Here is a 144,179-nt window from a genome sequence, read left to right as displayed (position 1 = left end):
TAGTGTAGGCTTCAAGACCCCCCAAAGGTCCTTATTAGGGCCACTGATAGCTGTGTGTTGGCTGCTGTTAGCAGTGGCAAATTTTTTTTCTCAAAATCGCCTCTGCAGACCGTTGCACCTGGCATTAGGGACAGAAGTGCTGCATAGGCAGGGAGAGTGTTAGGAGTGAGTGTAGCCTTCAAGAACCTCAACGGTCCTTTCTAGGGCCATATTTATCCGTGTGCAGTACTGTCCAGGCTGCTGTTAGCTGTGCTGCATTTTTTTTTGCTTCTCAAAATCGCCTCTGCAGACCATTGCACCCTCCATTGATACTGCAGGGAAAGAATTGTATAGGCAGGGCCACAACACAGTTATTATTCATAGAATATACGCAGTGCTGCCTTTTGGTGGAAAAACAAGTGAAAACAAATCTATTTGTCCAGCCTCTGTCCGTCCTAACGCCTGTGGACACGTGTGAGCTGCTTGAACAACATTGCTAAATCAGACGCACCCAGCTACGCTTTACTGCTGGCTTCGCCATTTGCTTTCCTTAATTGGGAAAAAAATACCTGCTCTCCAAGAGTTATAATAACTCTGCTACCCTCACGTTCTGTGACACATAAGCAGGGACACAGCACAGTTATTAAACTTCTCATGTTCATTGAATATACGCAGTGCTGCCTTTTGGTGGAAAAAAACTGAAAACAAATCTATTTGTCCAGCCTCTGTCCGTCCTAAGGCCGGTGGACACGTGTGAGCTGCTTGAACAACATTGCTAAATCAGACGCACCCAGCTACGCTTTACTGCTGGCTTCGCCATTTGCTTTCCTTAATTGGGAAAAAAATACCTGCTCTCCAAGAGTTATAATAACTCTGCTACCCTCACGTTCTGTGACACATTAGCAGGGACACAGCACAGTTATTAAACTTAGATTATTCATTCACTAGAGGCAGTGGGGCCTTTCGTTTTCCAAAAAGGGAAAAAATTATATTTGGCCTGCAGTCTTGCGCCAATTTATTTCCTGCCTGTGAAATCAAATCACTGGTAATACAGCATGCTGAGGGGTAGGGGTAGGCCTAGAGGACGTGGACGCGGCCGAGGACGCGGAGGGCCAAGTCAGGGTGTGGGCACAGGCCGAGCTCCTGATCCCGGTGTGTCGCAGCCGACTGCTGCGCGATTAGGAGAGAGGCACGTTTCTGGCGTCCCCACATTCATCGCCCAATTAATGGGTCCACGCGGGAGACGGTTATTAGAAAATGAGCAGTGTGAGCAGGTCCTGTCCTGGATGGCAGAAAGTGCTTCGAGCAACCTATCGTCAACACGCAGTTCTGCGCCGTCCACTGCTGCAAATCCGAATCCTCTGTCTGCTGCTCCTCCTTCCTCCCAGCCTCCTCACTCCACTACAATGACACCTGCTCAGGAGCGGGAACACTCCCAGGAACTGTTCTCGGGTCCCTGCTTAGATTGGGCAGCAGCGGTTCCTCTCCCACCAGAGGAGTTTATCGTCACTGATGCCCAACCATTCGAAAGTTCCCGGGGTCCGAGGGAAGAGGCTGGGGACTTCCGCCAACTGTCTCAACAACTTTCTGTGGGTGAGGAGGATGATGACGATCAGACACAGTTGTCTTGCAGTGAGGTAGTAGTAAGGGCAGTAAGTCCAAGGGAGCAGCGCACAGAGGATTCGGAGGAAGAGCAGCAGGACGATGAGGTGACTGACCCCACCTGGTGTGCAACGCTTACTCAGGAGGACAGGTCTTCAGAGGGGGAGTCAAGGGCATCAGCAGGGCAGGTTGCAAGAGGCAGTGCGGTGGCCAGGGCCAGGGGTAGAGGCAGGGCCAGACCGAATAATCCACCAAGTGTTTCCCAAAGCGCCCCCTCGCGCCATGCCACCCTGCAGAGGCCGAGGTGCTCTAAGGTCTGGCAGTTTTTCACAGAGACGCCGGACGACCGACGAACAGTGGTGTGCAACCTTTGTTGCGCAAAGCTCAGCCGGGGAGCCAACACCAACAGCCTCACCACCACCACCATGCGCAGACATATGATGGCCAAGCACCCCACAAGGTGGGACGAAGGCCGTTCACCGCCTCCGGTTTGCACCCCTGCCTCTCCCCCTGTGCCCCAACCTGCCACTGAGATGCAACCCCCCTCTCAGGACACAGGCACTACCGCCTCATGGCCTGCACCCACACCCTCATCTCCGCTGTCCTCGGCCCCATCCAGCAGTGTAGTTCAGCGCACCGTTCAGCCGTCGCTTGCGCAAGTGTTCGAGCGCAAGCGCAAGTACACCGCCACGCACCCGCACGCTCAAACGTTAACCGTCCGCATAGCAAAATTCATCAGCCTTGAGATGCTGCCGTATAGGGTTGTGGAAACGGAGTCCTTCAAAAGTATCATGGAGGCGGCGGCCCCGCGCTACTCAGTTCCCAGTCGCCACTACTTTTCCCGATGTGCCGTCCCAGCCCTGCACGACCACGTCTCCCGCAACATTGTGCGCGCCCTCACCAACGCGGTTACTGCCACGGTCCACTTAACTACGGACACGTGGACAAGCACAGGCGGGCAGGGCCACTACATCTCCCTGACGGCACATTGGGTGAATTTAGTGGAGGCTGGGACAGAGTCAGAGCCTGGGACCGCTCACGTCCTACCCACCCCCAGAATTGCGGGCCCCAGCTCGGTGCTGGTATCTGCGGAGGTGTATGCTTCCTCCACTAAAGCACCCTCCTCCTCCTCCTCCTCCTCTGTCTCGCAATCAAGATGTGTTAGCAGCAGCATGTCGCCAGCAGTCGGTGTCGCGCGGTGTGGCAGCACAGCGGTGGGCAAGCGTCAGCAGGCCGTGCTGAAACTACTCAGCTTAGGCGATAAGAGGCACACGGCCCACGAACTGCTGCAGGGTCTGACACAGCAGACCGACCGCTGGCTTGCGCCGCTGAGCCTCCAACCGGGCATGGTCGTGTGTGACAACGGGCGTAACCTGGTGGCGGCTCTGCAGCTTGGCAGCCTCACGCACGTGCCATGCCTGGCCCACGTCTTTAATTTGGTGGTTCAGCGCTTTCTGAAAAGCTACCCACGCTTGTCAGACCTGCTCGTAAAGGCGCGCCGGCTCTGCGCACATTTCCGCAAGTCCCACACGGACGCTGCCACCCTGCGCACCCTGCAACATCACTTTAAGCTGCCAGTGCACCGACTGCTGTGCGACGTGCCCACACGGTGGAACTCTACGCTCCACATGTTGGCCAGGCTCTATGAACAACGTAGAGCTATAGTCGAATACCAACTCCAACATGGGCGGCGCAGTGGGAGTCAGCCTCCTCAATTCCTTTCAGAAGAGTGGGCCTGGTTGGCAGACATCTGCCATGTCCTTGGTAATTTTGAGGAGTCTACCCAGGTGGTGAGCGGCGATGCTACAATCATTAGCGTCACCATTCCTCTGCTATGCATCTTGAGAAATTCCCTGCAAACCATAAAGGCAGCTGCTTTGCGCTCGGAAACGGGGGCGGGGGAAGACAGTATGCCGCTGGATAGTCAGGGCACCCTCCTGTCTATTTCTCAGCGCATACAGGAGGAGGAGGAGGAGCATGAGGAGGATGAGGAGGAGGGGGAAGAGACAGCTTGGGCCGCTGCTGACGGTACACCGGCTGATTGCCTGTCATCCTTTCAGCGTGTATGGCCTGAGGAGGAGGAGGAGGAGGAGGATCCTGAAAGTGATCTTCCTAGTGAGGACAGCCATGTGTTGCGTACTGGTACCCTGGCACACATGGCTGACTTCATGTTAGGATGCCTTTCTCGTGACCCTCGCGTTGCACGCATTCTGGCCACGACGGATTACTGGGTGTACACACTGCTCGATCCACGGTATAAGGAGAACCTGCCCACTCTGATTCCCGAAGAGGAAAGGGGTTCGAGAGTGTTGCTATACCACAGGACCCTTGCGGACAAGCTGATGGTAAAATTCCCAGCCGACAGCGCTAGTGGCAGAAGGCGCAGTACCGAGGGCAAGGTAGCAGGGGATGTGCGTAGATCGAGCAGCATGTACATCCCAGGTAGTGCAACAGTCTTTAAGGGCCTGGCCAGCTTTATGGCTCCCCACCAAGACTGTGTCACCGCTCCCCAGTCACGGCTGAGTCGGCGGGAGCACTGTAAAAGGATGGTGAGGGAGTACGTAGCGGATCGCACGACCATCCTTGGTGACGCCTCTGCCCCCTACAACTACTGGGTGTCGAAGCTGGACACGTGGCCTGAACTAGCGCTGTATGCCCTGGAGGTGCTTGCTTGTCCTGCGGCTAGTGTCTTGTCGGAGAGGGTGTTTAGTGCGGCTGGGGGAATCATCACAGATAAGCGTAGCCGCTTGTCAACCGACAGTGCCGACAGGCTAACACTCATCAAGATGAACAAAGGCTGGATTTCCCCAGACTTCTGTTCTCCACCAGCGGACAGCAGCGATACGTAAGCAATACGTAGGCTGCACCCGCGGATGGAAGCTACGTTCTCTCTCACCATCCAAAACGGGGACATTTCTGCTTCATCAATCTGTGTCTAATATTCCTCCTCCTCCTCCTCCTGCTCCTCCTCCTGAAACCTCACGCTGAACGGGCAATTTTTCTTAGGGCCACAAGGCTCACTCAAATAATTTTTCAGAACAATTTTTATAAGTTTCAATGCGCTTAAAAGCATTGGAACTTTAACTTGAACCAATTTTTCGTTACACTGGGCTGCCTCCAGGCCTAGTTACCACTTAAGCCACATTAACCAAAGCGATTAATGGGTTTCACCTGCCCTCTTGGCTGGCCATGGCCAATTTTTGGGATGTACATTAGTACTGTTGATACAGCAATTTTTGTGGGCCCTCGCCTACAGTGTAATCAAATTAATTTTTAGCCCACCTGCATTCCAGCTGATGTTACCTCAGCTGTGTTGGGCAATGCAATGGGATATTTTTGTGTACCGCCGGTGGGTTCCAGGGAGCCACCCATGCTGTAGGTGCACACGGAGTTTTTAATACATGTGTCCACTTCTAAAGAACCCCAGTCTGACTGGGGCATGCAGTGTGGGCCGAAGCCCACCTGTATTACGCACGACATTACTACCTCAGCTGTGTTGGGCAATGCAATGGGATATTTCTATGTACCGCCGGTGGCTTCCTGGCACCCACCCAGGCAGTGGGTCCACAGGGAGTTTAACCTACATGTGTCCACTTGTAAAGAACCCCAGTCTGACTGGGGCATGCAGTGTGGGCCGAAACCCACCTGCATTAACCCTTTCCAGTCCACTGTGTGACCTGTGAAGACATTAGGGTTTAAGGCTGTACAGCTCCGTTGTTGGTAGACGTCCGTCGGGGTTCTCTTACTGTATATTGCCAGCCTCTCTGCTGTCGGAGCCTATCCTACGTGTCAGCTCATGCAGTACTGGCTTTAGCCAGCATATAGCGCCGTTGTATAACAGCAGAAAAAGAGTAAGCCCCCTAGGAAAACCATATACAAATTGGATTGGAAAGGGTTAAGCACAACATTACTACCTCAGCTGTGTTGGGCAATGCAATGGGATATTTCTATGTACCGCCGGTGGCTTCCTGGCACCCACCCATGCTGTAGGTGCACACGGAGTTTTTACTACATCTGTACACTTATAAAGAACCCCAGTCAGACTGGGGCATGCAGTGTGGGCCGAAGCCCACCTGCATTAAGCACAACATTACTACCTCAGCTGTGTTGGGCAATGCAATGGGATATTTCTATGTACCGCCGGTGGCTTCCTGGCACCCACCCATGCTGTAGGTGCACACGGAGTTTTTACTACATCTGTACACTTATAAAGAACCCCAGTCAGACTGGGGCATGCAGTGTGGGCCGAAGCCCACCTGCATTAAGCACGACATTACTACCTCAGCTGTGTTGGGCAATGCAATGGGATATTTCTGTGTACCGCCGGTGGGTTCCAGGGAGCCACCCATGCTGTGGGTCGACAGGGACTTCACAATAGGGAGTTGTACCTGCCTGTGTCTATGAATTAAAAAGCCCGGTCTGACTGGGGCATGCAGACACCTTGACAGAATGAATAGTGTGTGGCACATAGGTTCCCCATTGCTATGCCCACGTGTGCAGCTCCTGATGGCGGTGGCACAGGATTCTATTTCTCATTGCTTCTGTACAGCATTGTGGGCTATCGCTCCGCCACTTTTAAAGAGGGTCGCTGCCTAGCCGTGCCAACCTCTGCAGTGTGTGCCTGCGGTCCCTCGTCATGGCAGACGCAATTCTAAATAGACATGAGCGTGGTGTGGCATGAGGGCAGCTGAAGGCTGCCCAGGGACACTTTGGTGTGCGCTGTGGGGGGGGGGGGGCGGTTGGGCAGCATGTAACCCAGGAGAAGTGTCAGTGGAGTGTCATGCAGGCAGTGATTGTGCTTTGTTGGAGGTAGTGTGGTGCTTAGCAAAGGTATGCCATGCTAATGAGGGCTTTTCAGAAGTAAAAGTTGTTGGGAGGGGGGGGGGCCCACTCTTGCCGGTATTGTGGCTTAATAGTGGGACCTGTGAACTTGAGATGCAGCCCAACACGTAGCCCCTCGCCTGCCCTATCCGTTTCTGTGTCATTCCCATCACTTTCTTGAATTGCCCAGATTTTCACACATGAAAACCTTAGTGAGCATCGGCGAAATACAAAAATGTTCTGGTCGCCCATTGACTTCAATGGGGTTCGTTGTTCGAAACGAACCCTCGAGCATCACGGGAAGTTCGTTCCGAATAACGAACACCCGAACATTTTGGTGTTCGCTCATCTCTATTGGCGATATCTTGCCATATAGGTAAGACCAAAGGACAAGACCACCAAATATGTAGGAGGTCACCTCTTCCGTCAAGGCGTCCGGGGTTTGGGGATATATTTTGGCTAGCAACGTCGGGGTTCTATACCATTTAGTTAGGATCTTATAATTGGTTTCCTGGAACTTAGAGGAGGTCCCATTAAGGTATATTTATATTGGGCGATTATCGCCTAAATAATCACTAAAACAGTGATCGTGTTCAATGTGAATGGAGGCGGGTGACCATAAAAGTTCTCTGGCCTCTCTGCCTCCATTGACTAAACAACTATCGCACCTGTGTGAGAGCACAATCAGTTGTCCCATGTAAAGGCACCTTTAGTAGGGTCCCTTCACAATAAGATGATTATAAAGTTCCCCCAGCTGGGATTCCCTGCAATCAATAGTACCCAGGATAAGCCTGGCAGTATGGGTCCTTTACTGTTGGGCAGTTAAGCACCAGACAGTCATCCCAGCGATAATGGCGTCTGTGTTTCCACACAGGAGCAATGATCACTCAGTAAATGAAGGCAGAGATCATTTCTATCAGCCCGCCTCCATTCATAGTAAACAGGCCGTCATTTATAGATGAATGATTCCCTGTTTACACAGGGGAATCACTGTTTGATTTTTATGTCTACTGAACGACGGACGAATCATTGATTGTCATTCAGTTGCTGACAGTATTCACACTGGACAATTAGCGTTCAGGTTCCTGCAATCCAGCAATGCGTTCACTGTAAACGGGCTGAAGTTTTCAATTTCCTTGCTGCAAAGGGTATTGTTCCATCTCTCCTATTTGGATATTACCCAGAGGAGCATAAATGGCCTTAAAGTCTCCTCACTCACGTACCTCTAGGTGCTCTCCTTAAGGAATAAAGATAGTGTTTCATGGGCCTCTTACTAGCCAAGCCTGAAACCTACTACCCACTGATGAGGGGCAAACACTCTGAAACAGCTGTCTGTGTATGGATTATGACTTGGTTTTCAATTCCCAGTCATTGTTACAAGGCTTGTATAAAGAGTCTAACATTGACTTGCAGGAAAGCTGCCTTCCATTGGTGGCACTGCAGCGGTATTATTCTATCTCCCCTTTTTTGCATAGGGGAAATTAAGTATTAAGCATTAAGCATTCACTTCCAAGGATTGTCTGGGTAATGGCCTTTTTACGTGGGCCGAGAATCTCACAATTCTCATTTGCCTGATAGAACAAGCTGGTGACGTTAATCACCACTTTGTTCGCACTTGGGTAGCGCTTTTAGACTGCCCGATTCACGTTGAGAATCAAGCAGTCCTCGGGCATTTATGGTTCAGTGTTTAAACGACCTGACAAGTCCCTAAGTCAGCTGAAACTGAACGACAAGCAAGAACTCACGATTCTCACTCATCGTTTGCCCTGATTTAAATTGAACGATTTTCTGAATGATATTGTTCCATCTTAATGGGGCATAATGCATGACAGGTCCTCTAGAGATAAAGACACTCATTGTAACCACTGTTGCCAAAGGAGGACCATCTTGAACCAGAGGCGTAACTTGAAGCTCCCGGGCCCCAATGCAAAAACTGTAACGGGGCCCCCAACTATAATGCTTTATTCATAGTACTGGGCTCCCTATATGGAGAGGAGAGGCCTTATGGGCCCCCTAAGGCTCCTGGGCCCAGGTGCAACTGCATCCCCTCCATCCTCTATAGTTACGCCAGTTTCTTGAACTGAGGACCTCCCTCTATTAACTCATAATCCAACACTAGAGTACATAAAAAATGCAAAAAAACTGGACAGCTCTTTTTCTTTGCCCCTATAGTCATGCTATTTTTCTTTATATATATATATTTGAACTACAGTATGTTGTTTTGTGCCGTGATCTAACATTTATACCTGGGTGAGATGATTTATCCAAGGTTTTTAAAACAGTATCCCCGGTCTTCCCTCGGTCACCGGTTCAGCCTGCAAAATGGCAAATTGGGAAGTAAAGTAACTAATGAACTGAAACGGTAAATATTTGAAAGGGTTGGCCCTATTTTTTGAATTCAGCTCATCAATCATTGAGGAATGTAGAATTATCCAACCTTGGGGCTAACTTATTACTTACTTATTCAAACAGATTTAGAGGTCATTATCATATCATGTAAAGTTGCTAATTAAAACATGGACCAAGGTCCCTTTTACGTGGAGCAGCACTGGTGTAACTAAAAGGGATGCGGTTGCACCCGGGCCCAGGAGCCTTAGGGGGCCCATAAGGCCTCTCTTCTCCATATAGGGAGCCGAGTCCTATGAATAAAGCATTATAGTTGGGGCCCTGTTACAGGTTTTGCATTGGGGCCCAGGAGCTTCAAGTTATGCCTCTCCGTTAAGGGGTTAAGAGAAGTTGGGGGGCTCCATGATAAACTTTTGCATCCGGGCCCATGAGCCTTTAGCTACGCCCCTGTGGAGCAGCTACTCGTTGGAACAAGTCGTCTGAAAGAAGGTCCTTTTACACGCACAGATAACTGTTCAAATTCTTTCATCATTTTTTGTCATGGCTCGTTCAGTTCATTGTTAGTCTGTCCAGGGTCTCCAGAATTGCCTGGGAATGGTTTGTGAATGACTCCTTCCCTTTTACACGGAATTACTGGCAAACGATGAATGGTGATTTTAATGCCTGCATAAAATGAACAATGAACGATAAGCGAACAAATTATCATTCATTGTTCAATCATTGGCCGTGTTTACACTAACGATTATTGATCATTCTTGCACGATTCAGCGATTATTTGAAGATAATCGTTCCGTGTAAAAGAGTCCCCAGTCGATGCTTAATAGAGACATCGTCTTTTCTGACTGTGGGGTTGGAAGCGTTAAAAAAAAAGGCCCAGCTTTTTTTATCACTGGTAGCTTCATAACTGCCCCACACAATGGGAACAATTAGTTGTCCTTGCACCTCATTAAACCACGCATTAGCCGGAGAATAGTTAATTATACACTAAACAAAACACATTTTTTTCCCAGCAGAAGCTCAAGACTATGAATGCAGGGAGATAAAGCTGGAAAGGTGGATTAAAACCATGGGTGGGGGGGATAAGAAGCCCACCAGGGATGCTGGGGACTGTATATATATACATTGCCTGCACTGTAGTTTGGGTCATTAGCGACAATTAGTAAAGTGCATACCATGGGATGTAGCTCAATATAAGCTGCATTACACATATTTCCAAACAATTTTAATCAAAAGTGGACAAAAATTCTAGCTGGACTAATAAAATGCTTAAAAAGGTTGTTTGGTTGTAAACAATCGATGGCCTATCCTTGTGATAAGTCATCAATAGTAAATTGGTGGGGGTCCGTTGCTTGGAACTCTCTGCCGATCAGTTGTTTGCCATGCTTCTGCACTTAGCTAATTTCTGCAGGAAGCAGACAACTCTGTTCTTTTTGCAGTGGCCAGGCTTGGTATTGAAGGCCAAGTTTACATTCATTTCAATAGGAACTGGGCCTGTAATACAAAGCTAGAAGGAACGAAGCTGTCAGCTTCCTGCAGAATTCAGTTTAGCACACAAAAGCAGTGAACATGTGAACCGCTGATCGTCAGGGGTCCTGGGCAACAAACCCCCAACAATCTACTATCGATGACCTATCCTAAGGACAGACCTTCAATAGTTTACAACCGGATAACACCTTTAAAACTATAACAGAGCATATGGTGTGACCCCAATTTGCCTTTAAAACAGCATTAATTCTTCTAGATATACTTGCACAAAGTCAAGAATTTTGTAGGATTATACTCAGATGTATAATTCACCAATTTTACCAAACAGGTGATAATGATTATAATTTTCATATGTAGGTTGAAACAAAGTCATTAAAAGAAACAGAAACAATTGTATAGGAAGCATAAAAGTGGATGAGGAACAGCCAAACTCTGCTACAAAAGGTGAGGTTGTGGAAGACAGTTTCATGTTACAGGTCATGCACCATGGCAAGACTGAGCACAGCAACAAGCCACAAGGTAGTTACACTGCATTGGCAAGGTCTCTCTCGGGCAAAGATTTCAAAGCAGACTGGGGTTTCAAGACGTGTCGTTCAATCTCTTTTGAAGAAGCGCAAAGAAACAAGCAATGTTGAGGACCGTAAACTCAGTGGTCGGCCAAGGAGTCCTAGTGCAGCAGATGTAAGACATATCACGATTACCTCTTTTCAAAATCAGATGTCCAGCATCCATGGAGGAGTTGTGGCCAGAAACCATAGCTTCAATGCAGAAGCAAGGCCAAGCAACTCAACTACGTACAAAAGCATAGGAACTAGAGTGCAGAAAAATGGCAGCTGGTGCTTTGCACTAAAGAGTCAGAATTAGATATATGTGGCTGTAACAGAAGACAGTTTGTTCACCAAAGGGCAGACAATCGTACAATAATTTCAGTAAAATGGAGTTGGGGATTTGGTCAGGATCGACCCTTTCCAATCCAGTTTGTATCTTGATTTTCCTAGGGAGCTTACTCTTTCTGCTGTTATACAACGGCGCTATCTGCTGGCTAAAGCCAGTACTGCATGAGGTGACACGTTGGATAGGCTCCGACAGCAGAGAGGCTGGCAATATACAGTAAGAGAACCCAGACGGAAGTCTAGCAACATCGGAGCTGTACAGCCTTAAATCATAATGTCTTCAGACGTCAGACAGTGGATTGGAAAGGGTTAAAGGGGTCCTCAATGCTGAGAAATTGTGTAATACATTACAGGTCCTCCAGGGATACAGAGGCTCTTTGTAACCACTATTGCCAAAAGAAAAGCTTATTGAACTGAGGATCCCCCTCTATTAACTCATAATCCGATACTATAGTACAGCGAGGAATCTGATTGGCTCCAAATATATTTTGGAGCAGAACAATGACTCCAGACATCCAGCCAATGTCACTAAAAACTATCTTCAGTGTAAAAAAGAACAAGAAGTCCTGGAAGTGATGATATGGCCCCTACAGAGCCCTGATCAAAACATCATGAAGTCTGTTTGGGATAACATGAGGAGACAGAAGGAATGGAACAAGCTACATCCACAGAAGATCTGCGGTTAGTTCTCCAAGATGTTTAAAACAACCTCCCTGCCAAGTTCCTTCAAAAGCTGTGTGCGGATGTACCTAGAAGAACTGATGCTGTATTAAAGGCAAAAGGTGGTGTGAGGAAGAGAGGATCGACATGTTGAAATACAACTGATCCTTCCTTCCCCTCACATTGTCCATCGGAGGAAGTGTGGATACTACCATACACATTACATGGTCAGCCGGCCTTGCCGAAGATGGTGGGTTTGGCTGATATTTATCTTATGTGCATGGCCACCTCTAAGGCCTCATGTCCACGGGGAAAATCAGGCCTGCTATGGATTCTCCATGGAGAATCCGTAGCGGGTCCCTCCTGCCCCGCGGACATGAGCGCTGAAAATAAGAATAAACTTACCCGCAGCGGACCGGGCAGGTCTTCTCTTCCTCACGGCCGGATCTTCTTTCTTCGGCCGGCAGATGCACTCGGCACGCCAGAAGCTTGCCGCGCGCATGCGCCGGGCACATCCGCCGGGCCGAAAAAAGAAGATCCGGCCGTGAAGAAGAGAAGACCTGCCCGGTCCGCTGCGGGTAAGTTATTCTTATTTTAGGTCTCCCGCGGATCCGGACGGCTTCCATTGGCTTCAATAGAAGCCTGCCGGAGCCGTCCCCGCGGGAGACCCGCACGAAAATGAAGCATGTCACGTTTTTTTTCATGCTCCATTTTTTTATTCACTTTTATTGACCATCCACGGGTATTTATCTACCCGCAGGTGGTCAATGCATCCCTATGGGATGCGGATCCGCATGCAGGTGATCCGCCGCGGATTTTAAACCATATTTTGCCCGTGGACATGAGGCCTAAAGGGTTGCAATATGGCTGTATGTATGATACTTTAGGTTGTCCAGACCAAGACTAATTCAATTCTTCAGAACAACATAAAAATGTTTAAGAGAAAATAGAATCTGCTGTATCACTTCAATCTTGACTAAGTCTCGGAATACTGATCTCAGGGATCATCTAACAAATTGCAAAATTTTAGTATTTCCTGGCATTGTTAAATTAACTTTACATAATACCAGAGAGCAAACTACACTCATGGCTGAAAGCAGCCGATCTCTGGGGTGAAGCAACAGGGAAGATGCAGCCCTCAGTTCATGAGGAACTAATCACTGGTAACATGATAGGCAATAAAATGTCACAAAAGCGTCTGTTTCCACTGTGTGTAGCAATTGTCTCAGCAAACAGGAATGTGTAAGGCATTAATTAGAAACGTGTTAATTCATTTAAGGCAATGATTAAACTTGTGCTAATTTTGTGCTAGTAAAATCTTCTAACTCTTCTGTTGGTGGTAGGAGATTATACAAGGCCGTCTCTCTCTTTTATAGAGTATACTATACATATACAGATGGTCGTGGTGGTTTGCCAGTATGATTTCTTCCATTATGGCCGGCAGCACATCTCTGTTGACACAGGGTGATATGCTGCCTACAACCTATGGCTTTTGATGACGCATATAAGATGTGCTTATTGTCAGCTTATCGCCGCCACCTTCACACGGGACAATGACTGGTTGAACAAACATTCTGGAGAACGTTCGTTCCCGATCAGCTACTTGAAAATTCAAGAGCTCTACTCGAGTAACGAACCCCATTGACTACAATGGGAGACTGGAGCATTTTTGTATGTGGGACGCCGGGTGCTGAGCTTTTTTTTCTTTCTTCTTTCTTCTCTCTTCTCTCTTCTCTCTTCTCTCTTCTCTCTCTCTCTCTCTCTCTCTCCCTCTCCCTCTCCCTCTCCCCCTTCCCCTTCCCCTTCCCCGCCAGACCAAAAATTTTCAAATGACGCGCACTGCGTCGTGGCAGGGAGGGGCCAAAACAGGCACGTCACAGTGGGGAGGAGCCAAAAGCTGGGGCGGGGTCGAACGCGATTTGATGCTCGTTCGAGTAACGAGCACCATCGAGTACGCTAATACTCGAACGAGTATCAAGCTCGCCAGAGTACGTTCACTCAACTCTACTCTATAGAATGGAAGAACTGGAAGCTTGCCATACAATTAAGATTCAGATTGGCCACAATATGGTCGATCAATTGTATGTCGGATCACATGATCCAATCTTCAACATGCTAGACTAAGCTAGCAGATAAGAAACAAAGTGGCCAACGATTGGGCCTATTTGATCACTCTTGCCATACACACATATTTTCAGCTGACTGAAAATACTACAACATAACCAGTTACTTTTTCGGCAGACAGCAATCAGTTGTTGGCAAGCTAAATTCATTTTAAAATGTTGATCGAAATTCGCCTCAATAGATGATTTTCATTATGGGTACAGCCAGCTTTAGGTAAATATATATCACTTTTGGACCATTAATCTATGACTCAACCAACAGAATGATGTCAGCGTATTGGCATATTTGTTCACTATGGTAGATTAGAGACTGAAATTGGTCACCTTTCAAAAATTTTCCTCTTGGGACTCCCAAACATTCCCTTTTCAGTCTGGTGCTGAGCTTCAAAAGAATTAACCCTTTGCAATCCAATTTTGGATTCAGGGTTTCCTAGGGGGTTCTCCCTTTCCGCCATTATACAATGGCGCCATATGCTGGCTAGAGCAAGTACTGCTGTATGGGACATGCTAGAGAGGCCCCCTCGACAACAAAGCGGCCAGTAATATGCAGTAAGAATACCCTGCTGGACGTCTTCCAACGTAGAAGCTATACAGCCTTCAATCAGAATGTCTTCAGACATCAGACAGTGGATTGGAAAGGGTTAAGGTACACCTTTAATAGCTGTTGGCTGAATGCTAGTCCAGTCGACAGCTATTTCTCCAAACTTCTCCATTGGTTCAGCCAAGTCTTCATGTGTTTTCAATAGGCAGAATGGAAAAAAGCCATTGCCAGACAGCTCTGGCATTGGCTTATATGTCCAGGAGGAGCAAAAGGATCAGGCGTGGAGATTCAACGTTATGTGCCACATCCTTCTTTCCACTGACATTATATGTCAGGGAGGATAGTCGGGAGGCCCTCATCCACATATAATAGTTGGCCAGTCCTGCTGAAAATAGTGCGTTTAGTTGAAGTTTCCCTAATTTGTATGGGGTCCTTCAGATATAAATAAACTGATGGGTGGGGAAACATCTGTCCTAAGACTCCTAATATAACGTCAGTGAGATCTTATAGATGTTGTGAAAGGCCCATGAGTAGATAACACCATCCTTCATTTTTGACCATGGCCTTCTAGTTGGTGACCAGACTGGGAGGTTTAAACAGACTAAAAATCAGGCTGTGTATGAACAAGTTTAATTCTCTACTCTCTATTCTGTATCTCAAGCATATAAACACACCAGTGACACCATTATAGTAATCCAGGAAGTGAACTGGATTAGTGGGAGGAATGTCCAGGAGAAGAATGTCACAGAAATTCACTAAAAAATGTAATATTTGTCATACCATGAATAAAAGTGTGATTTTGGTTTAGAGAAACAGGTGGACTCTGCCAACAATCTGAGGCTCTGTTCCCATCTCTGTGACATAAACGGGGATACCCAAAAGAAATAGTATTCTTCTTCTGATGGGCAGGGCGTTACTAGTACAGGCTTTTGTTGGTAGGTGAATGTCTGCGGAACCCTAGTGAGGTGGTATGCTAGCCGATGTTGTTGAGGAAGGTTGCATTTGACTCCAGTGATTTTTTTTTTAACGAGTTGTTCAGTTTTTCACTTATTTTGTGATTGCCGATTCATACGAACAATGCGCAGCTGTGAAATTTTGCTTCCTTTTCCAGTGTTCAAAGCACTCATAAAAAGAATGTCGCACGGAGCGAGATAGGGTAAGTGCTTTGAGCAGTGGAAAAGGAAATAAAATTTCATAGCAGCATGTTGTTCGTATGAATCGGTTATCACAAACTTGGTAAAAACTGAACAACTTGTTGAAAAAAAAAAAAAACTGGAACCAAACGCAATGTTGGCTGGCATACTGTCTGAGAAGGGTTCTGCAGACACTCACGTAGCAACATAAGCCTGTACTAGTAACATCCCACCCACCAGAAGAAGACTCCTGTTTCTTTTGGATATCACTTGTACAAAAGCCACAACAATGAGCTGGATCTGCTTCCATTTAGGTTCTCCATTGTTTTGCCTGTAAGTAATAGTGCTCAATGCTGATCTATTTTTACCATCAAGAGTGTCCATGAAGACTCCAAGCGGAACCCTCCAAAACACTGTGTGAACATAACCTAAAGTTGGCCATACACATTAGATAGCTGACTGCTGAACAATCATTTGGCTGACAGCTATCCCGACCTTGCTACCAACATATGATTTTGGCCAAGCGTGAAGGTGTTCTGCATGGGAAGAGGTGAGAAAGAAACTGCCAAATATCGCTGGTGGGAGCTTTTTTCCTGAGGTCAAAAGGATTGGCATCTTGAAATCCAACAACAGGATACTTCTCTTCACAAGCATCTGCCATTGGTGGAGAGTTGAGAGGCCTTTATATATAGGGTGGGACATGGAAAAGTAGTCCGCCTCTGACAATACTGTGACAGGAAGAATGAGCAAGCGGATTGTTTTTTTGAAGCCTTATTGATTTACCCACATGTTACAACAGATGCTGGAAGTTGTCCATGTTCACTTTTATGCACCTGTGCGAACGTCACGTGTTGACTGAAACTGCCTGCAGCTCTTCAACGGTGATACTGCGGATAACGTTCGTGATGTTTTCCTTGAGTTCATATAGGGTATGCGGATTATTGGCGTACTCATTTTACTTTAAAGTTCCCCACAGATAAAAAAAATCGCATGTGGACAAGGCCAAGGGAAGTGGTGGCTGTAACCTCTTTCTCACAAAAATATTTCCCAGAGAAACATGCATGGCCTTATAAGTCTTCTCATGCACCTTCTATGTGCTCTCCTTAAACAATATTCTTCCTGTCCCATGTCTTCCTGGCCCCTCATTAGCCAAGCCAGAAATCTGCTGTAAACTGATGTGGGGTAATCACCCCGAAACAGCTGTCTGTGCATGGTTAGTCTGGTTTTGGCTCACAATTCCCAGTCATTGTTATAAGGCTTGTGTATAAAGTCCAACATTGACTTGCAGGACTGTTGCCTTCCCATGAAGAGCTATTGTTCAGTCCTCCCATATTGCCCAGAGGAGCATGTATGGCCTTACAAATACCTTCTAGGTGCTCTACTTAAGGTGAAACGATACCCTTCCTGACCCTCTTTCTCACAGTTCGCTCTTCCACAAACCATTCATGAACCCATGTCAGTGAGTCACAGGAGGTGTGGCATGTTGCCCCATCTTGTTGGAAAAAGCTATATGTTCTTTCTTCTGGTGTTACTCGTCAAACCTGTTCAAACATGTCTATGTCCCATTCTAATGAACTTGGGCCATCCTTCTATTACAAGGATGGTCATTCATCAGAATGGCTGTATTGTAGTACTACATTTCTCCAGCTGGAAAAATGCCTATATGGCCGTGGCCTCCCTTGGCAAAATCATCTGTTTAACCAAGGGGTGCTGCGAGAAGAACTGGGGCGATCAGCTGGGCACTCTGGGTGTTGCAGTCGGAAAAGTGATTTCTCTAATGGAACATCTCCTTTAACACTTATAGGCTCTAGTAGACCTGCCGAGAGTCCAGGAGAATAGGGAATTGCGCAAGTTGTAATTTCTCAGCTGGCAAAACATGCCATGGGCGATAACGTTTGGGTTTTCTAATGCCAATGGACGGTTTTAAATACATTCATGTTCTTACCAGATTTTCTACAAAAACTGTCCTCTGCTTTGTGTATAAACTTCTGGTGAGAGGTGTTGAAAGTGAGAATAACTTACCCAGGGGTTCTGCTCACTCTCCCAATTATTTTAACCCATGAAGGATTGCACAGATGTGTGCGCTCATCACAATGAACTGAGAGGGGACTGAGGGGGGCTGGTAAACCAATGATTAATTGTCTGCACTCAGAGCGTTCTTGTGTTTTTTTTTCTCCTTTCCAGGGATTTCCAAGAAAGAAACATTGTTTTCTGTCACTTTCCTTCCAGCTTTGGCTAAGTTGCTGACAGATTTGAGAGGCCCCTCCCATACAGATTGGTTTAGGGAGGTAGAATAATGGGTAAAAATGGGAGGAGGAGATCGAAAATAGGATAGACTACAGCGAGGAAAGAAGAGAATGGAACTAAAAGAGTAAATTGGGAAGCGTTTCCTCAGGGGTCTGTGGCCCCCTTTTACACCATATTATATACAGTATTATTATAGGATTATGAAAGGCTTGTAGTAGTCTCGGCATAGCAGTAAAAATGTATAGCTGTAATAAAAGCTGACTATTCTTATTCACTTTTGCACTAAAAATCTGTAAAAAAAAAGGGGGAAATTTATTAATATTAGTGCCTGGATCTGTTTTTCTGGTGTACAAATAGCCACAGGAGGCGCCAAGTTTATTATGAACCGTGCGCCTCTTAATAAATTTGGTGCATCTTACTCCGGCGAACTTCAGACTAAAGGGGTTTCTAAGTGTAAGACAAGTTTTTAAAAACTGATCCAGGCCTGTAAAAACAATAAAAGCAGGGGTACTTACCTGATGGTGCAGCACTGTAGCTCTTGTGGTCCTCCTGTCTTTGTTTTAGAACCACCTGACTGGCTACTACATGACTGCTGCATCCAACCAGAGGCCGAAGTGGTCAGATGCTGTTGTCCTGGCATCATGGCTCCGAGCATCTGAGCTCTGATGCCAGGAGAACGGCACCATTGGCTGCAGAAGTCAGGTGGTATCCATTCGAAAACAAGCCAGACAAGCGTGTATATGTGTGAGTGTATGTGCGCACAAAACCGCACATCTATTAGAACCATTGGGTTCCTATGAAGTGTTCACATGTCCGTGTTTTACAGGCGTGAAAATACTCCCACCCGTAAAGATAGGACATGCGTGCGCCGCATAGGGGAGTCCCCTCATCACTGAACACTGTGGCAGCAGAAGCAGGGTGTTCAGTGATAATGGGACTCCCCGCGGGCATAAAGGAAGCCCTTGACACAGCTGTGACAGCTGTGGCAGAGGACCGCTATGTTCTTCCATTGCTTTCTTTGGTATCGGCACTGAAGCCACCCCATTGAAAGCAATGAGATGCAGGCAACCACCACTGTGGTTTTCAGGGAAGGGCTTGAAATATAAGCCCTTCCCTCAAAATCATCCCTAACTTGTGTAAAAAAATATATATACTCTCACCTCTCCGGCGCTGTCGGGGCTCGGCGAGTCTTGACGCTTGGCTCCACGGCACTGTACTGAAGTTCTTTAAGCAGACAGGGATTTAAAATCCCCGCCTCCTGAAAGGGCTGTGTCTGATTGGCTGAGTGCTCATTAAATAACAGCTGAGCGTTGCCTGTGATTGGCCACAGTGCTCAGCCAATCATCGCTACAAAATGCATGTATGTCGAACCCATGGTTTCCAATGGGTTCTTTCACATGAGAGATGTATTGTAGCCTGAAAGAACCCATTGGAAGCCAAGGGCTTCACATACATGCGTTTTGTAGCGAGATTTTGTAGCCCGTCTGAAAGAGGTCTTAAGGCTGTACGCATGTGAGCATATTACAACTCCATAGAGCCACGGCGCTGCACAGAACCGTGATGCCCCACCCATATATTACAAATGGATTTTCCTGTACCTAGCTACGGTAATTTACCCCAGAAGAAGCATACGCCAGCATGCAGAGTGCCTGAGCACAAGGACTGGAGTGCATCCATAGAATCGTCATGCAATCGTACCTACACAGAAAAGAACACAAAGATACTGCCAATATCTGGTTCGCTCTGTATGGGGTAAAAGGCAGGCATGTGACTTTGATGCTTTTGGCCTACTTAGACTCTTAATAATCTCTGCTCAAATGCAGTTTTACAAAAATACATTAACTACAACAGTAAAAAAACAGATAATGGAGATGAATAAGCCCTCTCTGTTCAATGGCAATGCCTTAGGCTCCATTTACATGGCCTGGTGTGGGCTGATTGACGAGAACTCACTCGTTTACCTGGGCTTCACAAAAGCTGATTCAAGCAGATTATGGGATGAACGATCGATCGTACATACGATCACTGTTCTACAAACTCTATTCCATTTCTGTCGGCGGCACATCCCCCATTCACACAGGGAGATCGTCTGCCGACAACATTGAGATGTGACCACCAAATAAACAAGTGGTTGCTCATTTGTTGGGCAAGCATAGTAACCTCCACATTTCTTGATGAGTGGGCAAATGAATTTTCTTATGAACACTCTTGCCAGATCATTGGGCCGTGTAAAAGGGCCAATGCAGAATTAATAGGGCACCCATAGAGGTGTTAAAGTGACTCACAACAGCATTCTATCCTCGGACTGGATGGGGCAGGAGTATATTACCTGCAGTTGCTCTTCTCTGCCATCCCTTCGATCAGATGATTCTAGGTACTACTTTTGGCTGTTCAAGATGGCTGATGTAATCTGCAGACAGTACATTGGTAGTGATAGACTACTAATGCACTATACTTACTCTCTGATTGGACAGAGCTGCTCATGTAATCATCACTAGCCAATCAGAGAGCAATGCACAGTGGGAATAAGGTAGTTAGAAAATTGCAGCAGATATCTTTGACAGCCAAAAACGGTGCCGAAGCCGGTGGGTCGAAGGGCCAGCAGAGAAGAACAATTGCAGGTAATGTAATCCCCCTCTGCCCCCTTCGGTCCTATTACTGAATTTTCTCCCGAAACCAGAGGGTTGCTTTAAGTTTCTTTACCTTACATATGCATGCATCATACAGAGGTATATAGTATTTTTTTTTTGTGGCATGCTTCATTGGAGGCCATATATGCAGAGTTTTTCATCAAATTGCTTTTAGAGTAGAACAACTTCGTACATATGGCACTCAACATGGCACATCGATTTGTGACTCTGTAGTAAAGACTCCTGTTTGTTAAAGGGGTTGTCCGGGCCTTTGGCCATCTTTTTCTAATGATGACTTCTCTTCAGGATAGGTCATCAATAAATGATCTGTGGGGATCCACTGCTTGGGATCCTTGCCAATCAGCTGTTTCCCGGTGCTGCTGGGAATCCGAAAATTGGCAAAAGCTCATTCATCGGGAAAAACATTGAAGATACCAGTAGATTTTCTGAATGTGAAACTTGTATGGAATGGTTCACATCATTACAATGAATTGTACTTGACGCTCGGTTATTTTATAGTGTCTATGTCCAGCAAAGTCACATCAACAACAAAAGGGTTGGAAATGAAAGGAAGACTGTGAAGTGCACATCAGTCAGCAGAAGCGATTTCCTATTCTCTCTGTACTAGGACTATACCTTGAGATCACTCTGAGTATCTCGTTTACTTCCCATTATTCCCTGTGCATACAGTATTTACCACAGCCTTGTAAGCCCTCCCGCGTCTCTGCTCTTCAATGCCTCTGTTCTGAAAAACCGTCAACGGTATCGTTACATCAGATTGGACATGACCCCATCACAAAAATTTCCAGACCATGATCCATCGCCTGGTCTCGGCCACTATATTACCTCTAAATATATTCCGCAAACCCTTTCAGTGGGCATGAAGGAAACTGTTAGGTCTCCACAAGGTTCGGTAGTGTCACCTGGGAGAGACTTCCTCTGGTACATAGTAACAGTGTACATATTCATAGGCTCTGCTCATATTTCCGTTCTTCCGTTTCATTATGGAAGAGAAAAATGAAAATAAAACGGTCGCTGGGTCTGTCAAAATGACACATTCTGGCGCTGGCTGACAGGACCCATTGACTATAATGGGTTCCGTCCGGTTCCATCCAGGGGTTTCGTCATTTTACCGGAGAAAATAACAATTTTTTCCTGTATTTTAGAACCCCTGGATGGAATAAGCTAACGGAAATCTGAACAGAGCTTTATTCTGCTATTCAATTATGGGCATACATTTCCATGGAGAAAACGAAGTCTCCCTTAAAGGGTTATTCCCACATCCTTAGGATAGGTCACGAATAGAGATGAGCGAGCGTACTCAGTAAGAACAGATACTCGAGCAAGTATCGTCTTTACCGAGTACCTGCCTACTCGCCCGCAAAGATTCGGGTGCCGTCGGGGGGGCGGTGAGCGGCGGGGGAGAGCAGGGGGGAACGGGGGGGAAGATCACTCTCTCCCCCACCCCACCCCCGCTCCCTCCTGCTCACTCCCGCAACACAGCGCTCACCCCTGCCGGCACCCGAATCTTTGCGGGCGAGCAGGCAGGTACTCGGTGAGGACGATACTCGCTCAAGTATCTGTCCTTACCGAGTATGCTCGCTCATCTCTAGTCACGAAAGTCTGATCGGTGGGGGTTACACCGTTGAGACCTCAACTGATCCCAAGAGCATAGGATAGGTGAAAAAAGTCAATCTTGGAAATACTCCTTTAAGGAAGAATCCAGTTTTTTCTACGAAACAACAACTGAAGTTTTTACGTGCTTCTAACCACTTTAAAAGGTTTGTTTTAATTTGCAGAAAAAGCGCCTCTCTTTTCCGAGAGTTGTGCCTGGTATTATAACTCTTCTCAATTTATATGGAGATTGTCCCACCATAGCGACTTATCACTTTTCCACAGGATAGGTGTTAAGTGTTTGGTCGCTGGGGGTACCAATTCTAGGAACCCCATTAATCACGAGAATGAGTACAGAGCTTAGCTATCTCTGGCAGTCCCGTTATGAGGGAACTCGGGATCTCCATACTTGTAATCAGCAATCAGATTGCCTATCTTTTGAGTAGCTGAAAATTGCTATACTGGGACAACCCCTTTCAGATACTCAAAGTTTCCTTCTAATATCTCATGCAAAAGAGATTGAATGAGATTTTGAGAATATTTTCCCAACAGATCACTATTGTAAAATTCTCAGCTATCTAACATACAGTGAGTACAGAAAGTCTTCAGAGCCTTTCACTTTTTCTACATTTTGTTATGTTGCAGCCCCATCATTCTGCACACAATACCTCATAATAACAAAGCGAAAATAGAATGTTAAAAATATCTGTATTTTTAAAAAAAAAGAGAAAAGAAAAACTAACACTGTGCTTGGCATAAGTATTCACACACCTTGGTGTGACACTTGAAACATAGCTCTGGGGGCCTTCCATTTCTCTTGGTCAGCTTTTAAATGTTTCTACTTCGAGTCAGATGTGGTAAATTCAGTTGACTGGAGATAAATTTAAAAGACATCCCCTTGTTTATATGAGGTCTCACAGCTCACAATGTATATCAGAGCCAAAACCAAGCTACGAGGAGGAAAGGACTGGCTGTAGAGCTTAGAGACAGGATTGTGTGGAGGCACGGATCTGGAGAAGGAAAGAAAAAAATTCTGCTTTGCTGATATTTCCCAAGAGTACAGTGGCCTCCATAATTCTTAGATAGAAGAAGTTTGGAACAACCAGGACTCTTCCTAAAGCTGGCCGACCCATCAAACTAAGTAATTGGAGGTGAAGGGTCTTGGTAAGAGAGGTGACCAAGAAACTAATGGTCATTCTGGCTGAGCTCCAAAGATCATGTATGCAGAACTTTTAGAGGGTCAACCATCACTGTAGCCTCCACCAATCTGGGTTTTATGGCAGAGTGGCCAGAAAGAAGCCTCTTCTCAGTAAAAATACATATGAACGCCCACCTGCAGTTTACCAAAAAGCACCTGAATGGCTCTCAGACTGTGAGAAACAAGATTCTGTGGCCTGATGAAACGAAAATTGGACTTTTTGGCCTCAATTTTAAGTGTTACATCTGGAGGAAACCAGGCACTGCTCATCGTCTGCCCAACACCATCTCTACAGTGAAGCCTGGTGCTGGCAGCATCATGCTATGGAGGTGTATTATTCAGCGGCTGGAACAGGAAGACGGGTCATGATGAATGGAGCAAAGTACAGAGATAATCTTAATGAACACCTGACGAAGAGTGCAAGGGGCCTCAGGCCCAATGTCCACAGGCGTGTTGGATTCCATGCAGGGAATCCCGTATGGAATCCAGCCCTGCCCGCAGCCAGTGAGCCCTATTTACCTGTTTTCCCCGGTAGCAGCGTTCGCGCGGATCCCTCCACTTCTGGATTCGCTGTACTGCACATAGTCCTCACGGCTCGGCATCGGACATGCGCAGTACAGTTTTTTTTCTTTAAATCTCCTGCTTTCCCGTGGGAAATGGAAGCCGTCCCTGTGGGATCCGCAGAAAAGTGGAGCATGCTGCGATTTGTTTTTCGGACCAAAAGGTCCACAAAACAAATCCATATGCTTAAATTAATTTGAAAACAAAGATCTGGTACCGTGTTAGCCAGTAGAGCAAAATGTGATTGTTCTCAGCAAGAGAAACGACGTAATCTTGTAGATATGATAAATTAATTTGCGCACGCCCATGCTTCCCTATGGGCAACTTGATTTGAGGATCTCCCGTGCGGGTGTCCCAATGCGGGTTCCGCAAATCAAACCCGCCCGTGGACACTGGGCCTCAGACTGGGCAGAAGTTTCATCTTCCAACAAGACAATGCCCCTAAGCACACAGTCAAGACAACACAGGAGTGGCTTAGCGACAACTCTGTGAATGTCCTTGACTGGGCCAACCAGAGCCCTGACTGGAACCAAATCAAACATCTCTGGAGAGACTTGATAACAGCTGTCCATAGACGGCCCCCATCCAACTCAACAGAGCTTGAGAGAATCTACAAAGAAGAATGGCAGAAAATCCCCAAATCCAGGTGTGCAAACCTTGCAGCATCAGACCCAAGAAGACTGGAGGCTGTAATCTCTGCCAAAGGTGCTTCAACTAAGTACTGAGTACAGGGTGGGATACTTATGTCACTGCAACATGTTAGTTTTTAATTTTTTTAAAAATTTATAAAGATTTCTAACATTCTTTTTTCACTTGTCATTATGGGGTATTGAGTGCAGAATGATGGGGGAAACTTTTTTTGCACAAGACCGCACCATAACAAAATGTAAAAAATTGAAAGGGGCTAAAAACTTTGTGGACCCACTGTATATAGAAACACGACCAGGAATCTACAGATGTGTGCTGTACGACAGGAATCAGATCATCCATGTTTGATTCCAATGAGCAATCCTTTCCTGAGATAACAGGGACAAAAAATCTCCTCAATCTGCATAATCTCACCAATCTTGTTCAAACACTTGTAAAAAGACGCCATGTTTTTAAGGAGTTTTTCAGACAGTTCTATTAACTAGTGCTTATGCTGGTGTTTTCATTTACTTTATTACATTTCTAATAAGCTTTTCTTTTCTGGCATTTTTCCAGTTTTACAGACAAGCCTATGGGAAAAATGCCAAAAACATTTTGAAGAATAAAAAAAGCCATAACAATTGCAAAAACAAAAAAACTGTAAAATGTTCAATAATTTCATGTAGACCTTAAAGTAACATTGGGCCCAATGGTCTTTTTAGACTGGCCAAGTTCTTGGTCCAATCTAATAAGAAATGCATGTGATCGGCGCTCGTTGCATCTTCCTTCACACGGGCCAAGAATCAGCTTAGGGCTTCTTCATATGACTGTATTTGCGCATGTTTTTGTGCACAGAGAGGCGCGCAAATGTACCTCATCCAACCCCTGTACGCTCGCAATTTCATAGAAGTCTATGAGAGAACACATGCACAGCAGTCTGAAAATAATCAGATTTTCAGACCATATACAGACTTCACCAAGTGATAATTATTAAAATCCACAAAAAACGTAAAAGTCTTTTCTGGGACTTTGATATTGAACTCCTGTCATCAGGATTGACCATTAATATCAGATCGCTGGGCGTCCAAATCCTTGAGAAGGGGCTGCGTTGTTGGGCGTGGGCTGTGACCTCTTATTATAACTACAAGAGGAACATAATACAATTAGTATTTTTTGGTCTTTATCTCCAGCATAGAGGCCCACTATGATATGCCTCCATCGCTGACCCCCACACAATCATTATCCCGATGGCCCGTGAGGCTCTGTCAATCACTATAGACCTTTTGCCACAGTGCTGCTCCCAATCACAATGAAAGAGCAGAGCTGCAATACTTAGATTGGGAGTGGCACTGCTCAAGAAAAAAAAAATCCATTTTAGGAATGGTGGGGGTCCAATTTGCTAATTTAGGTGGGAAAGGCCTTTTAAAGCCTGGCCCTAGTCCATAGAGGTTAGTCAGCTGCATCCTGGACAATGGTTGTGTGAACAGCCGCTCATTGTGGGAGATTTATTACTGCAATTACTCCAGATTTACAATGCATTTTTACAGAACATCATATTTATGAAAGCCCTGACATTTTTACTGATCGAGCAACAGTCGACATTTGTGTTGGTATATATTGGCATGGCTTTCAAGTTGCATCATTTTTGTGGTTAGAAAACTGCTATTCTGTAGAACTTGGTAAGGTTCAGTTCACCCACACCATGAGTGACAGTCTTAGGTTAGATAATATGCTTGTCGATTTTTTTTTGTGCCGCCCCCTACCTGATAATAAAAAAATATATATATATACTGCACTGTATTCTGCTTGTACAGAAATCAGCATGCTAGTAACATACCCACACAGAAACAGCTCAGTAAATAAATACAGCACCAGAACCAAGCTCATAACATAAATACTGTACCAGAATCGAGCTCCGTACATAAATACAATATTAGAACAGCTTAGTCCATAAACATAAATTCAGCACAAAGAACCATGCTCATAACATAAATACAACTCCAGAACCAAATTCAATAACATCAACAGAGTACAAATCAACCTCAGTAAATAGATACAATACCAGAATCAAGCTCATAATGTAAATAAAGCCCTAGAATCAAGCTCAGAATACAAATATAGTAGTAGAACTAAGTGGCTCTCTTGCAAGGGCACTGATGGGCTGACAGCAGTGCCTTGGAACATCAGAAGGGAGGAGACAGAGCCCGGAGGGCAGACATAAGGGTTGATCACCCTTCAGGCCCATTTACACACAACGATTATCGGTCAAAATTAGTTCGAACGATGTCTTTTGAGTGTCTTTAATTGTTGCATGTAAATGCTACCATCGCTAGCTTTTCGGCCGAACTATGATTTTTAGTTCAGCATAAAAACCATCGTTCGGCCAGCCAGCTGATAGCAGGGACGGCATGCCATGATTCTCCGCGGGTGCACTGATAGCATTGTTTTCAGCTGCTGTCCCCCAGGAGAACAATGGAGCTGTGTGCAGATAACAGACCACCCGCTGTTATCTGCATACAGGGAAAGGAGCTTCATTTAAATGCAAATGAAGCTAATAAGCTACTAATAGGCATTAGTGCCCATTAGTACCGTGTTTCCCTGATAATAAGCCCTACCCTAATTTTCAGAGCAGGGTGGTTAAAATATAAGCCATTTCCCAAAAATAAGCCCTAGCTCCACTACATGTAAAAAAAAACAAAACAATACTTACCTAGCAGCCGGTGTTCGGGTCCCTCGCGCTGGTCTCTGTCGCTGCTGCAGGCTTCCGTGTCCTCCTAAACGCTAACAGAGGAGTTCTTCCTGATAGCGGGCTTGAATTCGATGATGTCATTCAATTGGCTGACGCGGCGCTCTATTAACTAATCAGAGCATTAGCTTGCTGGAGTTGGGGTACTCAAGCCCTGCTACCAGTAAGAACTGCTCTGCCGGCATGCAGGAGGACACGGCAGCCTCCAGCAGCTGGGAGGGACCAGCGCGAGGGACCTGAACGCCGGCTGCTAGGTAAGTATTATAAGACACCACCCGAAAATAGGATACTGTGCCTCTTTTGAGTCAAAAATTAATATAAGACAGTGTCTTATTTTTGGGGAAACACGTTAGCTATGCAAAATGATCGCTCAAAACTGTCACTCAAACTGTCTTTTGAGCGTGTAAATGGGGCTTTAGCCTACATCCACCTAGCACCTCCCCTACAAACTGGTTGCCAACACCATGTGAGACCCCACAGATCCCATGTACCTAAAGCCGGCGATGCACCCTATGTTCCCTAACATGTGGACTAGCCCTTGATCTGTGGCTGCATTAATGAAAATCCCAACATGGATTTCAGTTGTGTGACTATACCCTTAGGTCACACGAGCGTATGCGTATTTGCGTGCGCATGAGAGTAGCGGGTTTGCAGAACAAACAAGGCCTTTTTGCGTGCAGTGTGGCGTATTTTATTGTCCTTTTTTGCGCATTCAATGCATGTTCATTTGGCGCAGCAAAGAAGGAAGCGCTGATTGAAATGGCTAATTAGTCAATATGTTCCAGATGTTTTCTTTTTCCTGCGCAACTGTGTTTCACGCATGTCCTTGTGTGTTGCGCATGCATTTGTGCACTCCCCATTGACTTCTACGGGGATCATTGGTGCGCAAATACGCAGAAAAATAGAGCATATTCTATTTTTTTTGCAGAACTGAAATGCGTGAGCAAAATACGGAAATGTGAATGAACCTATTGAAATCAATGGTCTCTAAGAACCTGCAGATATGTCCGTATGAAGCCAACATTAGGCTTAGTTCACATGTGTATTGGAGACCTCATTCAGAACCTCCAACACATATGCAGCCCGAAATCCCAGACATAAAAGTGCACGCAGCACGTTGGAAGCCCAATAGACCCCATTACAGTCAATGGAGTCCATCGGGCACCATTTGTCTCTGTAATACCCCCGATCTGGCATTTCCGTAATTTTCGTCGTTCTACAGAACCTTACAGGATTCATCACGGATACGACAGATCTGTTTTTGTTTTCTCCACAGCGCTGCAGGGTACGTTATTCTGCCCGCCAGGTGCAACAAAACTGAACCACGATGCCAATATGAACCAAGTCTACAGCTGATGCCGCCTGAGAGAAATACTACCTGTCCATCCATTTCTCACCAGGTTTCTGTTGAGACCTTCTACGCAAATTGGCATCAAAATTTGCAACCACTCGTCAGCCATAAACCCAGATCTATTCATTACGGCTGACTTTCGCCTTCCGACAGTCAATATACATGTAGTCAATTATCTGCAATACATCATAAGCTAAAAAGGGAAAGAAAAAAAAAATCTTCCTTCCCTGTAGCTGGAGGCTTCTAGGAATACAAAAGAACAGGAACATTTGAAATTCCTCTAAGGGCCGGATAAACATTTGTAATACAATGAAAATTATTTATGGACTCCTATTACCAGTGGATTGCGGCTCTTACATTGCTGGGGACATACTGTGCATGCCGAAACTTTGCATAAACCAACTAGGCTGGTGCTGAAGAATTCGCAATGGCAGCAAGGGAGTTAAATCGTGCAACCCCCCTTTCTTTTGCCCTCCCACTGAAGAGGCAGAAGGGTTAATCTTGGCCCCAATCCCTCAATTGTCCATTGAGCAGTTCTTTTTAAATAAGTGTCAGTTTGCATGTGCAGACTCCTCCCCTGTATTCTGGCTGGGGATCCTGCTCTTGCAGGTCCTCATTATAGTTTACCCAGGGAAAGAAGCAGGATCTCGACCAGATCCTACAGGCTTGAGGGGGGGAGTCTCTAGTGCCCCCTCGCCTCTACTAAAAAAAAAGCCAAAGACACAGGAGATCTTGATAAGAAGACTGGAGCTGGCTGGGAGGAAGCTGGAAATCTGTGCACTTCTTCTCCTGGAGCTGTGATTTGTGCTTCTTTTTTTTTTTTTTTTTTTTGTTTATGCAACTTTCAAGGAACTTCAGAGTCCCCTTGGATTCTAGAGGGTGGTGGCAGAGCGGGGGTTCTCAGCCTTAATTTAGGGGCTCAACTTGTTGCTAGGGCCGAAGAGTTGGGTTTAGGGTTCTGGATTGTGGATTTTTTTTTTTTTAAGGACTGAATCTTTTGTTTGCAATGCTGAGCAGATTGTAACATACAAAGACATTCTGTTAGGGAAAGAAAACATCTCATTCCTTAGGAGGCTGCAGGAAGTTTGCTCTGAGGAGGAGGGGGGAGGTTGGCTGTGCATTGTAGTGGGGGGGAGGGAGGCTGTTCAGTGTAATGGGGGGAGAGGCTGCTTTCGCACTGGGGTGGGGGGGCTGAGACCCTGCTTGTGCAGTCATTTAGAAGGGGGGCTTGTGTGATTTTTATACGTGGGGGCCCGGTTTAGTAATATCCAACTTTAAAAAAAAAAAAGTTTCTCGGCAAAGTTTGTGCCCCCCTGATTATGTTTTATAGGAGGCTTGTGCATTAGGGAAAAGTTAGCTTGTTTCGGATTTAGGAAGGGGCTCGGTGGTGTTGGGGGTTTTACGCGTCTGTTAGTGGGGTAGAACAATCATGCCTCAATTAAACAGCGGTGGGGGGGATGAGTTAGGGGCTAACGATGAGTTGATCCGGTTTAAGGATGAGGGGGAGCAAGAGGAAAAAAGTCCCGGGGAAGGCTCTGCAGAGGGGGACCTGGCAGACGTCAAGTCTTCGCTGGTTAACGAATCGGAGAATCATAGCAGCGACTCAGACTCTGAGGTAAGAATCGCACGACCAGATTTTGGCGATAAGACGATGGTTCCGTCGTAAACTATATTTTCATACGCTTGACTGCGTCTAATAAATGGGGTGAACGGAACTAACTTGTCACCGTAGACTTGCTGATTATTGGCGTGACCTCTTAGTGATTGGTCATGATGGTTGGATGTATGGCTGTGTGTATGTACCATCACATATTTGCCATGGGCTTTGAGTATTTTTGTTGCCTCCGTTTTTTTTTAATTTTTTTCTTTGTTTTGTTTTGCATCGATTTATATAGCTTTAACGACCGTCTTTTTCCAATTGGTTGGAAATGCTCTATATCTGCCACCATAGACATGCAGATGATCGTACAAGCAATCCCGTTGCCCAGATTATCTTTACCGGTAGAGGTACTTCTGTCAATCCACTCCTGTATGTTCCAGATGTTCCCAGTACACAAAGGGGCCCTAACGGCTCTGGGAGCCTAAGCCCTGATGAACTCCTGCCAATATGTTATATCTTCCCAACCAATGTCTCCCTTCCATTATACTAAACTCCGCTTTATCCTTCCTCCCTGAAATAAACACGGGGCAGGATGTCCATCTATTCTTGGCTAAAACTAAACTATCCCTTCATCTGTTTTTAGGTTGAAAGACGCCCCCCTCCAAGAGAGAGTTTTGAGAAACCCCGGGATTACCTGTCAGAAGGTGAGTCGCCTCCATGTTTGTTTTTTTTACATATTTGGGGTTATTGCATGCATTTGCTTGGGCCAGGTTTCATTTTAGCCCACGATGTAGCATAAGATTGGTAAACTACTAAAATGAAGTACTATTGGTATTGCGGTTTATAATGACCTAAATATTTTATAACTGGTGCAGAAAAAGTAATTGCACGTTTTTGGGACAGCCAATTAAGTCAATTCTATAGAATATCAGTTTATGATCCGTGTTCATTTTTAGCTAGCATTCATCTGTCATTAAAAATTTAAGATTTTCAGTGACTGATGAAAAAGTGTAAAAAATTTTATATAATTTTAATGCAAAAATTTGTGACCATTTTAATACTTGCAATATTTTACGTACATTATGTCACTATTACAAAAACTGTTGTATCTGAACAATTTTGGAGGTGACCTGTGTTGCAATTTGGATAAAAAACGTTGTCCTCGTTCCCCCTCCCTGTTACTTTCTACATCTGTATAAAATGTCTGATGTCCGTCGTTGTCTAAGCTCTGGGGTTCAGATGACTTAATTCCATACGTGACGTCTTAAATGTTGTATTCTTCTATTACAATGACTTTGTTGTCTTAGATTCATTATATAGTAAAATGGGCGTCCTCGTGTGCTGTGGTCCCAGGATGTGTAATAAAAGTTTTGTATGGGTGCAGCCATGTTGTAAGCAATTTTGAACGGACATGCGCTCTCCATTAACAAATGGAGTGCTGGATAAAAATTGACTCTCAAACTTAAAGTAGAGAAAATTAAAAAAATTGCCATGAATGTGTTGCATTGGCATTTATTTCTTTTTTTTTTTCTTATGGTGGTGCTGGCCCTTTAAATTCTGTGTGGGCAAAAATCAAGCTATAAATTAGAAGAATAATTAAGCGTCTAGTTTTACTGTCAGACAGGCCTACAAGGTGGTAGGCCAGAGCGTACATCCGGTCATGTGGTAATGTCTACATAATGCCTGCCATAATTCTATATTTTGCCAACGCTTTACTTCTTTTTACCCCTTTAGCATTCAGGAGGCAACATCCAGATGCAGCTTTCTTTAAAGGCTCACCCTATGCTGGTTACCCATTCCTGATGATCCCTGACCTTGGGGGCCATTACTTGCCCAATGGTGCCCTTTCGCCCAGCGCCCGCACGGTAAGCAGTTACCAAATATATTACTTATGTCTATTTTTCCGCCTTATTTATTAGGATATGGTTTTGCAAACCACAAATTGTGATTGGTTGGGTGACGAGTTTATTGTAAGTCACTTATTGGAACAAGGGCCGAATTGTTGTGCCTGGAGAATCAGCCAGTTCTTGGTTTGATATACTCTAGTGTTGACCTGGTTTGTAGTTCACGAAAGACTCCGATGTTACATACACGTGTTTTTCCCTGCCCTGTGATGTGACTGGTATGGGGTTCTGTTAGTACTATGGGATGGGGTGGTGCTCTTTAAATGGTGCCATCACCTGTCACAATCTGTATTCCGGTATCCCCGTCTTGTACACAGAAACCCATTTATTTTGAGTTGGACCTTTTTATAAGGATGTCTCCTCATTGGTCACCTTTTGCGGTCCAAATTTTTTCTACTCTTGACTTTCCCACCATCGTGATCTTGGAGAAACAGTTTATTTAATAGTACCCTGATGGCATATGTTTATGAGCTCTACTATCTTAAATGGCATAACTGGCACCACGTGCCAAACAGTTGACAGTGAGCCTCCATCTATGGAGTTCTTAGAAGACCTCTGAGTGATCAATGGTGAACAGGTAGATGTTGACTATACCCTACAGCACTGCTTATCAATCTCTTTCTACTGGGGTCACGCTGACTAGACCATGATGATGTCTGGGCCTGACCACTGACCAAGGTCCTCACCAGAGTCGTTTCAAATCACAATACATTGGGATGTAATGGGTGGGAATGGGCTGAGTTGGATGGACGTATGTCTTTTTTCAGCCTAACATACTATGTTACCTTGGTTTATCTTAAAACTGCCCCTGGACACACACTACCTGTCTATCTAAACCAAACATTGGTGGAACCAGGCAAAAAGCTTCTGTCAAAAGTGCCTCGTAGGGGATGTCTTTCTGATTAAGACCTACAGTGACCATGGTATTGGATGCTGTTATAATAAAACGTCTAATTGTGAATAGTGCCTACATGTCCAAGTTGGCACTGCCCGCCATTATCTGTTTTTGGGTTTTTTTTGTTCTTCTTTTTGATTAATGGTTCTTTGCCTCCCATAATGGACTGTTTACTACACAGTGACCTGAAATCTTGTGTTACAAATCTAGCTGTAAAGTGTATCCTTGTGTGCATATTTGTTCTGTCATATCTATTGTGAGGACTGTTTACAGACAAGGTACGGAATGTCGTGCGATTCTATAGAATTAAATTGGCACATTTCGAATTTGTAATCTGATTGTGAAACCACTAACAGGCTTGTGTGCAGGCAGCGTGGAATTCTTCTGTTTAACTTACGGGTACTTTATGGTTTTGTGTTTCTGAAAGGGGCTTGTGTTCAAGGAGGGGGGAAAAAAGTCTGTTAATGTTTACGAAGTGCACCCACTATCTTTGCCAAATGTAATCATCCCTAAAATAAGTGATGTGTGTGTATAGAATGTTCTAGTCCAGATCTCTTCATGTTGATCTCCTAATTTAAATCTGTTTACTTGGCCATTGCAAACAAAAATCGTTGTTCATCTATGATAAACCCATTAAAATTTATACTTCTCTATATACTTTTGTGTACGGATGTTTTTTAGTCATTTTTTGCTATGTTACGGCATTGAACAATCTGCAGAAAAGTTTCCATTAAGGGCAAACTTTTTTTTTTTTCATTTTAAAATTTAGTTCGAATAACTTTTTTTATTTTTTTTTGTTTTTGAACACCACAAAATATCGGTGTCGTTGTTTTTTTTCATAAAAATATCCCGTTTAGTGTGAGCACTTTCTTTCCCTTCATCAGTCATCTCCATTTAGTAGGACAGTCTTCTACATACAACGGATGCATATAAAACACCCAGCTGCCAACCAATGTACTTGGAGCCAGTTGTCAGTGATGCCTCCGTGACGCCACATACTCATATGGAATTAATAGGTTCAATATGGCCGCCTCCGCTCACAGTAGCACTATTTTTACTGTATATGGACAATGGAAGCACTTAAATGTTCCAAAATTGAAATCGCTCTTTAAAAATCCAGACGGGGCCTGAATGAGGCTGTTTGACTTGGAGTTTGACTGGGGGCTGTGTGCCCACTTTGAGCCTAGCAGCGCCGGACGAGGTGTTTCTCTTCCCTGCACAGACCAGGCTTTGTTACTCCACGCTTGGGCCTGTGTTTGTTTTGTGCCTGAATAGTGAATTATCTCGATGCAAAGGATCTGGTACCCCAACATGGGGAGGGGGACAAATGAGGGTTTGTCTCTGTGGTTGAAACACTTTAAATTGATGTGGTGAGCTAAAATGGATGCCTTATTATGAAACGTGTGAGTGAGCACATGGCTTAGTGTGAGATGGAAGGATGGTAAACAAGTGGGAATAGAGAAAAAACGGGCTTGACTTTTCCGCAAAAAACTGAAAAATTTTATGCTACTGTAAGACTACATTCACACGGGTCAGCGCTCTATCGGGCCGTGAAACTTCAGCCTGATTTCGCACTTGCGAACGTGTGATTATTATTTTTTTCGCTGTGACGGTGCGCTTTTTGCTTAAAATTTGACGCCCATGAAAAGAGAACGACTGCTTCCCATTGTCTTCAATAAGGGGCCAAAAATTGCATTGCCTGGTATACGATTTCTTTCAAGAGTCCATTGAAGACAATGGGTGATGCGCTCTGAGGGAATGCTCAAATATAGAACATGCTGTGATTTTTTTTTTTTTTAATTTTATTTTTTTTTATTTCCTCCTCCCCCTTCTTATGTGAATAAATCCATTTCAAGAATGGATTTCGTATTTGTGCGCATCGCACAAAAATCACACGATAATCTTGTTTGTGTGAAAAAGACGAATGCTGCTCCAAAGTGAAAACTGCCTCGTAGGATTTTCAATAATATTGCAAGTTAATTACAATTTTGCCCCCCCCCCCCCCCAAATTAAAAATTGTTGTATTTCACATTCTTGCATTCGACTTTTGGCATGACCAAACAATGATTTGAGCACAATGGATAAATCTTTCTAAATTGGTCATAACTAGTATATGTAAATTCAAGATTGTTGGGTTTTTTTTGCCCTTTTTAAGTTGAGTCGAAACTCCAGAATCGGTCTACCATGATAGGTCTTGTATAAAAGCTAGGTACATGCTGATAGCAACCGATCAGATCATGTTTTATGTAAAGATGGTGGCAGGAATCTGGCTGCTATGACCAACTGCTCCAGTGAGCTCCTTTTGAGTGGTTTTATTACCTTGGCTCAATAAATTAGGGATAGTTTTGTGTAATTGGGGTTTATGTGATGTGGAAATAACACTTGATGTGTAATTCCAGGGATCCTGATGTTTGGTTACGACAAATAGAAGAGGCCCAGATAACGTCTTAACTTTGTTTTACTGGCTACTAAAGTTGTTCTCTGCCGTCAAATTTTCTGCCTGTTGGTCCATTTAGGATTTGAATGATATACAGTGGTTAGGGGACAATGGAGCTGTTGGTGGGATTATTGGACCCCTCTGCTTTTGTCTGTCTCTTTCTTATTATTCCGAATGCCCCCTCAGCTACCCCTGAGTGCTGTTAATGAGCTGGCATTGTGTGCTCTGTTTTGGGAGGTGATCAGGGTGAATTGTCTGGTTGCAAATTAAATTCCTCTACAGACAGGAATGATGCATTCCCCTCCCTGTGTGCATTGCAAATTGCCTCGCCCTGAGGGACAGGAGGGAGGGCCTATAAGTCATCTCAAATCTACCCCAAACAAGACTCCATTACAACACATAGCTGGGAGCTAATTAAAACCCCATACCTGTCTCAATTAACTGAAATGTGTCCCACATCAGCAGGGGAGGTCAAGTAACTTCTGTCATTGTCATAGGGAACTTGACAATGTAACAAGGTTTCTTCCAATACGCCGATATGTCGCATGCTGTGTTATAGTTATGCAAGGTAGACTGCCGCTATACAACTTTTGTCATGTGACGGGCTGCAGGTACATATAGGCTTTTGTAGGGGACGTATAGGCTCTTGTAGAAAATTCACATGCATTTCGGTGACTGTTAACCAGGTTTGGGCATGGATTTCACGGTATGTGGGGTTTCTTTTCTTGGTTTTTAAATTAGGAAAAAAAATTTATACAGGGGTTCAAATTTATGTAAGTGGGTTAGTGGCACAAGTGACGACACTAGGGCTGTGGAGTCGATAGAAATGTACTGACTCCGGTTTATAAAATAAGCTGGTATTGGTACAAAATAACATGAGATATAGATAGAATTACACATATATGGTATAGTTAATGCAGAATTTGTTGCACATTTCCTTTTCATAGGAATTTAGGAAGATCTTGAAATGTTCTATTCATCTAAGCCCTTATTTATCAAAAACGTTAACTAGGGTGTGGGGTTTAGAGTCCTAGACGAAGGAATCGGAGTCTAGCAAAATCGGGGAGTCGGAGATTCGTCTTACCGACTCTACAACTCTGGACAACACAGCGGTGGTGAATTTCTTGTCCACTAGTTGACACTACAGGGTGCGTCAAAGTTTTAACCCCCAACCAGACCTTGTAGACCTAAGCCAAGTGATTTTAGTTTTTGTATTGCATCTGGTTTTCTTTATAATTTGGGTGCATGGGCTAAAAGCACCAATTTTTGCAGTTTGGTCAATGATCTCTTTATACAGGTCGTTACTTGTCCATTATAACTAGCACTGATCAGCATTCATTACGGCTGTTCATATGCTGCATAGAGCTACTGATATGGAGATGAATGATCGTTACTATGATCGTTTGTCCCCATCCAGAAAGCCTTTATCGTCACCACATCAATGGATGGATGTGCTACCAACGGGAATTTTTTTCCCCTGAGCAAACCATCTAATCTCTGATATATTCGGATGGGCTAATTTTTGGGTAAACAAATTTCCGTGTCCGATCGTTGGCCCGTGTAAAAGGGCCTGTAATTTGCATGTGAGACCTCCTAACTCCTGGATTTCGGCTATTAAATCCTTTTGTTTTCAGGGAGATAAGCCACTGTCCAAGGGCTCTTTCTCTCTTTTCTGCATCAAGGACACATGCACACTCGAGCGAGATCACTGTCAAATGATCTCGAATGTGCATGGCAAGCCTTAACAATACCATAATCATGAACATGCCACTAAAACTCAAGCAAAGGCAGGGGTAGCAGACCCCTAGAACAGGCATTGACCATGGGGGGCTTCTCGCCTACCATTGGCAACACATCAGAGGAGCTGGGGCTTCATGCTGACTACTTCAGGGACTCTGTTTCTTCAAGAAACTCTGAGGGTGGGTAACTGCCAAACCACGTACCAGGTGATATTATTGGTGTGGTCTGCTCTGACTGAAGACTTCAGGTTTGGGCCTTCTTGAAGTCGAATAATAGTCACTCCCACGATGTATTGCTCTTGCTAGAAATTAACCTTTAATAAAATTTTGGAACAGAAGTAGTTCATTGTGAAGAAGTAGTAAAATGGCACATTCTGGAGACAGAGGCTCATATAAACGGCTCTGGAAAGTATGGGCGAAGCACGAAATATCGGTTTGTAACTCTCCTCTGGTAATTTGTTACTTATTTGGTTTTTATCTTTCGTTTTCGGCAGCAACATCCAACTGTTGACTCTATACCGGGAGCTGGAGGTTGCCACGATGCGTATCATCCCTACACCCCCACTGTACACTCTTAGCCGCCCCCAAAAGGTGCTCAAGACTAGTCCCTTCAGGGGGAGTGGATTAGTCACCTGACCCCCTTTTTAAAGGAACAAACTGACATAGCTCCAACACATAATACCAAGATATCATGTACAGGGGTGTAGTGGTTGCATCTGGTCTTGAAGCTTAAAGGGGGTCCAGAAGCCCCATAAGACACCATTATAAATGGTACATAATAGGTGTTGATCCTGTTACTATTTCTTATATCGGGGCCCACGAGCTTAGTCTTATGCAAATGTATAAGAATTGTGTGAAAGGTCTGTACTGAGACCTGGTGACGAGGTTATTTTTTTTTTTTCTCCATTAGTTGGCATGCAAAGGCCTTGTATATCCAGTAAAGGGCATAAAATACTGTAAAATGATACAAAATGCAGTGTAACCAGAAAACTGTCACATTGGGAAATGTTATATGAACTGGTGCATGGGTTACTGGAGCTATAGAGGAATGTGTTTTTCTTTCTGTATCCTGCTCCTTTGGTATGACACACTGGTCTGGATGTTTGGGCCCGTGAGACTGACTGGGTAGCGTGCCAGCTGACATGGAGGATGAGTAGGGCGGAGCGTTCTGTTTTTAAAGCTTTCAAGACTTTAAATAACTACCCTACTGATGCTTATATACAGGACAAGTTTTTAGATTTGGCCAAACTTTTTAGAAGTACATGGTAGACGTCTCATGACCTGGAGTATGATGCAGCAGAATGTAGGTGTGGGCTTTGGTGTGGTAAGAGTTAACACTCCCACTATAGCCTTTCCTAGTTTGCTTGCAAGCAGATATCTCAGTTCCTGTGTACATGTAAAAAGAACTTTGCTGAAGGCCCAAAACAGCCTTGGATTTACTCCCCTGCAATACTGTGCCAAGTCAAACCCCAACCCGCACTCTGGTTACATTCTCACCCTTACAATTGTAAAAGCTCTGCCGTTTTCCTCACCTCCTGCCCCGATAGCAGCTGTCCTCTGTCTCTTGCCATGTGTTCTGTTTCTTCCATTCATAAGAGGCGAGCTCTAACAAGCAGTCCTGGGGTATGTGCCCTTCTCGTATACACAACCGCTGAATATATTGATGTTGTGTAAACTGTATTAAAGCCCCTAGTTAGTTTAACCTGGAGGGTATGGGGGCATCACCGAACTTACTTTTGTATTCATGACCTATAGAATGGTTTCTATAAACTAAGTTCACAAGTACCTTTGACTATAGATATGGATGTAAATATTGCAAAATGGAACGCCTTAGGGTATGTTTGCACGTAGTGAAAATGCTGTGGGTTTTCCGTGGCAAAAACGGCACCATTGGGACTTGGTAAGAGGTGACCAAGAACTGAATGGTCACTCTAGTTGTTCTCCAAGGATCCTCCAAAAGGTCAATCCTCACTGTAGTGCTCCACCAATCATGACTTTATGGTGGAGCGACCAGAACGAATCAGTAAAAGACACATGAAAGCTGCCTGGAGTTTGCCAAAAAGCACCTAAAGGACTCTCAGACTTTGAGAAACAAGATTCTCGGGTCTGATGAAACCAAGATTGAATTTTTTTGGCCTCAATTCCAAGTGTTATGTCTGGAGGAAACAAGGTGCCATTCATCACCTGCACAATACCATCCCTACAGTGAAGCCTGGTGGTGGCAGCATCATGCTGTGGGGTGTTTTTCAGCGACTGGGACAGGGAGGCCGGTCAGGGTTGATAGGAAGCTGAATGGAGCAAAGTACAGAGATATTCTTAATGAAAACCTAATCCAGAGCACAGTGGACCTCAGACTGGGCAGAAGGTCCACCTTCCAACAAGACAATGACCCTAAGCACAAAGCCAAGACAACACAGAAGGGGCTAAGGGACGACTTTGAATGTCCTTGAGTGGCCCAGCCAGAGCCCTGACTTGAACCCAATTGAACATCTCCCGAAATGGTGCTTAGTTAAAGCACCTTTGGCAGGGATTACATACCTCCAGTCTAATTTGGTCTGATGCCACAAGGTTTACACACCTGGATTTGGGGATTTTCTGCCCTTCTTCTCTGTAGATCCTCTTAGGCTCTGTCCGGTTGGATGGGGGCCGTCTATGGACAGCCACTTTCGAGAGACCCGAAATTGGCTGTCCATAGACGGCCCCCATCCAACCGGACAGAGCCTAAGAGGATCTACAGAGAAGGGCAGAAAATCCCCAAATCCAGGTGTGTAAACCTTGTGGCATCAGACCCAAGAAGACTGGAGGTAAGTAATCCCTGCCAAAGGTGCTTTAACTAAGTACTGAGCACAGGGTGTGAATACTTATGTCCATGCAGAATGTTTTTATTTTTCTAACATTCTGTTTTCACTTTGTAATTAAGAGGTATTGAGTGCAGAATGAAAGGGAGGAGGGTGGGGAGGGGTTTAAATTCAAGGCCACAAATTCAAATTGTTAAAAAAAAAAATAGTCTGAAGACTTTCTGGACCCACTGTAAATATAGAGCATGATATCAACAATTAAAGAAGAAAGAACTAATCTTAGTTTTCACACCAACCATTAAGCCTAATAATAGGCTAACACTTCCTCTTCTGTAGAAAACTCTTCCGTTATCACAGGCAGTAATACATTAAGGTAACACCTATATATAGAGAAAACGGGATTCACAATAGGTGATGGTCACGGCTTACCTCCTCCGCCTCTGCATAGGTCATAGAGCATGCCCACAACACTCTCCCACAGAAGTCAATAGAACAGCTCCTGTCCATTGTCTGTAGCCCATGAGTGCTGATGTAAAGTGTATTTAAATGCCTTTTAACTGTAGCTAAGGCAGGATGACCCCCTCCATAGGCATGTACAGACAATGGAATCAAAAATGTATATTCAAAGTGAAAACTATTAGAAAAAAAGAATATGCTCACTGCCTTGTTTTAATTAGTATAAGAAAAACAAATGGGGAAAAAAATCTAGTTGATGCATTCCCTTAAGTCATCATCTTTCTAGTGGGTGACAAATATGCTAAATCTGCTTGGTTATGCAGCCATATATAGCTGTGATGGTGACTATATTGGCTACTGTCGAGACTTCTATATACGGTATAGCTAGGAGATGCATTAACTGTAGAGGACCACGCAAGGCCTTTGTATGACTTCAGGGGCGAATGCTCTTTAATGTAATGTTACGGATTATGGCATTTTTGGATAGTTCACTTCTACACTGACTATATAGACAATCCTAGGAGGACAGTTTTGTATTCCTCAGTACTGTTCTTTTTTCCATAGAGCGCAGCATGTGTGTTGTAGGTCGCCCTGCATGTTTTTTTATCTGGCTCTTCCTTCCCCGAGCCCGGTTTCCTTCCCGCTTTCCTTCCTACAAGTCATTTTTCTCCGTGTGTGGGTCCAGTTGACATACAATGTCTAAACAGAAATCTAAACTCTTACTGCAGCCTGTGGTATGTGACATTGTATTGTGGCATATCCCTTTTGTAGGTCTCATCCTCTCAGCTCTTGACTAGTATGAGACCGGTCTCCAAATTTTTTTATTTTTTTTTTTCAATCTAAGCTTTTAGCTGCTGGGCCCACCCCTTCCGTAAAGTCTGTGGCGTCTCTTATCTGCGTTAATTTCCTGCATGCCTGTCCTGGGCACAGGTCTCCACATTGCTACAGAAATAACATCTCTACTAATTGGGAGATGGGGGGGGGGAATAAACGCAGACCTCCTGTTCTGAGATTAACAATAAGTGTTAAGTGAATGAAAGCAGGGGGTGGTTGAGTATTGGGGGGGGGGGGGGTTGTTTAAATTTATACAATAGGCACCTTTTTATTACCTACGACTTAAGAACCTAAGCAGATTTAGAGGTTGCACCTGTTTCCCATATTTTTAACTTTGCTTTTATATTAGTGGTTTTTCTTTTTTTTTTTTTTTTTCTTAAGTAGTTTTTTTGCCTTTTTGTCGGTTTTCTGGGTACAGGTAGTGTTGGTACTTACCCTAGCTTCTCTGAGTAGAACTAAGAAAAGGTGGGAAATGAATGCGGCTCAAGGATTTATATTTACTGGTGATTGTGTGTTTTTTGTTTGTTTTAGTCCTTTAAATTTTATGGATAGCGGACAGATGTAACTTATTATCCGGTTTCCTTGTGCTGTACAAAGAATGCATTGTGGTTATGTGGTTCTCTTCCAGCCATGGAGCTATGCTTTTACCTTTAAAGGAATTAATGACTCTAATAGTATTTGGCAACCTATGGTGGTGCCAGCATTTGGTGTAGTTCATTGTTTCGCTTTAACTGGAAGTGATTCTACAAGAGACAGACACTAAAGTTTTTATTAACTTGTGGTGATTTTCACATGAGCTTCAGGAAATAGGTTGTCCATATGGCCTCCTTGGGAGCTCAACATGCAATTTTTATAAATCATACTTCCATGTAAAAGGGAAGTACATCAGCATGGCTAAAACTCTTGTGTCCACATGTTTTCACTTACATTAGCTAAGTGAAGGTAATTGGCCACAACCATGTTTACTAAATTTCCGCTTAACTTAAACTCCATAGTCAGCCAACTTTTTATAAAATTTAAGAACCAACATTAAACTCTTAACAGTCCGGCCATAAACTTGGACCAAGCTATCAGATTATTGTTTAACCGTTTAACTGTCCACTTGCATACAACAAACTACTTGCTCCTCCTCCTGAGATAAACTTAAAAAAAAGGATTGAGGGTGGGAAGCATGGATCAAACCTTTTAGAAATGGCTCCAAGAACTGACTACCTTAATACCCACCACTGTTCAACTCATTTTAAACTTGAGGGTTGCGTGCCATTCTGCTGCCCAATGACTTGATGGCACTGGACAAAGTGCACTCCTAATCTCGAAATGGGCAATTTGACATTTTGACCTAGGTCATTGCTAAATTTAGGTCGAAAAAGATCCATTTGGCAAGTCAAAATGCATCATAGATTTCTTATTGTACTATCTCTAGGATGTTCATAATCCCATGTGGCTCTTTAATGGTCTGGCGTCCTTCCAAACCATGGTTTCATGATGGTTTGGGTATTACTGATAAGAGATGAATCATGAAGTACATATTGGTCATGGGAGGCTGACTCAATTCCAGATTCATGGTTTATAATGTTTCAATTCTGTTCAAAGCTATAATGCTGGATAAGTGAACAGGCATAGTAGTTGGTCAAAGTCTTTGCTCTGGAAGCCTGAAGGTGCCTATACCTATTGGCTAAAGATGATAAAAATGGATGGTTTCAACTAAAACGATCATCCGGTGGGTGAAAGTTAACAAACCATGGTTTTAACCAACTGATGAGATTATCATTGTCATGGCCGTGTTTTAAAAAAAACGAGCAATCATTGTCGTCTTGAAGAATGTTCCTAGCAAGATTGTTAGCCCATCACCTGGTTTCATGGAATATGGCCAGTGTGAACAACTTTAACAGCCAATATAGACTAACGTGTATACCGGTAGTAGCGTCTGCAAAACAATTGTTTGTGCAGTAGTTGTTAAGACATCGACTTCTATCAAATGTGTATGGCCACCTAAAGATGGGCTTGTAACGTCATTGGGCTTCTTGTCTAGAAACCCTTGTAGGGCAAAAATCACAGTTGTGAGTCCAAGGACTCTAATTTGCCTCATCAGCTTTCTGAAGATATGGGGGCTACTAACATCTTTCCTCTTAGAAATGTAGTGGTATACATCCATCTATATTTGGCATGGTACATTTTGACGTTGCAAGATGATGCCTTCAGCTTTAATTAGCTCAAGACACAAACTTTGGGGAACTTATACCTGTATATGTTCTAGGAACGGTTTTAAGTAGTGGCTCCTGAATGATCCACTATATATGGCCCTACACCACTTCTAACCATAGGGAATGAAAGCCGTAGAGGTCAGTCTGGTTAGAAGTCTACCTGATGGACCAGCATGGCATGTGGCAAAAATACTGTATGCATAAAGACCAACACTGATCATTTTTGTTCCTGTTATCTAATGAAACGCCTATATATAAGGTCAGGGATTGTAACTATTCTAATGAACTGTATAGAAAAGTGAAATCTTTTTGATTGTTGATTCTAATATAGTAACTAAAATATTGTATTTTAAGTAGTTCCCCCTCTGCAGGGTGTCCTATTGTAATCTGGAATGACAGTTTATTCGACTTAAGTCCTTCGAGGCTTTTCATTCGGCGCACACCTGTTTGGGGATCATTTTACTTTAACTGTTTTTCCTTTTTTTTTTTTCTCTTCCCCCCCCCCCCCCCCTTCACTTTCCAATGGTATACTCAAACGTGTTATACTTGTACTGCACAGATACAACTTATTGTTTTTCCGTACATAGTGTTTGGCTTGGGACACCAAGCCGGTGTTGACGTCTGGATAATGAAGCTAGATCCAAAACAGGGACGTTTAAGAGCCTATTGCACAGAATGATTATTGTTCAGTGTAAACGCAGCCAATGATCGAACGATAAATCATTCACTTTATGAAGGCATAAAAATGATCATTGGCTCGTTTGCTAATTGTTCAGTTTAAATGCAGATCGTTCTGTCCTTCTCATTCACTTATTCAGCGAATGTGAACGACTTACCGATTTCTGGTTTTCACGGGCCAACAATGTATCTGCCTGTATAAACTGACTGCCGAGTGAACCTTGACGTTCGTTCATTCATTCAAATGATATGTCGTTTTGGTGTAAATGGACCCAACTCTGGGGCTTGCTTGGACTTCTTGTTGATGGCCACCCCTCAACACAATGCGCTTGACCCACATTGTCTAGAAAGACATGCCAGATAATTTTAGTCATTGATTGTATCCTAAATGACCCTTAATTTCACCCTTGAGACTAGCGGTAATTTGGACTGTTGTAAAAAAGAAATGTGCCTTGTGCAAACATTTCAGAATAAATAGATGTTGGGAAGTATGTGTTTTGCACATTGGTAAATGAGGTCTTTGTGTATTATTCAATTAACACTTAACGAATCACTTTTTTTTTTTTTCTGTTTATTGCAAGCTGGTTTTAAGTCTTTCATTTCTCGGAATATTAAAGGGGTAGTTCTGATACATACAAGAGCCAGAAGTGTAACTTGAAGCTGCTGGGCCCTAATGTGTAATCTAGAATAGGGCCGAACCTACCGTGTGCTATTTATGATGGCAATTTTTTTTTTTTTTTACAGCAGGGTCTAGGTGTGACTGTCGGCGCCTCCTTCTGGCTCTGAGCAAACCCTAAATGAAGCATGTGTGGTCACTGAATGGTGGCCTCCTGCACAGATCCAGCATGAAATCTTTGACAAATAGGACAGTGTGCCGGGCAACAGTATAGTGAATGGGATCTGTCTGGCACCATTTGGGTCCGGGTTATGCCAGATTAGTGCTTCTGTTTTTCCCGTGTGCGGCTCCTAGGACAGAGCCAAACAACGGAATCCCCTGGCACTAGTGTTAACCTTGCCTTGGGGTACATTGACACATGGCAAACTTTCTACAGTGGAAAATAATCTGTAGCATTTGGTGTGGATCGGCAGCAGACTTCTCCCTTTGAATTCAAATTGAAGGGCTGAAATCTGCTGCAGATCTAAACCAAATGGTGTGCAATTTTTTTTTTTCAGCTACTAAAAAAGTGCAAGAAAGCCCTTAGGGTGGTTTTTCGTGGGATGACTGTTAGGCGCATAAGAGCCCGACATCCGTCCTAACTATTATCACACAGGAGCGGTAATCTTTCTGATTGGAGGTGGAGCGGGCTTGACATCTCTTCCAACCACCTGCCTCCATTCAGAGTAAATGGGCAGTTCATAGATGAACGACTGCCTGTTTAAATAGACCAGTAGTCACTTGGTTTCTAGGCGAACTGAAAACTAAACTACTTCGACAAGTGAGATTCTTGCTCACTTGCTCTGTCCAGTTTTAGGTTTACACGGGACAACAGTTGCCCGTAATCTCTCTTCGGCCTGTGTAAGGCCACCCTTAAGGTGGAATAGTTTTTATCTAACTTTCATCCATATGGGCATCGCACTCATATGGTTCCCATTCATTGTATACAATTTTGGGTGGCCTACAAAATTGGCACTAGGGGCCATTTTTTTCTTTTTTGTGGGTGGTGGTGGTGGTGGTGGAGGTTTAGTAGGGAAACGGTGTATGGTCTTTAATCACTTTCTGGAGAATCCAACAACTATTAAGCCATAAATGGGAAGACCTCCCTAAAAACGTTGGGTGCCAGTTTCGAATGACTTGCTATATTTGACTGCTAGATTCCTAGACTGTGAGGAAATCGTCATTATACATTGTACGTTTTAATGAGTCTTGAGCTGTACATAGATAGTAGTGTAACACCCTTTTACTACTGTTGGAGCAGTTTTCTGGGGCGAGAGATAGGAACAAGTCTTAACTGGACTGGGGCCCTGAGGCGGAATGCAGAAAAACACATCCTAATCCTTTCCCAGAAGTACCTAGCATTACCTCTCCAGACAGGCCTGGACTACATAGGAGACATAATGCTGTTTAATTAATTGCTTCTCAAAAATCTTATCTCATGCTGCCACCAGCACTCCTGTTTAGGAAACTGCAGTGGTTTAGCGCTATCAAGTCAACAGGTAGATTACTGATAAAGTACTTGTCAGTTAAGATAATGGGACTTGGTAAGAGGTTGTTTTTACGTGATGTGACCTTCTATGATGAGCGGTGGCCAGAGCTGCTTCGTGCGTGACTTGATGCAATATTTCCCCTTCTGCCTATAAAAAAGGGACCCTAAGGGCCAATTCAAATGGGTGTATGAGTTGTGCCTGATATACCTGGGCATGACTTGCATTGGGCAGCGCATGGCGACAGGTCCATGATGCAGACCAGAATAGGACATTTTTTATTTTTATATTTTTTTATTTATGAATGGCCTAATTAGCTATAATGGGTCCATGTGCTGTCCGTAAATTAACTGGACGGGTAATACGCCCATCTGAATTGGCCATTATCCAATAGATTGTAAATTCACATGGGCAACCTGTATAAATGGAGTTTTGCGCTGAAGTTTCTTGCCATGCCTTTCTCTGGATCAACATGGGGGTGGGGGCTCAATTGGATGGATTTTATTTTTTTCAGACTAACGTACTGTGGTACTATGTTACTATTATTCAGTCAATGGTGAAGCTTTATATTACATATGTGATGGGGTTTTATTTAAGACCATCCCTTTTGGCATATATACAATATGTAGGACCTGCACTTTTGAGCTTCAGGTCCAGAGGGCTTTGCTTGACAGCATTCTTTTGTTGCATGCACTATAGTCATCCATTTAGTTGAATGGATGCCATGTTTCATTAGGTGGCATTGCAAATTGAGTAATTGAGTTATCCACAAGTTTTTAATTCAACTTTTTTGTTATATCTGGTTTCTTGAGAAAACCAATATGGCTGACATTACAGCTTTGCCAGTAGTCGTCACTATAAAGTCTCAGACTTTTTTGAATGGCAGTATTGCTTAGATACGTTGCATAAACTGGGTGACCTCCTATGTGAACGTTCTCACAAAGCTTTCACAAGACATTTTTCTTAAACCACTCCATAGTTATATTGGCTTTTAATTTGACAGAAGAGGAACTTGTGATTCAGGATTTTGTTTTTAAGCACATTGACCTCCAGGGCTGTGGAGTTGGAATGTGAGTCCCATATTGATGGACCCACAGTTCGTAGAAATGTACGGAGTCCGGGGTATTAAAAAAAAGAGAAAATAAAATTAAAATTTGATAGATATTAATATATCTATGGTGTAATTCAATGCAGGATTTGTTGTATATTTTGCCTTTCATAGGAATTTAGGAAAGTTTTTTAAAAATTTTTTTGAAATGTCCTATAAATATATGTTCTGTTCGTCTAAGCCCCTATTAATCAAAAACCATTACTAAACCATATTTTAATGCCGTAAATTTATCACTTAAAGACTCATAAATGAAGGAGTCTGAGTCTGGGAAAATTGAGGCGTCTGAGTCAGAGGTTTGGCGTAGTGACTCCACAGCCCTGTAGGTCTCGTATAAACACTAGCGTAGGCCAACAAATGGGAGTGTTGCCCATAGCAACTAATATTTCCAGTGCGGATTATTTAAAAAAAAATATATATATAGTGATGCGATTGGTTGCTATGGCGATCTCATCCACTCTGTCCTCTATGGTTTATACATGAGGCCAATATTTATGTGATTAGACCCCAAATGGTTCCTGGTCTGACAAGAAGTATTTCACTGCCTCTTTGTAATTTGGTTCCTTTCTCTAGGTAGGTTTAGTATATAAAATGGCTGCCTCCATCGGCTATAGACAATGGGTACAGTTCACTGTCCTGCTCCTGGGTTTCTGAATCAGAAATGACCAGTTGAACGAAGGCAAAAGACCATGCAGTCAGCGCCTGAATGGCCTTCACCCTCTGACTCCCCTTTTTCCTGTATTATTGGGTAGGGAATGAATGGGTATAACTGGGGCAGATGCTTACCACACTGGGCAATGCCACCTTCTGTACATTGTGAAACACAATGACCTGTCTGCCATATGCTTTATTAAAGGAACACTGTATTTAGGTAATTTTATTTCCTTTCTATTTGGCGGCCATTTTCTGGGAAATTTGTGTCGATGGCCTACAATCCTGGGTGCCTCGGATATTAGACAATTAGGGAAAACTCTGTGGTAGGTAATTGCACCAGGGGCAAGCACCAAGTCATGACTGACTCCTATGGTGACGTTACATTGTGATGTTTTCTTGGCAGACTGTTTTTGTAGGGTGGTTTGTCATTGCCCTCCCCAGTCATGATTACTCATGTTACTGACCTCGGAAGGATAAGTCAACCTTGAGCCGGCTACCTGACCCAAGTGGGGATTGAACCTACAACCTTCAGGTCGTGAGTGAGAGCTTAGGACTGCATTTCTGCTGCCCGACCACTCTGCGCCATATGAGGCCTAAATGAGTCGAAGGTAGATTTCAACCTTTCCAAAATCTCATCTGCACCTATATTGGCTCTTGAGGCCATTTCACATTAGCGTTTGGCCTTCCATCTGTTCAGTGGTACGAGCAGCAAAACAGAAAAACATTTGTTTTCCAGCCCATAGCAATGCATTGAAACTGAAGACTCGGTTTCAATCCGTTTGGTTTCGTGTCCACGACCGTGTTTTTACCACGTTTCACTCGTGCGTTGCACAGCCGCATGATACGCGGCGAATGGACTTTCATTGTTCCATGCGCACGGTGTATAGACACTGCGTATGGATGCGCAAGAGAAATAAATCGCAGTATGCTCTTTGCGTATAGACGCAGTGTGAGCTCTATACACTTTTGTATAGGCTGCGTATGATATGCTGGCCATACGCAATACATTGCGGAGAAGTAAAAAAAAAAAAAAAATTACACTAAGTCCGTGAGCGTGTGATTCACAGGCACGCGCAATGCCATACGCGATCTCTGCTGGCAGCACGTATGGCTGGAAATTGTGTAAAACGCTGTGGCTGTGGCCATGAGCCTTTTCTCAATTTTCTGCCCTACTCCTGTTTTTCTTTTACCCCGGTGAAGGGTATTTTTCTCTTTTAATCCGTTTTTATCCATTTCACTTCCGTTTTCTTTAGACTCCCATTTCTTTGTAAAACGCTAGTGTGAACTCCGTCTTGGGCTGCCTTCACACTTGCAATAAAATCGCGGGATGTGAGTGTGGAAACGCAGAATTATTCTTAATGGTTCCATTCCCGTTTGCAATGTTTTCACTTATGCGATGTGGAGTGAAAAAAATAATCGCTGTATGTCCTATCTTTTTGCGCTTTGCCGCCCCTCCCCCCCCTTTTTTTTTTATTTTTTTTTTTTTTTTTAATCTTTCATGTTTCCCTATGAAGCTTCCTCTTTATCGCAACGCACGAACCTACGACTTTCGTGCGATGCTTTTGTAACATTAGGAACTTCTATTGACTTTCGTGCAAGAAAATCAGACGGCAGCGATGTGGGATTATTCCCAGGAAAACATCATAGATGCTCAAAAGTCGCGGGAACAGGCGTGATCTTGCCGCAACGAAATCACGATTGCCAGTGTAAAGGAGGTTTTTGTTATCTTTTTTTTTTTTAACGTTTGCAGCTTTTAGCTGTACAGAGTTAATTTTTTTTATTTTTTTTTTTAAGGCCTTTTTATACATGAAACCTAAAGTATTTACGAAGCTTAAGAAATGGGCTAAGCCCCACTGTCTGCGTACGAGCGTTGTGGTTGGCATTGTTCATTTTTATTTTCCCAGCACCATAACGGCTTGTAATAACTCATATGCTCTTACTAGAATATAACACTAAGGTGTTTATTGTGCATGAGAACCAGATGTGTTCCTCCTGGTTTTCACGTAAGTGCGTACAAGCCCTGAGGCTATATCCATACCCTATTGCTTGTATTAATTGTGCACTCACAATTTTATAATGGTGGCTAATTCTAGTAAGTTAACCCACAAACCTGACTTTGGAATATAATTTTTTATAGTTTTTTTTATTTTATTTCATTTTTTTTTTTTTGCCCTAGTACTATGGAATATTGGCCTAGCCATAGGAGCTTGCAATCTGGGACCAATCTGACGTGGCTGGTTATTGAGTGCAGATGGAGAGTGGTGTATGTTTTGTCCTTGCTATCCCCCCTACTGTTCCTCCTTCTTTGCTCCATGGAGGCAGTGCTCCTGGTTTGTGTTTTTTACAAACTGAAAGGGGTCTGTGTTCTTGCACCCTCCGCCCTCTCCCTCCCTGACATGTGGAATTTCACAGCACTGCACAGCCTAAAATGAGTGTGTCACTTCTGCATCCTGTGCATGGCCGTGCAAAGTTATGTATGTGCGTGCAATTAAGATGGCGGCCGGGCAGATCGCAACAAACTGCTTTTTTTATAATTTAGCAACACGTTACCGTCGCGTGTTTACGTGTAATCCTTGACATCAGAACGTGAGGTCGCGGTTATCAGGACGTGGGATTTTTTTTCTATTTCTCTCATCTTCTATTCTATGGTATAGACTGTTTTTTATTATGGAGGGGAGGTCTGGTTATGCCCCCAATACCTGCACTACAGGAGTTCAGCCAATGAAAGGTTAATGGGGCAATGCTCTGCAGTGTACCCCCCTCTCTCCCTCCCCAGGCTGTGCACACAGCTTCTTGTCTCACAGGCTGAAAGGACCTATTCATTCTCACAATACACAGCGCAGACCATGAAACCAGCTGAGCAGGATTCGGAGCCTGCGGGAGAACTCCCCCCTTCTACCCTGACCCCTCCCTGACAGCCCCTCAAAACCCCAGCATTCACCACGCTCACAATGACAATCCCCGACCATGTGCCTTATTGCCTAGGTGGAGGATGTTGAAATGGCGTTCCTTTTTTTTTTTTTTTTTTTTTTTTTGCAACACGCTGTAAAACGTATCTTCTTGACGGCTTGTCTGCAAATTAGTTTTTTTTTTTTTTCTTTTTACTGGCCCTTTAAATATAGCATCACGGACTAGATACAAATTCTGAGAGCTACGTAAAGTAGTGGCGCCAGATATTTTGTTATGCTGTTGAGTCCTGCGAACGGAGAACGCAAAAATAAAAAATCGCGCCATGATTGACAATCGACCTCTATCTTAGTACCCTACTGCTTCTTTTTGCTAATTAGTAATAATGGCGTTGTGGAGAGGGCATGGTCCATGTCAGTCCTGTCGCTATATCGCTCTCATTAGTATGGTTTCGTTGAAGTTTTTTATCCCAAAAAATGTGATGGACGCGATTTAAGGTTTTTTTTTTTTTTTTTTTTTTCCTGCATAATGTTTCCTACAAGGCAAAACTGTTCATTACATTCCTAGTTTGGTAATGCAGATGGCTGATTTTTTATTTTTTTTTGTATTCTAGTATCTAATGTGAACCCGGATCTGGTAAATAAAGGGTTAATCCCCCTTCATATTGGTCACCGCTACACGCTCACAGACAGCTGCAAGGGCACATCTGGCTCGTATTATTTTGGGGAATGAGCGTCTTGGAGGGGGGCTGTGAGCGTATGCATGAGGTGGGGGCCGAAGAGGGGAGGGGGGGTCCTTAATTATGATTCCCATGCAGTAAAATCCAGCTGCGCTCATAACTTTCTCTGTTTTGTTTAACCCTCTGCGAGTTGCTACCTTTTTTTGTAGAATCGTACAATGGAGAATATATGTGTAATCCGAGGAACTGCCTACTTTAATATTGCTGTTGCAGATGGGTAATTCCAAAGGTAGGCTTGGTGGACGATATGGCATAGCGGTGTACCTACTTCGCAACTCTACGCGAGGTGGAAATGGGAGGGGGGAGGAATGGGTCCTATAATCACATCCCCAATATTAGGAAGTGGTGTTAAACCTCAACGAAAATGTGAAAGTTTATCCTTATATAAGCTTTTTTCTTGGGGGGGTGGTTAAGGGAAAAAAAACTCTTGGCATTGGGTTTTATGTGATCTGCATGGCCCTTGTAGAGCGTCAGCTCTGTAGTTCGGCACAGCTGTATAATTCACAAGCTGCATGGGTACAGGTCTCCATATGGCATCCAGTTGGCCCAGGAAGTATGCCTATGAGCCCTGTGTAATTTCACACCAGTTGGTGGTGGGAGGAGGTGGAGTGCAGGGTTCTGGGATAATTGACACCTCGGGGGCAGCTGTTAAACCGCTCACCCTTCTTTACACTCCTCCATACTTATGCCCCACTCTAAACCCCATCAGCTCATAGTTTTTAATTGTAGACCAGAAGCATTTGGCCCCAGAATTCCCCCCCCCCCCTCCTCTCCCCTCTACGCGCCCTTCCACCAGCTGTGTCCGTTGTAGGGGTGATGAGGACAGGGATCTTGTTCCTGAGCGGTGGACATATAAACTGATTTATTGAGTGACAAGAGGAAGTGGTGAACATTTCTTACCATAGGCCTGAGTTCCAGATGACCATAAATAGACCAGGGAATGGGGTGAATTGCAAGATGCCGAGATGTTTGACCTCTTCTGGTAACCTTTTATTTTATTCTTATTGCTTTTATACGTTAAACCTAATTTGTTTAACTTGGACAGATTAAGTCTTAACCACATTGGTCTCTCCATGGTGACACCATCGAAGCTCCGATTATGATCCTCTTGGCCAGGTTGGACAAATTACTTGCATCCATAGTTGATGTTCAGGAAGTTCTCAGCTTGTTGGGTTTGTGGTTATTTTGAGATGTTTTAGATGGTTTTTAATCTAGCGTAGAAATGCTCGAGATGGGGAATCTCGCATAACGAAGAGCCTTGGTTTCTTCAAAGTTCAAGAGGTATGTTGACCAGAAAACATTGACTGCAAATAGAGTAGGGGGCACATTAGATTAATTTATCTGATTCGTAAGAACAAGAGGGAAGGGGGGGTGGTGGAATGGTAATGGGTTGGCTGTGGGGGGTGGCAGTGGTGATTTGGTCCGACACAATTGACTGTTAAGAGGCTGAAGGGTGATGGAATATATTGCGGAAATGCAGATGGAAGAGTTAGGGGAGAACAGGAAGTGGGGATATTGGAGGGAAGCATTAAATAGCGTGAACAGCTACAGGGCATTCCTGAATGATGGGGTTCAGATTTCAGCATTGAGAGAACACCAGAGCGGAAGTTGCCCCCACCACTCCTTCTCAATAGACCTTACTAATAAGTTCTAGGAGTCTTAAGTGGTCTGTGTTATATTGTGAAAGCCATTAACCCCTGCAGAGCTAGGGGTTAAAGGGTTAATATTTCCTGGTAGACAGGGTTGCATGGTTAAAAAAGGTCAATCCATCTATTCTGCACACATGCTTACATTCCTATTGCATCATTTGGTGAAAGACTAGGTTCCACGATGGGGCAGGTAGATGGTTGGTTCATAGGACAAATTGTGATTTGTGCCTATATATTGACCTGTATGCCCATTTCCGGCTAAACAGGAACATTTGTTTTCAATCACTTGCATGCTAACCTAAACTTTTTTTTTTTCCTTTTCTTTGCAAGTGACGATGTTCCTCGCACTGTTTGACGCCCCTATTAGGTCGGACTCACACGGCCGTAAGCAGAATCCACTTGCGGAGGCCCGCAGCAGATTCCAGCCGCGAGCCCAGCCATAACTCTGCGTATGGCAGCAAAATTGTACTGTGCATGACTGCGTCTTTGCTTAGCAATTACATTGCGTATGGGCTTCTTTCAGTAATATAGAACATGCTGCGAATTTGCACATGCTTGACTTGGACAACCCCAAACCTACCCCACAGACTGCACTAGGGTCTATCTGGCAAGTTGGGAGTCCTTTTCTTGGATGAAGTGGTGCAGCATGCTGCACCACATAGTCTGGTATTTCATCCTGGATTTGAGCCTCTGACATACATGTGAACAGAGTCTTGCCTTTCAATTAAAACAAGCAGGCTTGATGTATTAAAGTGACTCTCCGGGCCTGGAGAAACAAAGATGGCTGCTCCAGCTTCTCGGACTATCGGATGCACACTGTGTATTATATGCATCATTAGTCTTAAGACACTACACCTGTGTAGCACTGGCCAGTCATAGCAGCGTGTATGTCTTAGGGCTCTGACGATCCAAGCGTTTCTGGTCACCCTCATTGCGGCCGAAAATTGCATGAAGTAGAGAAAGTCGGGACCAAGTTTCGACTAAATCTTCCGTTCTCTCGCCCATTCAGACAGCCAGCGCTGCTAAAGTCTCTCCCCCCTCCCTTTGCCGGCTGATCGCGGCAATAGAAGCTCCCATAGAAGCCTATGGAAGCTTCTGGCAAAGGGAGGGACTATGGCAGCGTTTGTCATGCTAATTTTCTTCCCCTCTCTCCCCAGCCTATGGGAGCTGCCGGCAAGGGGAAGGGACTTTGGCAATGCGACCTGCTGCTAAACTCCCACCTCCCTCCCCTTTTCTGACAGCTCTCATAGGCTATGGGAACTGGCTACGTATTGCGGCAAAAGATAGGACACGTCCTATCTTTTCCAGCTGGCCGTTTTTTTTTGGGGGGGGGGGGGGGGGGTTGCACCGGAAAACCATCCATCTGAACAGAGGCTTTGGAATCCTGTGCTTCAGATGGTCGCGGCAAAAGAGGCCTTAGGCATATTCTACACAGTGTGCATCAGGTAGTCAGAAGCTGGTGCAGCCATCTTTGTTCCTCCAGGACGTTTTTGCATGACTTTAGTACATAGCGTCTAGTTTCCAGTGGCGATTTTATCTGGTATGCAAATTCTGGATATGGAAGAATTATAAAGAGTGACTAACGCCTACAAGGAGACTGACAATGGATGCCACCATCGATGTCTTTGTAAAACCACCCAAAATATATTCCACATAGGTTTTTGTGATGAGTATATGAGATTTTAACAAATCTTGTGTAAATGCAAAAGTTATTTTCCCACCCGTAAACTACATTGTGGATTTTTGGAATCTGTAGTATGTCAAATTTTTGGATTTTCCCCATGGATATCGCCTTTTTATAATGCGTAGAGTGAAATCCGCTGCCAATCTAGGACAAAATCTGCATGTGGATATTGCTGCAGAAAATGTGCCCCGTGTGCGTTACCCCCATGGTGCACCAACTACGGCGGAGCCTTGTTTGTATACTATGCAGATTTTCAAATATACGATTGGCCTGGCTTGTGTTCTCTGAACTTGTTACAAAGTATTGGCTACATTCTAGAAACTAAAATGAACTCTCCTCGGGCGGAGCATTCCTCGCCCTCCCTTGCGTGCACTCTCGCTCTCTCTTGCTCTCTCTCTCCATTTCTTCCTTTTTACTAATGGTTCCTATTGTGTCTCTACGAAGAAGTGTCTGCTTCTCTGGTGAATAGGCCTTGTTTCCATGGGAACTCAAGCCAAAGGCCTGATTGACCTATAACCCCTTGATTGCAATAACCCATTGGATTGTACAGAGAATCGTGCATATCATTTAACGCTCTGTGCGCCTTGCATTTAGAAGGCCTCCTTGTACATCTACAAGGCTGATTCAAAATGGCCTCTGCATCGAGGGATTTGTCAACTCTTGTTTTACCTTCAAAGTTTCCCTTTCTTTAAAACTTTTAGACAAAAGTAAGTTTGCATTCTCCCCTAATACAGAATGGGTTAAAGTCCGTATTTTGACCCACTTCCATGGTTTCCTTGCTCCTAACGCGTGTTGCCCTGCTGCCCCCTCCCAAAGCTAGGGCCCCCATGAACTCAGCCTGCACATTCCTCCCTATAACTGGATTTGCAGCTGTTTTTAAGAAGGGAGAAAAAGAAAAAAAACTTGCATGAGAAATCCTAAACAGCTTGTCCTGCTGTCAGGAGAGGAGGGAGGGGAGCAATATGGAGGATGGGATACAAGTGAGGCAAAAGAGGGGCGAAGTGATTTTGGGAGTAAGAATGGAGATGATGAGTATAGGTTCTTCCCTTAAGGTGAGCCGCCTGTGACGGACACTACGGCTACTAGATTGTGAGCTCTGCTGCAGCTGTGACAGCTTTGAGCTTATTGTCTCTCGGACTTTTTTTTTTTTTTTTTCCTTCTTTTCCCCCCTGGTTTATTTCCTTCATTTCGATCTCCTTGTGCCATTTCCCTCTCCCTCCTTTTTCTTCTCTGCAGCTGCGTTCTGTCCTTTTCCAGCTCTAGGAATTCTGCAGATATTTCATCTCCAAGACATGTTTTATTTCCAGAGGAGAAACTTGACGGAGCACAGAAAAGGAGGATCCCAATGAAACATGAATTGGACCTAGATAGCATCTTTGTATTTGCCTGTAAATTGTTTTAAGACATGTTGCAGGCAGATTAGTGAAAGGATTAGATCATGGTGCAGAAACGCTCTACAGAGACGTATGTCAGGAACACGATTTAATACATTTATGAAATTGTCCTTTTTAAAACTTTTTACAATTTTTTTTTTTTTTTTTTTGCCCTCACCATATTAGATTAATCTCCTTCCAATTTAGCTTTGAGAACTGTTTTATACGATGGAGGGGCTCAAATTAATATTTTGGCCTTGTTGTCAATGTTGGTTGCTTTCAATGGACTCCATACTTATAGAGCCACCTGTATGAGGTGCATTCAAGTTCTACGGTCTCTAAAAAAAAAAAAAAATTACAAAAAATTTAAAAAGCCGTACCCCCGAAAGCTGAGAGTATTGTAGCTTCTCAACATAATCTCCATCTTGATGTGTACGTTTTTCCCAACCTTGACGCCATGGCCACTGCAAACTCTTGTTTGAGTCTGTTTTGCCTACTGGAAAATGCCTGTTTTGTTTTTTTTTTCTTTGGTGGCGATGAGCCAGTTGGCTTCCATCACCCCGACTGATGTTTGACTTCAGGATTGAAAAGGGAATCCACGTCCCATCCATTGTGACAATTGTGAATGAAGACCCCATTCATTACATGTCAAAATCGCCTGACTCATTGCCACATGTGCAGCCTTGTGATCATCGGTCAGCATTTATGCTACCCGCCTGGTGGAAATTTTTTGCGTCTTCAGGTGTTTCATGCAGAATGATATGCACAGATCCTACGGAAATGCCGACTTTACGGGTAATCTCTTCCATAGTCAATCGGCGGTCCCCCGTAACTACTTGCACAATCATTCTGTTGGAGTGGTTGGTGCGTACATGACATTCGGCCTTCTTTGAGCTGTTGCACCCACAAACGTATGTATTTGCGCACTACAGATCTTGCTCAACTGATGATGAATGTCGATGGGTGTCATTCCATAAAGTCAAAAAAGCTGATGTTTGCACGCTGTTCTTGGAACATGAACGTCATCATTCATACTATTAAAATACTTATAACTGCTGCCGCTGTCACATGGGTTTTGCACGCTGGACGATGCTGATATCTGTCTCATCCATCTCCGAAGAATGCCTGCGTCTTCTGAAATGTCCCATATTTATATCTGCTCCTATTCCTGAGAAAAAAAAAATAAGCCTGAATGCAACTTCTATAAGCAAGATTGCCCTCAAGGATGTTTTTGTTCAGAGGGTGTGACATCTGGGAGATTAATCACGTTTCTGGACTGCCATTGTCCGCCAGAAGACAGTTGGCACATGGAGAAAATCCACTTCCACAACCAAGTTGCTCTTTAAATCTGGCATATGCCAGCTTTATTGCTGGTATATAGGAACATTTCAGCACAGTGTGTGATCTCAACACAGTACAGAAAAACTAAAAGTAATACATGTCCATGTAGCCTCTTACTAAACCTATACAGTGGCCTCTGTATAATTGGGCCTTGTAACCAAAACTTTACACAAAGTGCATATACCAGCACAAGGTCCATCTCTTGCCCTTTCGTGCTTCGTGGTCAGGACCTGACCACTACTTCAGATGGTTTTTTTTTAGCACGGCCACTCTATCCAAACTGAGAGCCAATTATGAGAGGTTCCTACCACTTTTTGACAAGCCCTACACAGGTGGAGCTTAAAAAGGCACCCACAGCAGAGAACATCCCTTCTCTGCTGGCCATTTCCCTGAACTATGGCTAGCCATTGTCACAAAACACACCACTGTAGTGGCTCCTCTGATTCAAGGGATACTGTAGAGTCTAGAGCTAGAAAACCACATTATGGGGATCTGGAAGACAGAAACCCATGTTCTGAATTTGCACACTCTAGTACTTTTCAGCAAAGGGCATGAACCAATCCATAAGAATCAAAAAGTCTACAAATAATAAAATCCACGGTCTACTTTTTCAAGACTACTTTTCATAGCCCCACATGAACCTCAGTGTACTACTTGTTAAATGACCAAGAAATCTACCATCTACAGTGTTATCACCACTTTATGAACTAGTTGACCTATAGGCATGTGTTTTGTAGATAACTTGTCAGTATTGCCAAAGCCCGTTCTTCTGAGGTATAAATAATGGGTTCCTAGTGATACAACGAAATAGAGCCAATTTGTGTACACTCCGCTGAGCTGGCTGAGTTATTGCAGCCTGAATGTTGCAGGCCGTTACATGAAATTGCATGTCCAGATAGGTTTTTGAGAATAGATATACTTTAAACTACACTGTTCAAACAAAAAAAACTCGAACAGTGGTGGTTCATAGGCATATATTAAACCTCTTAGATACAGCTTCATATTACAGAACTATTCACCTCTGAAGTAGTCCTACAGAACATGGTACAGTATAGGCCCAATAAGTCCTGTACTATGGCTCCATACATTTTTCAGAGTTGCCATTATGGCCAAGTATGTAAGGCTTTAGACTTGTCTGATGGGGTTACTTTCCCCTAGCGCTATTGGTACAGTTTTTCTGCTTCAATATGAGAGCAGGAAAATGGCACCCACTGGCCAAATGGAAGAGAACGGACCTCATTGACTATAATGGCGTCTGTTTAATGTCTAGCCTTTTCTTAGCAGAATTCGGCAACGGAGGTTTCAAATGGAATGCACTCCTACAGATTTAATTATGGCTGCACACCACTAGTCCAAGTGAACCAGTTGGATGTTCATGGTGTACACCACTATGAATGAATTTCTGAGATTCGGACACTGTCCTGATAGCTGACTCCTCCTGTGACTCTAGGAAAGCATTGGTGTTACTTGTATGAGAAGCTACGTCCCCTTAGGACAAATTTGTGAATGTGGGTCGACTGGTTACATGAGACTGTTTATTCATGGGATGGGATCACTTCGTCATAGTGCTGTCGCTCCCTGGCTTTTCTGACTCCAGGGCGACTTGGTCAATATAATGTCACCAGGATATGCCAGTATTCCATAGAATGTTCAAGGCTAGGTCCAGAAGTTTTAGGACTGTGATCTGTTCTATAATTGGTGTTTGTAAAATGTTTGTCTTCCTAGTCTCCATAGTGGAGTTTCCCTTTTAAACATTGATCGTGCAGATAATTGAATCTGATGGAGCTATGAAACCAAAGTTTTGGGTTGGGCTACAGCAAAAACTTGTAATAGTATGCTTTCTTTTGTTTGCTTTTCCCCTGGTCCAAGTTGTTTTAATGAGGCACTATCACATAGCAGGACCAGATGACACTTTGCATAGTCAAGTGCAGTACATGTGAATGCTGTTTGTGTATTGATCCTATAATAGGTTGATGTGCAGGAATTATGGGCATGCAGACATGGAAATTGGGGATGCTTGGATATATACTATACATAATTTGTATCCACCATATTGGAATATGTTGTTGGGAGTCTTCAGTTGTAACTATAGTATCCTCTATTCTTGTCAGTGTAATGGATGGGTTAAGAAGATTGGTTAATTGTTGTAAAAAATACTGTGCCTTTAAGAGGGCGGAACCTTTGGTGAATCAACAGAGAAGAGGTTTATGTGCTCTGAGGAGCAGCATTGCAGCAGGGAATATCTCCTGGCCATGGCCTTGGGTAGGGCATATGCTGAATCCTAAGGATTCGTTGGGTGCTAGGCAGGAAGCAAGTGAGGGACATCGGAGACGAAAAGGAATGGGTATCACCTGATTCCTTCGTTTCCTTCGCCCAACGTTACACCATCTCCATAAGCTTACATGAACTAGACTAAGCATGACCTTGTGTTAAGTTACTGTAGTATGGCATCTTGAGCCAATTATACAATGGTGACCGACACACTCTGCCGTACTCCATGCAGCCTGGCCCACTTCCGGACCAGGGCACTGGTTGACCCTATTTGGCCTGATCCGGAGTTCTGAGCGCCCAGTCCCACTAGGGAGAAACTTTTTGGCCGACTGCAGAAGGAAAGTTTGGGAACTCCTTGGCCAACATCCAGGCTAAGCCAGGTGACTTGATTCTTCCCAAACTTGTGACCGGTTCCTCCATTATGACTGACCTGGATAACTGGGATGGCAGCAGGCCCTTTGCCTGCAGCCCAGTTACAGATGTTGGGCACATGCCTTTTTGTGCAGGAAAACACCTGCTTTTGAAGTGTAGTTGAATTGTCAACACCGTTTCCTTCCATCATTCTACATAAGGAGTGTCAAAGATGACCACAATCTTTCGTAGCTTACACTTACGTACAAGTGCATAAATCAAAGTTGGACAGCACATCCAAAGCAAAGTGAAATGTATGTAGGTGCATGCTATAATGCAAAAGGAAATAAAACTCAACAGTAAGAGCCAAGAAAAAAGTGCCACCATTCAATCTAATTTTTTTTTTTTTTACATTTGTATATTTAGGATGTGACTGCCTCCATCTTGGACGTACCCTCCTACCGTTTGTCCAAGGCTGACTTTAATTAGCAGAATATAATGTAGCTAGGTCCTACCTGCCCTCAGTTTATTTTGGAGGCCCAATGAGAGGCAAGCTTTCTAGTATAGGGTCTCATCTAAGGAGGTCATCTTGCACGGGTAAACTGATTCTCAGAATTTGATCAAAATGTCTACCAAGAGCAAAGTAAATCTCTCTCGGTATGACTATTAGCTGCCCATGTTTTAGTTGGTGGGTGTATGTGACTTTAAGATGAGCATCCACTTCTGCATGGCAGTGTTGGGTGGGGGGTACACTAATCTTTGTGCAAGGTGTAATCCCTCTGGAATGAGCTTTGTTTGCTCACCTTGTTTTCTTTGTTAAGATGGGAGAGGGGCGGGAGGAAACTGAAGTAGGGGGATATACAACTAGACCATTAGGCCTAAACCCTGTGTCACTATCCCACCCTCCCATTACTACTTCACATTGCTTTCCTGGGAATGCAGGGCTGAGGCGCTATATGCACTGACCCTTGAAGTGAAAGACCCAAATGACCTCATGTGCATTGTTGGTCTCTCACGGATTTAGACATGTTCATTCAGGTACAAAACCCAATTCACTGGGAAAGGATGCATTGTCCTGGACTCTTAATAAAGAGGCACAATAGTTACAGCTCAGTATAATCTCAATTACGGTGACTGCGGTTACTGACTGGCATACACTGGCCACTTTATTAGAGATGGAGGCTCTTTCACGAGTTGAGCTTTCCTGTAAAGAAATTAGACTTGTGATCCCTCCTGGAGCGCAGCATAAAATTTAGCAAACTTTTCAATAGATCAATTTCGGTGTGTATCCACACTAGAATGGGGGGAAAATCCCGCAATCTGGGTAACTTATGAGGCCTGGTCATCTGGACAAGACTAGCCAGGGCTAGGATATCAAACGGTCAACCTTGTGGGGTTTTCAGGTGCAACAGTGAAGAGTATACCAAGAATGGTGTGATAGGGGATCCTGTGGACCTAAACAACTCATGGACAGAAGGGGTCAAAGGAGGATGTGAAGAATTGTTCTGATGGAATGTTGGTGCTCTAACAAATATGTCTGAATGCACAACTTGTCATTCATGGCATGGATGGGCTATAAATGCAGACAACCAGTTCCAGTATCATAGCTGTCTAAGAGCACAAAGATGAGACTCAAGTGAGCAAAAGGGCGCAAATAATTAGATCCTTGAGAAGTGGAGACGTCTCCTGTCCAATGAATCCAGATTTATGTTGCACCATGCTGATGGGAGGTCAGCATTTGGCCCAAGCAACCTGAATCGATGAACCTCTCCTGTCAGCTATTCAGAACATGTCAGTGTATCCAACTAACTTGCGTCAACTGCTAGAAGCTTCTTGTCCACGTGGGTCGTTATTTCTGCAGAAGGATTTTAACCTCTAGCAGAATCTTTTCCATGCCAAATTGCTGATGTTCTGAAGGCCAAAGGAGGTCCAATTTTCTACTAGATCGGGATCTCTGATAAAGTGGCTACTAGGTGTATCAATGATGTGAGAGGTTGGCCGCTAGTCACACCAGATTGTAGATTCCAAAACTCTGGTCAGTCCTAAAAAAAACAAAAAACTTTTTGGTCCACATGAAGAAATGTTTTGTGGCTTAAAAGGTGCATGCAACCTAAATAATCCAAATAAGTGATATTGGCCAGTAATGTTTCTGGAGGATCTCGGAACATGAGCTGGATGAGGCAATGTAATCCTCATGGGTCTCTTCTAGAAGTCCTATTGAATAATTCTAAAGTCTTTCGATAGCCTGGCTGCTTAGACGGGGCAATAATTATATATATTTTTTTTTATTCTGCTGCATGATAAATGGAGTTAAGAGAAGAGAAACTTCCGTCTTTAGTCACCTCCTTAATCCACGCTGCAGTTTCTTGGTTTTTATAGCCGCGTGCAAACACCCTTCAGGTCCTGCTAGAGTGAGGGTTAACACTGCCCTTGTCTATTTGAGCTGTAAGGAGGGGTCTGGGGTTCCCTGTTTGTAATTTTGTCTCTTTGCCAGATTTGGGGACTCCCCCTCTCTACCCAGTTCTTTCATCCAGCGCTCTGTAAGCCGCATCAAAGGCTCTGCCGGAGGAAACATCACCATGAGTGGGGTCAGGGGAAGGCTGTCTGCAATCCCAAATACAGCCCCGCCACCTTTCACTTGGCTTGTACCAAGAGTACACTGCTTTTTATAGCTTGGGGAAAAATAGATGAGAACATTTCTAGAAGTTATTTCAGTGCCTGTATTACAGTTAGCCTGTGACCCCCACCCCCCACCCCCAGCTATTGATTTCGGACTCTTTACTTTGCGTTTCAGACTGAATCCTTACGACTGCTTGGAGCATTCCCAGGTCCCATATGTATGGAGCTGTGGTCAGATTAATGTGCATAAGGTTTTCACTTTCGGTCCTTCTGTCTCCGGGATATGAATGTGTTACTTTCTTCTATTGGAGAGCAATTGGTATGCTATACCACACATTACTTCCGTAGAGAACCGTATGAAGCCGAAAGCTGGTGGGCAATCGTTTGCCTTTTACAATTGAGCAAGGATTCCTTTCAATACTAAAACGGATGGTGCTTACCCCAAGAAAAATGGTGGGACTGGACAACCTGGGTGCTGTTCTATGTTGCCAAGGTCAGTTTGGCAGTTACGACAGTTGCGACATGACTCTATGGTTCCATCATCAGTTACTCGTACCAAACCTACTGTGTAATCTTGGCATTCAGGTGAAGGCATGGATTTGCAGAGCATTTGAGGGAAGTAAAATTGCCCAGTTGCTTGTTTGCATCCTTCGTTATGAATAGTAGGTGTAATCTCGTTGTTTCTGTAGCCAATCACATTCGAAAATATGAGGGGATGGGGGGGGGGCTGGCTCAATCGCAATCCTACTGCTAAAACTGGCCATGCACTAGAGATTATGAATGGCCAAAATGCTTTTTTTTCCTGAAGACTACTTAAGACTACTTCCACTTTTCATTCTTTTGGTGCCGTTTTGTAATGGTATGTAAGGCTAAAAAGACATATGTCCATCCTGTACGGCCTATTCCTCTCCCCCTCCATATTGATCCAGAGGAAGGCGAAAAAACCCAAAAGGTAGAAGCCAATTTTCACCATTTAAAGGAAAAAAAAAAATCCTTCCAGAATCCAATATGGCAATTGGAATAATCCCTGAATCCCGACCCTTCTGAAGTCGTTAATATTATTGTTGATGACCTATAATATTGTATCGCTCAAGAAAGGTATCCAGGCCCCTCTTGAACTCTTTTGTCGAATTTGCCATCACCACGTTGTCAGGCAGAGTTCCATAGTTTTACTGCTCTTACAGTAAAGAACCCCCTCTATATGTGTATGGAAACCTTCTTTCCTCTAGACGTAGATAGCGCCCCCTTGTTACTGTCATAGTCCTGGGTATGAATGGATGATGGAAGAGATCTCTGTATTGTCCCATCATATATATTTATAGTTATTGGGTCGCTCCTCAGCAGTCTTTTTTGTTTTCTATACTGAACCCCAATTGTAGTCCACCCATTCCATTTATTACTTAACTTGCCAGTCTTTGAACTCGTTCAAGCTCTGTTATGTCCTCCTTGAGTACCGGTGCCCAATTCCATGTGTGGTCTGACCAGTGACTTGTAAATAATGTTCTTGTCATGTGCCCCTAGACCTCTTTAGTGAGTGACAGGAAAGCTCATTATAGATGATTATCAATGGCAGATATCTGTTGAAAAGCTGATCCACCATATTGTATCTTTTTTTTTTTTCTCCCTTCGGTAGTCGTTAGGTGTTTTATAGTTGAAAAGTTGCTCATGTCTAAAAACAGATTGTATCCAATCAATGGAAGTCGAAACTAGGTCACAGATCATGGTCCTTTTTTTCTGAGCTGTCTTTTTTTAACTTATGGCATTGCCGTCATGGTCAACCTTCACAGAGCAACCATGAATAACAACAAGTAGTTCAGAAAACATCCATATGAAATAAAGTATGGCCAGCTTAAAGGGGTTGTCTGGGATTTTTACTATTGATGTCCTATTCTTAGAATAGGTAATCAATAGATGATTGGTGGGGATCCACTGCTCAGGACTTCCACCAATCAGCTGATTGCTAAGCCTGCTGTCTGTGTGGACAGCACTAAAAGCAGGTGGCACCATCAACAATGCTTGTTACTGCACCTGCGATACCAAACTGGGCTGCTGCAATATGGACAGCACTGACAGCTGGTTTGGCAATTGGCTGGTGGGAATCCCAAGTGGCGGACTCCCACCAATCAACAATGGATGACCTCTGCTGAGTATGGTCATCAATAGTAAAGATCCCGAACACCTTTTTAAGGTTCACCTTCTTAACATTTTCTGATAGGTCATAAGATGTATTAGTTGGGGTACAGTAAACGGAGACTGCCACAGATTATAGGCAGTAGGGTTAGAATTTCAGTAGGAGACCTGTCAAAACTGCTTAGAAATCCAAAGCTCTGAACCAAAAAAAGCCATGGCGCTAGGAAGGAGGCCACAGTTCAAAGAGACATCTTCTGAAGTGTCCCGATGAGGAGTCTAGAATCTAAAATCTAACCACAAACCTTCACTTTGAGACCTATCGCCATGTCTGGTCAATAAGGCCTCTCCAAAGAATCCACCAAATAGCCAACCCGTGGGCCTGAAATATAGCTCAACTATGAAAGCCAGAGTTCCTTCCCGGTGGTCTGTCCTCTGCGCAGAGTTGAGAAGTTTGCTGGTGAAGGTTACAACCTACGTTGTGGCTGGTGATGGCACTACTTTCCTTTCGCGGTCTGCCCTGGGATGGCCCTCTAGGGAGTACACACATTATAAGTTTTAGGAAGACTTAGCAGCATATAGCAGCTTTGTGTAACTGCATCTCCTCCCTGAGTCTCCCTCACTCTCCTTTTTCCACAGCTATAGGTCTAGGCCCAGCCAAAGTAAACATCCCCAGGGCAGCAGTGACTGGGAGACTGTGCCACTGATGGGGGGTGGGGGTGAGGAGGCGGGCAGAGAGCAGGGGATAGAGGGGGAGGGTGGGAGGGGAAGCATTCCTGCAGGCTATAGCAAAGAAAACAATTCGGCATTAAGAAATCTGTCTGCATGTTACTGTCTGTATAGCTGTGTCTGTTTACGCACCGAGCACTGCTGGTTCCTGTGTGCAAATATCCACCGGAGCACCAGGGAAAAACGTGCAGATGTATCGAGCTTTGTTTGCCGTTTCACTTAATATTTACATACTTTTTTTTTTTTTCTACTGGCGAGTTTGCACTGCTTGCATTTTTGGCACACCCTAGATGGATTCTTGTGTGCGCTCAATAAGTTCTATGCATTACTTTTGAGGTCAGTGCATACAGCAGAGTGGACCTGGTACATTGCAACAACTCGCCGTTAGTTGTGCCATATGACAATCTCGGCCCTGCTATACCTGTTCCAAGATCTAGGTTATAATTTGACAACGGGAAAGTATCCTTGAGTTGGCAACCTGTTGAATATTAATGCACTTGGCTTCAACTAGTAACGTTAATACACAAAGCAAATGGTAATTCTATGGAAAACGGATAACTCATCCTGGTAGCACGAGGAAGTGACAATTATCTATGCTACATCTATCAATGCCACACATGGGTTGGCTCCTCGGCCGCCGTAGGGTATTAAATAACTGGCCGTAGATGCAGCAATTATTTGGTATGACCGAGAATGAGTACAAGTATCGGGAGAGCAGGAGAGAAACGGTGGAGCGCCTTGTTTTCAAATGGCGTAGATGCCAGTGAGTAGTGATACCAGCTACGTGGCTGAAGTATTTCGTATTAGGTTTGTACATCGCACCATAAAAAGCCATCATTAACATGGAGTATACGCAGGTGGCTCGCGGGTGGAAGTAGGTGCACCATCTTGTGGTGCAGTCGTTGAGGCGCTAGCTGTTCAGGTGAGCAGACAGAGCCCCATGTGCGGCAGAGTGCTAAGGCAGCAGAAATGCGGCTCTCGCTCATGACCTGAAGGTTGCAAGTTCAAGCTCTACATGGTTTAGGTAGCCGGGTCAAGGTTGACTCAACCTTCCATCTTTCTGAGGATTGTAAAATTAGTACCCAGCTTGGTGGGTGTATAAACAAATTAAAAGCGCTGTGGAATAGGTTGGCGCTATACAAATAACAAGATTTTATTTTTTTTTATTTATGGAGTGGGTACAAGAAAGTTGCAAATGAAAAGTAGTCTTCGTAGGCTACTGTATTGGATTGATTACAATTCCAGTGGAGATTGTGAGTGCCGGAAAGGAGCAGAAAGTTACCACTGGAGCTCCACTTCCGAGCCACTTGCTTACTCCAACTCCAGTTCCAGTGCCTGTTGCTCTACCGGTTGGAATAAGTTACTGTTCCGCATGTAAAGAGCGGGTGCGGCCACTTCTTTGAACCGGACTGCTTGTTATCGGCTTTATGGGCGGGCTCCGTTCCAGGGAAGGAGCTTCTAGGCCAAAGTCTGGACCCGTTCAAGGTCCCAGGCCTGCTAAGTTGCCATCAGCAGGTACCTGTGAGGAGCCAGCACCACCTGCAGATACGTGGAGCCGCACCAACATAACCCCCAGGCCGATACCATATGCAAGTCCTGGGCCCCACAGCTACAAGGTCGCGTCTAGCCCTAGTTCTTGGTATCCATAATCTGGAAAATGTACATTCGCACAAAGCGGAAATGGGTCCTATTTTCCACAATGGGAAAAGCTGCATCAAAATTGCTGCGGAATCTGATGTGGTTTGTGATGCGGCTGTGCAGCAGACATCACCCCTTCAATTAAAAAGTGAAATCTGGTTTGATGCGGATTTTGGTGCAGGTTTTTTCCATTGTGGAAAATCTGCATCATTTCTGCTACGTACGAACGTACCCTCCCAGTATCTGCGGCGCCAAATCTGTTGCGTACAAACAGCTGGCATCTCGAAACAAAACCTCTACAGCAAATTTGCTCAGCTGTACTCATTTGTAGACACGGCCGTTGTGTTGCGAGAGGACAAGAACAACTATTCCTTTATCACAGGAACTATTCCATGAAGCATTTTTTTGCCCCTTCCGTTTCTTGAGATACGGGCTTATCTGTCTGTATGGAAGAGGGTTTAAAAATAGGAAAGCTGCTGTGAGTCGGAGGGGGTGTATGTCGGAGGGGGTCTGATGGGGGGCCGCGACAATGCCATTTGTCTGCTTGAGTTCTGGAAATTGTCATCGGGAACAATAAGGACATTTCCTGCTGGATTCCAGGCACTCTGCAGACTTGCAGAACCCATTACCCTCCCCCAAAACACCCACACAGCAGTGGTTGGGGTGGGGACAGGCCTGGCACTGTGTGCCTCGTCTTCGCTGGGCATGGGCCCTTCTTTGCGAAGTATTTTTCTTCCAGTCCTCGCAAGCATGGAAAGGTTAATAAACGTTAGCAGTTTGTGCTGGAAGGAGGCTGTTATGTGGTGGCTGCTGAGAGGAGAACAAGGTCTCCAGTCACTTAGTATGAAGTGGAATCTCACAGCTGGACCTTGTCTTGCTCTCTGTTGGTTTTACTGCCCCAGTTTTCGTTCTCCCATGTAAACATTCCCGGGATCCTCCAGGATTTATATCTGCCCATGCAGGCAGTTTCCTGCTTACCCCCCTGCCCAACACCAAATCCCTAAATCCTCCCCAGCACTGGCGCATCTGTGGGAGGAGGACGGCTCAGATTTCCTCCATAGACTGTGAGCTGAGTGCTTTACAGGCAGCTAATTTGACAAATGGACTCTATCATTACCTCATTTTTTTTCTTTTGACAATATTTAATTTTTTTTTTTTCTCCCTCTGTGAAAACTTTTTTCCAAAAGTTCTGTGTGCGAAAGGGGGCACTCACTCGGTGTTATCGGCTCGTAGTAAAATATTGCTAAAAAGTTAAGGGAACAGGGCACGGAAAATGTGGAAAGTGTCCGTATAATACATTTATGATCACTTACCCCCCACAAACATCATAATCTTCTAAGAAGTACCTGGTTACATGATTCTACTTCTAAATCGTGCTTTAAAAAGACATGCGTGCTTGTAACTTGTATGACCTATGGCACACGTAGAAGTTTTCAGGCCCGTACTGTACTCTGACTTCATACAGTAGGGTGCGTACAGCTTCCTATCCCTTTGGCGTGTGCAAAACTCCTTAGGAGTGTCTTTAATGTACGTATATGTATTCTTGCATGCGAGGGTGTCTGCATGTACCGCTGCCGTCATGCACTCTTAGTATTTTTAGCAACTTTTTCTTTTATAGCCAGCTAAAACGGCGCCATCTAGATGGTCTTGAATACAACTACACCAATTATTTACAGGAACGTTGAGTTGCACATGGAGTACCCTTTGGGTGTATCTGTACATTATTGTGTAATTTTTTTTTTCTTTTTATTGCTCACGTTTTTAAAATGACCCAAACTTTTTTTCCTCTTTACAGTATTTGCAAATGAAATGGCCGCTCCTAGATGCCCCCAGTACAGCTGGCTTGAAGGATGCCAGGTCGCCATCACCCGCACACTTGGTGAGTATTGCCTTAGTATGGAGTATACCAGGAGTGTCAACTGCTTTTCACCGAGGGCCATATCGGCGTTATACTTGTCTTCAAAGGTCCGTCTGTTATTGTAAGACTGTATAAATATAACTGCTCCTTTAGGCCGAATGCAAATGGCTGGGATGGATTCCACATGCGGAATCCCGCTGCAGAATCCGACCCGTTCAGAGCCCCTTGCTTACTTGTCTGGATCTGTGCTGCGGATGTGCTGGTTCGGCACATGCGCAGTACCGATTTGTGCTGTCGCTAGGTAATGACGCAGATTCCACGGCCCGTCCACAGTGTCAGCTGCGGACGGGCCGTGGATCGGATGGCTTCCATTTTATTCTTTTGCATGCTATGGGCAGTATTTGCTGTGGAATCCGGAGGCGGACGCCTGCTCCGTATTCCCAATACGCCTGTGTGCATTAGGCCTAAAAGACTTGCCTACTTTTTAGCTCTATGGGCTGAAACTAGGTGACCCACTGAGTCTGGGGATGTAAGTGTTATGCTTACCTTCCCCGTCACTTCCCCAGTGTCGCTGCTGAATGCATTGAGCGGTGCTGCTAAGTAGTCCGGCCATTATAAAACTAGAACACGCACTCGTTATCACGCCACTCAATGTATTTGGTGGCGGCTTTCATTGCTAACAGTGCCCTGCATAGTAAGAGACACTTGGGGGGGGGGGGGGGGGTAGAGGTAGGTAGCACCCCCATTAGGTAGATAATATGGGGGGGTTAAGTAGGTGCAGCTAGTAGGTAGGTAATTCTCCCCCCCCCCCCCCCCCCCCCCCCCCCCATTTAAGTAGGAGCCCCCTGAACCAGGGAAGACAACAGCGACAGCTGTGCACTGCGGTTCCACCTCCACTCTGTTATGGGGATGCTGCGTCAGAGGATGAGTGGATGGGAAGAAGGCTCCATCGTGGTTTGCAGGGACTCCTCTCAGACTTACAAGACCGGCTGCTGCGGCGCTGCATGGGAAATGTGCTTCAGGTTTTACACGCAGTGTACCTCGTGGGCCGCGTAAAATGAGGTGGCGGGCTGGATTTGTGCGATATGGACACTGAGATTTTCCCCTTCTGTGAACCTATTGACTCTTGCTCACGTTAGGTGGACAGTGCGGCCCGTCTATGTAATGGCTCATCAAGGACGAGCGCGCCGCTTTCTGTGGTGCTCGTATAGTGTGTACACACGTGAAGCACATCCGTAGGGGCCATTACCAGGCCAAGTGTCCTCTTGTCTCTGTCACGCTGGTAAACATTGGGGTACAAAAAAGACTCTGGTATTCCATAAAATGGTATCCAGTGTGTATAATATATGCAGGGCGCCCATGGAAAAGTAGGCCGGCACCACACAGATGAAAACTGTCTGAGAGAAGATCTGTCTCTGTTGCCCATATCAACCAATCACAGCGCAGCTTTCACTTCTTATACTGCTGAGGTAAAATGAAAGCTGCGCTGTGATTGGTTGCTATGGGCAACAGATTTTCTTTTAGACAGCTTTCATAAGAGTTGGTCCCGGCCTACATTTCCGTGACCACTGTATGTAATATAAATTATAACTACTTTTCCTCAATGGCCGTAGGAGGTCTCCATTAAAGGCGCACATCTGCTATGTGTACTGCCACTAACTAAATACTGAAGAAGTATGGGTTTTTGTGATGTGTTATTTTTTTTCTTTGGTCCGTCTTTTGACCTACGGCTTGCTGTGGTATTGAATAAACGCCATGGACCTAAAAACACACCTAATGAAAAAGCCACAATAACAGTTGGGGCTCACTCATACAAGCATATCGCATTTCAGTCGTGTAATACACCGCGTCTTTACGTAAACCAAAATATGCGTATTCCCTGCAGACTTCAGCTTCTTTTTTGTACGCATAAATACACAGTAATCACGCAGGTGCGCAAAAAGACGTGAAACACAGAATGTGTGGGAGATTTCTCCTTCCTTCCTTCCCGTGTGAATACGCATGTATTTTGCGTAGTCATTGCATAGTTTTACCGCTCTCACAGATTTGCATGAGCTATTTAAGCCTGTAATACGGATCAAAATGGGACGTGCTGCGGTGCGAAAAATGCCCATTTAAATACCCCAATGCATGTCTGTGGGGGTTCAAATAAGGGAGATGGAATAAATCCTCCACAGTGCCACCTATTGAAAGGCAGCATTCCTTCGAGTCAAAGTGGGACTTTTTATACAAGTCTTGTTACAATGACTGGGAATCAAAAGCAAAGCCAGACTAGTATATAGTTGCTCTCCCTAAAGAGAAAAGAGCGTTTCTGACCCCTGTGGGGGTTCAGTACTGCGTATTATGCTCGTAGAAAATATTTGCGTAATACGCAGCCATAATACACTGGGGCGAGCCCTCAGCGCATTTGATAACGTGCAGCTGGCATTTGTTCATGACATTTTTCTTTTACCACGAAATCGCTTTGCGGCAAAAGCATGGAATTAAGTTTTTTAATACAAAAAAGATGACCGTATTAGATTTTTTGGACTTGTATGTGAAGCGCCGCAAGTAGTGATGCGAATCAAGCTTAAAGGGCTTTTTACACGGACCAATGATCAGCTTTACCATTTTCGTACCGATCATTGGTGTTTGCTTTGATTTCAGCTGATCAGATGCTTTATACAAGGATACAAATCCCCGTTTGTCAGCGGCACATGTTCTCTCTCTATTCCCCCCCCCCATTTAAATAGGATGCGCAGCCAATGTTTCTGGCGATTCTCGTCCAGTATAAAGTTTGTGTTGCGTAAGCGCCGATCAACTTGTTATATTGTAGATGAAAGCACTTACAGGTGATTACTCTGTCTGATTAACGATGTAGTTACTCTTTAGAGGATATTCTATGTATGGGATCTTCTGATAATGGAAAATGCATGTATAAAGTCTGGACTATGGGACACCACTGCGTTTTGTTTTTTTGTTTTTTTTAACTGGGCTAAAGGCCCGTTGACACGCAAAAATCTTTCAAACGGCAAGAGTTTGCGATCTATTTGCATAAAGTGTTAATGGCCATTAACACTTTATCATTTTTATTTGCATGTAAAAGTGCCTCCAGGAGCTGTTTGCAGAGCCAGCATTTCATTAATCACACCCCCAGTTGCATTATTCTTTTCATGGCTGCTGGCAGATTACAATGTTATCTGCAGATTCCCGTGGAGATAACAGCATGACCTCCGATACAGATACTTTTATCTCTCATTAGCTGAAGGATGAATTTTAAAATCCACCTTAAAATCATCGTCCACACAAAAAGCGCACAATGCCCACGTTTACATGTGACTTGTAAACTCATTTTCTGTTGTCTGAACGAATTTTGAGCAATATTCGTTGCATGTAAATGGGTCTTAAGGCCTCCTTTACAGAGTGAACTATGCTTTTTTGCACGCACATTGACGTAATTTACTGTACTCTTTGCACCCACAAGGCATGTTTATTTGCTTGCGGCAAACAGACGTACTGATTTAGAATGGCTAATTAGTCCAATGAGTTCCAGATGTACTTTTTCTCCAGCAGAATTACATAGCATATCGCACATCTCCTTGCGTATTATGTGTGCATTTGCCCCCCCCCTCCCATTGACTTCTATGGGGACCAGGAAAATAGAGCTTGCTGTATTTATTTTTATTCTGCACAAGCGAAACGCGCAGGTAAAATCCGCACAGGTGAACAAACCCACTGAAATCAATAGGTTTTTTTGGGGTTTTTTTGCGTACCGTGTGCCCAAAATTTTAAAGTGAAAATACATTTGTGAGACTTGTTAATTGTATGTCACGTCCTATAGTCGCTGACCGAAGCAGTTTGAGCCTTTCGGTTGTGGTAATGCGTTGCGTGCAAGAAGACAGATTTAAGTGAATTTCCACTCTAAGGATCAAATTAAACGGGCTTTATGTGATCGAATTACAGAATGTTAATGAAGGCTCACAATGGGAAATGTTTTTCCTAACGTCCCGATCAGCGGCCCCATTCATAATAACTGCGGCCGCTTTCAGCCATGTTTGTGTAGACAGTTCATTATTTAGATGATGAGGAAAGTATTTTTTAATTATAGCCAGCGAAACGACAATGCTGGATATAAATCAGTTGTCAGAAAATGATGGATGCTTGTGAAGCGAGCGGCAGAATGATGTATAGCTGAGGCTGAGCATGTACGCTAATGTAGTGACAGGACTGACATGTATGCATGCTTGGTCTTGCTGCACGTCATGCACACACACACACGCATGCTTGCATAACTTTACACGCTCCCTCATGCTGGCATCTGTGCGTGTAAATTGTGTTTCTCGTCACACAGCAGGCCTCTTTTGTTCCTCCTTTGTATACCTGTATTAGCACCTGGATTCCTGGCTATTCTTTATGCATTAAGTCTTTCAGCAAAGAGCTGAGCTGCTACTTAATGTATGAGAGGGGGTAGAAGAATGGTTTAAGGGTGAGGCCCGATCTGCTCCGTGTCTGCCTCCTAAATACTAATTGAACCTTAATGGGGCTCCAGTAAGGGAGGAAAAAGTCCTGCAGATGGACTAGATTACGTTTGTTTGTCATAGACTTGTTTTATTCCTTCCTTTTACTAACTTCTGCCTGTAAAGATCGCTGTTAAAACGCACTATATGGGCATTTGCCGTATTGGTTGTCAGTTTTCTCAGACTCCATAAAAGTAAATCTGTCTTGGAGATTTATATCTTTGCACGGTTTTGACAGTCGGGGCAGGATAGTCTGGATCGTACATCCCAGTAATGCTAGGGAAATCTTCGAACGTATAGAACAGCATTGCATGCATTTAGTTTTCCGAGCCGACCATGCAGAATTATATATGGGTATACAAAATGTAGATGGTGACTACAGTTACGTGGAAACTTGCCATTTTAAACCTTTTTTTTTCTCCTTCTCCATTTTAGTCCAACAAGGTGCCAGTTGTCCAGCACCCTCATCACATGCACCCTCTAACTCCCCTCATCACCTACAGCAACGACCGCTTCTCACCGGTGACCCCTCCTGGACATTTGTCACCTGAAATAGATCCAAAGACCGGTAAGTGCCCTCTTATTTTTACATTAATGCAGTCATTCATTGCTGAGTTCACACGTAGCGGAATTGCCGCAGAGTTTCGGCGCGGCCCCTCCACACGGAAATTCTGCTGCATTTATAGTAGCAGCAACGTGGACAAGATTTTAAAAATCTTGGCCACATGCTGCGGAAATAACCCACACAACAAGTCTACAATATGTCAATTGTAGCGCCGTTTGCCCTGTGGAACTCGCCCCTCTCAATGAGTTCTGTACAGAAATTTGCGAAGAAACGCCCTACAAAACCTGCAAAAAAACTGTGTTTGGAGGCAGGCATTCCATGGCTGAACTGCAGCAGGATGTCCGCTACGGACATTCTGTTGGCAATTCCGCCCCCAGCCATACAGTTCTATCGTTGGCAGTACACAGTTTACACAGTGATGTGCTGCCTTTGACATTTGTTGGGTAACTAGCAGCACCTTTACATGGGCAGATAATCAAATTTTCCCAACATTCGGATACTAAAATCTGGCCATGTAAAAGACCCTTAAAGGGACCCTCTGGTTTCAGGACAAAATTTTGCAGTAGTTGTACCTGCTGTTGGTCTTCTGCACTGATGCCTCTCATCCACCGGTTCCTGGACTTGTTTTCAGTTGTGCAAAATGGCTGATGCAGTCTTCAGACTACCTAATCCCTTAAAACTACCAATGCATTATAACTGCCCTCTGATTGGGCAGCACTGCTCACGTGATTAGTGCTGGCCAATCAGAACAGCACAAAGTACACACTAGGTAGCTGGAAGATTGCAGTGGCCATCTTGGAATATTCTTTCCCCCCTTTGGTCTTGGGACAGAATTTATTTTTGTCCTGAAACCGAAGAGTCGGTTGAAGACTTTGCTACATTATTGCCAATTGAAATGTGTTTTTTGTTTGCTTAGTATAATCTACTAGGCTGTCTTGTTTACAGGAATCCCACGCCCGCCTCATCCGTCGGAGCTTTCTCCATACTACCCGCTGTCCCCTGGAGCTGTAGGCCAGATCCCTCATCCCTTGGGCTGGCTAGTTCCACAGTAAGTGTCTTCTCTGTATTGGGTATGTTTTTGTACTGTTCTTACAGGACAGTTTGTTTTATAGTAGCCATTTGTCTCAGACAGGGCCAACCCATGTATTCCATCCCACCTGGCGGATTCCGGCACCCATATCCAGCACTGGCAATGAATGCCTCAATGTCCAGGTATTGCACTTCCCTGTTTCGTATCCCTCATTTATCATCTTTGTTCTTTTACTTGCTCACTTTTCTGTTCTTTACATAAATAATAAAATGCCTTTTTATTCTCCAGTTTGGTGTCCAGCCGTTTCTCTCCACACATGGTGCCCCCTCACCACGGCTTGCATACCTCAGGGATCCCTCACCCTGCCATTGTCTCACCAGTTGTAAAGCAGGAGCCGTCCTCTGGAAACCTCAGTCCAAATCTCAACTCGTAAGTCCATTTTTAAAGGGCTTGTCTGATATCCTCAACATTGGTGGGATGGAATGATGTAAACACTCACCTCACACTACACGCTGGTCCCCTGCTGCCGCTCCCATCCTCCTGGCCAGTGTTTACTTTGGCTACAGTAGTCTGGTTCCTGTTTACCCACGCGACCGCTGCAGCCAATGACCTGCCCTCAAATTGTATGTAATCGGTCCTGTCCTGTATACAGGACTGGGCTGACTAACTAGTATGGGATGTTGCAATAAGACTCAATGTCATGGGTCACATAACGAGCTGAAATGGAGCAAAAGTGAATAATAAATATAATGTTTGGGTGCGTTTTTTTTTTTGTTTTTTTTTTTCATAAGTCTCCTCACTAGTCTCAGATGACGACCCGTGTGCTCATCTGTACAGAAACCTGTCAGCAAGTGTTAAAAGGATTGTCCAGGGATAGAAACTTTCCTGAACTATGGGTTGGGTTCAGTGGTGGTGCAGGCACCTCCCATTCTGGCCTAGTTTTGACACCAAATTGTGGTATAGAGCTTTATTCCCCAGCCTATTGTCGGTGACATGATTGTGTTGTGCTGTTATTAAAATGAGCCTTTGTCTCTGCATCAGCCAGGGCTTGGGAGAAGGCGAATCTGTGCCCTGGGCAAATTAGGAAAATTGTGCTTTCCCCTCCCTCCCAACCCTAAAGTCAATTTAAAAAGAAGAAAACCCCCTTCTTCTCTCATTAGAGAGATTTAAACACCTCTTAAAAGAAGCAGATACAGGCAGCAGAAATATTTAATCAGGGGATTCACTTTACTTTTCTTCTCCTTTTGGCTCAGACCATCCTGGCGATTTCCCCCGGAAAACTCCAGTTTGCTGCTGAAACCTCTTTGGGCAGGGGTGTAGCTATAGTGAGTGCATAAATAGTAGTCTTACCAGGCCATGAAGCCTGGTGGTGCCCAAAAGCCCCTCTGCCACAAGAGAAGTATTATAAATGACACATGGTAGCTGGGGAACCCTGTTGCAGATTTTGCACTGGCCCACTGAACAGCCTCCATAACAGACCTCCAGATCAGCCCCCATAATTAAAACAATGTGGACGGCATCTGAATTTAGTGCCCAGAGTAGAGGATTGTCAACCAGGAACGAGGGGTGTGGAGCAATACAAAAGATGGAACTCATAGAATCGCTCATTGTATTGGAACTTGGGTGTTGGGTGTGACCCTCTGATGGCAAGGTGGTGCCCTAGACTAACACCTACACCCTCGTCAAAATCTTGGTTTGGTTACTGAAGTGTCAGTCAGCCAACTGCAGACATGTCACCGGCAAAAGGGGAGAGGGATGTTGGACTCTATACCACATGAGTTTGTGTCACAACCAGGGTGGAAGAGAAGGTGCAGCAGTGGATCAGGAAAAGGCCCTTTTACACGGGACTATTATCACTCCCGTGGGAGTTTGAGCAATGGTCTTCCCATGTAAATGCATGCAGAAACTGAATGACTACCGTTCAGTTCAGAATGACTGCTGCTTATCGTGAATTGAGGCGGGCAGGAGGAGCGCGCTCCCAGGCTGCCTCCCCTCCATGCCGGCAGCACTCTAAAATATGCAGGCGATACTCGCTCCTGTGTAACAGCACAGGAGCAAGCTTCACTGGGGCATTCTGTAAAAGGACTTTAAGTGTCTTTCACCCTTTTTAAATGTCCTTGCAGTGCCCTCTACTGAAGGATATGAAGCATTGCACAATACTAAATGAAATCAAAGGGTTGTCTGTGTAATGTAAGGATATGCCAGGTCCTCCAGAGCAAGAGTCACTCTTGCAGACACTTTTCACTGTGGTTAATAAGTCTTGCATATTTAATGGTTGCACCAAGATTTCTGGTTATCCCCTATTTACAGTGGGGGATTTCCATCAGTCCATTTGATACTAATGGAGCGCTGACCGTACGTGCTCATCTAGTGCTCCATTCAATTTTGACGTCCCTATGCGGGTTAAAGCAACCCCTGTAATAGCATGTAGAGGGGGCATGGCACCCCCGATCTCAAAAACTCACTGATAAGCACGATATCTCCTAGCCTGGGGATAACTGGAAGTCTGGTACAAACTTTTTTTAAAGTGAATATTGGTGTAGAATTTTGTGCCTTTGCTAAACATATGTCCATGAGTGAGCTGCTATGAGAAATAAGTTACTCTGCAGTGATGCATCATTTTGGGTTTTCTTTTACGTTCCCGTCCTTCAGGAAATCCAGCATGTCCGTTAAGAAAGAGGAAGAGAAGAAGCCGCATATTAAAAAGCCGTTGAATGCCTTTATGCTGTACATGAAAGAGATGAGAGCCAAGGTTGTAGCAGAGTGCACACTAAAGGAGAGCGCAGCCATCAATCAGATCCTCGGTCGTCGGGTAGGTGCTTGATCCTTGCAGTCGGTTAAATATATGAATATCTATATTGTAGTTATTAAGCCATCGTCTGTATGTCCTTTCTCCACAGTGGCACTCGTTATCCCGGGAAGAACAGGCAAAGTACTATGAGCTAGCCAGGAAAGAAAGGCAGCTGCACTCCCAGCTCTACCCAACGTGGTCTGCAAGAGACAACTATGTAAGTACGCCCTCATATCTGAATGCTGCTGTCACTGATCTAGAATCTGATGGCTGCTCATCCCCAATGTAGGCATCCATTCATCTGGGTCCAAATTCAGTGCAGTAAAAGACAAATTCCTTAGTTGTGTTATACTTTTGACATGATTTTCAGGTGAACTTACGTCCCTGAAAGTGTAACTGCCACCAAAGCAAGACTGAGTGATTGATATGTTAGTTAGTTTCTTTGTAACCAGGTTGTAGACTTGCGGGAGTTTTCTGGGATTACAGAATTTTTTTTGGGGGGGGGGAGGGGGTTGGTGTATAATAAAAAAAATACACACACACCCCCAGTCCAGTGCAGGAGCCTTGGTCCTTGCCCCTTCGATCCCAGAAGAAGCTGTGACTGTCATGTGCAATTCATTGTGCATGTGACTGCTCAGCCTGTCGCAGGCTTCAGCGCTCATGTACCATTCATGTCAGAATCACTGAAGCCTGTGATCCGATAAGTGGTTACGTGCACAGTAAACAGCAGGTGACCGCTGCATCTTCTTCCAGGACCGGAGTGGCAGAAACAAGGGCTCCTGCACTGGACAGAAGGATCACGTAAAGTGGTGAGTATCCTATTTTTTTTTATTCTGCACCATTCTCTGCCCCTATTTAAAAAAAAAAAAAGTCCAAGATGCTTATAGACAGACTAAATCTGACATTAGCAGATTTTCAACTAATATGATTGTACATAAAGTGAAATCATAACACTTTCCAATCCACTGTCTGAAGTCTTTAGACATTATGATTTAAGGCTGTACAGCTCCGATGTTGGAAGACGTCCGTCGGGGTTCTCTTACTGTATATTGCCAGCCTCTCTGCTGTCAGAGCCTATCCAATGTGTCACCTCATGCAGTACTGGCTTTAGCCAGCAGATAGGCCGTTGTATAATGGCAGAAAAGAGTAAGCCCCCTAGGAAAACCAGGATACAAATTGGATTGGAAAGGGTTAATGATTGTTTAGCCATCAACTAGTTTTAGATGTATTGCCACTCATTTTTAGTGACATTATGCTGAAGCAGTTGTATATAGTAGTGTGCATTGTATTCCTATAACTGAATAATGGATGTACTTGATATAATTGTTTTAGGGCAAGAGAAAGAAGCGGAAGAGAGAAAAGCAGTCCCAGGAAATAGAAGGTATGGTGTGCATTTAAAGCTCTACTTTCTGCAACTCTACATCCAAAAAGGGTATATCCCACTAGTCTAGCTGTACATATAGTTTGTCGGATTGGTGCCCTATGAAGCAGTGGCTGACAAGTGGAGGGTGGGTGAGAGTGGCTCCTAGCTCCATTACCTTTAAAGGGGTTGTCCCGAGGCAAAAGTGACTTTTTTTTCTGCCCAGTCCCCCTTCTAAATCAAACATTACAATGTACACGTGTAAAGAAGGTTTCTACTCACCATTCTAGCGTTTCATCAACTTATAAAACTTCTTCCAAAGATGGCCGCCGGTCCTTTCCCAGGGATGCACCACGGTTTTCTCCCATGGTGCACCGCGGGTCTTCTCCCATGGTGCACCGTGGGCTCTGTGCAGTCCATTGCCGATTCCAGCCTCCTGATTGGCTGGAATCGGCACGCGTGATGGGGCGGAGCTACGCGATGACGTGTAGAAGGGGGCAGAGCCAGAACACCGTTCGTGCCCGGACCGACCAGAAGGGAGAAGACCCTTCTGCGCAAGCGCGTCTAATCGGGCGATTAGACGCTGAAATTAGACGGAGCCATGGAGACGGGGACGCCAGCACCGGAGGGGGTAAGTGAATAACTTCTGTATGGCTCATATTTAATGCACGATGTACATTACAAAGTGCATTAATATGGCCATACAGAAGTGTATAACCCCACTTGCTTTCGCGAGACAACCCCTTTAAGTCTCTCTCTCTAAATTCTGTGTGGATTAACGCCTTAATATATTAATTTATAGCAGTTACACGGTCTTTCTGTTACACGGTTATAACTCTTTGGAACATTGATTGGGAATTAAAGCCACAATCATTGTTCTAAAGACCTGTATAAAGGGTCAGACATTGATTTGCAGGAATTCTGCCATCCAATAGGTGGAGCTGTAGAGGTATTGTTCCAGCTTCCTTATTTGCATACAGTAATGATATACAGAATATAGTTGAGTATGTTTTCCGTTGGCTATATGTATCACTTTCTTGCTAGTCCTCAATACGCTTCCAAATTTCTAAACAGTCTCCTTTCTCAATTGTAGTCTCTAAACCCAAGAAGATGTGTATCCAGCATCTTCCTTCAGAGAAGACCTGTGACAGCCCAGCCTCATCACATGGCAGCATGTTGGACTCGCCAGCGACACCCTCAGCCGCTCTGGCATCTCCTGCGGCCCCTGCTGCTACCCACTCCGAACAAGCTCAACCGCTGTCCCTCACCACCAAACCAGAAGCAAGAGCACAGTTATCTCTCAGCCACTCTGCAGCCTTTCTGGCCTCCAAGTCTCCTCCGTCCTCCAGTCTGTCCGGGCACCTGTCCTCCCCTCTTGGGTCGCCGTTGCTGTCTCGCCCCATCCCACTCACATCCTCTGTATTGTCTCCACCCGGTGTCTTCCCATTACCCCTATTGCAGGCACAGCCCCTCTCATTGGTGACCAAATCCAGTGACTGACATAAAAAGAAATCCTATGCTTGGGATCCGTTCACATAAAAGGAGTTGTACTCTGCAGATCTGCACATACTCTGCTCTGCACTAGTATATGTATACTGCTTTGCAGATATGGACTTTGCTCTGCACTGATTGGTATGTGTACATATCTATAACGCTCTGCCAGTGGGGACCACTCTTATCCTGCTCTGCGACCCTACTCTTTAGGCATGGACAACTGCAGATATGGACACCGCCATGGCGCCGATATTACGAGACGTGGGCCATAGAGGGCGTGCATCATTTTTGACTTATTCGACGTGGTGAGCAGGAGTACCGTGGTCTATTAAAGGAACATTTCATCAGTATGGTGGTGATGCCTGAGGATTGAACCTCCCTTCCAACGCACAGCCACTTAACGCATTGGGCCACAAGTACATGAACCGCATGCATTATTGGTCAATATTTGACCTTGCGGTTTTATGCTCAACTGTGCGGAACTTATGATTTTTGGTTTCTTTTTTTTTTTTTTTTTTTTCTTTAATGAAGTAAAAAATGGAAATAATAGGAAATAAATCCATGTATATTGTACATACAAATGTGCCCGATTAGGGAAAATGGGGGTGTGCATGTTTCCTTTTGTGGGAGGGTTTCCATTTTGAGTGTCCTAAGGGAAAGTTAGGAGGAACAAAAATTCTTGGTCCCTTTTTTTAAGTGCTGGTCTGGGGGCAGCAAGCTTATATTCTTTATTTTTTACCTATCTGGCATTCCCTGGGTTACTATCACCTATATATGTATTTTCTCTCCCACTTACTCTGAGAATTTTGTGTGCTTTTTTTTAAAATTTTTATTTTATTTTTTTTTTCTTCTCTCCATCTTTTCTATTCTCCATTCCAGTCTTCTATACAGTTTTATGTATTTTTTGTTTTTCTTTTTTTTTTGTTTTAATGGAAAAGAAAATTCTTGAAAAATGTGACTTTTTGTAACAAAATAGAAAATATATTGTGTTTTAAAATATATGGGTTTGTTCTTGTGTTTTTGGTACGGTGTGCAGGGAAAGCTGTCAGCAGGTAAAGAAATGCAGGGTTGGGCCCCAGTACAGCTACAGTACAAAGACCTGTGTTGAATGCAGACAATTGATACCAAATAAAGCACATGACTCCTGAATGAATCCTTAGTATTTGCGCCATTGTGTGTATGATGAAAGCATACTTGCTGTTGCTGTAGTGCGTACATGAGGAATAACACTATATCTGACCATTATGAGGGCTCGGTCAAACCTACATTTGAATTTAGTTTTTCGGCTCCAAAAACTAAACAGCCAGATGGAATTCAAGTGGAAATGGCAAATGAAAAACATTTGTTTTAGTTTTTTTCCCCCATTGATTTCAGTGGGCTTTAAAAAAAAAAAAAGGGTCCTAAAAAGGGGGAAAAAACATAATGAACTCAAATGAATAGGGGAGGGGGAATGGAAACGCAGATATGAACAAGCCGTTGCATGCTGCATTTGCCAGTTTTCCCCTCTGCAGGTTTTATCTCTAAAGCCCCATTCACATGCAAAGATAATCGCTCAAAATTTGTTCAAAAGATAGCTTATATGACAGTTTGAGTGTTCATTTTGCATGAACTGCTAATGGGCACTGATGCCCATTAGTAGCTTATTAACTTTATTTGTGTGCAAATGAGCTTCCCTTTGCTGTATGCAGATAACAGCAGGTGGTCTGTTATCTGCACACAGCTCCATTGTTCTCACAAGGGTGAGTAGCTAAAAACAATGTTATCAGCGCTCCCATGGAGAATCAGTGTGCAGTCCCAGCTATCAGCTGACTGAACGAACGATGGTTTTTCAGCTGAACTAAAGGCCCATTTACACAGAGCGATGGTCGCTCAAAAATTGCTAAAAAGCGATCATTTGGGCGATCATTGTTGCATCTAAACAAGCGCCCATCGTGCACTGCTAGCTGATCGTTAAATTCGGGCCAAACTAAAAATCGGCCTTCAGCCTTATCAGCAGTTCTCCACGGGTAGTGCTGCTAGCATTGTTTCCTGTGGGAGAACAAAGGAACTGAAAGCAGATAAGAGCCCTCGGGCTATTAACTGCGTTTACCTAAGGCTTCATTTGCACACTAAATTGCTATTAAGTAGCTGAGTAGATACTTATTAGTTTATGCAAAATAATCGCTCAAAGCTGTCACTCAAACTGTCGTTTGAGCGATCATCGCTCCGTGAAAATGGGCGTTAAGTCATTGGGAGAAGAGCAAACGATGGTAGCATTTAGACGCAACAATTATCACTCAAAAGACATCATCTGGACGAATTTTGAGCGATAATCGTTGTATGTAAATGGGGCTTTACTCTCAGTTGTCCTTGAGCTGGTGGGTGTAGACTAGCTGTTATGATGGCTCCCAATGCGGCACATAGAAAAGAGATTATGCTGTTTTAGGGCTCACACCCACTTGCGTTTTTTTAACGCTGCAATATTACTGTGTTTTTTTGTTAATACGATTTTGTCAGTGGGACTTTCTAATGTTAAAAACGCATTGCAAGTTGGTGCTTTGATTTTTGTGCGATGTGTTTTAACATGAGAAAGTCCCATTGAGAATTGCATTAAAAAAATGCAGCGATATCGCAGTGTTAAAAAAAACGCAAGTGGGTGTAAGCCCTTATGTGTTTCATATACAAAGAAGTGGCGGCATGGATGACATTATAGGGAAGTACTGAGCAGCGTAGATGTGATTTAAGTAGTGCTGAGATGGTAAAACACTTAGGCCTCATGTCCATGGAGAAAATCGGGCCCGCCGCAGATTCTTCATGTAGAATCTGTAGTGGGTCCCTCCTGCCCCGCGGACATGAGGCTAAAAAATAAGAATAAACTCACCTCTCCGGAGGCTGCGGATCTTCTTTCTTCGGCCTGGCGGATGTGCTCAGCACGCCAGCAGCGCGCATGCACCGGGCGGAAGAAAGAAGATCCGGCCGCGAAGGAAGGAGAACCGCAGCATCCGGAGAGGTAAGTTTTAATTCTGGTACGGGTGTTCCGCGGATCTGGACGGCTTCCATAGGCTCCAATAGAAGCCTGCGGGAGACCCGCACTAAAATGGAGCATGTTGCGGGTTTTTTCCTGCACGCGGATCTGCGCTTGAAGGGAAAAATGACATCCGCAGGTATTTAACTACCTGCGGGTGTCCAATGCATCCCTATGGGGCGCGGATCCGCGTGCGGGAAAAACGCTGCGGATTTTAAATTCGAATTATGTTGTGGACATGAGGCCTTACAAATGTGTTGCTGCTGTAGCTAAATGGTATCTCTCCCTCTATAGCCAGCAGGTATTCTGATTTTGTCAATGAACGGTTAGTCTAACTTGTCCATCAAGACAAGTGGTTTGATTTTCAGCAGTTTTTCAGAGTAAATAGTTTAGGGGGAAGGGGGGGAAAAGGAGAGCGACTCACTTTTATACCAGCCTGAAAGCAGCTGATCTGCTTGTTTGAATGAGCAGTGATCGAGTAACCACGCTGCTGCTTTAATCAAAATATGGGACTGACAAACTATTCCTTGCCACAGTTTTAGCAATCAGTTCTCCCTCAACTTTAACACCGCCTATATCCAGTGGCTAGGTGATAAAGGGGTTAAGTTCAGGCATGTTAAGATATACCATAACTTGCAGATCAATTGGGGGCTGACTACTATGACCTTGACAGATGCCCAAAAAACAGGAACAGCAGCCCTTTCTGCATTCTCCGCACCGAGCTCCACGGGACTGCAAAACTCCTCCATTAAAATGTCAGGACTGATGCTGTGCAGGTAGGAAAGGAAATCCACAAAGTAAGCCATGGCCCCCCTTCATTCTAGTTATCTGTAGAGGTTCCAAAGGTCGGGCCCTATCAGTCAAGTAATTTTACTAGCGTATGCCTTAGTTTATTAAATTGCCCCCACCCCCTCCCCCAAGGGTTCGTTTAGATGTCAGATTGAAACTGGTTTGGGCACTGATTCTACCCTGAGATCCACATCCAATCTGATGCCAGTCGGCTTTCCATACATGTAAATGGGCGTTCCTCAACTCTTCGCATGCTAGAGAATTTTTTACGTATACTTTTTAAGCCACAGAAAGGCCATCAGAGATAAGCGGCATCCTATTTTACTTGGATTTGGAGTAGATCCACATAAGGATTAGCCACTAGTGGGACTAATCCAAGTGCCAGTCGTTGAGGCTCTGCCTGCTGATAGCCTAGTACAGTTTTTCCCAGTAACAGTCCTTAAGACTCCCCAACAGGTCATTGTGTGAGGCTCTGATTAGAGATGAGCGAGCAAGCAGTGCCTTAGCCGAGTATCTCCCCGCTCGTCTCTAAAGATTTGGTGGCTGGGTGGGGAGGAACGGAGGGGAGATCTCTCTCTCTCTCTCCCTCCCTCCCCCTGCTCCCCGCCGCAACTCCCCTGCTGCTCCCCGCCGGCCCCCGAATCTTTAGAGACGAGCGGGGAGATACTCGGCTAAGGCACTACTCGCTCGAGTAATGTGCCTTAGTGAGTATACTCGCTCATCTCTAGCTCTGATCAAAAAACAAAATCTGTATCCCCCATTGACTGAGTCCATGTGCCGTCCGTTGCGAATACAGATAGCCCACTGATGTGAAAAGCACTCTTGTGAATATGCCCTCGATCCAACACATGTCGGCATGCCTTAGGCTGGCTTCACACGGGTATATTTGCACATGCAGAGAATAGTACGCATTGATTTCAATGGGTTCATCACATTGCCATATTTCACACGCATTTTGGTCGCACAAGAAAAATAGAGCATGCTCTTTGCTGCGTAGAAGTCAACAGGGCTGCGCAAATGTGTGTACAATATGCAAGGAAATGCGTGAAACACCGCGTAATTCCACAGGAAAAAGAGCACATTTGGAACTCATTAAAACGAGCCATTTCAATTGGTACATCTGTTTACTGCGTGCAAATGAACATGTCTTACGGGCGCAAAAAGTACAGTAAAATCCGCCGATGCGCACACAAAGCTTTGCGCACTCTGTAAAAACAGTGCTCAGGCATGTCTATATGGGCTGTATTTACATGGCAGTTTCATGCACTAGTTACATCCCATAGCGTATGGATGGAACACGCTCGTAAAAATGCATTTAATTTCAATGTGTTTATTTACGTGTCCAGTTTTTTCCTTCGCTTGGACTGATGGTCTGTGACCGGAAAATCATAGCATGTCCTATATGTAGGCGATTCGGTTCGGGAATGTCTCATTAATTCCTAATGGAAGGGGAAATAAAATCAGATTGCACTTGCATGTAAGTGTAAGTTTCATGCGAGTGTGATGTGCTTTTTCTGTTTTTACTGCTTGAAACAACCTGCGATTTTCTGCAAGCGTGAAAATCGCAGCTGCAGTAAAGTTGTTTTGTTTTTTTTCTTTCACAATGCACAGCACTCACAGGGAAAATCGCAGGTTTCAGAGTACAATACGAATGTCTTGGAACAATATTGCACTTGCCCATGTAAAAATGGTGTAAATCTATGAAAAAATTGGTAAATGAGAATGAGACACAACAGGCATAAATTTGTGACGCATATTAAAGACTGGATTGCAAAACCTGTGGCATGCTCCGCAACGTCAGATGCACAAAGACCGCGCTGTATGAATGGAGATCCTGCATTGTATGTAGAACGAGCATCCGGCCCGTCATTCATTTTAAAGAGGTTGTAGGAGTTTGGAGAACCTGTTCATGGGCTGTACTACCAGACACTGACTATGGGTGAGAATTAGTGCTGTTTAGAAGGAGGAAAGGGAGGGGAGGTTACCCTCCTCCCCAAATGATGCTCCGGAGGGAAGCAAAACCCCCAATGAAGTAAAAGCCAGTTTTCTCCGTTTTAGGCGATCTGAATAATCCACGGTTGGTTATAACATATAGTACTGTTACCCTCAAATGCATCCAGGCCCCTCTTGTACATTTTTTTTTTTAATTTTGCAATCACTAAGTCAGGCAGAGTTGCACAGTCACACTGCTCTTACAGTAAAGAACCCCCTTCTATGTCTTTGTAGAAACCTTCTTTCCTCTAGATGTAGAGGGCGCCCCCTTATTACAGTCACAGTCTTGGGTATAAACAGATAATGAGAGAGATCTCTGTATTGTCCCCTGGTATAGTTATACATTGTTATTAGTTCGCCCCTCAGCCATCTTTTTTCTAAACTAAATAACCCCAATTTTGATAGCCTCTCTGGGTATTGTAGTCCGACCATTCCATTTATTTATGTACCCGCTCAAGTTCTGATATGTTCTTCTTGAGTATCGGTGCCCAAAACTGTCCACAATATTCCATGTGTGGTCTGACCAGAGACTTCTAAAGAGGAAGAACATTGTTCTTGTCACGTGCCCCTAGACCTCTTTTGATGCACTCGCTTATTTGCCTTGGCAGCAGCTTCCTGACACTGATTGCTCCAGTTAAGCTTACAGTTAAATGAACTACAATCTCCAAGTCCTTTTCCATGTCAGTGTTCCCCAATGGTTTCCCATTTAGTGTGTAAGGGTGACCTGTATTTCCTCCGCCCATGTGCATAACCTTATATTTATCAGTGTTAAACCTCATTTACCGCTTTTCTGCCCCCAATTTATCCAAATCCATTTACAACCACATCCTGTCCTCGTTTGTTAATTTCTTTACATAGTTTTGTATCCTCTGCAAATATTGATACTTACTGTACAATCCCTCTACCAGGTCATTAATAAATATATTAAAAAGGAATAGAGCCCAGTACTGCCCCTTCATTGATTTCTTTTTGTTGAAGGGTTAGGGTGCATTCAGATGACCGTATATCGGGGGGTTTTACGCCCAGCCAATATACGGCGTCCCTCTCTGCAGGGGGGGGAAGCTGGAAGAGCCGGCAGCAGTGCACTGAGCTCCCGCCTCCTCTCGACCCCCTCTCCTCCCCTCGCCACTATTTGCAACGAGAGGGGGCGGAGCTATGCCTGGGAACGAAGCTCCACCCCTGTTCCGCCCCCTCCCATTGCAAATAGTGGCCAAGAGCGGAGAGAGGACAGAGAGGAGGCGGCAGCTCAGTGCACTGCTCCCGACTCTTTAGCTTCCTCCCCCTGCAGAGAGGGACGCCGTATATCGGCTGGGCGTGAAAACCCAGCCGATATACGGTCATGTGAATGCACCCTAACTGTGAGAAATTTTGACTAGGTGTGCCGTGAGCTGAAATAGGTTGGGAAACCCTGCCCTAAAATAACACAAATTAAAACCCCACCTGAGAACACGTCCTAATGTACATTGATATGGGACAGACTTCTAAATCTGCACATTTATTTTGTTTGTCTCTCGATATTCCACTCTGGCTTTAAAATTCTAAAACTTCTTGGGTGGTGGCAGATTAAAAAAGTTCTCTCTAATACATAGGATGTTCGGCCCCTGGAGGATTTTCTGGGCTTACTGAGGCTCTCTCATTACAATTGATGCATCAGTCCATTGTGTCTCGGGCCTGAAAGCATCTTTGCCTCCTTTACTGTATTGACTGGCCATAATAGAAACTGTTGCCAAAAAAGTCCTGGAACCTTGAGTATTATGGAAGTTCTATATCGTCAGAGCTCTAAAGAGTTGTGATTGAAACATTTTTCTATTAGATATAGATTACAAATCTGTTCATATACAGAAGTGGTCCCCAAAGTTACAACGTACGCTCATGAACAAAAAAAAAAATTGACTCACTCGAAAACATCTTGCCCATTTAACAAGCTTTGAGGGGGGGGGGGGGGCATCATTGGAATGAGAGAAGCCGTTTTTACAAATTACCTGCCATCTAGGCTGCTCTGACTAAGTTGTTAGGAGGTGTTGGTTGTAGTGGTTACACGAGGGCATATACGCAGGGTGACCAGTCTTTGGACGGCCCAAACATACCACCAGTAGAGGGGATTGTTTGATCCACTAAGAAGCACAAGCAGATCTAACAGTTGTCCACCAACCAGACACAGGTGGCATCATCATTACAGACCCCTGTCTCTGCCCGGACCATTTCTAAGCACTAAGCAGAAGGGAATTTGGTGTCCCAGCGCCAACTACATGTCCTGCGATTAACACCCTAGCACCGTCGCCTTCGTTTGCAGTGGTATCGTGAACAAGAAACCTGGTCTGCTACAGACTGGAAGCGATGATTCCAGGTTCTGCTTGAGTACGGAGGCCTCACGGAGAGAGCTGCAATCCTGCTTTTGCTGTGGAACAGCACACTGTCTCGACTACTGGCTTTGATAATCTAGGGAGCCATCACATATGACAGTTGCTCAACCCCAGTAGCGATCGAGGAACACTAATAGCTCAGCGATATGTCACAGGAACTCAGGTGACCACTGCAACGTCACGTTCCTGAACTCCTGGCATCATGGCTAGAAGAATGAGCGGCGACGCTGCAGCGGTCACCTGAGTTCATGTGACGTCACCTATCGCCACAACCACCGAGACCACAGGGGGGCAGCAGCTGGATCTTAGCTGCTGAGGAAGGGTATGTATGTTTCAGCTTATTATTTTTAACCCATACAGCCCTATTGAAGTGGAGCTGTCCGGTAACTTGATAACCCCTTTAATTATAACATGTGGCAGCTTTGTACTTCAATAGAGTGAAATTATTTATTGTTCTGTGGTTGGCTACATTAAAGGGTTATCCAATCCCGAGGTCAGTTTTTGCAGGTCCATTCCTGGCTTGTGGAATACTGCTATCCACACTGTAAAATGCCTTTGTCATGTTTTTGACGTGTTCTTGTGGTCCCCCACTTCTAATGCTGCGCACTCAGTCTGTTTCCTTTCCCTTCTCCAGCGGCATCTCTTACCCCTTCCTCAGACTGTATCCCCATGATCACTTGCTGATGTTCCATTCCAACTCGGCCCAGAAGCTGGGTACTCTCAAGGGAACGGCAGGTCAGAGAAAGTCCAAAATTTACTCCTCAGCAAGAATAGGAATTTACCAAGAGATGACAGGAACAGAATGGTGATGGTATACAGATGCTGGCACATACGGATGTTTGTGATGCTTGTCAGATAATGGAGCAGATGGGTGATGGTGAACAGTTAATACTTTGTTTCCCTGAAATTAGGACCTACCCTGATAATAAGACCTACCTCGGTTTTTGGAGGAGGCTTAAAATATAAGGCCTCCCTGAAATTAAGACCTAGCTAACCTGCATTAAAAAAAATGTATACTCACCTGGTCCGCAGCGTCCGGATGCCTCCTGATGGTGTCCAGCAAACTGCGTCCTCCCCATCTGACAGTGCTGACGTCCATCAAGAGGCATCGGGACGCCGCGGACCAGGTGGGTATAAGCAACCCCCCCCCCCCTCCCCGAAAATAAGACACTGTGCCTCTTTTGGGGCAAAAAGTTAATATAAGACAGTGTCTTATTTTCAGTGAAACACGGTATCAAACTGATCATAATAACTGAGTCTAATGCTAGCTTTCTCCTAAGTCTCTCCCTAATCTTTTCCTGACCACGACCCCAACACAAGACACCTCTGTTCCTGAAGCAGTAATGTTAAGGAGTTCTCTATGCTCTATCTATGCCACATGCCAACTGCACGTGTGTGGAAGAGCAACAACAGAGACAGGGAACATCTTTCCCTCCTCTATGGATGATGATAATGCTGCTGCTGATCATGATGCACTGCTCTAGCTCGACCCAGAAGCTAGGTACTCTGAAGGGAACCGCGAGTCAGAAAAAATCCAAAGTTCACTCAGCAGCATAGTCATGTGACTAGAGAATCTTTGTACTTCATGAAATGTAAGTATACTACACATTGTACGGCAGGAGCAAGAGGGGGATAATATATATATGTTGTATATACTTGGAAAACCCCTTTAACTGACTACTTAAAAGGGTCTTCCGAGTTGTAAAACACTTGCAGTGTTGGTGGTGGGGGGTCAAGTCATATATTAAAAAGAAATACTACATGCACACCTTCCTGCCGCCATGCTGCTTCCCCGCCACCACTCCGGACTTCCCACAAGAGCTTACAATAAAATAATGCTAATTAACAATCCAAACACAAAGGGCGATTGGAAATTAACTTTCTAAACAAGGCAAAATAATGATGCCGGCTGGACAGAAGACAACAGAACTGAGCTTCACCTGTAGTAGTTGCCTTTCTGCATACTAACAGTGTCTCCCAGTACTCAAGTACCTACAGTACTTACAGAAAGGCCAAATTATTTGACAACCAGGCTATCAAATGAGCAATAATATAAAGCATGTATCAACACTACGGTAGTAGGTAACAAAGATTCAAGAACAGGAATTCACCAATAGATGATAAAAACAGAACATTGATGATAAACAGAAAATCGCACAAGCAGATGATAACGGTAGTTAGATAATGAAAGAGACAAGTGATGATGGTATCAGATAATGTAGCAGATGGGTGATGCTGAACAGATAATAAGAAACTGACAGACACTGACAATAACTCTAGCTTCCCCTAACTGTTCACCTAATCTTTCCCTGATGCTGACCCTAACACCAGATACCACTGTCCCTGAGTATCATAATGGAAACCCTATCTGGAATACTAAGTCTTAAAAACAATTAGAACACACATAGATCTAGACACAAGAAACCCAACTCAGAAGTCCTGCATTAAGAGAATAAGACAGTTATAAATAGAACAAAACAGCAATAAACAAGGTTAAGCAGTAAGAACTGAACTAGATCTAGCCATAGGAACAAACTACTATGACAAAAAACAAGCTAGACTAGGAATGAGATACTAGATACGTACAAACAAAGAATACTAGATTAAACACACAGCTTACACTATAACCAGCGGCACATTGCAGAAGCCAGGAATATTAAAAAAAGGGAGAGCCAGTCAGGAACTTTTCCTCAGATGAGCTTGAGCTTCAGCAGTGTGATCATCTGAAGCACTGCCGTGAGACAGTAGCCTAATATCAAATCAGAAGACAGAAGAAGAACCCCCTTATTGAAAAAAGTTAACGCCTCTGGCAAACAGCTTATTAGGGAATGCTGCTTAATAGAGGGGAATCGGCCTAGAGGAGAGTCAATGTTGCTTTTTATGGGACATCACAGGCTGACTGCAGCCTGTAGACATTAAGTCAGCGAGGAGGCGCGGAGCTGCCGGCTGGGGACATGAATGGAAAGGTAAGTATGAACTCTTTATTATATTTTTGCCATGGGGAAGGCCTTTTCATATAAAAGTTGTAACTCGGACAAACCATTAAAAAACCCCTAGGGAAATGCCATTGAAAAACTTGTTTAGATCTGAACAACAGACCCCATAATTTTAAAAAACACTAGTGAAATGATGGTTAAGAGGTAAAGTCCATTTGGCAAAGCAATGATAATAAAGGAAAGTAAAGTTTTAAAACAATTCCACCACTCTAACCTCTCCCACCGACACTGTATGAAGTCATCTTGCAGACACATATTGTATGACTGTCAGTCGTGACTCTATGAGTCCATTGGTGCTTCTCAAAAGATATCATTTAGATGCCATCAATGCAAGATGTGATCATTGGCAGACAAAATCACTAAAAGTTAAACCTGGTCGCTATTGTGCTTGATCCCTGTAACCATGTGACACAGTGGAAAGAGTGTACAATAAAAATCTGGTTCTGCTGACTCGGTTCAAGTTAATGGATGAAGTTGTGGTTTTTGATTTCAGGATCTGAACAAATACTCTTTCTTTCTTACTCCATGTTTTCCATACGGATAATGTTAACAAGCATACGCCAAATAAAAGACGGCTCTGTACAAGAAAAATATTTTGGTAGAGAAGAGATGTACAGTAGCTAGGTCCTTAAAAGGTGAGAGGCAGAAGTTTCAAGACATATGTGTTACCCACCATATATACAATATGTGTAATATTGGGGGAGAGGTGACTGCACACAACAAAGTCCGCAAATATGAACTGATACCAAGGATGCCAGCCATAGATAAGTGCACCACACTATACAGGAAAACAACCCCTACTGGCAAAGCAGTGGATTGCCCTGTATTACCACAGTCCGCCACACTGGCAGGGCATTCTGGGCTTCCCCAGCATCTATAGCACACTGCACACACAAAAGGCACTGATAAATGCAGGTGTTAGTTTGCATTTTGGCCAAAACACGTATGCTGACGGGCCGCGGCCAAAATGCAGACTAACCCCAACATTTATCAGTGTTTTTTTGCATGCAGTGTGCTGTAGATGCTGGGGGAAAGACAGTCATTAAATGAAACAGCTGTGTAGGAGGCTGAAAACTGGGTGAGGAACAGCCAAACTCTGCTACAAAGGTGAGGTTCTGGAAGACAATTTCATGTCACAGGTCATACAGCATGGAAGAATTGAGCGCAGCAACAAGACACAAGGTAGTTATACTGCATCAGCAAGGTCTCTCCCAGGCAAAGATTTCACAGCAGTTTGGGGTTTCAGGATGTGCTGTTTAAGATCTTTTGCAGTAGCACAAAGTAACGGGCAGCGCTGAAGACTGTAGAAGCAGTGGTCGACCAAGGAAACTTAAAGGGGTTGTCCCGCGAAAGCAAGTGGGTCTATACACTTCTGTATGGCCATATTAATGCACTTTGTAATGTACATTGTGCATTAATTATGAGCCATACAGAAGTTATAAGAAGTTTTTCACTTACCTGCTCCGTTGCTAGCGTCCTCGTTTCCATGGAGCCGACTAATTTTCGCCGTCTAATGGCCAAATTAGCCGCGCTTGCGCAGTCCCGGTCTTCTTCTTTTTTCAATGGGGCTGCTCGTGCTGGATGCCGGCTCCGTGTAGCTCCGCCCCATCACATGCCGATTCCAGCCAATCAGGAGGCTGGAATCGGCAATGGACCGCACAGAAGCCCTGCGGTCCACCGAGTGAGAAGATCCCCGCGGCCATCTTCATCAGGTAAGTAAGAAGTCACCGGAGCGCGGGGATTCAGGTAAGCGCTCTCCGGTGTTCTTTTTTAACCCCTGCATCGGGGTTGTCTCGCGGCGAACGGGGGGGGGGGGGGGGTTGAAAATAAAAAAAAAACCTCCTTTGAAATTGGAAGATGTCCAGCAGTGCCATCAGCTCAGAACTGGCAGAAAGCAGACGACCTAGGTACATCCATCTACTGTTTGAAGAAGCCTGTACGAAAGCGGTATTCATGAAAGAATTGCGCCCAAAAAGCCATTTGTTTGCCATAGAAATAAGGCAAAGCAACTTAACTATGCAAAAAAACATAAGAACTAGGGTGTCCTCTGGACTGATATGTCAAAATTTGAAATATTTGGCTATAACAGAAAGCAATTTGTTAAATGGAGAGCGATACACTGGAGGTAGCAGTGAAGCATGGGGGAGGCTCCTCGCAGTCAGAGGCGTAACTTGAAGCTCCCGGGCCCCGATGCAAAATCTGTACAGGGCCCCCAACTATAATGCTTTTTTCATAGTACTGGGCTCCCAATATGGAGAAGAGAGGCCTTAGGGGCCCCCTAAGGCTTCTGGGCCCAGGTGCAACCGCATCCCCTGCACCCCCTATGGTTACACCCCTGCTCGCAAGTTTGGGGCGCATTTCAGCAAGTGAGGTGGAGATTTGGTCAAGATTAACAGTGTCCTCAATGCTGGAAGATACTTATCCATCATGCAGTACCATCAGTGAGGTGTCTGATTGGCTGCAAATTTAGGCCTCATTCACATGACCATATGTATAAAATGCTGCACGGCATATTACCGGTCTGTGTGAGTCAGTAGAGACCGGATATGGCAGTGACTGCACCGCACATGACCGCGTATCTCACGCATGTGGTCATGTGCAGTGTGACTTTGTCTTTATTGTAAATTCCCCACCCTGTTTCATAGTGAGGTTGCGTATGTATCGCCGTCCACACGCAATGTATTGCGTATGGACAGCATTGCATATGCTGCTCAAAGAAAAGAATAGGGCTCATGCTGCATGTTATGCGGAGGAATAGAGCCTGCTGCCATCTTTTTTCTGTGCGTATTTTCACGCAGTGTTTACATGGTAATGTGAATGGATCAATGAAAGTCCATTTACTTTCATTGACTCCATAAACCACGTGTCTCACGGCTGTGCATCGCGGGCGTAATACGTGCTAAAATCACGGTCGCGTGAATGATCCATTATTCTGCAGCAGGACACTGACCATACAGCCAATGTCATTAAGCAGTCCTGAAAGTGATGATATGGCCTCCACAGGTTCGAGCAAGCCAACACCCAAAGGAGATCAGTGGTTAGCTCTCTAAGATGTTTGAAAAAACCTCCCTTCACTTCCTTCAAAAACTGTGTGCAAATGTACCTAGCAGAATTGTAGGGCAGGCAGCAAACAGATAAATCGTGGTTGAGGTACTAACTGAGGTCAGGACAGCAGAAGATGGGAAAGCTGAGTATAGAAGCCCGAGTCTAACCAGGAATCAATCATGGCCCAATATCGCTCTCACCATTGTGCAGAAGCCTTCCACACCCAAATACACCCATCTGATTTAAAGATGGAGTAGTGTGATTCACTAATCTATAAAATGTTCGTCCATTACTCAACTTTCCAATGATGTTGATTCTTTAACGAATGCATCTTTAAGAGAACTTGCTAGATGTTTGCAGGATGAGTTGAGGGAAATAACAACTGTAGTGTATCAGACTTTAGTAGAAAGTATACCACAGAGAATATCTGATGTCTTAGGGCCAAAGGAGCCCCACTAAGTATATAAATACTGTTTTTGATCCTTGATCAGGTGTCCAATTACCTTTGGTAAGATAGTGTAACTTTAGGGCCGCATATACAGAACAGAGACTCCATGGGTCTGTACTATGCAGTCTAGGGCTCATGTGAGTGAGCCCTTAGACAATCTGTGTAGTGAGTGCACTGTGGTGGCGGCACGCAGCACTGTATTACAAAGGTATTTTCAGAGAATATCTACGTAATACGGACACAGTGGATGGAACAGGAGAGTTTGACCCCATAGACCTCTATACATATTGTATATCGGCTTGGAATGTCTATGGAGCAGTAGTAAGGTCTTTCCTACCATACCAGGTGAACAGCCTACTTTCCATGCAGCAACCTCTCAGTGCCTATAGGTGGTGCTACACTCTTTCTGGCAATACATGTTCATCCACCCTTGGCTTTCAGCACTATCCATGTATAAAACCCAGCACGGTGATGAGCTGCCAATCATCTCAATGCAAATTATTATGAGTAATGAACCGAAATGCACAATGCTTCACAAAAACATTTACCGAAACTACATTTGTTTATTCCCTTTTAAACTCAAAATTGTCAGTAGATTAATAGTGGCAGCTTTGGATTTTGGCTGATAATAATCCCAAGAGGAATCTTTCTTCTCTCCAGTGAAATCTCCCCCCTTCCTCCCCCAAATGATAGGCCGCTTAATTCCTGCTAATTGAAATGGCTAATGATGTCCCTGGTGTCCTTTCTCACAGAGTAGGCTGGGGTTAATTGGGCTTATTCATTTATACACAAAACAGAATCATATATGCAGCTGCTCCATGGGAAAGGGGAAGACCTGGATTTCTGCATTACAATGCATTTTAGAAGAATATACGAGGATGTTGTACATATGCATATATCGCGCATACACATGTGCCGCAGCAGAGGGACTCAAAAGGCAGCCGTCTGATACAATCGGATTTCAATTAGAAACACTATTTTCTAGGCCCGTTGACAGTAATGATATAACCATCATCATCAGCTGCAGAGATTCATTGATATTAATTGCTTGAGAATCTATGGATTATACAATATGCTCAGCTGAACTGTCAAACATCGACAAATAATAAAATCATCCATGCAGGGGCGTAAGTAAAGGCTCAGGGTCCCTGATGCAAAAGGTGAGCTGGGGCCCCCCCTGTATCTGTATCTGTACCCGTACCCATACCTAAACCATGCTGCACAGAGGCATAACTTGAAGCTTTTGGGCCCCAATGCAAAACCTGTAACAGGGCCCTCAACTATAATGCTTTACTCATAGTACTGGGCTCCCTATATGGAGAAGAGAGGCCTTATGGGCCCCCTAAGGCTCCTGGGCCCGGGTGCAACCGCATCCCCTGCATCCTCTATAGTTACGCCCCTGCATCCATGTATATGTCTAGTATGGGGGATATAAAAAGAAGGGTGCAGAACTAAAGCTGATTTTTTCATATATGAATGACATATAACAGCCAGAATGACACGAAAGATAGAAGAACTCTTCAAGTTTTTATTGCACCTTACAAATGTTCAATGAGGGCATCATTGGTGACACGGCAGATGCCAAGTCGGTAGTCCAGTTCTGCCCAGACGTGTCCTGGGGCATCCTCTGTTCCACTGCAGTGACGATGTGTTGTTTCAGGTCAGCCAGTGTCGTCAACGGCGCCCACATCGATCATCTGTAAGGTGCAATAAAAACTTGAAGAGTTTATGTCATTCTGGCTGTTCGATGTGAATCTGGTTGTATTCACACAAGCGATTTTCACACGCGATATCTGTCTAGTTCGAGCTAGACGGTACTTGCACAGGAAAAAAAAACATTGGATTGACTCACGCATGCGATTTTTAACTTGGAGTCTGAGTTCCAAAAATCGCTACTTGTTATACTTTTGTACAATTCTTGTTTAAGAATTACCCATTATTTTCTATGGGAGTGTTCAGAAGAACAGATCGCACTCACACACAATGCGAATGTATATGAATGTTATGTAGGGACCACATGAAAAAAAGAACTAGGAAGCGTAGAGCAGTGAAAAACGTGGAAAACAATAATGTAAAATAGATGCAAATTCCACATGAAAATCACAAAAGCGCATAACAAATGGATACAAATTGCAGTAAAACTTGCTTTTCACTGACCAAAATCGCACTGGCCATTGTGAACTATCATATTTGAAGATATCAGCTTTACTTTTGCATCATTCTTTTTGAATCATCGTGTATTAAAATATGGGTTTTTGATTAAAGAGGTTATCTGTGACTTAGATACTGATGACCTATCCTCGGGATAGGACACCACTATCAGATTGGTGGGGGAAGATTCCCAGCAACACTGCCGATCTGCTATTTTTAGAGGCCTTGGTGCTCAGGCAAGTGCTGTGGCCTCTTCTTCGGCCAGCGACATCACACCCATTCATCTCATTGCCTTCTGACAGCTCAGTCCCATTCAAGTGAATGAGATCGAGCTACAATACCGGGCACCACCACTATAAAATGTATAGCGCTGTGCCTTGTATACAATAAAACGCTCACTGCAACTTCTTCAATCAGTGGATTGGCAGGAGTGCCAGAACTTGGACTCCTACCTATCTGATATTGATGACCTATCCCAAGGATATCTAAGTCCCGGAAAACCCCTTTAGGTCCAATGTCCACGGGCAGATTTTAATGATAAAATCCACGCGTGTCTCTCGTGCGGGAGATCCGCACCTCTAGGCGCCCATAGGAATGCATTAGCATTCGCAGGGCAATTTAATGCATGCGGATGTGATTTTTTTTTCTTGCCGTGCGGATCGCATGCGCGGGAAAAAATCGCAGTATGCTCCATTTTTCTGCAGATCCCGCAGGGGCTGCTTCTATTGAAGTCAATGGAAGCCGTCATATCTGCGACACACCCTCAGCTGTCATTGTGGCCGTGTCCCATGGATCCGCAGGAGAGCATGAGATGCAAAAAAAAAAAAGTGAGCATAGCGCATGCGCACAGCATGCCAAGCGCATCTACCAGGCAGAAGAGAGAAGATGCGGCCGCAACGGAGGAATGCCCCGCAGTGTCCGGACAGGTTAGTAAATGTAATTTTTGGCCTCATGGCTGCGGGCCGGGTGGACACCACTGCGGAATTCTACACTTGGAAACAATGCGTGGACATGAGGCCTTAGAGTACTTAACATGTTGCGTATTTTGGTGCGGATCTACGACAAAATCTGTAGCATATTTTGTGTTGCGGATTTTGGTGCACACCAAAATCTGCACAATTTCATGCGGATTGTGATGCGAATCCTCAGTACATTTCACCCTTTCAATTAAAGGGGTGAGGTCTACTGTGGGTCCACAGCAAATTCCATAACAAAATCCGCACCAAGTCCACTAAGGCTTGGTTCACACAGGGCGGATTTGAAACGGAAATTCCGTGCGGAATTCCGCCGCGGCAAATCCGCTTGCGGCCGCTAATCCTGGGATTTCTCAGAAATCTCGTCCACACGGGACGGCAAATCCGCTGCAGCTAAGCCGGCAGAAGTCGATGCTGCGGCGCGAGTTTGCCGACTGCAGCATATCTATTTTTTTTTCCCGCCGCGGCCGCACTCTCTTCTACGGGAGCGCGGGCATGCCCGCAGGGCATGATTTTCTATACAAGTGATGCAAACACGCCCCAATTAAAATGTCTGTTTAGCCTAATGAGATCCAGATCTGTTCTTTTTCCTGCTTAATTGCGCATCTCCTTGCATACAGCGCGTGCATTTGTGCGCCCCTCGTAGACTTCTAAGGAGACCTTTGGTCTTTGGCGCACCAAAGTACAGCATGCTACGTTTTTTCAAATGGTTCTATCCTCTGTAGAGATGAGCGAGCGTACTCGCTAAGGCAAATTACTCAAGTGAGTATTGCCATTTTCGAGTACATGCCCGCTCGTGCCAAAAGGTTCGGGGGTCGGCGGGGGTGAGCGGTGAGTAGCGGTAGTGAGCATGGGGAGCGAGGGGGAGAGAGTGAAAAATCTCCACCCTGTTCCTCCCCGCTCTCCCTCGCCGGCCCCCGAATCTTTTGGCACGAGCGAGCATGTACTCAAAAATGGCAATACTCGCTTGAGTAATTTGCCCTAGGGGTCTTTACACGCGGCAGAAGTGATCAGTGATGGACTGCTCTTGTCCGACTGACAATAGGGAGACTGTAAGTGTAGATAGGATCTCCATTTTCTGGAGACTCCTGGACAATCCGGAAAGACATGATTAACATTCAGATTACCAGTATGGGGCATCAAGGAGGTTTTCCCACAAGTGATGGGATATCAATAAAGATGAGCGAGTATACTCGCTAAAGGCAATTGCTCGAGCGAGCATTGCCTTTAGCGAGTATCTCCCCCGCTCGAGGTTCGGGCGCCGGCAGCGGGCATGGAGCTGCGGGGGAGAGCGGGGCGGAACGGAGGGGAGATCTCTCTCTCCCTCTCCCGCCCCCCCCCCCCCCCCCCCGCTCCCTCCTGCAGTCTCGAGCAGGGGAGATACTTGCTAAAGGCAATGCTCGCTCGAGCAATTGCCTTTAGCGAGTATACTCACTCATCTCTAGATATAAAGTATCAGAACCCCCAACCATCCTCAGAATGCGGTGGGCAGCTGGGTGCAGTATGCTGAAGGAACTCAAGGACCCTTCATGGTCATGATCATCTGGCGCCCTCGAGGTCAGACACCCACTAATTTCAATGATATTCCATAACCTTATTAGATGAGAATAGCCCTTTTTAAAAGACTTGATAACAATGGCTATCGGATTTACAAATACTTCACTGATTTCGTACTGCCGTTGCCTTGTTTCATGCACCTATCTACATTCATATGTACTGGAAATTGTGTTTCATGTAGCGTGATCAAAAAAGTGCTTCCTCTCACAATGGGCAATGCTGCCCCCTTGTGCCAGAACATGAATATATAAGCATTGTTATTACGAAATACGAGTTTTATAGTGCGTAGCTCCGCCATCCTCTACTCCAAGCAATGCCTTGTCTTACTTGTTTGAGGACAGAGTATCAACTAAGTCAAGTCAAGTTCGAACACAGAAAGGAAGAAAAAAATCTTAATTCCGCCACACAGATCTAGAGGGCAAAAACTGTAAAAAGAATGAGTAAATGGTTAAAGCGTGAAGTTAGGAAAAGCCGGTGAAGGGGATGGCATTCCCCTCGTTCAGAGGCACCTGTGCTCGTCTAAAACCACCCTAAGGCCCAATGTTCACAGGCGGGTTTGATTTGCGGAATCTGCGTGGGTCACCTGCGTAAAAATCCACAAATCAAGCCTCACATAGGAAAACATTGGCGTCCGCAAATGAAATAAAGCATGCAGATTTGATTTGCGGACCTTTGGGTCCGGAAAACAAATCGCAGCGTGCTCTATTTCAGTGCGGATCTCAGGCAGGCGGCTTCCATTGAAGTCAATGGAAGCCGTCCGTTTCGCGGCCAGTCCACAATTGAATTACGGACAGGCCGCGGATTCCGCGGGAAAGCAGGAGTTTAACAAAAAACAAACCCCTCTGCGCACGTGAGGAGGCGCACCAGCCAGCGAAGAAAATGACCCGGATGGGTAAGCAGAGGACCTGCAGTGACCCTGGCCGCAGAGAGTTTGGATTCGGCTGCGGGCTCCCGCATGTGGAATCCGATCCGCCTGTGGACATGAGGCTTAAGTCTGTTATTTTAGTTTTTTTGAGAAATTACCTAAACGTGGATTCATAAGTGGTGTCAAAATATGGCACAAACAATTCCACTACATGCATCGCATGCAAAGGTGATTTTTTTTTAGCCCCTGTAGAAAATAATAGGTGATATTAAAAAAATATCAAAAATAACAGCAAAAAAAAAAAATAGGACATGTTGCAATTTTATCTATCTCAGACTCGGTCAGAGAGAAGAATCATATATGTTTTTAAAAACATAAAAAATAATGTATTGACGAAATCGCAAGAAATCTCATCCACATGCTTCAAAGAAAATTCATGCTGAATCCGCAGTGGAATTGACCTCTGATTTTAAATCCACAGCATGTTAAAGGGGTATCCCGGGACTTTTACTGTTGATCATAGGGGTCTGCCGCTGAGAATCCCTAACGATCAACTGACCATCTGGCCTGCTGTCAGTGCAGCGATGCCTCCTATGACACTTCTGCTCATTGCCATCAGCGCCACAAGTGTAATAAGAGACATCACTGTCATTGATTTCGATGAGAGTGAAGCCATCTATACCACTTTTCGCCCTGACCATGGGTAGCTATATCCGGCCCACTGCACTGTTAGTGGGCCAGGCGATCAGTGACCGGCAGGGATCCACAGCAGTGGACCCTAGCCAATCAACCATAAAAGGACCTATCCTGAGGATAGGCCATCAATAGTAAAAGTCCTGGAATACCCCTGCAATTCTTTTCTGTGGATATTAACCATGGATTTCACCCTTTGCCATGCAAACCTGCAGTCAGTGTTGAACTGGCGTATCTAGGACCAACCCAAAAAATGTATTCTGGGGGCTCACTGAGCAGTTACATGCAAATATTAACTGCCTCAGATGCTGTACTCTGCCTATCAGTATGTATTGAAGTGGGTGTAAAGCACTGTGCGCCATTGAGGTGAGGGTTTGGAGGCACACTCCTGCCTTATGGCCTACTAGGGCATACAACTGTTACCATGGGCCAGTCTGTCTTGTGTGGCCATACTCAGTGCCTGTCCCATCTTTGCACGTTCCTTTGGAACGCCTCACCAATTGTTTTCAATGGGACTGAAAAACACGAGTGCGATGTGAGGTTTCCCCTTAAAAACAATAGGAAACACTTGCCAATCCTCCGACGTGGCTGAAAGTGGAGGATCGCAACTATACTAGAGTGATGGGAGGCATTTTTGAAACAAACACGCCTCACATCCACGGGGGACATCGCACAGGCTCAAGCGCAATATCGGGCCTTATATCACAGCCCAATACCGCGCTTAGCCGTGTAAAACTAGCTTAAAGTGGTTTCCAGGCAAGAAATTACTTTAGAATAGGTCATTAATAGTTAATAGCTGAGGATGCACTGTTCATGATCTCAGGCGATGAGCTGCTCACCAACCGGCTGTCAGTGCAGCGGTCCAGGCGTGCGTCATAGGGGTCGGGAAAGGAAATGCCCTAGCTGGCTTCGAGAAGCGGGTCAGTTCAGTTTCATGCTTGGACAACGATGGTCCGTAATGCCAATCTAGAATGACCACGACTGAGAGCATTGTTCCATTCGGTGTTGATGTTGGAGGAGGTACTGTTGCCTATCCGTTGCACCCACGAGTGCCGCGGACGACCAGGAGGCCTCCGCCATCCAGCAGGGGGTCAACTCTCGACTTTCCTAGCCATTGCTGCGGTTAGAGCACCGTGGGCCGGGACAGCTTCTGACAAGCGTGCAACATGACCAAAAAGTGCAAGTTGTCTCCTTGTTATTGTTTCTGTGATTGACTCAAGCCCCATGCATGCTTGTATCTCGCTGTTTCTAATGAAGTCGAACCAACAGACCCAGAGAATCTGGCGTTGGCATCACATGTGAAAGGACTGCAGACACTCACTGGTTTGTGACGGCAAGGTCCAGGTCTCTGAGCTGTACAATATTATTGGCATAACGCAAGTCTGGTAGAATCGAATCTTAGTCCTAAATGTGTTATGTTCTGCCTCCGCCAGAGTTTTTCCAGGGATCTTATCGGACGAGGCTGCCAGTGCCATTCTCCGCTGTATGTCCGGAGGCACCCTCCCATCTGTGTGCTAAACGCTTCCGAGATACACGAACTCACTGACAGCATCGACTCTCTGGCCATTTACGTCTAGGTCCGGAGGGATTGCATCGTCTCCTAGATTCTGCAGCTCAGTATTTTGCCAGGAGATGTGAAGCCCAAGACAGGCCGCCTCAAAATCAAACGGTTCCAATGAACATCTCAGATTATTAAATGCAGCATCCAAGAGTGCAACATCGTCATAGTCCAGGTTGGTGAAGTGGTACTCCAGAAGAGTGACCGCATTACATTGGACAATACCCTGAAGAATCCTGTCCATGGTCCTGCAGAAGAGTGCAGGATCCAAGACGCAACCTTGTCGAACACTAGACGAGGTCTCAAAACTAGCAGAGGTTGAACTGTTGACTTTGGCGGATGTGCCCTGATGCAATGCCACGCAAGGCCTTCCAGAGGGCTTCTCTGTCGACCAAGTCGAACGCCGTCTTCAGATCAACATACGCGACAAGGAGCAGTCCGTTAAATTCTCTGTGTATTTCTGAGAGGAGCCTAACAGCGAGTATGGCATCCATGGTGGAGTGACCTGTCGTGAAGCCTGACTGCTGGTGTCTCCACTTGGAAGTTAGGAGTGGTTGTACCCTTGAGAGTAGAACATGCGCGAAGACCTTGCCGGGAACTGAAAGGAGCGTTATCGGCATGTAGCTAGTGCATGCTGTTTTGGGGCCCTTCCTCCTGTACAGGGCAAGGATGATACCCTCCTCCCATTTCCCACAAGACCAGATGCACAGAAATAGTTGATGTAGAACAGTGCTTTTAGCTCAAGAGCGCATTTCAGCAGTTCAGGTGGAATGTCATCTGAGCCGGCGGCGCGTCTGTGTCTTCCCGTCACGGAGCATCCATACGCACAGAATGGTTGTTCACAGCAACGGATGTGAGGTCATCAAGGCCATGGCATGGATTGGCGGGTGGATGGTTTAGGGCGGATGAGAAATGTTCACACCAACGTTGAAGTGTCTCGTCATGGTTGGTACAAGGGCTGCCATCAGATTTGTGGATTGGCGACTGCTTTGTATGCTGCTCTTAGATTGTTTTACTTCAGACCCTCTTCAGCTTCATCAGCCAGAGCATTATAGTACCGCTCCCTGTTTTTTGGACCTTTGCCCGGAACACGCCCTTCAATCTCTTACATTCCGCTTGGTTGTTTTTAAGGCGGGCTTTCACCTTCACTTCAAGGACTTGCATAGCATCGTCCGTTAGCTAGGGCTGCCTACGGGGACGCCGATATCTAAGAACTGTCTTTGCGGCTTCACGGATAGCGTCTCTTGTGACATTCCAAGCTGCCTCTGGTTCATCTGAGAGATTGCCCAGAACATGGAACCGGTTTTCGATTGCGATGATGTATTGAAGTTTGAGTGTTGGATTTTCCCTCAGGGCGTCAAAGTTTAGTAAAGGTCGTGATCTGGTCTTATGGGGCGAACAGAGTGGAACTGCTATTTCAGCAACAAGCAAACAGTGGTCTGTGTTTGCTGGAGCTTCTGCCCTGTGGTATACTCAACACGATTTTGGCAGAATTGCGATGACGAATGAGTATATGGTCCAGTTCCTTTTTTGTACGTCCATCGTTGGATATCCAGGTAAACCTATGAATGCTACGTCTCTGGAGCCAGGACCCTGCCACTGCGAGGCCCATTGAGGCACAGAATGACAGCATCTGGTGTGAATTGTCGTTGGTTGGACCTTCACCAAAGGGTCCAACGACATCTTCGTAGCCAGGAGTCCAGGGACCTGGGTTTGCGTTCAGGTCGCCGAGCACTATGAGTACATCATGCGGAGGGACAGACTGCACGGTGGTGGCGAGCTGGTCTGCAGATGTATGTTCTTCAGTTGGTGCATATCCCACAATGATGCACATGTGACCGTGACGATGAGCAGATGTGGAGAGATCGGATGCCACATTACCATGGACTGATTTATGGGAGGGTGAAGAATCAGTGCCACTCCCTGGGTGTGGTTTGAGCCACCGGAGTTTTATACGGTGGCACCACTAACCTTGCACTACTCATGATGCAGTAGACGAGCTTCGGTGATGCCGGCTACAGTGATGTTATATCTAGCCAGTTCGTTGATGAGTGCCACCTGGAAGCCAGTCCCATTCAGAGTAAGGACATTCCATGTGGCGAAGCAGGTGACTGAACGCAGGTCAGTTTTCGGGACCCAGTGATCAAACTCATTCAGAAAGGGCCGTCCCAATTGGGCTTTTTGCCCTTTCCTTCATGCGTACACTGTGAGGTGCTGGTTGGCAAGGGGAACTCGGGTTGTCAGGGGCTCTAACCCTGGTGCTTGAAGTGTTAGCCATTGTTTTTTGATCGGGAGTCCCTGGATAGTTCGTGGCCAGTGATTAACTATTGCTCACCTATCCTAAACGTAGGTCATCAAAAGTTTGTGCCTGGAAAACACCTTTAAGACTATGTTCACACAGTGGAAAATGTTTTTAAACGCGAATTCCACCTCTAAAACTGCTGCAGAAATTCACGACCAAGCAACAAATTTCTGTTGTGGATTTTACTTTGAATTCACTTGCTTATTTAGCCTTAGCACCCAGAACTACTAAAATAACTAGTGTACCAGGACCAAACTCATAAGATAAAGACAGCACCAATTAACTAGAATACATAAACGCGGCACCAGAACCAAGCTCATAACATAAATGCAGCACCAGAACCAAACTCATTAACATAAAAACAGCATTAATTAACTTGAATACATAAATACAGCACTAGCACTAAGCTCATAAAATAACTAGTGTACCAGGATCAAACTCATAACATAAAGACAGCATCAATTAACTTGAATACATACATACGGCACCAGAACCAAGCTCATAAAATAAATACAGCACCAGAACTAAGCTCATAACATAAATACAGCACCAGAACCAAGCTCATAATATGAATACAGCACCAGAACTAAGCTCATAAAATAACTAGTGTACCAGGACCACACTCATAACATAAAGAGAGCACTAATTAACTTAAATACATACATACAGCACCAAAACTAAACTCATAACATAAATACAGCACCAGAACCGAACTCATAACATAAAGACAGCATCAATTAACTTGAATACATAAATACGGCACCAGAACCAAGCTCATAAAATAAATACATCTCCAGAACTAAGCTCATAACATAAATGCAGCAGCATAACTAAGCTATTGTGTTGCAGGGGCACCGATGGGACAACAGAGGGGAGCAGAAAGAGCCAGGAGGAAGATGATTCATGTAGTTCCACAAAACACTTTGTCACATGTGGAAGATCATCTGCCCAGGCAGACCTAAGGGGAGCGATTACCACCAATCTACAGCTGGCTGGTTGTCTCCCTACAGGTTGGCGGCCAGCGCCCGCTATGGCCGTACATGTCTCAGGTAGTGAAAGCCGTCAGTGATACTAACATTAGTGATAACTATATATATATACACCTGTCTGCCGCTGCCGTATCCCTTGCGGGGATGAAGAACACATCTACCACATGCGGCAGATGTTTTCTTCATCCCCAACGGGAATAAAGAAATCTCTGCTGCACTTGTCATAAATGCGGCAAAGGAGTTCTTCATCCCCGCTATTCAATGAATGACAGGCGAGAGCTGCCTGTGATTGGCTGAGCACCTCAGCCAATCAGAAGCAGCTCTTTCAGCAGGTGGGAACTTAAAATCTGAAAGAACTTCAGTGCAGAGCCGGGGACAGCACAGACAGGATGCGGCTGAGCCCCGGCAGCTGAAGGAAGGTGAGTAAGATTTTTTTTTTTTCTACACTAGTTTGGGTTGTTTTTCAGGGAAGGGCTTATATTTAATCTGTGACAGCTGCGGTGGGGAATTCTTTAGTCCTGGCAGGGATGAAGAAGACATCTGCCGCATGTGTAAGATGTGTACTTCATCCCCGCAGGAGACACGGCAGTGGCAGACAGGTATATATATATAATTTTTTTTTTTTTTTTTTTTTACACTAAAAGGGATGATTTTCAGGGAAGAGCCTATATTTAAAGCTCTTCCCTGAAAATCACTTCAGGGGTGTCGGCAGACCATTGCCTTCAATGGAGCTGCCAGCAGCAGCCACAGCTCCAATGAAAGCCAATGCGTGCAGGACCTATGGTGCACGCATGCCGTATCTTTACAGGCGCACGCCTGTAAAACACAAACATTTGAACACACCATAGGAAATTCAATGGTTGTAATAGCCAAGTGTTTTTGTGCGCGCGTATGCACGCACATAAACATGCTCATGTGAAGGCTCCCTGAGGCCTCATACCCATGGCCGTGGTGGACTCCACTAGCGGAATATCGCAGCGGAGTCCGCCACGGTGCCCCCCAAAACCCTCATACTCATCTCCCGGATCCGCTGTGCTGTTCCCGTCCCTCGAGCCAGCGCGCATGCGCAGTACAGTGCGTGACATTGATCTATTAGGTTCAATAGAACCTAACAGCTCCGGGGTAATGCCGCGGATTTCCGACACGTAAAATGCGGCAGAAATCCGACCGTGGGCATTAACCCTTACTGAGCACTTTAGATCGGGGATAAGGGGCGTTCTGGGGGAGGGCCTGCCTGTCAGTGATAGCCTGCAGAAAGTTACTGGGAGAGTCGTGTTATAGACTGCGCACTGCACAGACCTGTTGGGATCTGTACGGGGATTCTGCTGGCATGCAAAACAATTGATTATTGCAATGCAAACATAACAATTCTGTAATAGCAGTCATCAACTGTTGTGAAACTACAACTCCCATCATGCTATATCATTCTGCAGCTGGCAGAGCATGCTGGGACTTGTAGTTTCACAGGAGCTGGAGGTTAGCAGGTAGGGGATGACTTCCTCGGTGATGCACTCAGACCTGTGACATTGATGCGACTGGGGTGACAAGTTAGTCGCCCCCAGAACTGCAGCAGTGATGAATAATAAAGGAGAAAAAAAAATCCTGCGATAAGCCACGCCCCTTTATACAATGGCTGGAATTTTTTCGTGATAAAGGTGGCAACCCTATATATGGAAGGCCCATGGTTGTAAAAACCCGCACGTACATGCGCAGTGAAAGCGGTCCATTTTTCATGGTTCAGATTTGCATACGCCCGTGTAAATAAACCTCTAGGACGCAAACACACTTAAAACTGCGGTTTTCACGGATCAAAGCTGTATATGTTTGTGTAAATCAGGCCTAAAAGTCAGACCTCTAGGAATGCTGGGAGATTTCAGCTGTAAAGCCTATTCTCAAGACTTTACTACAGGCTACAGCTCAGGACATGCATAAAATAACGAATTCAATGCATTTATAAATGTAGTAAACGTCTTCTTATGTCAATTAAATATACATATAAACAGGGTTCAAAGGTGAAAGACTTCACTGCAAACGTAAAGCGCTACAACACGCCATTCTAGAACGTAAAAAGCACAGAAACCCCTAGCGCGCATGCGCAGCAGTCTTCCTAAACCTATAAATCCCAGCGTGCCTTGCGTTCTAGAACGTTCATAGTGCGGCTGCGCATTTCTTACAACCGAAACTACATTTCCCAGCAACCTCCAGGATTACGTGCGCCTGCGTAGTGTTTGGTTTGGGCGGGGCTACGTGTCAGTGTCGGGCTTTTGCTGCCCCTGCACAGCGCGCTCCGCCGGTTCTGGGACAACATGGCGTTGAAAAGGATTCAGAAGGTGAGACGCTGCCGACTTTGAGGGATGGACACTGTATTATACTGTGAAACAAAGCAAGGAGCGGCTCTTCCTCCGCCCGGCAGGGCTGCTGCTCCCATGAGGAGGGAAAAGGGGGGAGAGTTGCTTTGGCATAATGCCGGGAGGGAGGAGAAGAGGGAGGCCGCAGTCTAAAGGTTCTCGGCGGAGCCAAGGGCAGCGCGGAACCTTTGCCAAATAGTGATCCCGTGTCCGTGAAACTGCGCATGCGTTAAGCCTGTCAACAGCCGCGCATCCCTCTACAACGCTGATGTCGCGCCTGCGCACTGATGCGAGGGAGCTCGTCCGTCCTGACTGCGCATGCTCGGAGGAGGCGGCAGGGGAGAGTTATTTGTACGCATGCTCGGTGAGTGACAGCTGCTCTGAGCCCTCCCCCCTCTTTCTCCCTTGTAGGCTCTGCCAAATAGTGATCCCTGGGCAGCTGCTGGGCACAGACCTTACATGGCAAGAGGGGACAGCGAGGTGTTAAAAGAAAGGGGGGCATATGGAGGCGTCATGGGTTATTTGACAAGAGGCTCCCATCTGAACGCTGTCTGCTTGGTGTTGGAATAGAAACTGACCTTATCCGTGGCTGATAGTAGGGAGGATGTGTCAGCAAGGGCCGCCACTTCCTCATGTGCCAATAGTCACTTAAAGGGGTCCTCGGGGGTAAACCGAATAAACAAGTGTTTCCCTGCCCCGTCATCGGAGTAGGCCGTGACATAACCGTGTCAGCGCTGCGGGCACGGGGTGACGTGCCATCCTTGGGCTGCTATTACACGGCCCTATTAATAGTGCTAATTGCTGGGCGGCGCCTGCGCTTGTAGGTTCAGCCCGGCAATTATCGGGAAACAGCGAGCGGATGCTAGTAACGTTCGTGTGATGGCAGCCGATGACTCATAAATAGGGGGATTTGCGCTGCGTATTAAGCAATGCTGAATCGCCAGTTATGGGCATCGGGGTATTAAAGCGAGCGTCTTTATAGCATGGGGGAAAAAAAGGCAGCGTGTCCCATTTGGGCGCGCACCGATGTAGCTCATTGGGATTCCGTAAATACGCGCAATAAGTACATATTCACTGCGTATTTACATAAATCAATGCGATCTCTTCCCCCCCTCCCCCCCATTTTTTTTCTCCCTTTTAATACGTAGTGATTACACACACAAAAAAACATCATCTCACCGTTCCAAATTCAGAATGAATCCGCAGAGGTTTGGGGAGTGAATATAGAGCGGCTTCACAGACCGTAAACCGCGTACGCCCTCATGCTGTACGCGAGGGCGGTTTTGGTGCGTGAGAAAATGACCGTGTTCTGTGAATTTTTTTTTTTATTTTTTTTTTTATATATAAATGTTTGTTTTGTTTTTTTTTGCAGTTTTGTGCTTTTATCGCGTAGTTCCCATCGTTACAAAACGTTTCGCGCTCGCCAGTGTTATGCCTGTTTGTGTCGTCCCCCCCCCCCCCCCCCCCCTTGAAAACTCCCATAGAAAGTAACAGACGAATCTGGAAGAAAAATTCTCAAAAGTGGGGCACAGATTGTACAGACGTGGGGGGAAAAAATCACTGGCATGAATAAAATGAATGGCGCCTTTTTCCGTGAGCGTCGTGTCCGTCTTTGAGAGAACGCGTTACAGCTTAGATCCCTGACAACACGCTGAGCGGTCACTATATTGGATAGGTATGGGAACAGGGGGAGGGGTTTGGGGGTCTTCGGTGCTTTTTTCCCCCTACTTTACTGACCCGGTGATCGCCTGGTTGTCCAGACAGCCAATGATTGCGGCGCGGTCAGATCAGCAATTTATTTATTTTTTAATAAATTGACCGTCAAATGAAGCATTTTATTAGTTTGTCTCCATCTGCATCAGGTATTTAAAGCTGCGGCTCGGCCAGTTCATAAATCCTGCCTCCATGGCATGATGGCTGTGATTGGTTCTAAGATTGCCATGGCTCAGCCAATCAATGCAGCGCTTGAAGAACCATCTCTTCGTGGAGGCGGGTTTTTCTGAATCCAGTAACCAGGAAGTGACCTTGCATGGTTGGCCGAGGACTGCAAGATAACACATTCCTATTTTTTTTCTCTTTATGTAGTGTAACTAGGGGTTTAACTTTGGGGTAGGGTTTATATTTCAAGCCTCCCCTAAAAAAAATCAGAGTAGGACTTCTTTTCAGGGAAATGCGTTATTGCTGTGCTATCCTCAGGACGGGTCAGTGGTAATTGATCGGTGGAGGTCTGCTGCTCGGGACTCCTAGCAATCGCCTGATTTCATCCCTCGCACTCACTGCAGAGGGGCCAGACGTCCACATTGTGGTCAGAGCCGGAAGTGTAATAGGCGGCTTTGCTCCTATTGAAATCAGTGGGGGGTATGCCTTCTATTGCACTTCTGGATTTGACCCCGGTGTGGACGGAGCTGTCAGCATCTGGTCTGCTGCAGGGATTGCTCCAATCGGCTACTAACTGTGGAAAGTTGTGTCCATCTATCCGCAGTCCACAGGAGTTGGTGATTAGAGACTGCTCTCTGGGGGTCTCACATTGTCTGGATGCAGCTGTCGGACCCCCAGCAATCAGTCATTTAGGGGATCGGTGTCTTTTGTGGGACAACCCCTTTAAGCAGGCTGTGGGGTCTGTTAGCCGAACCACCGACTCCTTCATATCGGACTCGTGTGGAAGTGATACATTTACTGTAGTGAAACGGTGACCCCAGAGGTTCCATACAGATACTTTGTGTAAGGCCGGCTGCACGCGGGCGGAATACATGATGGGCGTCTGTGCAGTGGATCTGCGCCAAATTGCGGGTGTTGAAAAGCAAGTTGTGTATTCAATAAGCGGAGGAAAAATCGCAGCATGCTCTATTTTGTAGCGGATTCCGAGTGGACGGCCTACATTGAAGTCAATGGAGACCGTCTGATCCGCAGCCCATACGCAATTAACATTACATATAGGCTGCGTGTACCCGCGTCCTCTAAGCGATGGCACGGAAAATACAAACAGGAAGAAAAAAGAACCGACGGTCGAGTCGCAGCGCTCATATGCAATGCAGGAAAGTGAGGTACACAGGCTCGCCGGCCGGGCTCACAGCCGGAATCTACTGAGGGCCTCCCACATGCAGGATCGGGGCCGCCCGGCCTAATAGAGAAGAAGGCAAGAACTGGCCTGGTGCCTCCACATTCTGGCTATCAGTGCCTTCGATACATAAGGGTTTAGATGAAGAGCGGTATGTCTATAGGGCAGCGCAAAACTTCCCTCAACGCCCATGAAAGGGAATGACCAATTCTGCGTTGTTAATTATAGTATAGTTCTAATATATGAAATATATACTTGTTTTATAAGCTGGGGTCGGTACATTCCTACCAACTCCACCAAAATGGGACGCCAACTTTAAAGCCCAGCTTTTAACCTCTTAGTGACCAAGTGTTTTTTTTTCTTTTTGTTTTTCCCTCCCTCCTTTTAAAAAATCGTAACTCCTTTATTTATCCATCAGCGTCGCTGTATGAAGGTTCGCTTTTTGCGGGACGAGATGTATTTTTCAATCGTACTATTTAATCTACCATATAATGGACTGAAAAACATTTAAAAACTTCCTAAGTAGAGAGAAATGGGAAAAAAAAGATCTTCCTCCATCTTGTTTCTACAGCACACAAACTGCAAGAAATGCTATAACTTTGTTATTCTATGGGTCGGTACGATTACTGCGATGCCAAACTTGTAGCTTTGTTTTTGTTTTGTTTTTTTTTGCTATACTTCTTGTATTTTTTTTTTCCAAAGATTGCATTTTTAAAAATCTCTTGCCGCCATATTCTGCGCACAGTAGCTCTTAATTTTTCCGTCTACATGGTTGTGCGGGGGCTCATTTTCTTTGCGGACGTCCTGTACTTTGTGCAGGTACCATTTTGGAATACATACAACTTTTTTGATTGCTTTTTATTGCATTTTTCTTGGAGACGGGGTGAAAAAATAAGCGCATTTGTGGCGTTTATTTTCTTTTTCTGACGACGTTCACCGTGCGGGGTAAATAATGCACTACTTTGATAGATCGGACTTTTACGGACGCGGCAATACCAAATATGCATTTTTTTTTTCTTTATTCGGACAACTTGCGATGCTTTAATCAGCATTGCATCATACTGCGATCTCAGGCCACCCCACGGGGACTGAGTTGATGGGTATTCTGTCATGACAGTCCTAGGGCCTTTCAGAAGGTCCCTGGTTACCATGATACCTGCGTGGCTCCCTGCAATCTCCTCGTGGGGGGCCGTATGGGACCCCCAAACATCATTCGGGGGATTTTAATGCTGCTGTTAGAACTGGCAACTGCATTTAAAGGGTTAACCACTCCGATGATCCACGCAGCTTATCGGGGCTGTTGCCGGCGGGTGTTGGTTGTAAGAAACAGCTACCAGTAGCACCTGCGTTGTGTGTAGAGATCGCTGCACCATCTCTCTTCATACATAGCCTGCTGATACATGCGTCATGGTGGTTAAGGACTGGCAGCAGGTCCTGTAAATACATGGTGGCCATGGAAATGTAGCCCGCCATCACACACATCGAAGCTGTTTGAGAGAATTAGTCTGTCGCCCGTAGCAACCAATCACAGCACAGCTTTCATTTTACCTCAGCAGTAGAAGACATGAAAGCTGCGCTGTGATTGGTTGCTACGGGCAATAGAGACAAATCTTCTCTCAGACAGCTTTCATCAGAGTGCGGGGCGGGTACTACCCCGTGGTCACCCTTTATAACTGACTTGGTTGAAAACGATCTTAAGGCGATTTGTGTCTGTGAACCTGTTATCCCTCCCCTCAGCCATATTCCCAGCCCGTGTACGCCCCCACATGCACAGCAGCAGGCACTACATCAGGCTCTGAGCCTTCTGGCAGAGGGTTGTCTTCCCCACTGATCATGGTGGATTACATTGCTCATTGTGCCAATGTTCCAAAAGTCCTGCGGGTCACCATGTAGGAGAGCGCGGCCGTCTTCACCTCCCTATGTACTTCCACCAATGATGCAGCGACTGCGTACCAGTAGTATCCAGCCCGCCGGGCTCTGCCTAGATCTGCATTTCCCCTGCCAAGCAGTGATGCACACACCCGCAGCCTGTACGTAGTGTTAATTGCACATGGGCTGGGGGTCAGATGGCATCCATTGACTTCAGTGCAGGCCGTCCGCGCCAAGATAAGCCATGCTGCAGTTTCTATCGCCAAACTTCTACCTCTTAGTTGTCTTACTTTATGCCCAAAACTGCACAAACTTTTTGGTGCAATTTCCACCATATCCTGTTTTTGACAAGTCTGGCTAACTATCCAGAAGTATCTATACAGCCAGTAATTGGCGCGGAGCAGGTAGGACAGACGCAACAATTATCACTCAAAATTCGTTTAAACAATTAAAATTCGACACTTCACGAATTTGGGGCGATAATCATTGCGACTAAGTGGCCTTTAATCTCCCCGTTGACTTTAACGAGTCTGATTTGCTGTCCAATCTTAAACTCTGAGAAGTGACCTGTTCCAATGGCTCATGTGCCAGAGGCTTTATTCCCATGGGCGCATATTGGCCGTCGTTACCACAGGCGGCCAATATACGCTACATTGGGCGAGAAAAATCTGGTGAATGGGCACACATCAAACGTTTGTGCGCCCGTTCAGATGGCCTGGTGAGTCCAGCGCAAATGTGCCGAGCTCAGCAGGCCATCGCCCATTTCTCCCTTCCTATCGCAGGCTCACCTCTCGTTCCTTCCTGCTCGTTCTATGCAGTGGGAGGGGATGGGGGTGGAGCTAAGCGCTGGTCCGCTCTTCCTCCTCCCATTGATGGCTATGGACAAGGATTGGGGAGAGGGTGGGTGCTGAGCTCTACCCACGACCCACCCCTTGTCCATAACCACCAATGGGAGGAGGTGGGGTAGACCGTTTATCTTCGCCCCGACCCCCACCCATTTCACAGAACGAGCCGGGAGGATGGAGAGGTGAGCCTGCACAGAGGGAGGGAGTTTAGCAGCCACGCTGCTAAACTCCCTCCCACCTAAGGCCGCTGCCATGGGCTCCCATAGGAGCCTATGCAGCGGCCGACGTATTCTGGGCCAAAAGACTATATTTTGGGCCCGACTTAAAAACACCCGGCGCTATATTGGCCTGGACGTGCGTTTTTTTACATCTCAGAAATACGGCCATGTGATCTGATACATTGGAATCCAATCCAAAGATGCGCATAGTCGGCCGGCCCTAAGGCTGCTATCCACTGGCAGAATTACTGCGCAAATTCACATGCGTTTTACATTACAGGCTATGGAAAATTGCCCAATGAATCCTCAGCATGTAATTATGCTGCTTAGTTTAACCCTCGAAATACAAGGGTTAAATTCCTCAGCTGATGCGCATCTTCAGACGCAGACAGATCTGCACCAATTACGGCCTTGATGCACACAACTGCCATCAGTGTGAACGCAGCCGACGATTGAACGACTGAGTCCTTATGTCCACAGAATCCCACAGCGGTGTCCACCCGGCCCGCAGCCATGAGGCCAAATATTACATTTACTCACCTGTCTGGTCGCAGCCGGATCTTCTTTCTTCTGCCCAGCCGATGCCCATACCTTTTTTCTTTTGAATCTCCTGCTTTCCCATGGATCTGCGGCACGGACGCAGTGACAGCTGTGGCTGTGCTGTGGAGATGATGGCTTCCATTGACTTCAGTTGAAGCCGTCCCACGGGATCCGCAGAAAAATGGAACCTGCTGCGATTTCTTCCCAGACGTGCGATCCATGTGCCAGGAAAAAATGACATCCCAATGCATTAAATTTCCCTGAAGATGCTAATGATCCCCATGGGCACCTGAGGGGCGGATCTCACGCAAATTTTCTAATTAAAATCCGCCCGTGGACACTGGGCCTTACAGTGACTTGTTTGGTTTTTTTGTTCGGTCTGTTATGCAGGCATATACACTACCGTTCAAAAGTTTGGGGTCACCCAAACAATTTTGTGTTTTCCATGAAAAGTCACACTTATTCACCACCATGCGTTGTGAAATGAATAGAAAATAGAGTCAAGACATTGACAAGGTTAGAAATAATGATTTGTATTTGAAATAACATTGTTTTTACATCAAACTTTGCTTTCGTCAAAGAATCCTCCTTTTGCAGCAATTACAGCATTGCACACCTTTGACATTCTAGCTGTTAATTTGTTGAGGTAAGCTTGTGAAATTGCACCCCACGCTTCTAGAAGCATCTCCCACAAGTTGGATTGGTTGGATGGGCACTTCTGGCGTACCATACGGTCAAGCTGCTCCCACAACAGCTCAATGGGGTTCAGATCTGGTGACTGCGCTGGCCACTCCATTACCGATAGAATACCAGCTGCCTGCTTCTGCTGTAAATAGTTCTTGCACAATTTGGAGGTGTGTTTAGGGTCATTGTCCTGTTGTAGGATGAAATTGGTTCCAATCAAGCGCTGTCCACTGGGTATGGCATGGCGTTGCAAAATGGAGTGATAGCCTTCCTTATTCAGAATCCCTTTTACCCTGTACAAATCTCCCACCTTACCAGCACCAAAGCAACCCCAGACCGTCACATTACCTCCACCATGCTTAACAGATGGCGTCAGGCATTCTTCCAGCATCTTTTCATTTGTTCTGCGTCTCACAAACGTTCTTCTTTGTGATCCAAACACCTCAAACTTGGATTCATCCGTCCACAACACTTTTTTCCAGTCTTCCTCTGTCCAATGTCTGTGTTCTTTTGCCCATCTTAATCTTTTTCTTTTATTGGCCAGTCTCAGATATGGCTTTTTCTTTGCCACTCTGCCCTGAAGCCCAAAATCCCGCAGCCGCCTCTTCACTGTAGATGTTGACACTGGTGTTTTGCAGGTACTATTTAATGAAGATGCCAGTTGGGTACCTGTGAGGCGTCTGTTTCTCAAACTAGAGACTCTAATGTGCTTATCGTCTTGCTTAGTTGTGCAACGCGGCCTCCCACTTCTTTTTCTACTCTGGTTAGAGCATTTTTGTGCTGTCCTCAGAAGGGAGTAGTACACACCGTTGTAGGAAATCTTCAATTTCTTAGCAATTTCTCGCATGGAATAGCCTTCATTTCTAAGAACAAGAATAGACTGTCGAGTTTCAGATGAAAGTTGTCTTTTTCTGGCATTTTGAGCGTTTAATTGACCCCACAAATGTGATGCTCCAGAAACTCAATCTGCTCACAGGAAGGTCAGTTTTGTAGCTTCTGTAACGAGCTAGACTGTTTTCAGATGTGTGAACATGATTGCACAAGGGTTTTCTAATCATCAATTAGCCTTCTGAGCCAATGAGCAAACACATTGTACCATTAGAACACTGGAGTGATAGTTGCTGGAAATGGGCCTCTATTCACCTTTGTAGATATTGCACAAAAAACCAGGCATTTGCAGCTAGAATAGTCATTTACCAGATTAGCAATGTATAGAGTGCATTTGTTTAAAGTTAGGACTAGTTTAAAGTTATCTTCATTGAAAAGTACAGTGCTTTTCCTTCAAAAATAAGGACATTTCAATGTGACCCCAAACTTTTGAACGGTAGTGTAAATCGTTGGCTCATTCACTTATCATTCAGTTTGAGCAGCGCTCATTCAGTCTCCTTCACTTATACAGCGAATGTGAATGACTAAACGAGCCAGCGATGTATCTGCTGTATATACCGCCGCTGGGATCACACATACGTGTCTCCGATGTATAGACCAGCAGCTTGGATTACGCCGACGTGTATCGGCTGTGTAGAGACCGGCCGCTGGGATCGCGCCGCCGTGTGTATCGGCTGTGTCGAGACCGGCCGCTGGGATCGCGCCGCCGTGTGTATCGGCTGTGTCGAGACCGGCCGCTGGGATCGCGCCGCCGTGTGTATCGGCTGTGTGTCGAGACCGGCCGCTGGGATCGCGCCGCCGTGTGTATCGGCTGTGTGTCGAGACCGGCCGCTGGGATCGCGCCGCCGTGTGTATCGGCCGTGTGTCGAGACCGGCCGCTGGGATCGCGCCGCCGTGTGTATCGGCCGTGTGTCGAGACCGGCCGCTGGGATCGCGCCGCCGTGTGTATCGGCCGTGTGTCGAGACCGGCCGCTGGGATCGCGCCGCCGTGTGTATCGGCCGTGTGTCGAGACCGGCCGCTGGGATCGCGCCGCCGTGTGTATCGGCCGTGTGTCGAGACCGGCCGCTGGGATCGCGCCGCCGTGTGTATCGGCCGTGTGTCGAGACCGGCCGCTGGGATCGCGCCGCCGTGTGTATCGGCCGTGTGTCGAGACCGGCCGCTGGGATCGCGCCGCCGTGTGTATCGGCCGTGTGTCGAGACCGGCCGCTGGGATCGCGCCGCCGTGTGTATCGGCCGTGTGTCGAGACCGGCCGCTGGGATCGCGCCGCCGTGTGTATCGGCCGTGTGTCGAGACCGGCCGCTGGGATCGCGCCGCCGTGTGTATCGGCCGTGTGTCGAGACCGGCCGCTGGGATCGCGCCGCCGTGTGTATCGGCCGTGTGTCGAGACCGGCCGCTGGGATCGCGCCGCCGTGTGTATCGGCCGTGTGTCGAGACCGGCCGCTGGGATCGCGCAGGCGGCATGTACTTCGTTACACAACCTCAGGCTCTGCACAAGTTACTAGGTTGATGTGTAAGTGACTCCATTCTGCGGACACTAGGGGGTAACTTTGGCGCTGTGATCTGCGGTGCCGGACAAGTTGCACAATTTGTTGCTATATGGGATTCGATCACCTTAGTGGCATCGTCTGTATTTCTGTTCCTGTTGCCCAGCGGTGCCAACTTACATCTAAGGTGGTTGTTGAACCTGGGCTTTAGCCGCACCAAAGCCGTGTTTAAGCGCAGGTCTGGTGTGACCACTGCAGTCGTGGAACCAGCGACACTTCAGGGTTCGGGTAACAGTTGCAGCGTGGTCCTTATGCTGCTGCTTGTATTAGGTGACCAGCGGTGCCATGTATTGGCCCTGTACCCACCACTGCGCCCACTTCCCAAGCACTGTTTCTAGGGGAGGATACAGTGTGAGATATGGCAGATGAAGGCTTGGGGCCGTGTATATTCTAGGTCTGTAGGATCACATATATGCGTTTAGCCTGTCCCTCTTACTATTTCTGATTGTTGGGGACCCCCACTGATGACTGGAGCTGGGGGCTGTAGCAGCACTGCTGGTGTGGGTTATCATTCAGTGGTTGGGCTGTATTGTCCTCCTAGCACAGCGCTGGGTCATACAGGTGGGACCTAAGCATCGGTGAGAAGCTTGTGTCCCCCTACCTTGGCCATCCCTTTGGGTTACATCTGTCCTACCCCACTGACCAGTCATTGGTGACAGGAATGGGGGTTAACGGCGCATTCTGGCGCATGCCCACAAGTTATGCCATAAACATCTGATACGACACGGGTGGCAGCAGTCATGGTGCATCGCCTGGATGTCTCGCTGTCAGTGACTTCAATACTAGGCTATAAGGGCTCATCCACACGGGCGGAAATAATATGCTGCGAATAGAAGCCATTGACTTCAAGGCGTCCAATCACGTGTGCGTGGCGTATCTCGGTGCGCATTGCACACTGTGAATGGGCCAGCACGAATGTATACTGAATACACAAGAAACCTGCATGTTGGCGCATCAGGACTCGGGCACTGCTGCATAGCTTTTAATTTCTCCGCGTGTGTCAAGAAGTTGTATATTTGCACATCGGGAGGCCGAAGTACGCAGGGAGGTCTGTGAATGATGGGTGTTCACGGAATGAAGTATGCTTACGCCCGGGTGAATGAGTCCTTATAGAATACTGGACAGCAGACAGTCAGCATGCATTTACAGGGGCGACTGCGATAAAATGGCATAGCCACATCGCTGTGAGAGCAAACGTCCGTGTAAACGGGCCCACTGCGACTAGTGGGTTCTATATTCATGAGTGTCGTAATGCACAAAAATCGCGTGATAGAAGCGTCCGAGTAAATATGGCCTCACGCTGCAAACGTTCCTGGTAGACTTCAGGTATCCCCCAGTGCGACGTACGGACGTTAGCGCTTTATCAGTCAAGTACAATCTCAAAAACCTCCGTCGATGGGAAGGAGCATAAATGGCACAAACAGATGTGATGTTTGAAAGCATCTAGTCACTAGGGGGCGCTGAGGAGGCGCTGGGTTATGCGGACTAACTTTACTGTATGTGCCGCCCAGCTTTGCATTAAGTCTGTGTGGGTTCCACCTCTGCTACCTGTCATGAGTTAGGGCCACCAGCGGCTCTGAATACGAGGGCCGGAGGTGCTGAAATAGTGGTCACTGCGCTACGCGGTTTACATGACTCATTGACTTCTATGGGAGCTAGAGTAACGGCATAGCTCAGCCGAGTGCGGCGGTTGTCCCAGATAGTATTCCCATCACGGCTGTACTTGGCAAAGTGGGAACATCCCTCTCTAAGAGACGAGGCCTACCCTCCAATCTCCTGACGAGGGGGCTGTGTCCGTCGCTGTAGTGCATGGCGCCACCTGTCTGCATATAGCAGCATGGAGAACCATTATAACCAGCCGGACGCTGGGATAACCGTCAGATTCCTCCCAGCTTCACCCTTAAACTGAGTTGTCTGGTGCTTTTACTGTTGATGACGTATCCTCCGTTGATCCCTTTGCTTGAGATCCCCCCCCCCTGTTGGCGCAAGCAGATAGCAGTATCCACATTGCAGTGGCCAAGCTTGGTACTGCAGGCACAGCGCACATAGAATTCAATGCATTACCAACTTGGGCTAGTGCGATCTGCTTCCGGAGCTGTCCGTACTGATAGTGGGCCGGCGAGCTCCCCATCAGAGGGGATCACAAACAGTGGCTTTGTATTTGGATGGGGATTGTCGCATGATTACATGACACTGCTAGGACTCTTTCTTAAAGCTGACCACTTGGGACTAAGAGGACGCGGTCTGGATTGTCACGGCACTGTATAGCAGTTGTATTTTTCACTATTTTGCCGAAGTCGTTGCTTACATCCTTTCTCTCTTCTGTCTCCTGCAGGAACTGATGGACTTGCAGAGGGATCCCCCAGCTCAGTGCTCTGCCGGTCCAGTTGGCGAAGACTGTACGTAATGCGGTGTGGTATAGTAGACGGGGCTCTGACTCCTAGTTACACCTATAAGCTGATACACAATGCCGACATATATAGTGTGTAGCGCAATATATCCCGCCCCTATAGAGCCTATATGATAGTGCATGCTACAGCACCGTCAACATGATGGATTGTAGTGGAGATGAAGGCTTCTCCTGCAGCAGCTTGTATCCCATACATTGCATTAGTTACAGTAGTGAATGGCTTTTCATTAGACGTCCCCGCATACATCTCACTAGCAGTAGTGTAGCGGACCAGTCATTAAATATCCCCCACGTTGTGTCTCTCTGTATTTCAGTGTTTCACTGGCAGGCGACGATCATGGGCCCCGTAAGTATCTCGTCCCACCATGTGCACCACTCCTCTGTTTGTGTATGAACGAATGTGTCGCGTCCACCGCACGGGGTTGAACTTTTTGCAAAACACTGGCCGATGCGGTTTACTAAAGTGCAACTAGAAGTGACTAGAATGTGCCAGACGCTTGTTGGCTGGGCCGTGCTTATGTTTTACTGAATGGCCGCTTGATTAGAGACCCCCATCTAGTAGCACATTGGACCTCCTTTGGCCTTCAGAACTGCAGCAGTTCGTTGCTGCCTAGATTTCACTTGTTGGAATCGTTAAGCAGCAATATTGGCCCATGCGGACAGGAAGTTTCTTGCAGTTGCAGCAAATTAAATTGAAGTGCTAAAGGCCTATTTAGACACAACTAATAGTGCTCAAAATTCGCTCAAAAGCCATCTTTTGAGCGATAATCGTTGCGTGTAAATGTGCCCGTCTTTCACTTTTCTGCCGAACAACGGATTTCAGTTCGGCATGAAATCTAGCTTTCGGCAGAATAGCGGATAAGCGGGACCGCACGCTGTGTTCTGCCTGGGGAGCGCTGATTAAAGCTGATTACATTCTCAGCTGTCAGCCCTGTGGCAGAACAAATGGAGTTTATTCAGAGAACAGCGGGTGGTCTGATCTTTGAATACACCTCCCGGGCGGCTCACACACTACTAATTGGTACGAATAGGCATTAGTACCACGTAGTAGTTTATGCAAAATGATCGCTCAAAAGCATCTTTTGAGCAATCCTCTTTGTGTGTAAATGCACCTTAACGTATTCTGAACAGCTAACAGGAAGGGTTCATCAATTCAGGCTGCTTGCATCAAATTCTGACCTCCCAACAGCAATCTGGATCCATCTGACCAGGAGATGTATCTTCCCACTGATCAGTGATCCAATTTTTGCTCTTTTGCCCACTGGAATCTGATCATTGCTTCTTATTGCTCAGATCTCCACGTTCCTCCAGGAATCTGACCGATCGTCCCATGTAAACGTGCCGAAAATGGAATAACCTGCCGTTTGGTGTAAACAGCAGTCGGTCACTTTTGACGGACTGTCTGTTTAAAGCGGAGGTGGGCAGGGGGAGAACGCTCTACCTCCATGTTGGCAGCACTGTGAGCAATGCCAGTGATACTCGCTCCTGTGTAGCATCACTGGGACGAGTCGCTGGGCATCGTATGCCCGACAGTTCGTCCTGTGTGAATGGGGCATAAGGCAGCAGTGGCGCTGGAACTGGTCACTTGCTGTTATACATCTAGCCACGCTCAGGAACGATGTGTTGTGCGTCTGGGCACACTAGTTGGAGAACCAGTGCTGTGTTCAGCTGCGGCTTGCTTCATCGTTCTTCTCTGCCCCCTGTTCATCAGCGAGTTGTTTCCGTCCCCACGATACCCTCTCACTGAATCTTTCCTAGATCATACTATACTCCACCAGACGCCCCATCCCGGCTAGTCTACCGCCGATCACCAGGCCTCTTTGGAAATCACTCAGATTGCTGGATTTCCCAACTGATGTGGATTCTCACTGAAACTGATCCACGGAGAACTTGTCACGACTAATGCTGCTTTCCGGGGTCACGGGAATAGAGAAGCTCCAACTGTCAAAGGGCGGGGGTCTCTTAATCAAGCGGTCATTTAGTGCAGATCTGATATCTGCAACCCATAGAGTCAATGGCCACATGTGGTGTCATTGTGTTTGGGGTCCTCTCTTCTCCAGATAACAACTTTGGGACTAGTTTGGAAGTTCTTTGCACCTCTGTTCTAGAACTTTGCACACGGGGGACCTTCTGTATAAACTTGTAGAGCAGCTTCTTGCAGAATTACTAATAGTGCTGTGTAGGTTTCAGGAATTTGGTATTTATAATGGGGCAGCAGAGGGGGCTTCCCCGTCCAGTTCATAGGAAGAAGTATGTGGGGGTCCATCAGGCGTGGCGTTAGAGGTTTTCTCCCCTAGAAGTCTATTTCCATAATGTCATATGGCGGCACGCTCTGTGCTTGCACCAAACGTGCTCCATGCTCCGCTAGCTGCATTAACAGGGAACGGTACTGAGAAATCTTGTGACGCTGATCGTTCTCCAGCTAATTAGAAGATCCGTGCAGTGGATTGAGGGCTAAAAATTAGATGTGCTCTTATCTATCACCTACACGGCTTAGCTGTGACCAAAATGAGCTGCGGATGGCCAAATGGTCCTTCTAATTTAGTGCTTACCCCTAAAGTAAGAAAAAGAATCGCCTGCAAGTAAAAGGCAGAAATTGTATTCGTGTTTGGAAGATTAATTTACAATCAAGAGAGGGAATCGCAGTCTGTGGAATTAAGGATGGGGGGGGGGGGGGGGCTCGTCACCAGGGTGCATGTTCTACCAGAGAGGCACCCAGAGACTTGTATTGGGCCCTACTGAACCACCATATACTGGGCTGCAGGGACTCAGTGGGCTGCCATGCCACCTACTGCACAGAACTCTGCTGTGTGCCAAGATAAAAACTTGCCCCCTATCCTGTGAGTGGAGACGTTTGATCAGTGCGTGCCGAACCGCTTGGACCCTCACTGATCACAAAAGCAAATGTCCCATGACCCTCTTTCCCCTTATGAATGGTGCGGCGTGTATATTGCCACTTCATTAATTTCTATGAGACTGCTGGAGATTGCTGAGCTCTGTAGTGCTTGTTCCGCAGTCCCATAGAGATGGACGGAGCTGCAGCATGCATGCTGGACCGCTGCAACATTCATAGGAGGAGGGACACATGGGACCCCTATACACATGATCAGCGGTGATCAGACACTTATCTATCCTGTATATAGGGGATAGGTTTGTATATTGGCACTACCCCATTGAGGCGTCCCCTGTAATAACACAGCATTTCCAGAATAACCAGGAGAGGCTTACATCCATACGTTGGGTAAAGTTAGAAGGAAATCCGTATAATTGTGGCCTTAGGCTGCCTGTCCACGGACATTTTTGCATTGCGTTCCCCACGGTGATAATCTGGCCGCGTGGAACACAATGCACCCTTTTCTTAGTGTTGCTATGGAAAGCGCAGACCCCCTGTCCACGAGCGGAGAATCAGCGTTTCTCCTCTCGCAGCCACGATTCTCCGTGGTGAGCCTATCTGTGAGATAGGCTGACCTCGGAGATCCGTCCTCTGGCTCCTGCTTCCGGCGGCGGCCTGCCACGGGATGCTGCAACGCCACTGTATATATACGGCGGCTGGTCCTGGGCTTAGAGGACCGCCGATAGTAAAATTACGGAGGTGCTCTAAGTCTCCTGCCACTGCAATCAGTCAGAGGAAGGAACGGGTTATCAGCTGTTAGTGACAGCTGATAACCCGGAGCAGAAGGCAGGAGGGGTTTTTAACCCTTCCTGCCTTTTGCTTCCCCGATATACAGTGCTCAATGAGCACTGTATGGGGAAAGTGAAAGTAAGTACTTTCACTACGGGAGCCTCGGGGGGTCATGTGACCTCCCGGGATTCCCTGCTACTGCAGAGCTGGAGGGTCAGACTAAAACCTGGCAGCTCTGCAGGTGACTAATGTCACTACAGGGGTTGCTTTCCCCTGTAACTAGGGCTCCTATGGACGCGCTAGCTACAGTGGGAAAGTGTCAAAGTTTTTTAAAAAAAGTGAATGTCCCCCAGAGGTCTTATATGACGTCATGGGGGACACAGATAGTAAAAACAATTACATAAATAAGTAAAACAAAACAGAATAAAACAATAATACATACAAAAGAAAAAGAATAGCACAAAGCAGACGCCAACAAAAACTGTCGCCGTATACGCCTTGTAAACCCAAACCATACATACTATATATCAAAACGTCCGAAATAAAGAGGAACCTGTTCACATACTTTATTTTAGTGTAAAATAAAAATTTTAAAAAAACTATAAATGTTAAAAAAAATCTTTTTTTTTTTTTTTTTAAGCATTTTACGCCCAATAAAACTAAAAAACGGGAAAAAAGCCAGTGAAAAAGATATTTAAAAAAATAGTCCTATATGTCATGGGAAAAAAAACAGCAAAAATTTTGGTAGCTAAAGGAAAAAAAATGGAGCAGTAAAACCGCCACATGGGTAAAATCCCTAAAAAGTGTCTGGTCCTTAAGGTACAAAACAGCCGGGTCCTTAAGGAGTTAAACACTTGCTCTAAACTGTAGGGGAAATGCTGTATAGGAGTTAGTTTACAAGGCACGACTATCGCTCCTGTCCTTTCACATAGGACTGCCAGTCATTCAGTGAATGAGGTGGAGTGCTGGAGATCTCTTCCGGTAACTACCTGCATTCACTGTGAACAGGCAGCCATTCAAACATGAACGACTGCCTGTTAAGAGTGGCCTAGCACAGGCCCACGGTCGCCCTAGTAATCTCTCAAAAGGGCAATTACGGACAAGTGGTGGTCCATGGAAACACGGGAGCAGACAGGGCAAGAATTGCTCACTTGGCGAAGTCTCTTGGTTTTTAACTCTCCTAAAAACCAAGCAAGTATTAGTCTATGTAAACAGGCAGTTGTTAATTGGCTTTAAGTAGCTGAATACACGACCGTTTAGTAACTGCATGTGGCATTGACTGCGGCTCCAGTGCCGATGTACAGCAGGGCTTCACCTGAGACATTAAGGTATTAACATGTCCAAAATAATGGTGGTAAAGCATGTAATGCAGAATACTGAGGACTCACCAAGCCCCGACCCTTCACTGCAGTCAGGACTGGGGGTCCGGCCGTCTTATTAACTACGGTGGCCGACGTAGACTGTCTTTGCTCTCGCTCTTCATCTCTTGCTGCTCTTTCTCCCCCATTAATCTGCTTCTTGGTTTTTCAGAATGACAGCCCTTTCCAAGGTGGAGTTTTCTTCCTCACCATTCACTTTCCCACAGATTATCCTTTCAAGCCCCCTAAGGTAAGTCGAGTGGGCACTGACCATCGTGGGGAGGGCACGGCCAGGACAAGTCTACACAACCAGAGGAGGGTAATAAAGCGGCCGCACTGATGTCTTCCTCACCGCCTCTGGGGTCACTAATGCTGTTCTTTCTCCTAACAGGTGGCATTTACAACCAAAATCTATCACCCTAACATTAACAGTAATGGCAGCATTTGCCTGGACATCTTGAGGAGCCAGTGGTCCCCAGCTCTGACTGTATCCAAGGGTCAGTAGGCAGTGCTCACCCATTCTTCCGGGTTTGGCTATCTTCGCACATCTGAGCCTTACATTTGGCGTATACAGGACTGTGCAAAAGTCTTGGGCAGGTGTGGAAGAAATGCTACAAAGTAAGAATGCTTTCAGAAATAGAAGGGTTAATAGTTTGTGAACAAAAGAGGTAAGTAAATAACATCAATATTTGTCGTGACCGGCCTTGGGCTTCAAAACAGCATTAGTTCTTCTAGGTATACTTGCACACAGTCTTTGAAGGAACTCAGCAGGGAGATTGTTCCAAACATGTTGGAGAACTGAGCACAGATCTTCTCCAATCCTTCTGTCTCTTCATATAAGATCCCAGGTTCTGCGGAGGCCGTATCATCACTGCTTTCTATTCTGCTAAGTAGATCACATTGTGACTCGTCAGTCCAGAGTACCTGATGACATTTTTCTGCACCCCAGTCCCTATGTCTTCTTGCATAGTAGAGTTGCTTGGCCTTGTTTCTAAGTTGAAGGTGTGGTTGTTTTAGCTGCAATTCTTCCATGAAGATGACTTCTGACCGGACTTTTCCGAACAGTAGATGGGTGTACTGGGTCCACTGGTTTCTGCCATTCTTGGCTGATGGCAGTGCCGGACATATTCTGTTTTTCAAGAGAAGCAAGCATGATGTGTCTTTGATCTGCTGCGTCTTTGATCTGCTGCACTAAGTTTCCTTGGCCGACCACTGTGCCTACGCTGTCCGTTTCTCTGTGCTTCTTGCGTATCTTTACGTATCTTTGCCTGAGAGAGACCTTGCTGATGCAGGATAACTACCTTGTCGTGTTGCTGTGCTCAGTCTTGCCATGATGTATGACCTGTGACAGGAAATTGTCTTCCACAACCTCGCCTTTTGTAGCGGAGTTTGGCTGTTCCTCACCTAGTTTGAAGCCTCCTACACAGCGGTTTAAGTTAAAGGAGTTTTGTCATTAGAAAAAAATCAATACTCGCCTATTCCTGTCCAGGCAGCCTTCTTACCGCATCTTCTCCTGGCTCCTACAGTCCCCCGGGTCACATCACCTCCAGCCGGCTGGATCCTCCTCCTGTTTTGGGGTGTCCATTAGCTGCAGTTCACTTTCTGCAGGGCAGGAAATGCTACGAGTGACATAGCGTTCACTGCCTAGCAGGGGGAAATGCTTTTTCCCGGCAGCCTGCTTTTAGCATGATTGATGTATTGCTAGTGTTTCATATAGTACGTGATACACTAGAGGCAAGACATTGCGCATGCGCAGTAGCACTAAAGCGGGCTGCGGAGGATTCGGCATTCCCTGCTAGGCAGTGAACGCTACGTCACTTGTAGCACTCACTGCTTGCAGGAAGTAAACTGCAGCTAATAGACACCCCCAAAACAGGAAGAGGTGATGTGACTCGGGGGACCGGAGGAGCCTGGGGAAGATCGGTGAAGTGAAGATCTGGTAAGGAGGCTGCCTGGGGAGGAATAGGGAAGTATAGAATTTCTTTTTTTTTTTTTTTTGACAGGACCCCTTTAATGACTGTTTTAACCTACATATGACTGATGATAACGATCACCTGTTTGGTATAATTGGTTAATCACACACCTGACTATAATCCTACAACATCCCTGACTGTACAAGTGTACCTAGAAGAACTAACGCTGTTTTGAAGTCAAAGGCCGGTCACACCAAATATTGATAGGATTAAGATTTCTCTTTATTTTGCCTTTTTATTAATTAACAAAAACAAACGAGCCCTTCTATTTCTGAAAGCATTTTTATTTTACTGCATTTTTTTCCACACCTGCCTAAAACTTTTGCACAATGCTGTATGTTTGAAAAAGCTTGCATCATATACATCAAACATATCTGTAGGCCCCTCTTTGCCTGACGGAGGGCGTCTTATTGGCCTCTTAGATACTTTCTACTGTATAAAGGAACTCAGCAGGCTCCTTTCCCATACAGAAGGCTACTGCAAATATATATGTTGTAGAATCTGCCTGCCGTACGCCTCCAACAAGACACCCTATATGCAGAACCTTACATTATATGGTAGTTCTGAGCTGCTGCCAGTACATATCTTCCCCAATGTGATGGGTCCCGTACTTCACCTCAATACAAAATAGTTGAACCCAACATAATGCAAGTTGGAGGACCCTGCCGTCTGTATGATGGGTGCATGAAATCAACCAGAGTATTCCTTTGTGTCACCGATGCATGCAAGAATGACCATCGCAGCTCGTGTGCTGCTGGCAAGACCAGATCTGGCAGGCGACACGTGGATGGACCAGGAGCATCCAAGTGTTTCACTGGATTTCAGTTTTGTACACGTGTGTTGGGGCTACTGATTATAACGGAAGCCAAAACACTGCGATGGATTTGTCACACTACCAAAGGTGCTCACTAGGCCCCTCTGCCTTATAACTGGGTCTGTTGGGCTCCATCAGGTCTGTTTGTTAAATGTGAACATCGCCTTATTAACCACTGTATGGCCAAGGGAACTCTCGTCAAAATTGTAAGACTGCCTTTGTAGCAGCCAATCAGAGCTCAGCTTTTGTTACCACAGCAGTTTGACAAATGAAAGCTGAGCTCCGATTGGCTGCTGCAGACAACAAGGCAGCCTTACCTTTGATAAATAAGGCTCAAACAGTGTCTGTGTACAGAATAAATGGCTGCAGCAGATATATTTGTCGTATCTAAATCAGTCATCAGTTTAGGATCCTGTTTCTTATTACTATTTGGCACACTTACATGCAGTATTTTAAGTCCTCTTGCTATTTTTCTCTTCTAGTTCTGCTGTCTATCTGCTCACTCCTGTGTGACCCCAACCCAGATGACCCTCTGGTGCCAGAGATCGCGCACACGTACAAGGCAGACCGGGAGAAGTACGTACAGCTTGGCTTTGTTTCTATTCTGTGTAGTCTGTATTAGGGAAAGGGTGTCCAGAAAGAGAATTGTCCGTCGGTCACACAGTGCCGTATACCCAAGTCCTTCTGTAATGCACCGTGTGTAGTAGTGCTAAAGTGAACCCCTGATCACTTACCCCTCAATGCCACTTGTTATCTTGCCATGATAATACTGGCCTTCTCGGAGTTCAGGCAACTTATTTTCCGCAGGGAACGATGGGGAAGGTAAGTATAACGCTCACATTCAGCATGTCAGATGTCTTTGAGCCCATACGTTACAGATTCCCTTTAAAACCAACTCCAGACATAACTGATAGTGTTATACCTAGTGCGGGGCCTGAGAGGGTTCCTGAGTCAGGAACACCACACAGAATCCAAATGTTTCCGTCAAGCATCCCTATTGTAACCAAAGGTCAGTCCTGCTAGTAATGTTCCTTTTACATTGCATAAAACCTGCTGTCTAGAAAGTTAACGGTTGGAAACTTTTAATGCTGTTAAATTACAAATATTTTCATTTAAATACATGGTGTTAAGAGGAAAAGACTGCAAAGATGTCCAGAGCCTGAGTGGTATTGAGCTGCAATACCAAGCACAGCCACTACAAAACATGCACGTCACTGTTCACACAGTGTGGAGGATGTGGTGCTTGTCGGAGCACTGTCACCTCTTCAGTAGCTTCCCTCTGATCTGACACTGATGGGTTACAGATATCAAACTTCCAGAAACCCCCTACAAGACATTATGACTTTCTTGTCTAGGGGGCTCATAATTTCATCCTTTCTAGTTTCCATTGCCCCCCGACAAGCAACATGACCTAATCTTCTCCACTGCTTTAACTTGATGAACACGAAGCTCTGCTTTGTATTTGCCAAGCTTTAAAGGCTGTGGACACTTTTGTGGCTTTTTTTTTTTATTTTTTTAATTAAATGCATGTATTTAGGGCCAACAAACACCTTTTTGAAGTGGTGTTTAATTAAACCTTTTGCACAATTTGTCTTCTGCAGCTTCTACATATCACTGTATATGGACGCTGCAGTCCGTCTCAATAGGAAATCATCACTGAAGCTGCACTGGCGGCATAGTTTCCTTCTGCATGTTCTTGGCGGCAAAAAAACATCATAAATTAGCTGATAAAAAGCGCTGGGGATGAGGGCTGGAAATTAAGGGCCCCTTTACACGCAACAATTTATCATCCAGTTAATTGGTGGATCATGCAAAACTGATCGTTCAATGTAAACACGGCCAACGATGAGGAATAATTTGTCAATTAGTTTTATGCATAAAAACCTGATGATTTGCCCGTATAAACAGGCAGTTGATCATATAGGAATGGAGACATGCGACTGGGATGATCTCCGGCCCACTCTATTCTTGCCCCTTTGAGAAAGCGCAGGAGCGATTTTATCATTGGGGTGACTATTGTGCACTTAAGCAATAAGTTTTAAAGGGACCATTGGGCATCAGTCCAGCACACTGACGGATCTCCTACGGTCTCCACACGGTGATATGTAGAAGCTGAAGAAGACCAACAGTGCAAAATGTTTAACTAAACCCCAACTTTAAAGATCATGGTCATCCTAAAATACATGCATTTAAGGGGGCGGGTAGGTTTCCGAAATCAGTTTTGCACTTAAGGCCTTGGCACTACATGTGTCTGCTGCTATACGCATGTGTATAGGAGATTGCCTTTGTTCTTGGTTTGCACTGACAAGTTGTCCTCTTCTCCATTTGCAGGTATAACAGACTAGCACGAGAATGGACAAGTAAATATGCAATGTAACACACTCTAAATAGCACAGCCAGACTGACAGACTGGAGAGGGTAGAGGCCCTCCCACTTCTCTTGTTTATCTTCTTGTGCCAACATGCCCGCAATGGTTTTTATAGAACACCGACCAACCAAAAATAGAGCAACTCCAAGGATGCTCCCGCCCTTTACATTCAGCTCTCTGCAGCCTGGCTGAGGAATAGTCACCCATTCTCACATCTGCTGCTGTTATAATATTCTCCTTCTACGCCTGAATCCTATGGGCTGAGAACCTTTGCCCCCCTCCCCCTGTGCACTGAAATGCCCCCTCCCTGCTTTCGAGATGCTCATATCACCTTACTCCCTTCTTTAAATAACTCAGGACATAGCGGTTTGTTTGGGAAGGGTCCCGTGATCCTCCCTCCTCCCCCCCTTCTGTAGCCCTCCCTTTCCCCCAGTCCAGAGTAGCATGGCTGGCAGCTGCTGTTGCTGGAGCAAGAGAAGACTTTTGTGGAAATCTGAGGAAGATCAAGTGTTGTCTGAGTCTCCAGGCCTTTTATTCAACCGTGAAGTCATCCTTGTCCCTTTACCTTGTCGTCTTTTATCTGCATGGAGTAGAAGATCCGAATTGTAATACTCAACGGTGTGCAACGTGACTCGCACGCTATTGGTACTGTTTGCAGGGCTACACTCCACGTACTGTCTTTCTCCCCCACGCCCTAATGAACCGTGCTCGTTACTTTGTACGGTCCAGCGGGAAGGACGGTGGTACTTTGTATCTTCCAAGCATCTCGTAGAAGTGGATGAACCCGCCGTGTGTTCTAGTTCCAGATCGTGTAGCAGCCATCGGTGTTACTTTTTATCATCACACACTAAATCATATCATTTTGTGCTTTAGTAGTACATTTAACTCTTTGGAAGCGCCCCCGTTATTGTAAACCAGGCTAAACGGTGCGTATGTAGGGCAACCTCTCCATGGGGGTCATCCAGGACTACACAAGGGGTCTGCTAAGTTTTCGGAAACTGTCTTGGTATTGCAGTTCAGCTCCATTCGCTTGAACGGGAATGAGCCGTAAGGCCGGGCAGATCGGAAACGCAGCAAACCTTCCTTTCCCGATAGGGAGTTTTTGTATACAAGCACGTGTCCATGCAGGCTAGTCTATGGACAGGATACATGTATGAATCTCTGAATGTATCTCATTGCCTATATGTATGTAACGAAGCATTGTCATATTTACGGTGACCAATGGAGTCCCTCGGTATGTTCATACGCACAGCTTGATGGACACGTGAATGTAAATGGTTCCGGTACCCTATGTGATACGTGCGCTCTGTTTTTAATTTTTTTTTTTTTTTTAGCCTCGTTTACAACGTGAATTAAAACCCCAATTCTAACCGAACCCCAAAATGAAGGTCGCTAACGGAACAGGTCTTTCACCATCCATTGTGAACCCCTCATTCACTGTCGGAGGAAAAGCTTGCAGACCATACCGGTAGCGCAGTCACAACGCACCATGGAAGCAGCCAATGCAAGAGTCCCAATTATGTTTTCTGCTTCAGTGATGCCGTTAACCTCCCCCAGTGAATCTAGAAGCTGCATTCTGTAGCATTTGGTCTAGCTCCCAATATGGCCGCTTCCATGGTGCGCAAGCAGCCGGTAGTCTACATTAAAAACGTGCGACTGCAATGTGTGACGGGCAGGAGAATGTTTTTCAGCACTGTGAATTTAGCTTTTGTCCCAGCCTACCTCACTTTCTGAACTCTGGGACAAAATGATCCCTCCCTCAGTGGGGCGGCTCTGCAATGTTTGTGTCTGAGAGCAGAATTACTGTACGGCATATTGGGGTCTCTACAGGCTTCACCGAAGAGCGTGAACTGTTCAGCGGTTATTACATCCGGCTTCTAACAATTACAATGCACTGTCCAACTGCAGAGGATCTCTAGTACTAATGTTACATTGTATTCTGTTCCTGAGTATCTACTAAAACTTGCACTGTGTAACGATGCCGAGTATCTGTATACAATGTCTATGAATGTGCTGCACTGAATTACATTACTGAGAATTGGTAACCGTCTCCCTAAATTCCAGCTCTGATCTTGAAGCTTCATTACCAGCTCTAAGGCAGGTGAGCAGGACAATATCATGTTAAGCAAACGGTGGCCCAGGTGAGGGGGCAGCGATTCTTATGGGTGTTGGAACCCTAATACCTCATGGGGCGTATTGGAAGTATTGACTGTATGGGCCCTTTATTTAGGGTGCTTTCACACGGGTTAAATCAGCCCACATAACACATCACAGGGTGCGGTAAATTCTGCACCAAAGTTGGCTTTCAATGTGGCAATGGCAAAATAGCTTAATTTTGCTGATAATTCTGCATCAAAATCCGCAGGTAGACTTGCAGGTTTTGTAGCAGAATTCTGTGAATGCACCCTTCACCCAGAAAATGAAGACTGCATTCTAAAAGTGTACATTCACTTTCTACCACTAGAGGTGGTGTTCTGGGGTTAGCGCCCATCCTGAGATTTGCCCAGTGCTTTGGCTTTTTCACTGTTTTTTGTTTTGGGTTTTTCCCCTTGCACAGCAGTGATCTGGCCACTGACTACAGGGAACTGCAGCATGGCCCCATTCCAGTCAGTAGGTGGCCGTACTGCACTCCCGGCTCTGCAGGTCATACTTAAAGGATTTTAGTGTTAAAACAGCACTTTGGGTTATCAGAGGTTAAATGGGTTCAACGGGACTTGTACTATTGGTGACCTAACCTCAGGATCGGTCATTGATGATCAGCGAACATCCACTGCTTGGGATGTCTGCTGTGAGTGCAGACAGCACTGAAAGCGGATAACACTGTCCATAGTGCAGTGGCCTGGTTTGGTACTGCAGGCACAGCCCCCTTTAAATCAAGATGTAATCATGAGTATCTTTGAATCAGCAGGAGGAGCAAGGGAGATGTGGACAAAAAAAAGGAAACTCAATGGAAAAGCAATTAAGTTGCAGTGCCTGGATGGGACGTGATGTGCTGATCGTGGTGGTGCTTCCACCGGGCCGTGCGGTATTCTGATACAGCAGATAATACGTCTCTCGGAGTGAAGGCTGGCAGGATGTAATGCATTATAGCAGCTTAGCAAATCAAGGTTGTATCGATCAGCTCAGCGCTGGTGGAGTCCAAGCCGCAGCGTGGCAAATGGTTTACAGCAGCTGTGACATAATGCAACTCCAGACCAATGCTGGAAGTAATGCAGAGTTACTCAGCATTCTGCTTAGTACTAACCTGTAGGATGATCATTAACGGGCTGCTCTGTAAACCTGCAACCACCGCTATTCTCTAGAAGCGGTAGAATCATGGGATTGTGCAAAAGGTTACTTGATAGAACACATTTGGGGGATGATGGTGACGGCCGACGACTATAAATGTAAGGATCACTTCCCATAACTTATTTATTCTTATGTTTCTATTTAAACGCACAGTTTCTGTTTTCCATAGACCGGTGTCTGTATTAAATGCTTCTCGTTCTTCCTCAATTGTCTCCTTAGACTATTCCTCAAAATTTGGTAGTATTAAAGGGGTTGTCCGGGAGTAGAAACAGGTTGGCCTTCTTCCAAAAACTTCTCTGCAGCTGAAAGCCATTCACTTGTGAGGTTGAGCTGCCCTGCCCGACCCATCCTGTGGACGAGTGTGGCTGTGCTCATGGAAGAAGGCGGACAGATTTTTCTAGGCCTAGCCAAATCCTTGTTGTGGAACACATGCAGCAACTACGTACAGTACAGTGTTATCACTCTAGATCTACAGCAGATTTTTTTTTTCCCAGAAGTGTTGCAGATTTTCAGATTTCATTCATTCCAATACAGTGGATGAAATTGACTGCTAACTTCCACACGTAACACATCACAGATCTCATGGCGTGGATTTCTTAGCGCGGATCCACAGCATGATTGTTAGACTAATTGTTACTATGCGGTTGTACCAGCGGCCATGTGTGGAGCACTACCTGCCTTCCAACAACCATGATGCAGGGGCCTTTTTGTGTTTGCGGTCACAAAACAAAGACCTCTACTAGTTGCACTGAGCAGAACTTGTAGAACAGCAGTGGCTTCTATCGTCTGCTACAACCATGGTCTTGGAGTAGGACAAGCCTCTGTAGAGGGGTGCGTTCACACTCTGCTGATTGGATGCAGATTCTGGTGCAGATCTGCAGGAGATTTCACCAATTCAATTGAAAGGGTGAAATCTGCTGCAGGTTTACAACAAAATCCACAGCAAATTGGCCTTGTGTGAACGCACCCTGAGGAGTCTCTAGGCACATGCATTTTAATAATGGTCTAAAATAACAAAAGGACGAATTCTTCTCCTTTTTAGGCTGGGTTCCCACAGGACTGAAATCTCTAGTTTTGGCCGCACCGAAAAAACGTGAGATGTCCGCGGGATAAGTGCTGCTTCAAAACCTGCGGCAGTTTGCCGCAGGTTTTGGAGCGATTCGGCTGCCGGCGTTCTGTTGCGGCTTTCCCTCCCCATAAGGAGGGGTGAAGGCGTAACGGAAAAAGATTACATACTGTGGCTGTGAATTCAGTGCCGGCACAGCGTGGCTTTGTTGCAATGGATTGGTCGCCCCTGGTAAACGACTTTTGTAAGATCTCGTCTACATGGCTAGCTAATCCGGGGATTAGGAGCCGTGGGTGGATTTGCCGTCCTGTGTGAACACAGCCTTACTAATCCCCTGCTACAGTGTGTCTGCCCACCAGGCTCCAGCGATGATGTGGTAGATTGATGCAAGTGACCAGCTCCAGCAGGCATATGTTGTATTGACAACCGCACTAGATTTAGGGGAACAGGGAGATGGTATTACTACTTTGGTTTTGTACAGCGGTTTATGTGAGCCCTTTAAAGCCAAGCGCTGTCATCAGGTCCCTTAGGGATCGTTCACACATGCAGAATATTTCTGTAAGACTCACCGAAAGAAGCAGCCTTGAGCTTTTTTACATGGGATGACTGTCAGATGCATAAGCGTCCACCAGCCATCTCACGGACAACCAGCTGGCTCTCCTGTGCTTACACAGCAGCAGTAGTCGTACAAGTGAATGGCAGTGGTGCCGACCGGGATTATGCAGTCTGCCTACATTCACAATAAACAGGAGTCTCCTGGCAGTTGCTTGGTTTTTAGTTCAGCTAAAAACCAAGTGACTTGATAAAGAGTGATTTTCTTCAGTCCCTGAAGGTGGCTACAAGACAATTATCTCCTAAATTTGCTCTTTTCAGCAATAATTGCCCCCCGTGTAAAGGCACCTTTTTAGGTTACTATTAGACAAGCACTTGTGGCTCCCAGTAATTGCTGGGCTAAATCTGCCAACACAAGTGCAGCTCGGCAACTAACACTGATGCGCGAGTGTTGGCGGCACTTGTGTAATGGCACCCTTGCTATGCTTTTGTTTGCCTTGTGTTCAGTGTAATCTCTTGTATATGAAGAAGTGGTCTAAGAAGTCCCCTTTTTTTTTTTTTTTAACATTTTTGTTTCCAGCTTCTCGTCCGTATACCGTTCAGGGGAAGGACAGGTTGCAGTTTCCATAGGTGTTCACATCCACAGTTAGGTCAGTCTTGTTTTCAAACTTGTAAAGGCCGTGTGATTTTGTAGGAACATAGCAGCTGTCCATCTAACACCGCCGCCATCGTATTAATGGCTGTAGGTTTGGGGGGTAAAACTGCTGTATTCTGCCACCATTAATTCTAAAACCAAACGGTCTGCCGTGTGGCCAATGCTGGCAGAAGTGGTAGCTGCTACAATGTTTCTTTACCCCTAAATGGGTGCCATGGGTAATTCACACCACATCCTGGGGACCGCTTAATGTACACAAGGCTGTGAATGGACATGATGATTGCCATAGGCATGTAGGGCACAACCACATGGGTGGCAGTGTGCCAGTCTATGAGGACCATGATGGGTATTGAGGTGGTCTTGTTCTTAAAGCATATTGTGTAAGGGAGGGGGGGGGGGGGAACTAGCAGTGTGAACCTCCCCTACTACAGTAATGTAGTGCCAAGAACATTAAAGGGGCCTTTACACAGGAGAGAATACTATGCTGGCAAAATCAGGCGGCATATGCAGGTTTTGATGCAGAATTCTGCATGGTAGACGTGTAGTTTTTGGGGGGTTTTGCCGTATATTCTGCTCTGTGTGAAAGCGATGTGTGCAAAATCGGATACAGTATTTTTTTTTCCTTTTTCTCCTCAAAATCTGATGTTAAATGGTCTTGTACAAAAATGTCAATCATATATTTATTTATTTTTTTAAATTGGCTAACCAGAAAAAATGATAAATTTGGAAGTTTGGGAGACTTCTAGGCCTGTCCGTCAGACTGCTGTCAACCAGCCTTATGAAGAGGCCTTGAAAGCTCATGTATATAACTTTGCTGGTTAGACAATAAGAGATCACCTCTGATGCTCTTTGTCTCTCTCTCTCTCCTAAAAGAATGCTACCCCTGCCCATGGGATGTCTGGTATGGCTGAGCTGCAGGTCTAGACAGCCCATGCCCGAGAGTAGGGGTGGTTCTGGAACAAACCTAGACCGCTTCAACCTACCTGCAAGATATGGCATAAGTGTCTGGCAGAGCCCGCACCCAGGATGGGCGTCCTGCAGCCTTGTCCTAGATCAGTGTGTTTCTGTACTCCTATTACAGGTACAATTCAGCAAAGGAGTACATACAAGTCCCAGCGCCATATTAATGGTAAAGGGGTTCAACGCTTCTCCAGCACTGAGGTGGTGGGCATACAGCAAACCTCATGCAGATGGAAGACTGGTTTCTACAGGAGCGGGCTTGTCTTTCTAGCTGCTGACCTTTTGGATATACAAGTGTGTAGGAAAACGTTTCAGCTCCTGACTGGTCGTCTGTGATCGGTTGGGTCTTCCTTCACATGGCAGTAAAAGTGTCATGGAAGAACTTCTTCTAGTTCAGACTGGTATTTGAAAGACTGAGGAGGTACAAGTGTGAAAGTGGCCTTAGGGACCTGCCAGCTGGGACTAAACTGTGCCGCAGGACGTAGCTGGGGAATTGCACACAAGTACATCAAATTGCAGTTCGTTGTGCAGTTTATTCCATCCCACTTACAGAGATTGTGCTAAGATATAGCACAAAATAGAGGATAACTTTATGATCGATGGGGGTACAAAAAGGTCTCCATATGAACGCGGTGGAAGTTGTGCATGCGTGCCACTCCATGAATTGTAGTGGGGGTTCTGGAAATTTGGAAGTACAACCGCTTGGAAATCTCTAGCCCTCCTAAGAAAAACGAATGGAGCTGTGGCACAAAAGTGCAGGTTCTACTCCATTCATCCAGGGACCTTTTGGACTACTCTGGTGGGGGTTCCAGCTGCAGGACCCCCCACTGATCAATCTCGAGAAATCAGTTGTCCAATATCTTGTGGATAGGGGATGACTTTTTAGATCTTGCCACAACTCCTTGAAGTCTTTTCCAAGCCATGAAACGAGCTGATCACTAGCAAACAGTGTGCCATAATGTCTACGCTCATCCTATGCAATCCCTGGTTTGATGCTCTGTTGCCTACGGTGCCCACAGTGCAGGCCTATAAGGTGGTGGTACCCTCAAAAGCTAATGGTCAAGTATTTTTTTTCTTTTTTTTTTTTTTTAATAGGGTGCTTCCCATTCCCCCTCTTTCAAACGTGTTTGTTTTCTGCATTGTAAATACCTACAGCTACATTTCTTTCGACTGGGGTTGTTTGCAGTGTATTGTTCCACTGATGTGAGCTTAAAGTGGTTCTATGAGATAAGAATTTTTTTGGCTTCCATAAACTATTCTACCCTTGTCTATAGGTTGTGTCTTGTATCTGCTCTGCTTCATCTGCTCTGCTTCATCCCCTCTAGCTGCAGTACTAGCCACAGCCAAGAGTGGGGCTGTTTTGTTGCAGGAAGCAGCCAGCTCTGTACAGTGTGCAGTGGCTCAGGTTGGTAGTGCAGGCTGAAACACATTTACTTCAATAGTCTGTACAGTGACTTGGGTTGGTACTGCAATGTACAGAGCTGTCTGCTTCCTATAGCAAAAGTGGGATACCCCATATAAAAAAAATAAATTATATATATCATACCACAACTCTTTTTTTACATATTAGGAAGAGATGGACACTTTCAGACACCATGGACAAAATGGGAACTGGCAATGCTATAGAAACAAAATAATGTATCACTGTCCACGGTCGAGTCATTGTGGATATTCTGTATAACTTGGTTGGCCCATGCATGAAAGGGGTTGGAAAGTAACTTTTTTGCAGGGGTTGTCCCTTCCCTCCTGCTACTCGCTTGGCAGGTCCTGCAACGCGCATTACACAACAGGAGGGTGATCTTGAGCACAGGAGGAAACTCCTTCTGGGGGGAAAGAAGTGTATTCTCCATTCTTACACCTGATGGGAGTGTAACTCAAAAGACAAAAACAATAAAGCTATTTAACAAGCCATTTCAATGTTTTCTTATGAATGTTGACTGTAACATTGTGAATCACTTGTCACTGGAATTGCCTTTTAATGTCTTGTACATTTACCTTGACGAATCTTGGGGTTCAACCCTGCTGAAAATAAATTTAGCCAAGATCTATATTCTATTAGTTCTCAATTAATTTGGTGCCATATGTAGCTGTGTGTTGGGCAGATCCACTAGTCCAGGAGCGGGGAGCCTGTTTTTGGTCCCTTCTTGCCTCTTAGTAAGGTCAGTTTTCATGAATGGTTGTGATTCCTGAATTCCCTCCAGTGATTCTGCATGAATTATTCCTCTCTCTGTCATCTCTAGGAATGACCTGTGAATATCATGTATCTTCTGACCTCTCTTCTTGGGTTGCAGAGGCCTCAGCGATGAAGGATTGGCTTGGATTATAGTTTTCTGCCAGATTGTGAATTTTTTTAACTTGTGCCTAGATAGATATGGGATAAATAGATAAAAAATTTTCCCTTAGGGACCTTTTACACGGGATGGAATTAGGACGTACCCAAATCCAAAGGTTTTACTGTGGATTTTTAATGTGGAATTGCAGGCATGTTTTAAGTCCTTTTCAATTCCGCATCAAAATCCAGAGGTAGCATGCGGATTTTGGTATAGAATTTACCGCGGCGTATGGCTTTTTCCATCCCGTGGGAAAGGTCCCTCAGGCATTATGCTGTGGACAGAGTACCTGTGATGTCATACAAAATCGCCATGCAAACCCATATGTGATAAAATATCTTGCTAGGAGACCCGGACATTCCTTGATCGGTTTATTATGAAAATTGACCTGGATAAAGATTATGAAAAACTGTCAGTTACTCATAGGAACCAATCACAGAGCAGCTTTCATTTTTCAAGAGCCCTATGAGGAGTGAAAGGTGTGCTATGATTAGTAGCTGCTGCCAATAAATACAGTTCTTGCTTTAAACAGTTCCATAAATCTCCCTCTGTCTGTTGAACAATTACACTGGTCAATAACGGGGCTGTATCCATAATGTCAAGCTGGGCAAATGCTTTTGACTCTATGGCACAAACGTTCTCAATTGGGCAACTGCAATGGCCAGTGTGCTCAGCCGCATCAGGTCCCTCACTGTCGTCCTTCTCTCTCCATAAAGGATGTCTAAGCAATTGGGCTCTGGGTTCTGACTTGTGCCTGACCACTGACTACTTTGCGCTCCCTGATTACTGTACTATGCTGTTGCTTGCTGCCTGGACCTTGTTTCTACATCTGTATTGCCAGCCCTGACCATTGCTTATCTATCTACTATTCTCCGGTTCATGCCATCAAGTACCGCACCTTGGCGCTGTGTAGCATCAGCAGCAGCCACACCACCAGGACTATCTGTTGGAGTGACAGCAGGAGCACTCCACAGCAGAGACCATATCCTGCTTGGAAGGGTCAATGGTGAAAATTGGGGTTCCCCAGGTCCTGCCTCCACAGCCCAAAGCCAAACTGGTGTGTGGCAAGGTGAGTTCACGTCTACCTACCCGACGGGGGTTCATTAAACAACGTCAATGGGCATTTTGGAATAAGTCTGGTGAAGAACGTTAATGGGAAATTCCTGTAGAATCAGTTACCGGATGACAAATTAACAGAAAGTGACATAACAAAATGATGCAATGTGCCGCACATCTGATGTAACCATGAGCGAAACGGCAAGTTATTTGGGTGACTGTCTAACTTAGATAGATCTGTGGCCACCAAGTTCACTAGGTCTACTGAGGGGGGCGTGCATATGGTAATAAGCCGTGAAGAATTGACACCCTCAAAGATGCGTTACAGTGAGAGGTGGCTGCCATTACTGATGTCACATTAGCAGATGTCTTCAGTCTTCACCAATACTCAGACATTTGAGGAATGTTTGGGTTTCCTAAAGAGAATCACCTGTAGCTTGGTTGCTCTTGTCGTCACTTTGGGACAGTCAAACACATTGCATGCTGTCTGATGTGCATGCAAGTGCAATGTGATGTTTTGCATTGAAACCAATTAGAAACATTTGCCGATACGATGTGTGTGAAACAAGCATCGGATGATCGCAATTTCACTAAAGGGAGGTGAGGCATTTTTGCATGAAAGACGTCTCGCATCTGTGGGTAAAACGCATATTGACAAGCGTGATATCGGGACAGGTTTCTCGGCCCAATATCGCGCTCACTCGTCTGAAAGTAGCCTTAATGTTCAAATAATCAGTTAATACCCACCTGAGATACAGAGGCAGGCAACATTGAAGCAACGACTTCTAAATGTAGCGGTTTCAGTCACTACGTTGGAGCCTCAGGTGTAATAGCCGCAGGTCTGGAGGGCAATCAGGGACAAGCCAGGAGTCAGTACGAGGAGGTCTTGGTTTGCAGTACAAATGGTTGAGGCAAGTAACCAAGTTAGATGGAAAGCAAGAGGTCAGCAACGAGAGGTCTGGGTTCGCAGTACAAATGGGTGAGGCGGGTAACGTAGTCAGATGGAAAGCCAGAAGTTGGTATCAGAAGGTCTTGTCACAGTAGTAGAGGAGCAGGCACGAGTGGAGCTTGATCAATCAATGATGTGGAGAATAATCATGCATTGAGAAAGTGGCAGGGCCAGGCTATTATAGGAAGTGCAATGAAGGAACAGATCCAAACAATGTATCCGCACTAATACCGGTAGCTTACAGAACTAGGACCTCCAGAAAAGATAAATTTAATGGTGCCCACGGCACATTTAATATAATGCCAAAGCCTGGCAATTATGCAGTACAATAAAAGGATTATGCAACTGAAATGCAACGCGTTTCGGCGCTTTGATACGCCTTTCTCAAGCATAAATCATTCCTATTTCAACACTCTATAAATACTAAAATACAAGAGTAAAAGATTTTACTCACCCTATGGAGCCGGTGACGAGGTTGTCCTGCGTCCCGTGGCGGCTCGAGACAGGACAACCTCGTCACTGGCTCCATAGGGTGAGTAAAATCTTTTACTCTTGTATTTTAGTAATAATTGCCAGGCTTTGGCATTATATTAAATGTGCCGTGGGCACCATTAAATTTATCTTTTCTGGAGGTCCTAGTTCTGTAAGCTACCGGTATTAGCGCGGATACATTGTTTGGATTTCTTCATCCCCCTTTTGGCAACTTTTTCCTTTTGGGGATTCATTATTTTTCCTGCTGCTAACCGGACTTCGGAGGACTCCAAGTACCTGCTACAGGCAAACCAGGACGTTTCGTGCAGGCGGGTTAGCCCATTGCTCCTACGGGGCTCCCGTCAGGCACCAGGTGAATCTAAACAACCTTTTTTCATGTTGGGTGTCGCGAATCATTCCGTTTTCAATGAAGGAACAGAGAGGGGCCAATCGGCAACCATGAGCAGAAGCTAGGGACAAGAACAAGGAGAGCTTGTTCAGCAAACCGGATTGCGCACTGGGGAGAGCTGGAGTACAGGAGATCATGGGTTCGAGCCTTGGCACTAAATGCAGGTTGGGTGGTCTACTAACTGCTGTCTGCAATGGGCCACATGGTCATTACCTCACACAGACTCCCAGTACTACTACTGGGCACTTGCCTAGCTGCAGCCTGAGAGAGGCTAAGATTAGAGAGGGAGCTAACAATGGCGCCATGTGGTTCGCTGCTGCTCCACTGAGTACATCCTAATGCCTTCAAGGTGGCACGTGATCAGCACGATCTGGAGGTGCAACTACTAAGCGCTTGACCAATGAGGGGGCTTGCTGGCTTAGACTCGGCCAGTAGAGCTCCCTATTTACTCTGCTTTTCACAATCACTCTTCTACAACTTAGACCAGTGGCTGAATTGTAAGTGCCCAACCCTGGGCTCCTCCGTCTTCCGAGCCAGTGTCTCCATACTCAGTTACCTCACAATTACACATGGTAGTAGTTGGGCAGATTCTTATATACAGGGCCAGCCACAGAGTGGTCAGCCCACTGGAAATTTTACGGGTGCAGTAAATGGCCAATCTATGGCCATCCTAAGCCACATGCGGCCTGCAAGTTAGACATCCCTGTTCTATTGTAATTTGGTTACGTGCATGCGCCCTATGAGGAATGATGGTTCACTTGTTATGACTATCAGGAAAGGCCTAGGAGGACCAGCTGGGTGACCAAATGACCGAAAAAGAAACCAAGCCATGTATGGCTGACAATGAGAGCTAGCAGAGACCTACTTCTTTTCCTGTCTTCAGTTCTGGGTCAATGTACTGTACATAGTAGGCTCTGTTCACATCTGCTTTGGGTGTATGTCAGAGATATTTAATGTATACCTCTGATGTATGCCATACAATGGTAACAAGAAAAAATATACCACGCAGTATGTTTTTTATGGTAACCCGCTCAGTAAGAAAGCCCAGTCGGATGTTCTTTCCTATGCAGTAAAAGAAAAAAAAGCATGTCAGCACCTACCAACCCAGCGAAGAGCCAAGAGGACACTCTTTTGGCCTCCGTCAGGTC

General features: G+C 45.4%; 2 protein-coding genes across 3 annotated transcripts; both read left to right on the top strand.

The window, feature by feature from the left end:
• Positions 1–29,750: 29,750 nt before the first annotated feature.
• Positions 29,751–82,177, top strand: TCF7L1 (transcription factor 7 like 1). 2 transcript variants are annotated; one of them, XM_066593169.1, is made up of 13 exons: positions 29,751–30,172; positions 30,801–30,861; positions 31,892–32,022; positions 69,230–69,313; positions 74,224–74,356; positions 75,299–75,401; positions 75,482–75,565; positions 75,672–75,812; positions 78,036–78,195; positions 78,284–78,391; positions 78,928–78,983; positions 79,507–79,555; positions 80,628–80,764. In XM_066593169.1, the coding sequence occupies exons 1-12, from the start codon at positions 29,987–29,989 to the stop codon at positions 79,550–79,552; spliced, it is 1,293 nt and encodes a 430-aa protein (XP_066449266.1). In that variant the 5' UTR covers positions 29,751–29,986; the 3' UTR covers positions 79,553–79,555; positions 80,628–80,764. The 2 variants fall into 2 exon arrangements, with proteins under 2 accessions (XP_066449266.1, XP_066449265.1); XM_066593168.1 differs by lacking the exon at positions 78,928–78,983 and having other exon boundaries at positions 80,628–82,177.
• A 26,795-nt stretch (positions 82,178–108,972) lies between these two features.
• Positions 108,973–139,866, top strand: UBE2D4 (ubiquitin conjugating enzyme E2 D4 (putative)). The gene is made up of 7 exons (XM_066593167.1): positions 108,973–109,084; positions 121,086–121,149; positions 121,475–121,506; positions 126,313–126,390; positions 126,532–126,637; positions 129,410–129,503; positions 131,259–139,866. Exons 1-7 carry the CDS (start codon positions 109,061–109,063, stop codon positions 131,302–131,304), a joined length of 444 nt encoding a protein of 147 aa, XP_066449264.1. The 5' UTR covers positions 108,973–109,060; the 3' UTR covers positions 131,305–139,866.
• The last annotated feature ends 4,313 nt before the right edge of the window (positions 139,867–144,179 follow it).

Source organism: Eleutherodactylus coqui, chromosome 2 (assembly GCF_035609145.1).
Source record: "Eleutherodactylus coqui strain aEleCoq1 chromosome 2, aEleCoq1.hap1, whole genome shotgun sequence".
Taxonomy (NCBI): Eukaryota; Metazoa; Chordata; class Amphibia; order Anura; family Eleutherodactylidae; genus Eleutherodactylus; species Eleutherodactylus coqui.
Note: the sequence above shows the minus strand (reverse complement) of the source record. Positions and strands in the feature narration are given on the sequence as shown.

What these genes read in the sequence shown, in the direction of transcription:
- UBE2D4 (XM_066593167.1), top strand. Translation starts at nt 109,061, where the DNA reads ATGGCGTTGAAAAGGATTCAGAAG. An exon ending in CGTTGAAAAGGATTCAGAAG is followed by an intron (nt 109,085 to 121,085) that starts GTGAGACGCTGC and finishes TGTCTCCTGCAG; the next exon opens with GAACTGATGGACTTGCAGAG. An exon ending in AGCTCTGACTGTATCCAAGG is followed by an intron (nt 126,638 to 129,409) that starts GTCAGTAGGCAG and finishes TTTCTCTTCTAG; the next exon opens with TTCTGCTGTCTATCTGCTCA.
- TCF7L1 (XM_066593168.1), top strand. Translation starts at nt 29,987, where the DNA reads ATGCCTCAATTAAACAGCGGTGGGGGGGATGAGTTAGGGGCTAACGAT. An exon ending in TTGGGCTGGCTAGTTCCACA is followed by an intron (nt 75,402 to 75,481) that starts GTAAGTGTCTTC and finishes CATTTGTCTCAG; the next exon opens with ACAGGGCCAACCCATGTATT. An exon ending in ATCAGATCCTCGGTCGTCGG is followed by an intron (nt 78,196 to 78,283) that starts GTAGGTGCTTGA and finishes CTTTCTCCACAG; the next exon opens with TGGCACTCGTTATCCCGGGA.